At 41.8% G+C, this 143,446-nt stretch overlaps 3 protein-coding genes across 5 annotated transcripts in view; all 3 read left to right on the forward strand.

Moving 5' to 3' along the window:
- The first annotated feature begins 10,745 nt into the window (after positions 1-10,745).
- On the forward strand, positions 10,746-23,435 carry LIN7C (lin-7 homolog C, crumbs cell polarity complex component). The gene is made up of 5 exons (XM_037402378.1): positions 10,746-10,845; positions 15,569-15,687; positions 16,792-16,863; positions 17,206-17,415; positions 19,913-23,435. Exons 1-5 carry the CDS (start codon positions 10,809-10,811, stop codon positions 20,066-20,068), a joined length of 594 nt encoding a protein of 197 aa, XP_037258275.1. The 5' UTR covers positions 10,746-10,808; the 3' UTR covers positions 20,069-23,435.
- An 11,763-nt stretch (positions 23,436-35,198) lies between these two features.
- LGR4 (leucine rich repeat containing G protein-coupled receptor 4) lies at positions 35,199-117,068 on the forward strand. 3 transcript variants are annotated; one of them, XM_037401847.1, is made up of 18 exons: positions 35,199-35,802; positions 70,482-70,553; positions 85,677-85,748; positions 87,344-87,415; positions 98,841-99,056; positions 99,719-99,790; positions 101,667-101,735; positions 102,327-102,398; positions 102,485-102,556; positions 103,232-103,300; positions 103,728-103,799; positions 105,363-105,428; positions 106,493-106,564; positions 107,542-107,613; positions 107,939-108,064; positions 109,457-109,578; positions 110,260-110,334; positions 113,401-117,068. In XM_037401847.1, exons 1-18 carry the CDS (start codon positions 35,618-35,620, stop codon positions 114,675-114,677), a joined length of 2,853 nt encoding a protein of 950 aa, XP_037257744.1. In that variant the 5' UTR covers positions 35,199-35,617; the 3' UTR covers positions 114,678-117,068. The 3 variants fall into 3 exon arrangements, with proteins under 3 accessions (XP_037257744.1, XP_037257747.1, XP_037257746.1); XM_037401850.1 differs by lacking the exon at positions 35,199-35,802 and adding an exon at positions 38,844-38,922; XM_037401849.1 differs by lacking the exon at positions 35,199-35,802 and adding an exon at positions 47,325-47,568.
- Positions 117,069-123,545: 6,477 nt separating this feature from the next.
- The window catches only part of CCDC34 (coiled-coil domain containing 34), a 21,457-nt gene continuing 1,556 nt past the window's right edge, over positions 123,546-143,446 (forward strand). The window contains exons 1-5 of the mRNA XM_037402990.1: positions 123,546-123,837; positions 127,638-127,770; positions 130,311-130,418; positions 141,380-141,538; positions 142,786-142,927. Coding sequence (XP_037258887.1) covers positions 123,641-123,837; positions 127,638-127,770; positions 130,311-130,418; positions 141,380-141,538; positions 142,786-142,927 — 739 coding nt within the window. The 5' untranslated portion in view covers positions 123,546-123,640. The remainder of the gene's footprint in view (positions 123,838-127,637; positions 127,771-130,310; positions 130,419-141,379; positions 141,539-142,785; positions 142,928-143,446) is intronic.

Below are 143,446 nucleotides of genomic sequence, written 5' to 3' on the forward strand. Positions count from 1 at the left end.
AATGTTGTCGTTTTAAACCCCTTGTGCTCTAAAATCTACGCTGTCCCTTTACAGCATGCACTGTCTTCAATGATGCAGTTCTTTTTAGCTGTGGAGGAAAACTAGTGGCAACAGGACAAGATTAGCTGCCCTCAGATTTTAGTGTTCTGTATGTTTCTTGTGTGGCTCAGTGCAAAATCCTTTTTTATTTCTTGCTAAACAGAAATGGCAGGGTGTGGAGAAGAGGCGGTGTGTTTGCACTCCAGAGGATGGGAACTGGCTGTACTCCTTTTGAACCACCATAAATTACCAGGAGCACAGGAGAGAAATGAAAACTACTTCGAGTCTTCCCTGAGTAGTTGAGAGATGGTTTGTTACATTTTATTTTATTTTCTGTTAATATTAGGGGCTGCAGATTCATTGTCATAAAGCTCTCGGCATCTGGGGGGTAAAGCCTGAATCTCAGCAGGGTTTCTACATGTAAATTCAGGGTTTCTATATGTGTATTTGCTAACACAATCTTAAGGATGTCTTCAGGTCCAAGATCCATTCAGGATTCTAGATCAGTTTATCTACTGATCTTTTTACATTTGTATTTTCTTAGTATTTTTAAATGAAAGCATTTTACTACTGCTTGCCTCCTGACTTTAAAGAGTATGTACTCGGTATACAAAGACGTCTTAGATATTTTCATAATGTTTACTTTCTAACTGTGTAAGCCAAAACCAGACAATATGACAGGCTTGAAAAATAAATCCACATCTATCTTTCTGAAGTATAAAAAATACCAGTTTCAACGTACTCTTATATTTCAAGATCACCTTAAAAAAAAAAAAAAAAGACAGAAATGAAAGACTACTTTAAAAAGGGTGTTTATATCATATTGGCTTACGTTGATGAGACTACATGGAGAAGTAAGAATTTTCAGACCATTTAAACAGGCACATAATCTGCCATAGACTGCTGCACTGTACTTTGTAGAGAGTTACTGCTAGGATTAGGTAAATGTACAACAAGAAGACTGTAAATTCTTTCCTATTTAATGAAAAGGGTAAGACTGAATGACATTTCCATTCTCTTGTAGATGTTTCTGCCTCGATGGGTGTTTCCATTCCTGTTCTGCCATGGTTTTTACTGGAGTAATGCTGAACTAGTTGTGGATGAAGGTAATTCTTGGTTGTTGGAAAGCTGCTAGAAGAGCTTCTCAGGGCAAGTGATAGAAACTTCTTGAGAACACTGGGACTGAATGTTATCATGGCAGCATAAGAGGCTCTAAAATCATAAAAAGTAGAGTTAAAACGCAGACACCAGACCTGAGTGTGTTGGAGGCTTATGTAGCTTAAAAAGCAGGTATGTGCAATTGAAAATAAACAGTACAAAGCAGAACATAGATTTAGGTCTTCTGAGGAGAATTATTATTTTATCTTGGTTTATTTTATATATTTTATAACTTTTTATACTTTTATATTATATTTATATTTTATATTTATATTATTTTACTTATCCTTGTCCTGCAAGAAGAAAGGGAAGCTATGAGTAGAAGTAAGGCTGGTGTTTATAAGCCTTGGAAGCGTTAGCACCGAAGCTTTTTGGTCAGGAGGGCAAGATGCCTAAGGATTAGCTCGCAATAAGCTTTCTTGACAAAATACAGTGGAGCTAACAAAAGCGCTTACACTGAGCTGCAAGCACACTCCCGCATTCCCAGGGGAGAGGTTAGTCTCCCAAATCATGTCTAGCACCTTTGGGAGATGGGCACAAACTAATTCATCCTACAGAAAAACAGACAGCGTGGTAAGTCGGGTTTGATTTGCCAGAGTTGAGCTTAAGGTGAAGGAAGGAAAGCATGTCATTTGCCATTGCTGTTGCTCTCTGCTCTGCAGATAGGCAGAGGAAGGACTGTCACCTGCTAGTAACAGTGACATTGGGATTGCTGCTTTGGAGAGCCCAGCTGTCCTACTGGGCTACATGCAGGGGCTAAAGAGAGGCAAAAAAAAAAATGGTGCAGAACTCATCTGCCTTAAAAAGGCACTGTGGTCTTGCACCTGGGTCAGGAAATCCAGTCTTTTGGTATTCCAGAACCATGTCACATATTCCCTTTCAGAAATGAACTGATCTTCCTTCTAAAGGCATGGTTTGGGGTTTTTTGCCTGTTTCAGCTGCAAAGCTTCTTCAGAATCAGATTTCATTAACGGCAGGCAGCTCATTGATGATTTCTAGCTTTACTACTGGCTAACCTCTATCTACTTGTTGTCACCTGTCACCCTCCCTCGATCCCCAGCATATATTCCCCAGTATACGCTCAAAGAAAGTAGTTCTCATCCTTCCTTGTAAGTTAGGCTCTCCCTTCACCCAGTTATCTGAGCAGTCTTTCTTCCATCTGTTACAAACCACTGGTCTTAACACGTTTGATGGGAGCAAGACAGTAGAGGTCTTTTTTTTTTTTTTTTTTCTCCCCCCCCCCCCCCGAAGTTGGAGGATTCTATTTTCCTTGCTGTTACAGGAACTCACATCTCAACTTCTGGTATTTGAATCTGATTTTGAAGCTTTTTCATGCTGGGACTCTTCAAATGGGTGTTCCTCAGCAGGCCAGGGCTGTCACACAGAAATATTTTCACTGAATTACAAGGCTAAAACCTATGGGGCGCGCACCACTGAAACGACAGAACAAATAGGACCTGGGGAATACAGTCCCAATCTGTAAACACTAATGCACCACTCTGATTAAAGTATTTATGTTCAGAGGTGCATAAACCCATATTAAAGTGTTTCAGAAGTGCCTAAGTTGCCAATTCTCACTGTCTTGCAGCTTTTGGTATTACTTGAAGTTCTAAATTTCATGAATTTACAAGCTGCCGTGGAAATCCAGTTTGTCATAGGCTGAAAATAAGTAGCAGTTGCATGTACTCAGAAAACTCTTTTATTGCCTTCCTACACAACTTAATTTCAGTCCTTCAGCTGAAATTTAAAACACAAGGAAGCACAATTTAAGAAAACTAAAACCCCATGTTTCTAAAATGTGAAAAGGCAAACAAATGAATGTTTCCAATTTCATTCTGTACAGATCACTAAAATATAGCTTGACAAATCATATTATGAGTTGAATTGCTTCTTCCATTTTTCAGCCAGGAAAAAAAAAAAAAAAAGAAAATGTCAAAACAGTTGCAATCCTTTATTCTTTGAGCACAGAGAACACTTTATCACCAAACTACCAAGTATTTTCCCATGTGCATCATGCTCCCCATATGTGTAACTACAAAACAGATCAGAAGGAAACGGTAAAAGATACAGACAAATAAGACTTATTTCTCCCTTCAAGATATAACCCTAAATTCACAATCTGGAATAATTAGCAGCCTTTTACACTCAGAAACAATTGTAATATAAATGATATTGTAACCTGGGGCCCAAGCCTGCAAACATTAAAGAATATGAGGTTATTTTATGCATGTGAGTAATTCCTCTTAAGAATATTTGCAAGATTAGAAACTAGAGTAATGGGATAAAATAGTATGGAAGGAGATTGTATTACATCTGTACAGGCTGTACCAGTCAGATACCACTCACTTACTCTATTTAATATTAGTCAAACTCACTGGCTTCGTAAAGATGACGAGATCAGGTAGTTTAACGGAACAAAATTAATCTATCTCTAGCACTATCAGTTTGGCACGGGGAAAAAAACCTAGCTAAAGACTCCATTTGGGGAAACAATCACTATATGTTCTTCCAAGGTATAGAAAGTAAGCTGTGAAAATCCTTCTTGATGTGGAGAAAACATATTAATGGTATATACTGCATCGTATACACAAAGAGGTGGCATACCTCCTTGTCACCTGTTTAGAATGGTCCAGCCCTACTGCTATTGCAATTAGCAGCAAAACTCCTGGGACTGTAGGAACCAAACCCTGCCTATATTGTCATTGCAGCTATAAGATGCCAGTCTTATATGCCACAGACTTAGAGACAGCAGGGTTGCATGCATCTGCATCAGCAAGTGATCTGGCCCTACGCAAGTCTACAAGAAGATGATGCTAATTATTCAAATATTTTAAAAGGAAATTTTACATATACACTTTAAATGCTTTTCACTCAGTTTTCAATGTGCAGCGTTGTGCAACAGAACACTTCTGAGATCATTAAACTTCAGCGATATTAGTAAAAACACAGTCAACATCTTTGAAACTTACATTCCTTTCTGTACGAGAGGAGGATCTCATAATACAGAGATGAAGAATCTGGGGACCCTAAATGGTGGATGCATTTTTGTAAGCATAAACAGTTTGAGAGTAATTTCACGTTAATGTTACATTAGCAGTTTGTATCTGTTTTGTTATGATCAGACCTTTGAGAAATGGTATTTACAAACCATTTTTGGCCAAAAACACTGGACAAAAAAAAAATAAAAATCTCTTTACAAAGCCAAAAATGTGTTACCCATCATACAGCCAAGCCCATCTGCTCTTCAGTCCTAAATCCTAAATATATAGCTTAATTGTATTCAATTTTTTTCACTTGCACCAGAGGAGAGTGAGAATCACCTTACTGAACATGAATGGTCTTCAGGGGCTTAGTCTAACTCCCACTTAGGTCAATGACATACATTTAATGACTTTAGCAGAGCTTAAACACAACAATTTCAGATCTTATGAGTCAAACCTGTGTTTTCTAGAGACTTTTCTGATCCCGGCGAGCTTTCTTCTGAGATAGCTCATCTAAAGGTACACAGAAAAACAGTTCATCGCAGGACTAGCCAAGGAACGTTGGAGTCCGTGAAAGGCTCAAAGGCAGCCTGAGACAGTGCAGAAGTTACCACAACGCAGGGAGAAAAGCCAAAAGGTGAAATTAAATTCCAGTCCAAACACTCACAAGGTCGTGAACAGCACAGATGCTTTTTCTGTACCGTGACCCTTGCTAATCATAACAGTTCATCTGCTCAGGATAGCTATTCTCAAAAGATGTGAAACAGCAAACTTTTCATTGCCTGTTGAAGACATACAATGTAAGATTTCATATAACCCTGATGGGTTGCAATTCCTGCTTTTGTTCTATAAAGAGGAAAATCTCTCATACATATTGTAGGAAGAACGTATTAGTCTGGCTAACGTAAAGTCTACTCTGTGTTATAAAACACTGAAATCATTATGTATAGCCGGTCTTGTCTAATAGGTAGTAGAAGTGTTTTCCAACTATTATTTTGTAAGTGTGATTTTTTTGTGTGTGTGTGGTAATCCAGATCTGGGAAGTTTTCTTTAAGTCTCTTTATGAAAGGCTTTGTGGATATTTGGGTTATACGTTAGGGGGAAACATTCTCTCCTTACAAACTACTCCCTTACAGTGAAGTCAAAATCCAATAAAAGCTGACCTTTGGAATTCACTGCTAACTCACACCTGTATTTGTGCAGGACACGCACCGAATTTGCAATTTCCACCTCTTTCCTACTCAGAAAGCCCTGCCAAGTTACAGCGGGAAGAAGAGCACGCTGCAGAGGCAGAGTTTCCTCTTTGGACCACCCTTCCCAGAGGCTGAGGCCACACATCGCTTCCAGCAATGACAGCAGAGGGAGACTCAGCGTGGTTATATTCTGCTATCAGAAGGCTGTTCTGTCAAATCTGTTTTGGGTAGCTTTAGTTTAAACCTAGTTCTTTTTTAAAGTAAACTCAATCCTTTAAGGCTTCAAATAACTTTTCATAAAATATAATGAGATTTTTTTTTCAATGTTGCTGTCTGTGTACCGCTTGATCTCGTAAGCTACTTCAACGTTTGCATTAAGCAAATCACTTGAAAGGCAGGCAGATGTTCCAATGCAATCTTAACTCTTCCCTGTGACTGTACAGACGCAACTTAATACTCTTTTCAAAAACATCCCTGTCCCATTCGAGATGAAGTTAAACATCCTGCATTTCCTCTGAAATTCACCAGTTATCACCATGTCATTCTCTGAATGACTTCAGTTGTGCACCAAGGAAAACACGCTCATAGGTGAGAACTGTGCCAACTTAATTATTGTACTATGACCACTTGCATATGGGAAGTGGTAAATTCTGTCAAATTAGAGCTGGAGAGGAGGTTTGTTTCTGTATAGAACACTATACTATGCAATAATAATATTAATATATAATACTATGAATATATAACAATACTATTCTGTTTTATAAACAGAAGTTTGCTGTGCTTCAAAACTTAATGGTGAAGAGCTTCTTGCGAAGCTGTACCACAGAACACGTGCTTGCTACATCATATAGTAAGGTGAGCCCTTTCACTGATATTGAACATTTTACTAAAAAGGAGCATTTGCAAGATCAAATACTTCCCTCTGGGCAAAAAAACCCAGATGCATTTAATTTAATTATGTCTGAGTATTAACTGTAATTAGCATTTAGATGCCTTACCGACTCTCCAGTTTGATTTTGCTTCTTCTGTCACTCCTGTCATCAGTAAACAGCATTACCATGTACAGAAAAGGCCGGGGGGTGGGGAGGATGATAATGACAAGATTTCAAAAAAACTCCTGAGTAACAGGCAGCACTTTCTATACGCCTGCTACATGCTCCCAGATTCGCCAGGGGTGACTAGAAAAATTCAGCGACAACTCAGTCAAATTTTATCTGGACAAAATAATTGGCATGGAGATTAGGTGGCACATAACAAAATGCTGGACTCCTTCTACACGTTACTCAACCACTGTGTGAGAGATTAATCAAAATACAAATTCTCTAGCATCTGACAAAGCAAAAATCTCTTCTGTCAAATGAAGACAGAAAATATTGCTGGTATGTGCATGACCAAAAAGGTATCAAATTCTTCAATAAGTATAAAAGCCTGGACTTTGACAGGGACAATAGCAATCAATCACAGCGTGTGGCAGACCATGAAACTCACTCTGGACTAGGCCAATGAATCAAAGTATTGCTGAAATTGCAAATACCAATCCAACTGTCAGAGATCTAAAGTGATTAAATTCAGCAGTATTGAAGCAATAAAATTCTACCAACATGGTAGTCCTGAGGCAAAGGGATGTCTTAATAACCTAAAAATTGAATTTGCACTCTCTTCTCTGCCCTGAATCATAAATAAAGGTCCTACCATGGTTAATTTGGCCTTTCAGGTTTCCTAGGCAGACATTGCTCTTTCTGGACAGCAGAGATTCCTCTTCAATTTTTATAAGCATATATTGTCCTGACACCCATTACTATCCTTTTTTTTTCCCCTCCACATTGGTGTGCTGTGTAACAGAATTGCCATTTCCTCCTTAATGATAACTGAATGCATACATACCATCTACAGCAATTAGCTAGGTAATTATTTAAGTAAAATTCCTTTCAGTTTGGAGTTAACATTTGCCTAATAACGTTAAAAGCACTTTAAGATCATTGTTGACTATATGTATGTGAAAACACATACACAAATAAATGCTGTAGGTGTGTGATTTGTACTATCTGCGCATTAAAATAATGCATTCATTGGCACTGTTACACTTCTAAAGATGTGATTGGGACGATGAAATTTTAGAAAATTGTGTTCCAATGTTTTCTATAGCATCTACAGAATCTTATAGTTCCTCCTTGTGACTAAATTAATTGTCAGCTGGATGTGAAGGAAAATACTACCTAGCTACAAGATTGATATGGAATGGTCCTGCTAACACAAGAACACTTGTACAAAAAGCACATGTACACATACACAGGGAAAGTAATTTTCCAGAGAATTAAGACATAAGTTTACACAGATAGAATCGTAGAGAGACAAAGCTTGCCACAACCCATGTGTATTTTCTTATCCTTCTGATGGCTTTTGGGGTTTAGCACATCCAGTAACAAAGTATTTAAGCTACACCAATTCAAGCTATTCTTGTAAAAAAAAAAAATCCAGGTGAAAAAGGCTCATGAGAACGACTGCTTGCACAGTTGTAAACAGTGTCTCTTTCTCACAAGAAGCTCGAGCCCAAACCTTGCACCCAAGCAGAAGCTTGAAGGAAAGCAAGCAATGTTTCTTGAACTGCTCTTCTTCCAGCATTTCTCCTAGCGAATCATAGGGTATATCCTGTCATATTCGCATTCCCTCCACCTGTGTCTAATGTCTAGAATTCAAGGGCCCCATGTCTGGCTGCCTGGCTAGACACTATGATAAAAATATTAAGATCTTACTAATTAATTTATAGAGGAAGCTCATCCTCTTATTCAGTTATGGATTAACTTCTTACATGCTAAGATCTCTCACCTAAAACAAATTGTGCTTTCATTTAAGTTAGCTTACACTAGAGACTGATTTCCATTTTCTCTTGAACGGGTAATGAAACTGTTTTCCAACGAAGACATTGGCTATTACCATTTGTTTATTGATAATCCTTCAACAATAACTCTAGAGTGTCACACACAAAACAACACCTGCAGGATGTCCTTGCTCCCAGAAGCCCTACTGACATATACTACAGCACACTGCACTGATATTTTATATGGCTTTAAAGTACAGCTACTAACACCTAGGCTAATTCATCAATGAAGATACAAGTAAATAACTCTGGTAAAAAATGTCACAAGCTGAAGTGACACAAACAGGTCTAATTTAATAATTTCATTGTCGTTAGAAAAATACATCAATTGAAGTTTAACGCTTAGATCTTTCACGCTTCTCACACACCACTGTGAAAATACATTTACCTAGTCATTTAGGAGGAGCACCCCCCACCTCTTTGGGAATCTCTGCTGGGACCCATTTTTCCTCCAGACACCCAGATAGGGATTCCCTGACTAGGGTGGCACAGACAGTTTGTTGTGACAGGATTAGACCTCTGAGTCACATAGTGGCTATTCTTTTAATTCAAATAAATTTTCTTATTTTTGAAGACAAGAGGGTGCTCTCTGCCACAGCAGTGCCTGGCTTTGTATCTTAAGACACCACTTCAGAAATCTGGTGGTCCTGAAAAAATACAGCAGCACATGTAAATGTCACCTCAGCAAGGAAAAAGCAAACAGGTATGCGTGCCATTTCTTTTTCTGTATAACCTGTAGCCTTATTTTCCATCCCTCCGTTGTGGTTCTGCACTGGCATCCCACCACTTCTTCCACCAGAATATGAAACCTGTCTTTCTTTGGTTCTCCTGAGGGACACAGAGAAGTTGTTTGTGCCAAGTTTTAGCTTTTTCATTAAAATAAACAGCGATGTCAAATTTTATGCTAAAGGTTTATTTCTCTCAGATATTTTTCAGTTGAGTTCTATAGCTGTTACAAAAAAGCAAACACCACAGAGAATAAGCAGTCATTTTGACTGCTTCTTTCCCATGCTTTTTTAAGATTCTAACCCCGCTAATTTTCCTGCTATCCACAGAACTTCTCGTGTAAAAAGACCTAGCTTTCTCAAGTAAAAGATAATCAGAGAAAGTAAGTTCCTCTTTGGAAACAAAGAACAAACAAATTCAAATTACCAAGTAACTACTATCAACAATCTTCACAGATCACAAATTAGAAACCCAAACTTGTGGTTTTTTAATTGCAGTTATGTGTCAGTGCAAATTCCAGGAGCAATATGGTTTAAGCTGGACAGTGCTGTGAAGCAGATAGTGGAAGCAATAAATGAAATTTGCTTTTGAGATTTTCTTGTTCTCATAACGTCATTGTCCAGTTCACTGAGTCTACAGGAAAGCTAAAGCAGCTGCTTTAACTTCTGATTCTTTAGCCTTCGCTGAAGTCAGAATAATGATACTTTTAAAGATATGTTTCAATATGTATTCTTATCATGTCTTTTGGAAAAATCTTAAGATTTGTGAAATGCTGCTGAACGCTCATTTTTCTCCATAGGCTCATCTGTCCATAGTCAGACCAGGCCATTTAAAATTTCAATCACTTGTAATAGAATGGGAGTTCCTGCACCGCAGTGATAGAAACATCTGGATTTTATTCCAGAAGCATTCTATAGTTCCAGCTGCTAAACCATTTTTTCCTGCTGGAAACTAGTCTGTGAGGATTTAATTGTGTTCACCCGCAAAATTCCATTCGTATGACCTTTTCATTGAAATGCACATGCAGCATCCTTCAAACAGAGGGAAACTGGCACTAAAATGAATCACAGAAAGGAGGGAGTACATCACTGTCACATTAGCAGGCACTTTGAGACCTGTTGAGAGCCATTCTCTTTCAAAGCAAAAATACAAAACGCAGTCAAAATCAAAGGCAAACATGGAGAGTTACACCCTTAGAAAAAAAATGAGTATATGAATACATGTCCTGAAGTAGTCCCCTACTCTTTTCCAGGAAGAACTCACAAAGAATGTTGAACTTCCATCGATTTAATAGATAAGGTAAACGCAATACATTAGCCCCACACATAGATTAAATCCATGCTAAAGAAACGTAAAGCACACGCTTTGCATTTCACACTGGCAGAACCACCTTTTTATACATATTCCATCCCCAGGGTCACTCAGGGTGCACAGACAGAGATGCGTTCCCTGTGTGGTGTTTTTAACGTGTGACGAATCCTTAGTCACGTTATAGGATGAAGAAAAAAATAAAAGAAGAGGGCATTCCCTAGCGAACCAGCCCTAGCTCAGGCCGGCGCCCAGGGCAGCCCCGGCGCGCGGGCGGTGCCGGCCTCTGCAGGGCCCTGCGGCCGCCCCGCGCTGCCCCTGCCCCTGGGCACACCCCAGGTGGGCGCTGCCGTGGCTCCAAGGAAGCCGCAGGCTGCTGTCGCGACCGAAGCCACTGTCGCGACCGGGGCTGCCAGGTTCCCCCTCGATCCGCCATGTCGCCCCCTGCCGGCGCCAGCCCCGCCCCCTGCGGCTGCCCTTCCGGCAGCGCTGCGTCACTTCCCGTCGGGCCGCGGCGAGGAGAAGATGGCGGCGTTGGGCGAGCCGGTGCGCCTGGAGCGAGGTGAGCGCGGCGGCGGCTGCTGAGGGACGGGCGCTGCTGGCCGCTGGCCGCTTGCCGCTGCGGGCGAGGTGGGGCCGCTGCCGTAGCCCGGTGCTGGGGCGCGCTGCTAGGGGCCTGGCCCGAGGCCTGGGGGCGGCCTTCCCCGGCCCCCTTGCCCCGGCCCGGGGCCTGGGCCAGTGCCGCCGTGCCGCGCTGTGCAGTGTCGTGCCGTGCCGGGAGGGAGAGCGGGCAGCCATGGCGGCACTACTCCGGCCCGCCGCGGGGCACCGAGCGGCTCCTCCGCCCCCCGGGCGGCCGGGGAGCGGCCGTGCGGTGGCTGCTCTGGAGATGTTTCCCTTCGCCGCTGGTTCTTGCGGTGTGCGGGTGGCACTCGCTCCCTCGGCTCTTTGCGCAGCCCCCGAGGGGTTTCCTCGCGTTTCGGGGTGTGGCCGGGTTTCTGGGGACGCGCTCGCCCCAGGCCGCCTGTAGATGGGTCTGCTGTGCCTTCTGCCAGCTCCGCTCGCCTGAGAGCTCCTTGTTTCTCTTTCACTCCTGGGGAAACTTACTCTGAAAGCTAAGAATTAGCTGTGTTCAAGTCCTGTCTGTTAGGCTGTGTCTTAGCAGTGATAACTTTCTTGTTTTTATAGCAGGCAACTGACACACACGGGTCCCTATACACTTTTTCGTGGATCTTCTCAACTCCGTTATTCTCTTGCATTTATGTTTTCATCCCGATTTGCCACTTGATAGTAATTTGTATTGTTAACAGCGGTGCAGTCTGTAACCGGAATTAGTAGGGAAGCTGGTAAAATACAGAACCTAACTATAGTATGTTTGTGTCTTTTTATCCAGGGCTTTTAAGAAACAACGATAGACTTCCTTCAGGGTGGTTCTTCAGAACTGTGCAATGTCTGCAGTAGCTCAGTGAACACATGCTTGTATAGCATTACAAATGGTTGGTTTATTAGTGCATATTTAGGAATATAGGGATTGGGAAATGGAATCTAAATGGGAATACAGAGAATGAGAAATCCTGTTCTTGAAAGGGAAAGCAATTAAGTGGAGTGTAGGCGATGGGATGAATGGAGTGTTTTTCCCCTGGGTCTCGTTGGGACCACTCCCTCTACTCGCAGTGCTAGATGCTTTTTTGTAGATACACCCACTTGATTGTGCTTGGTACTATCATGTTACCTACCCCAGAACTCCGTTTTTCTATTTGCTTAATCTTCCTTCCCATTCCACAAGTGAACCACTTGTAATGTGTGAGAGAAGGCCTGTAAATAGTGAGTTACGTAAGGACTTTGCTTCCCACTCCACAGCTCATTTACCCTCTCTGTTCTGAAGCTTGTTAATTAGGGCAGCTGCTTTGGCAGTGGATTAGTTGCTCTTGTTAGGTCTGCGGAGTTAAACCTTGGGCAGCATCCTTCTCTACTTCATTACCCTGCCACTATGCACTGTCCGTGAAAACAAACAAATCTGCAGTTACTTAGGGATCAGTGGAACAAAGGAGCTATTTAGTCTTCCTGGCATATTGGTCTTTTTAATAAAAGAAGAGAAAGGGAACACAGTATAACAGACTTGCAAGAGGTTTATTTACAGAAATGAATAATCTGTTAATTGTATGGGGTTGACTGCAGATAACTCGATGATGAATCAGCAGCAGCTTGAAAGTGAACATCACTAATGTTGCTGGCATATAGCATAAGAAAAGAGAGAATAGTGTAGAAATCGAGCTGATTTTAAATGTTTACCATATGCTTACCATCAGGGCAACTGAAAATTCTCCCTGTCTGTTCTCTCCTCTGAGCGGCATTGCGAACACCACCACCCAAATTCACTGGAGTGCAGGGCTGAAACAACATTTTATATTTTGAAGTTATTCTTATGGTTTGGCAGTGATGTGTGATACCTCTGCATACACCTTAGGAATCCAGACTATTTGAACAGAAGCGGCGGAGGTGGTTAATAATGAGCATCTATGAAGATGCTGCATTTTTCCTCTTTCTGTGTTTAGTTCACACATACGTTTGGAGTGGTGGTATCTTCCTGGCTTTTTCTCCACATTCTTTTAGTTTAAATGTATCTTTTTTTTTTTCCTTTGTCAGAACCTCGATCTAGCATCCTGTGATCACAAAAAATTATTTGTGAAGAACGGATGACTGATATAAAAAGGATGAAAACGTTAAAAGAAAATCGGTTTTTTAGTTGTGTGGATTCAATTTTACAATGAGTTTTATGTGTGGGGTTTTTTTATCATCTACCTCTAGAGTAATTTCTACATCAATCCTTGTTGAAATCCATTACTGGAACAATCAACTTTCAGCTGATCAATACATACAGCTGAGCAGTGCTTCGGGAGGAAGCAAACTACATCAACAGGGCAGTCAACAATCTTTTCTTGAAAACGAAAGGTGTGTTTTGCCACTTGTTCCCAGCCACACTAGTTCCTTTCCAGAGCAGTATTGCTGGGAGAGATTGAATCTTCAGCTTTTGACTGGTCGTGCCTAATGCAGTTCAGTAGGAAAAAGTTACGCTCATTTCACTTTCGGACTGGTATAATGGGGTCCTGTCAACAGGGCAAAACAAAACAACTGTTGGGGAAAAAGTGTGTCCTGGTAGTGGGATCCCTTGCCTGTGTCTGCCCGAGCAAGTGGAGCAGTGTGGTAAAAGGAGATCTGTGGAATGCTGAGGACCCAATTTTCATGCTGTGCTTGTCTACTTTGGGTTTTTACTTTACAGCAGCAGTTTGGTCCTTTGATCTGAAAGCCCTTTTTTATTAAAGTGCATTTTCTGCTTTAGTTTCATCTAAAAGGAATCCAGTTCAGTGTATCCCAGTCACTTTTTGACAAGTGGATTGTGTGCTTCTAGTCTGTGCTTTATGAAAGACACAGCTGGTTCCCAAACCAGCCAATTTCTCCTTAGGGTATAAAATGTGATGTAGTTCTGTCTGTTAGGAGATCCAGGTAGGAAATATATCGAGTTTATTGATGAAATACAGAAGTTGGAAAAAGACGAGGAATTAGCGAATGGAGTTCTGGAGCGTTTATTTCTGCCGCTACTCTTTGGATCAGTAGGTTGCTGTTGCCCTTAAAAATTTCTGGCAGTGTCCTGATCAAACTGTTAGATAACAAGTTCACGCACTTCATGGTTCGTGGGCTGCAGGCACAAGAACAGCTGCATGGAACTGTACTTTTTATGTGCATGAAGTAGTTATTTGTCTGCAAACATCTGCAAGTATTTAAATGATAGCTGTATTGTAATTTATATACTTACTAGACTTTCTCATGAATTTATGGAGTGTTGCAGGATTGGAAGTGCTTCTGTCGACATTTGTTGATCATTGTACTTCAAACTGTTAAGTGTGAGACTTCATGAAATTAAGATAATTTGTACTGCTGTTGCTGAACACAAGGATTACTAAGAAAGCTGGTGATTTTGCATCATAAAAAACAATTGCATCTAGAATCTCTTTAATTTCACTGATGAGTTTATATGTTAAATGAAATACAAAATGTGTGCTAGGAAATTAAAAGCTTTAGAAGCATTTTTTCGTAACTCATGGAGATGGAAAGAACATTGAAAGTGGGCAGAACATCACTGTGGGTTATCTCTGGCCAGTGCACTTGACATTAATTTCAGAACAGGCACCCCCTTGTCTTCTCCTTCAGTTACATAAATTCTCTCTTTTTTGACTTCGTCTTTAGGAGGAGTTTGTGGCTATTGCACTTTTTCTGTGCTGACGTGATGGTATTGAGTAGACGTGCATTCACATGAAGAATGATTGCCTGAAAATTAATTACAGAAAAAAGTAATGCATTTGGGATATAGCAGTGTCCTAGCCTTCGTCCTTTTCTAAAATAATCTGTGCCTTATTTATATAGTATATTAATCACTGCTTCTTTGCCTTTGTGATAATGAAGGTAATCCTTTCTGTGTGCTTTTCTGAGAGACTGTTCTGCTTCTGTTCAAGGAATTGCGTGATTCAGAATGATCACTAATGTAACACTTTGGAAATACAAGTGAGAGCTATGAATATATGCTACTCGTGTAGAGCTGCCAGGTCCACGCCACATAGTGTTCGATGCCTGTCTTGAGTCGTACCGGTCTGGAACCAAATCCTTCACAGGGAGTTCAGTTTCACAAAGCAGCATCCACTTTCATGAGAACGTGGACAATTTGAGTTCTTAGGAACAAATTTCTAGGAACTGGAACAAAGAGGTTTGGGGCCAGGTAGTTCTCAGTGCTGTTGTAGGAGAAGCAACAAGTCTACTTGTTGAACGAATTTTTTGAACATAAAAGGTTTGTTAGCATATTTAATGATATTCTAGCTGTGTAAAAAGAATTTTGTCCATGCAGTAGATAGATTTTGAAGTACGCATATGAAATGTTAGTAGTATATACATCAACAAAATGGTTCAATATGATTTAATCTTCAAGGAAAAATCAGATTGTCTTTGTAATATGCATATGGAAGTGATACCTTCGGATATTTTACAGGGTTGCGTTGCTGTGGTTGACTTAATAGTCTGAAAGTACGGTGGTTTAATGTAACATTTTGTAGATAAGTAGTTCTATGGGAGAGAGGAAACTAGTACATAGTTTTAAGGTGTATACCCAGTATGTACACAGACTGCTCCGTTAATTTAAAAAAAAAATTTAAAAAATCCAACAAAAAAAACCAAACTAAAAAACACTTCGGGTTTCCTCAGGCATTACTCATTACTAGTGTTTTATTTTCCTGTAGACATCTGCAGAGCAATTGAGTTGCTGGAAAAATTACAGAGAAGTGGAGAAGTGCCACCACAAAAGCTACAGGCTTTGCAAAGGGTCCTTCAAAGTGAATTCTGTAATGCTGTAAGGGAGGTAAGTTAACCTGACATAAGCAGTTACCTTGAGTTAAAAAACAATGTTTTACCTTTTCATTTTTGTGCTCAGTGCATTAATCTGATTTTGTTCTTCTTAAAAGCTGATTTACAAAGTTTAATAGAACAAAACTTATTTTTTAAAATTCAAAAGCAAATAATTTAAGCTAGAATAGGTGTGTTAAATAATGGCTCAGGAGCAAATAACTTCTTAGATGTTATTTTGAGAGCCTGTCTTTACCAGCAGCTAGCAGGCTGTCATCTTGGAGTGTAAGAATGGACAAAGTACCAATTGCCTCGGTATCAGCATCACCTTGAGGTGGGGCCTTGCACCACCTCATGTTCCTTTCAGCTACTCTTTCAGAGATTTTTAGGTGATTGAATATGCTTTGCTCTTTCTGTTAGTGCTACCACTGATGATAACACCTGGAATAATTTAAAAGATCAGTTTGTAGATACAGATGTCATCTTAATATTTCCATCCTGTTGAGGATGGTGTGTTTGTTGTGTAGCAAGTCCAAATGGTTGACAGGTAGATGTAAGGATATGTGTTAGCCCTCAGTGTAAACATGTCCTTAGCATTAGTATTCTTATTGCCTCTGTGTTTTCAATAACTTCTTTTTTCTGAAGGTATTCAATTAGTTGCCTCAGTTGAAGGAAAATTTGGGGGTTTGTGGGGAGGGATGCATTGTCAGGAGAGCTTTGAAGAGTTGTCCGTAGGTGATTTTGCATGCATCCTTATTGAAGAGTTCGATCTTGAATCAAACAACAGAAGATAGTCATCCGTGTCTCCAGTCACGTGTGTGAGATTAGCTATAAGCATTTGTAAATTCATGGTGAGGTCTGAATGCCGTGGGAGGAGGGAAGATTTAGGTTGAGACCTGGATATGTGTGGATTAACTGAGCGATAAAGATGCCAAGAGTGGTATTGCCTGATAGTAAGGTAGGTTGTCACTTGACGCATTGTAGTGAATCAGGGAGTAACTTATTAGAGGTGAGTACTTTTTAATTTACACATTTTTGAGTTGTACCTGATATTTTGTTGTATAATCTACGGAGAAAAATGTCTGTTCTCCCCATGCTTAAAACTGTTTTGTCTCTAAAGGTGTACGAACACGTATACGAAACTGTGGATATCAGCAGTAGCCCAGAAGTTAGAGCTAATGCAACAGCAAAGGTAAACCTCAAACCGGTGTAAAATACAGTAGTTTGTTAATTTAGAAGCAGAAGATTATTTAAAATTCAGAAGGCTATTATCTAGATGTCTGATAAAATGGATGAACTTAATGGGTTATTAAAAGGTATAAAAAAGACTTGTTATTTTTAAGTTTCTTCCATTTTAATTTTATTCTTGGAGTCCTAAATTTTTCATGCTAGTGTTGGTATCTAAGGAATTCATCTCGTTTGTCTTAACAATTAAGTACTTTGAGATAAAAATTCTTTTTCAGTCTGGTCGCCGTCTCTAGTTAAGGGGTCTGCGTTTAATTTCTTATAAATAGGAATGTCTTATTCCTTACAGGCCACCGTAGCTGCATTTGCTGCTAGCGAAGGTCATTCCCATCCCAGAGTGGTTGAACTACCCAAAACCGAAGAAGGTCTTGGATTCAACATTATGGGAGGCAAAGAACAAAATTCTCCAATCTATATCTCTCGAATTATCCCTGGCGGTATAGCTGATAGACATGGAGGCCTGAAACGTGGAGACCAGCTGCTTTCTGTAAACGGAGTGGTAGGAACTGGTTTTCACTTTCTGTAGCAGTAACGACTTGTTTCCACGTGGGGGCACACAGGGAATATGCAGGGCACAAGCTCGATGTCATTTTTAATCTTGGCAAAGTAGTTTCTTTCTGACCTTGCAAGAACAACTTGAGTAGGTTTCTGTAGAGAGCTCTAGGATTATGCTTTGGTGATCTGTCTCAACTGGGAACTGTACTACTTATGTCAGTATTTCAGATTCTGAAGGGTTCTATAAATTGACTCAAAGAATTGTTGTATGAAATAGTAACTGCCATTATGGCTTCCTCTTTCATACAAGTTTCATGATACAGATTTAAAATAATAGTTTTCTGCACCTTCTAAGGTAAGTAGTTATGCTATGTTGAGTTAGACTGACCAGATTCTCATTATCCCAACAAAAATGCTACTGTATTATGAAAGCTGTAATAAGGTGGAACTACAAGGTGGTGCTATCTTCAGTTCTGTGGTGTTTTTTTTCTTTCCACTTAAGTGCATGGAGCTTCAAAAATAGAGGCTTTTTAGAATATTTTAAGGAGCATATGTCTAAAATGCCGTTGTGGATATTTATTTTTAATAAGTATCCTCTTGTGAAGAGTTACAATACAAAATAAAACACAGGGTGACTGGAAAGAGGAGGCTGTGGACAGGCTTTGACTTATGGTAGCTGCCAGTGAAATGCATGTAAATATCTCTCAACCCCCTGCTTTTATTTTAGAGAAGGTGTATGCTAGCTTAATGTTCTGCATTACATCTGCAAACCAAATTTTATTTTGAGACTGAGCATCAAACCAAATCCTATGCTTTTTAACCCCAGTGGTTTTTTTTGACAAGAATAGAGACTTACTGGGTGTCTGTACTCTGGGAAGTCGCTGCTAGCCCAGATCTCTGACATGCTTGGCTCCTGATTATTACCTGGGAGTCCAAATGTACTTTTTAGGAGACGTAAGAGAAATTATGACCATAGTGGTGCAACTGTCCTTGGCTTGGCCTTCCTGTTACTTTGAAGCAGTGAGGGATGGGTATAGAACCCTCTTTAGATGAGACCTTCCTCACCCACAGACCCCCTTAAAGAAAACAAAACCACCACTCTATCCAAAACTGAGCCTGATCGTCAGACAGTTGGTGCAGCTAATGACTGCATGTCTGCATACACGTATATAAATACAGATGTAACCATTGTAAGAGTGCAGCAAGTGAGTGCATAAAATACTGTTGAGAATGCCAGCGTGGTCTCAGAGGAATTGTCTGCTGATGTTTACAGATGGAATCCTGTCGTCTTAATACACGACAGGCATATTCTTTTAATTGTAATTTCTAATTTAATAATGAAGAAATGAAAAATAAATTGCCACTGCCAAGACTGCAGTGAATGTGCCTTAAAACAAGTTTGGTTTTTTTCCAGCTGGGAGACAGGTGTACTCCAGAATTTTAGGTGTTTTGATATGGTAAGCATAGAACTTCACAAACCTTTTATTAGCCTTTTTAAACAGAACAACCTACACATCCACTTGATTAACAAAAATGAAAACACTCAGATCTATGTGTTGTCTAAGTCTGATAGAAGAGAAATAACTTGGGTTTTTTTTAATTGTTGTCTTTCTTTCTGTAAGTAACTTTATAGTAACGGGGAAACCCTCCAATCAACAGGTACATCACCTGCCTTCTAGCTTCTAATAGCACCAGTGGGAGGTAGGCTTGGGGTAGTCCCATCATTGTGTTTAATAAGTTCGGGAGAAATAAGTTTTTTCTGATAAAATGTGTGCTGTCCAGGAATATATATGTGGGTGCAGTTGTTCAGAACTGTTACTTAAAATTGGTAACCAGATTAATATAACCCTAATAAATTCTGGGAGTTGTTTTAGGGAAAATGTTTTCATTCTGTTCCTAAAGAGTTGGGTTAGGTTATTCTTAATCTTGAATACCTTGCATTTACTGAGAGACGTGTGGAGCCCTGAGACAGGCAACACACTGCACGTTGGCTGCTATACTGCAGGCACCCAGTATGCACTGTATTGCCTTGTAACACAGGATAGCATCAAGAAGGCAGCTATCTCACAGTTGTCATGTGGCAACTTAATACACAAATTGAGGGTGACTACTGAATTTAAAACGTATGCTGAAAGAAGAAAAATAATCTTGAATTTTAAATAAGTGACCTGCTGAAGTTGTTTATTTTTAAGTGTGATTCCATAACTGCTTAATGTTATCCTGATTTCACTTACTGTATGTAAACAATTTAATTTTTCAGCGTAAACCTAACTAAAATTTTTGTGCTACCCTTTTGTTGTTTTTTTTTTTTTTAAATACTGATTAGTAAAATTTATCATCACGTCTTATTGATTTGCTGAAGAATAAATCCTGAACTTGGGTGATGTTGTCCTTGTGCAGTCTTCAAACTAGAATGCTTCAATATTTGATTTTACAGAAGTTGTACAAAAAATGAAAAAATCTGTTTTCTAATACTGTACTTAATGGTTTATACTTTGCAGAGTGTCGAAGGTGAACACCACGAAAAAGCAGTAGAACTGCTGAAGGCAGCTCAAGGAAAGGTTAAATTAGTTGTGCGATACACACCAAAGGTCCTGGAAGAAATGGAGTCGAGATTTGAAAAAATGAGATCGGCCAAACGCAGGCAGCAAAATTAACATTGTATGCGATAACTTAGAAAATATATTCCATTTACATTTTATAGTTTGCTTTGTGACTCAGTTGATCCAATGCCTGGGCTACAAAAGACCCTGTCCTTTTCATAGAATCACAGAATGATTGAGATTGGAGGGACTCCTGGAGATTGTCTGGTGTAACCCCCCTGCTCAGAGGAGAGTTAGCTAGAGCAGGTTGCTCAGGACTCTGACAGGCTTGGTTTTTAAGTGCTCCAAGTATGGAGACTCCAGAAGATCTCTGGGCAACCTGTCCTAGTGTTTTGATCTCCCTCACGCTACAAAGGTCCATTCTTCCATTTAAATGGAGTTTCTTGTATTGCCATTGGTGTCCGTTGCCTCTTGTCCAGTCACTGGATGCTGCTGAGAAGAGTCTGGCTTTTTTACTCCTCCTTATCAGGCGTTTATACCCATTGGTAAGATCACCCCTGAGCCTTCTCATCTCCAGGCTAGACAATCCCAGTTCTCAGCTTCTTGTCTGTCAGACGCTCCAATCACTTCATCACCTTGGTGGCCCTTCGCTGGACTCACTCTGGTATGCCCGTGTCTGTATTGAACTGGGGAGTGCAAAACTGGACCCAGCGCTTCAGTTGCGTCTGAGCAGAGGGGAAGAGTCGCCCCCCTCAATTTGCTGGCAGCGCTCTTCCTCACGCAGATCAGAAGAGTGCTGGGCTGCTTTGCTGCCAGGGTGCGCGGTGACTCGCAGTGAGCTTGGGATGGTTCTCTGCAAGGCTGCTTTGCGGCTGGTCAGCCTCTCCGCCTGTGCTGGTGCGTGGTGTTACTCCTCCCCAGGTGCAGGATTTTACACTTTCCTTCACTGAACTTTGAGATTCTCGTTTGCCCATTTCTCCAGCCTGCCAGGGTCCCTTTGAATGGCTCACTTGAGGGGCTCTGTCCCATCACGCTTCATGTTAACGAGTATGTTGCACTGTATGGACCCCAGTACAGACCCCTGGGGTGCAGCAGTAGTGACTGGTGTACAGCAGGATTTTGTACTACTGATCCCAACGACCCTTGGCAGTTCTGCTGGTTTTAGAATGTTTTCAGTCTCCGTGTGTTTCACAGTTTTAAGAGGAATGTGTACTTTTAAAATGGCCTACAATACCCTGAAAAAGTATGCGTGGATATTTCTATTGATTTTTTTAAGAAGTCTCTTTCATGTCAGACCTCTAAGCGTGAAAGTGAATTTGCAGTCTTTTCAAAGGCATTTAAGAACGCATACTTGTACAATTGGCATCCCTTTTTTCCTGCCTTTTTTTTTTTTTTTTTTCATTACTTAACATAGAATGCAGGTTTTTTTGCTAAATGATTTTGGAAAAAAGATTCTTATGTAGCAGTATCTTGGCACTTTTCTGAAGAATATGTTGTATATCAACTACAAAACCTAATTGTGATCTACTGTGTAGCTGATAATGATACCAGATTTTATAATGTTCTGGCGAGTACATTATTTTTTACACTTCTCCTAAATTGTGATTTGTTACTTTGGAAATTGTATTACCTCGCCTGTAAATAATTTACAGTTGGTGTTCTCATAGAATGATTTTGTAATAGCCAACATACACAAATTTTCAACAATCATTCCTGTAACTTACATTATTTTGTACTAATCTTGAAGCAGCTAAGGGGAAGAAAATCTAATAGCGTATACAGTTCTAGATTGCCTGTCTAGATGTATTTTTATATTCAGAAACAGAAGATATATTAGTGCAGTGCAAAAGAATTCCAGATGTTTCCCTGACTTTCTGCTGTTTAAAAGAAATATTCATCTTAATTGTCATACCTCTTTTGTGTTTTTAGTATGTTCTATTGTAGTCTTATTTACAGACTGACTGTATTGGTCTTGGACTAGTTAATACCTAAATTATTATTACCTTTATGAGTACAATGTTCTGAGGCTTATATGCCAGGTTACCACCGATTTATTACTGATTGCTTCTGACTTGGAGAATTCTTCGTTGTACTACATCACCATTGCTATAAAAGTTTATGTGGGATGGTGCTGTGGTGGGAATAAGAAAATCTCCAGCTATAAGCAATTGATGTCTTATCTCGAGCGGTGTTGATGGTGACATGGTTTTTGTGTGCTGTTTTGAAGAAAATTTCTGGACAGAGATCCACCTCTTGGAATCTACCAGGTTTGAGATTGTAGTTATGTAGTTCAGGTTTGGGGTTTTTTTGGGGGGGTTGTGGGTTTTTTTGTTTGTTTTTTTTTTTAAGTTCACCTTTTGGTATATATCTAGAATTAACTTGGTTGTGTACTGGCTGTCTGTTCCCTTGTATGGCAGCTGTGGGTGCATCTTAATTGACTTAGTAATTGGATTTGTAGAAGCTTAAAAGTTAAAACTTAAAAGTGCAGTTCTTACTATGTGGCTAATCCCTGGTCTTTCTACATGGAGCAGTCTGGTCCATTGTGAAATAATTGAGGATGTGAAAGGAAGGAAAAGGTTAGCGATCTAAAAATGACAGCATGTAGTTTGTGCTTTGTCAGTTGATCTACTGGAGAAGAAAAAAATGTGATTGCTTTCTGCATGTTTGTAAGCATGGTAAGCCTGCAAAGAGAAATTTGGATTTTAAAGATACTGATCGGTTGAAAATACAGTATAAATATTTATCGGTTAGATGACATGAGCACTGAATTGCGTGGTTGATTATGTGTCATAGGCCTTTCAGAAGGCCCCATGTTACTAATACAACCATGTTGTTGAATTGTATATTTTTATGGAACAACTAATGTTTATAAAGTATTGAGACCAAAATCACTAGTTAGACCAATTGTGGATGTGTTTTAATTTAATTGTAAAATAGTAAAGATTTGTTTTAGAGCTATATATAAATATATATATATATAAAAGAAAGGTATGGATACAAGATAGAAACGTGCATTTTAAAACCTATATCGCTTCTGTTACTGAACAAAGGTGTGTTTTGTTACTCTACAGAAATACTTAACTCTAGTGCAGCTAGGAATTGTAGCATTTGGATACAGTTTGTCAACTACTGCAAATTGTGGGGAGGTGTATCTGGGCATAGAAATTGTACATGTAGAATTTAAGAGTTTTTAAATTGCAACAACAAAAAAATTCCAATCAACAGACAACTCGTTAACAGTCATCTTTAATACTATAAAACCCCTGTAATATTAAGGAAAGGATGGATTAAAATATCCCAAGAAACATGATCTCTGTTACTACTGAGCAGTGCTTGTACTGTGCTAATATAGAGTCCCTGCACACTTGGTGAACAGATTAAGAAGAGGTATCATTTCTGCAGATGACATCTGCATCTATTGCTGCTGTGAGGGATCTTTGGGTTTTATCAACAGAAAAATAAAAGTTAAATTTCTCGTGCATTGCGTTTGTGCATTGTTCTTTTGATTTTCCATTTTGAGTGGTGTTTTGACTGCTCTAATTGGGTGCTTGTAGTTTCTGGGCATAACATAAACTCCCTGAGTGTGTGTGGCCATCCAAAGAGAAAAGCTTTAACTCTTTTATTAGTTTGTTCTCCTGATTGCTTAGGGGTCTTCCCTTTTCTACCCTAGTATTTTCAGATTTGTTGGAGAAGAAAATCAGAATGCTATAAAGCATCTATAATACCTTGGACCTCCTGCATTTTTGAGAACTCTGTAGTCTCAGCTGCATAAATTCAAATTATGTATATTATTGTGACTCAGATACTATCTTCTAATTGTTTTAACCAAGTATCTGAAGTAAGGGAGATGTTGGAATTTCTGTTATTCCTTGTTTAAAGACCTTGTAAGATTGTCAGCTTCTTGGAAAAATGTGCCTGGAGTTATGAACTGAGATAAAGGTAGAAAATGCTTCAGTTCTGAACGTAGAGACTCTAACCTAGGTAGGCTGGACTGCGGACTGAAAATACACGCACAAATATTTATGTGAATACTTGTTGTAGAGGATTGATAACACATGAGCTGGAAATAGAAGCACATTTTGAATTCTATTTTAAAGTAATTTCCATGTTCTGGCTTACAGGGTGGCAATCTCTTGTTCTGCTAAATATGGTTCAGATATATAAACTGTGAATTTCAACATAAGGCTTGTAACATTACACCAAAGATGGACTGCAGTTAGATCAACTACTGCTTTTTAAGTTGCATTATCTCATTGTTTCATTGCAATTACAGGCCTAATTGATTTAAAAACAACGAAAAATCTTGGTGGAAAATACTTTATTTCTGACTTCTGATTTCAGTGTGATCTAGCAGTCAATATCCAAGCAAGCTGGAAGTGCCACCCTCTTCTCCTCAATTACGAATACTTGCTTCTGCTGGCATTTGCTGGTTTTTGACCACGTATGGAGCTGTTTCAGTTCGGTAAGCGAGCAGGAACCCAGTCATTGTGTCGTTGGGTTTTTTCAGTCTGTTTCCACTGACGTAGGTGAACTCAAAAAGCAAAGTGCATGGTCAAAAGACTTGCTTTGGTGCAAGGAAGGGGTGAGCCCATGGCAGGTAGACAAAGTGGCTGGAATTCCAGGGAGGCCCGAGGTATGGAGCAGTCCAGGTTTCTTTGATTCTGTGTCTTGTAAAATCCTGATTAGAAGCTGGATTTGGAGAAAGCCTGGGTTGCAATGCTTGCTTTTAGAGGGAGGTTTTCCTTTGCCAGGAGGGCCTGAGGCTGAGACAGCACACCTGACAAAGGCATCTGAAATTCAGAAGTGTGCCTCAGGATAAAATTGGTAGCTAGTTCTTATGGCAAAAAAGCAAACCAAGAAAGCTGCAAGAAAAGTTCCAGGGAAGCCTTTTAAAATTAAGTTAGCATTGAATTTGGAGTTTTGATGTACTACTATTCCTTGTTGTTTTAGAGATCCATCTTGGTTCTAGAGTGGCAAAGTCATGAAAAGTAAAACAAACTTCACATCCCTCACCTTTGGTTTATTGGGGTTGGTTTGTGTGTTAAGTAAATTTGGTATTTTGTTGTTAACAAAGGCTTAGAAGGTTTAAAGTCTTCCACTCAGATTCACGCTATGGTTACTTCCCTGCTCCTCGAAGAAAAACAAAGGAGCCTTGTCGCGGGTTGCAGGACAAGTGGGAAATTGGATCTATTAATTCCAAACTAAACAATCTTCAGGTACCTGTATGAACTTTGTAGCTGTTTAGTTGTATAGTTTGATGTATTGATTAATCTTGTCTCTATCTACAGAAAGGTTTCTGTTAATATAAAAACTGGAGTAAGGTGGATATATTGCAGTATTGCTGGGTATTCAGTCTTAAAAAAACTTTACACTGAAATGGTGTGTCCTGGTGAGAAATGGTGATACTTAAGCAGTTGTTTTCTCCCTTTGATTTCCCCCGTCTTTTCACATTTTAAAAAAAAATAATTTATTTTCCTGGCTGGTTGCTCTGATTGTGATAGCCATGTTTGCTTTCTATGCTATCTAAAGAGTTACACAGGTTTTTGTCTGAAGTTACTGGCTTTTTTTCCTGTTACATCGTCAGTTTTAGGCACTCAAGACATACTTTCCTTCATGTTTCTTTCTGATTTCTCCTTGGCTGTCTAGAAAAGAGATCTGTAGAGAGGGGGAAAAAACAAACCCAAACCCCAGAATGCCCCACCACCACCAAAAAGTCATCTTCCCAAACAGTGCAAGACTTTGAGTTGTGTACTACCAAAGGTCAGTAGAACCACCTATACCTGGTTCTTACTTAATTGCAGCTCCGATTCTCTGCCTGAGCAGAGCATTGTGTGTAAACAGAACAGTAGCATTGTGTGAGTAAAAACTATAATAGATAAATAATATATAAAAAATAAAAGCCTGTGTTGCCAACTGGGTGGCTGACAGCAGGGAAGTCAGTCGTTGGGCCTTCTACCTACCTCAAGTGTCTGTAGTTAAAAGGCAGAAGTTAGTGATTTATTGTGTTACTGGCATTGATTGCAGTAGCGACTGGAAGTCCTGGGTTTGAATGGGGATCCTGTCGTGTTTCGCAGCGTATGGACACAGAGCAAACAGTTTGGCTCCGGAGAGCCTCAGTCTCTTGCTAAGAAATTGTTTTGTGGCTGGTATTGTAAGGTGTTTCAGAGAAGGGGAAGGAAAAAAAGCAAACAAACAAAAAACCAAACCAGTAGAAAAAAGACTTTTTGCAGTTTTCTCTGTGACTTTATTCAGGGCAAATGTGTTTGGCTTTTTTTTTTTTTTTTTTCCTCCAAGAAGTACAAAACAGCCTGCTCCTCAGTATGAGCAGACAGCTTGAGATGCAAATACCTACTCCGGTATATGTATTAAAGCTTGCTGCTTTTTTTGGGAGGCTCCTGACTGTAATCTTACTGAAGCTGAGAGCTGGCAGTAGTCATGGGTCATCTCCATGATAAATGTGGAGTCCCGAAGAATTTGTATTCGTGTTGCTGTTTCATGGAAGTATTAAATGTGTGTAATGTGTAAATGTCTGAGCTGCTGCTGGTGTTAGACGTGGGTCACGCTGCAATTTAATCATGTACAGCAACAGGTTTAGGTAAATGTGAGGACATACTCAAATGATATAGCAAGAGTAACTCTTAATTAGATAAGCAGAATGCTACTAGGCAAGTTAAAAAAAAAAATATGATGATAAAGGATTACTTAGTGTTGGTTGTGCCTTTGAAGATTGTAATCTATTAAATGTGGCCAAATAGGTTTGTTGCTTTGTCCTAGGTATCCCCCAAATTTTTCACATTAATTTCCATGTTCTGTCTGGCATGCTAGGCATTAATGCCACATTTGGAATGACGGCCGGTGGATATATGTCCCAAACAGTGATTCATCAGGGGCTGGTACATTTGCTGCCCGCCACCAAAAGTGTCTTTGGAGAGCACCAGTGTGAGTGTGTGGCAGCTCTGGGTCGGCACAAGCCTGTCCACAGCGGAAATATGTACTGTGACCTTTAGCCTTGGCCGTGATTTCAAAACTTGAAATTTTTTTTTCAGCTTTTAGGTAGTCTTCTCGGTACCTGATGACGGAGAAGATATCTTAAAAATATTTCCACAAATGAGTTGCCTGCCTCCAAACAAGCTGATACCCAAGGTGGAGAAACACTCGTGGCTTATTTATTTGTCTGGATTTTGTTCTGCAATGTATGCTCCTCTGCAAATACTGAAGACAAGTTTGGGTTAGGCCTGGCCAGGCAAGGGATGCCAGCTGGCAGAAGACCGCTAAGAATGCATGTTCCGCGAGTTAGCAGTGGGACCATTCTCTGGGTGAACAGCAGTGCTCTGGCACTTGCGGTTTGTTTTGCAGGTGCAGCCATTTTTGCATTAACCTCACCCTACAGAACAAAACTTGAACTAAAATGACTAGTGTACGCTTATGCCCTGAATTTTGAAGATAGCTTATTATCTGACAGCTCAACTTGATGACCAATCTTAATTAATTAGCAGTTCCCTTCCTTCCTCCAAGATACAAACCAGTTAAAATAAGGCTGGGATTCCTCAGCTGCTCCGGTAACGTGGGCTCTGCTGAAGCCGGTTCAGTCAGTTGCCTTGGAACTGTATGAGCTCTTCAAAAGAGCAATCTAAAGTCGATCCTACAGAAACCAAGGCGCCCATGGATTAGTAATGTTTATACTGCTTCAAAATATGTATAAAAATAATTTTTTCGTTCCACTGCAGCGTTTCAGGGACAAAGAACAGTGCAGAGCAGGGGGTGGACAGCAATGAGGATGGCATGCTCTAGTGAACTTGTGCCAGCGCTGCTGTTCCTTCCAGGCTCTGTGTACGGGATGGAACTGGGCTTGAGAATGTGCCAAAATGAGGTGTCTGGGGTGTGACTTGGTTCAACATGTCACATCCCCGGCTGTTACTGGGTTAATTCATACCAATAGAAAATCCAACTGGGAACCTATGGGGGGCATGCCCCCACGGTTTTGGTCAGGGATATTCTCACATCTGTGGCTTAGAAATGATTTCTTCTTAAGTACTGCACTGAAAATCCTTCGTTACCAAATGATTCGGTTGATTAATCGTTCACTTGTAAGATCCCATGTATTTCTCATTGTGTTCGGCTTGTTTTTTTCCCCAGAGTGTTTGGGTTACTCGGTGCTGATGACAGGTAACGTATCACATCGTGTTGTCCGTGATAAAGAACTTGAACAAAAGGATGTTATTCACTCTAACACAGGACCTTGACTAATATTTTGCTAAACAGCTTAGGATCACGGGCACGCTCTGTGAATAATTAGTCAGCGAAGTTCAGTTTACTCCTTTACATTATTCAGGCTCCACTATAATTCTTCAAACTGGGGTTTAAGTAGGATTTACGGCTACGTGATCCTTAAGCTGGCCCTCTATGCGGGCAGATTTCACCCTTAGAGTGCTGCATTGTTTAGGGGTTTTTAATAACTGGTATAACGTCTTGCCTTAAATATTATGCTGGTCACCGCTTCGCGGGCTTACGAAGAGAAGAGCAGTTAGCTTCGGGGTGTATTTCTTGTTTCGTGCGGGGGAGCCCGGGGAAAGGGGGGAGCGGCCCGCCAGGGGGCGCAGGAGAGCTGCCACCCGCCGCCCTGTCCCGCCGCTGCCGCCCGCGGCCCCTGGCACAGGCCGAAACGGCTGAAAAAGCGGGTGCGGGTGCGGGCGGCCCCGGCGCGGAGCGGCGTGAGCGGCCAGCCCCGGCGCGGAGCGGCCTCGCTGTGTCCCCGCCCGGCGGGGGGCGAGGCGCCGCCTTGCGGGCACCCTTGGGAGCCCGCCAGCGTATGGCCTGCTGTGCCTTTGCAGCACTGCATGCTGGAGCGGTTGTAGAAAGCATGGATCGGGCCACGCTCGTAATGAATGTTTTATGGAAGAAAATTAACCTTTAAAAATAGAAGCGCTTGCGGCTTGGCACGTGTCACCCTCGTCGCGGGGAAAGGCGGGAGGCTGCCTTGGCGCCTGGCTGGGGGGCCTGTGGGACCTGCCCGGAGCCTGCGGGGCCTGCCCTAGAGCCTGCGGGGCCTGCTTGGGGCTTGTGAGGCCTGCCCGGAGCCTCCCCTGGGGCCTGCCCGGAGCCTCCCCTGGGGCCTGCCCGGAGCCTCCCCTGGGGCCTGCCCTCGGGGCTGTGTCACAGGGCACGAGGTGCTAGGATCCCTGCCAGAGCCTGCTGCTGGCAGCGAGCAGGAGGGGTCATGCTTGAGGGACGGGTACCCTGTGCCTGCTGCTTGATGCCCACTGTGGAACCGCGAGGTGCTCTGTGCAGTACTCCCGGCTTATGGTGGAACGGCGTGCTGCCTTTGGAAGAGGATGTGCTATATGAATTAAAGCCTGGTGTAGCATCTTTTATTGCAAGAACTTTCTAGATGGAACACAGATTGACGTGACTGTTGGACTAAACTCTAACCTCACTTCCTAGTTATATTGCCCTAAATTGCTTTTTCACTCCTGTATAGTTACCTGTTTTCAGCTGATCGTTGGGTTAGAGTGCTAAGATAAAAGTAATTTTCTGTGTATTGCAATGCTATTACATTATAGTGGGAACCCTTTTCTTTCAAGGGCAATACATAGTACTGGAGAATCTCCAGACGTAATTCTAGACAGTAGAGGAGCTGACACTTTTAGGCTAAGATAAACCCCAACCAACCAAACCAAACAAAAAACTAGCAACACATATGCCCCCACACCTCTTCTATGGGGTGTCCTCTCTTTTGGCTTTGTTCTGTCCAATTTACTGAAGGGGTTGGAGTAAACTGCTCAGCGTTATTCGTTGCTGTGTATGGTGTAATGTCCCTTTTCTAATCACAGCCCAGCTCACTGTGTTCCAGAGGCAGCTTTCAGAATAACTGAGCGAGGATAGATTCACCAGGCTGGACTGCAAAATACATCAGACTATCTAGGCGATCGATATACAGAAATCATATTAAAGGCACTATACAATTGGAAGTTTAAGTATTGTTTATATATAAAGGTAACATTTAATTATGAGCATTTTAAAAATTCATTTTCTCGCCTGTTTTTAGTCAATATTTATTTAAGTTGTGAAATTCTTTACTCTCCATGTGCTGTTTTTAAACTATGGATCTTAGTGGTCTTGCTTGTCTTCATCAGTGTTTCTTGTGTTACAGAGGTGTAAAGTAGATATTGACAAAGTAATTTTCTGGGCAACTTCCGGCCCTACCAAGATAACTCTTGATTTTTTTCAACCCAGTCATTTCTCTGAAGTCTTAAATTGTTTCTGTGTTTCTGCTATACCAAGGTCTGGATCTTTGCCTTCATTTTCTTAACAAAACTCTGAACTTGGTTTAGCCTCTCTCTTTAATTTGATACTTGTTTCCTGAAGTTATTTCCCATTCTAGTTCAATTGAGTAAAAGTTTCAGCCCATTTTCTGGGAAGCAGTATACTTCAAGTTTTAACAGAACTTTCTTTGTCAATGCAGATAGTCCAATTTTTTTTTTTCTTTTTCTGTTCGCAGCAGCTCTATATGATTTTCTCTGGCATACCATTGATTTCCTTGGAATGGGAATCAAAGTTTTGATTGAATTTCCCAGCAGTATAGGGCTCAAATAGCACCAGTAGCAGCTTTTTCTGATGATGCTTTGGTACAGTAAGCTTTGGATAAATCCTTCAGATCCATCTCTAGCCTATTGGAGTGTAAACCTTATTTTTATCACTAGACAGAGATAAATTAAAATTTATAAGCTGTTCAAAATGGCATATATTTGTTGTTCATGTATGTATGCTGCGTTGGGCCCTGGGCAAGCCTTAGGGGGGGAAACTGCCCTCTGAGCCCGTCTCTCCACGTTAGCCTTTCTCAGCGAGAATAGTTTGGCCTGTGTGAAACCAGTGGTGATGCTGGGGACAGAGCAAGTCACCATGCAGGACTGACACACCAACAGCATTTTACCCTAATGTATAAATGGAAACTTCTGCGCAAATCCTGTTGGTTAGCTTTTCAGGTTAGCTTTGAGTGTCAGCATCAATGTTGAAGGTGAGAGCTGGCACTTGTTTTGCCTGTGTCAAGTAATGGACAGGATCATTTATCCCAAGGATCAGGGTCAGTCCTTACCTCCCTCTGCCAGACCTCTGACCCCATTCAGACCAATATTAGCATTAATCACTTGCATAATTCTGGCTAATTAAATCAGTGCTGCTTTCATGGCATCAATTGGCACAAGCAATGCTGTAAAAGAAAAATCTGACGATGATGTTGCTGGTCCAGCACTGGTGTGCTGCCTGTTTTAGAAAGTCTAATCATTTCTTAAAGCAGAACAAAGTTTTTATCATGACTGTGAGCTTTACGTGCTCATCCACCTGCCATCCTCCTGTGGCACAGCTCCAGCCTTGAGGAGTTCTGCTGCTCCAGCCAAACTTTAAATCGTATTTCTTTTTGTGTCCGTGCTTCAGGTCTTCAGCTGCATGCTCTTTCACATCAAACTCCCATCAAATCCAAATGTGAATTAGTGTCTTTGAAGTGGGATTTTTCTCAGACTTTTGTCAGAGGCCGTTATGTTGCTAGATAGTTTTGTGGCAATAGCAGAAAGAAATCCCTAATGTCCAGATTTTTTGTAAGTTTTCCATATGTCTTTTAAGCTTTCTTAATGCCTTTTCAGCAAATGCCTGACCAAAGTTTCATAAATGCGTGCCATATTATTGGGTTCTAAATCCTGAAGATCTTATGCAGTGGTAGACTTGTTTACGGTGCTTTTCAGTTTCCCTGAAGAAGAACAGAGCATGGTTTCTCCACAGCTCAACCACAGTAGTATTTCATTTATTTATTTATTTATTTGACTTGGTTGTTAGATCTTCATCTCCTTTACCTGGTTCAAAGCACACCTCGGGATTTTTCTCTCCTTTGCATTTTCTTTTTTAATTAAACAAGCTGATTGCTGCCTTATTTTGGAGGATGCTTCTTGGAATTTGTGGCATTGAGGATTGTGTCAGATGAGATTTTTAAACTGCAATAATTTCAAAGTCCATGGGTACAATTTTTAGTGAAATAGGTCACTTAATAAAATGTACCCGTTAGTTTTTTTCAGCTTAAAAATACATTGGCTTGTAGATCTTCATTACGTAAATAAACCATCTTTGCAGTAAACATTAGGGTTTTCCTTATAATGGAAAATAAAACCAATACATGCCTGCAAACAGGTGGCTGCATAAGAAAGAAGAGAAATGTGGGCTGTTGGTGAGGAGAGAGCAGTGCTCCAATGGTGCTAGCAAGGGAGAGGCAGAGGTTAAAAACAATAAAGAAAGTATTGAAGTTAATTTGCCAGAACAAGTTACGGGCTAACTGGAAGCAGCAAAGCAGTATCATCTGAATGGAAAGGGCAAGTGGATTGCTCCTAGGACAGGAGTTTGGAAGATGGAGACTTGAGATAGCTCCACTAATGAAAAAAAAACCCAAAATCAAACACCTCAAGCAATGCTTGGAAAAGAAATTGAAAGACTGAAACCAGGCAAGGCTTGAGAGGAAAAGCTAAACTATTCCAGTGTTTCAATGGATGAAAAAAAGTGCTTTGTTGTTCTGCTTTTACTGGAAAACTTTTGTCCTTTTCTTCCAGAAGAGAAGTTCTGTGGGCGTTGCAGGTCACTGCTATTGCAGTACAAAGTATGCTCCGTGCTAGTATTCATCTTCCAAAAGCCATGCAGGCACCAGGGGCTGTTTCTGCTCCCATTATCTTTGGTTAGTGAAGTGAGACTGCAGAGTGAATATAAGCGTGTTGCTGTTTTTCTTTGCCAGCTGGGGCAAAAAAGGTCACTTTTTCTTAGCTGGATTGGTTTGGGTATGTTTTGGAGAAGTATGTCTAGAAGATAATGCTGTTTAGGTTGTTTTCCCTGCTGCTATTCTGGTTGCTACTCCTCCATCGCTGTCCCTGAGCACAAGCATAGAGACAGTGACATGAACGTGCATTGTCTTTGGCCCTGACAGTTGTTACAACAACATGGTTTTGACTTGACGCATTTCCCCTGCCAAGATCAACAAGGGAGAAGGATGAGAGATAACCATATATGTCTATATAAGTATGGCAAAGCTTTCTCATACGTCGGTAAACTCAGCTTTGGTGACAACTTTGTTCTGCTTACAAGGTATAGGACAAGCACATAGTGAGTTATTAAAATGACCTTATTTTTTCAGTGATGCATGATGACATTCATACGGAATCAGTGCATCAGGAACAGCATTTCCAGTATGGAAGAGAATGATATTTTTAGTAACTAGGTAAAGTAGTGTTAACATTTTAAAAGGGAATTGACAGTTGAAAAAATGATGAGGAGAAACATAGGAGGTAAAGGTCATGGCTGATGTATTTCTGTGGTCCTTAGTGTGTACTCTACCTTCTTGAGCACAGATTAGTTTAAATTTTCAGGTCTCCACTATTTACATGCCTAATTTTTAAATGTCGCCAAATGACCACTTCTGAGTCAACCCTTCTCTTCTTTCCCCCCCCTTCATCAGCACAAGGAAGGCATGATTAGCCCAGACCTCAGTCTGGTGTAGAGTGTGATGCCTGTGTCATGAAGAGCAGTCCTTGGTAAGATGAAGTATAATGTATGGGCCCCTCAACTCCTGCCCTTTCTGCACGTACATCAGAGCCATGGTACCGGGCCAGGGTTCCTGTGAACGCTGCCTCTTCACTGCGTGTCTGCTGGCAGCACGCATGCCTCATCCCCGACACGTTTTACCTGCTGTGCTTGTGCAGGTATTTGGGATTTTTTGGATGCAATCACAGTAATTTGAAGTAAGTGCTGCTGTGACATGTGAAACCCTTGCACGGTTGCTCTTGCATTGGATTGGGGATTCAATCACCATTGCAAATCTGCTCCTGGCTTCAGGGAAGCACATGGTGCTGTGGTTCGTCCCATTTCCCCGCTACAGTGGATGCAGGTTGTCAGTTTCTGTGCTCCTCCATCATCTGCCTACAAAATGAACAGAATGATACCTATCCATGTAGTAGCAGAAGGGCTTAGGAAAGCGCCAGTTTCCAGTGGGCTCCATGGGCATCTGCACTGTTTAGGTTGGGCTGCACAGCTACCTGCCCGAGTGGCATTCAGGCTGTAGCTGGGGGCCGTGCCGGTGGCAGAGCCGGGCAGGCAGCTCCCCAGGCAGGTTCAGAGCATCCAAATGAGACATGCAAAGTAGGTGGTGTGAGTGTTTGCCGTGGGGGCAGGCTCTGGTGCCTTCACAATGCTTGTTTCAGCCAGGTCTGTTGGCTCAGAGCACGTTACGGGTCTGGACCGGAGGGAGTCAACAGTGAGAGGTCCCAAATGGTGTTACCCCAGTGCTGCTGTGCCATCCCCAGTAAGATGGTGGTTGCATGGAGCCTGAGGTGTGTGTGAGCTGAGCTGAACATGTAGCAGGCTCATTCGTGGTGGTGGCAGCAGGTCAGCAGCATCCAAAAGAAAGCATAAAAAAAAAAAAGAAAAGCGGTGCGGACAGTGATGGAGAGTCATAACCAGGGTGGTTGGTTTGTGTGGGGTTTTTTTGTTTTGTTTTGTTAAGGCAGTAAGGAAAAGAGGACACAGGCTGGCTGCTGGCACAAGTTTGGTTGTGATGTATAGGTCTGGTAAAAGGCAGATGCCACCGGTGGTGTTTTGCACGACAGGGAATCGGTTCTTTAATAGTAAAACGGTTTTGAAACGGTTCCGTGGTGCAGTCACTGCCTCGGCAACGGGCGTGAGGCGTGCAGGGTCCATGGGGAAGAGGGATGCTGTGGTACCGTGAAGATAGACGTGCGGTGCCGGCCGGGGTCCGCTTGCACTGGACTCGCACCGGGCACAGGGGCCGGCTGCTGGCTTTGTCCCCTCTCTGCGAGTCCCGGGAGCGGTGCGCAAGGCGGTTTGGCGGCTGTGGCCCCCGCCGCGGGGGAGGTCGGGCTGGAAAAGGGGATCCTGGGGCGGCGGGGCCCCGCGGCGCACCTGCCCGTTCGGTCCCGTTTCAGTAACGACGAGCCCCCTGACGGGCGCCCGTTGGAGGCCCGGGGGGGTCCAGGGGGCCGGGGGCAGCGCCGGCGGGGGAGCGGGGGCAGCGGGCGGTCCTCGCCGGCGGGCAGCCCCGCCCCCCGCGCCCATTGGCTGCGGCCGCGCTCTGCTTTGCATGTTTACCAGCCCCGCGCGCGCTCTGCGCCAATAGGGGTGCGGCCGCGGCCGCCTCATTAGCATATGCACCTCTGCGCTGGGCGCAGAGCAGCCGCTGCCGCGGCTCGCAGCGACCGAGAGCCGGGAGGGGCGGGCGGGCGCCCAGGGCAGCCCCGCCGCAGGCAGCCGCAGGGGCCGGGGCGCACGGCGCCTCCCGGGGCACCGCCACCCGCCGGCAGCGGCGCGGCGAGCCGGCCATGGCCGCCCCCGCGCGGTACCTGCTGGGCTGAGATGAGCGGCGGCAACGGGCGCTGCGGGCGTTGGATGGGGCGTGCGGGCGGCGGAGGGCTCGCTTCCCGGGCGCGCCGCTGAGGCAGCCCCAGGGCCGCGCCGCGCCGGCCGGAGGCGCGATTTTATTTTTTGTTGTTATTACCGCTTTTTTATATATTTTTTTCTGCCAGCTGGTGGAGGCGGAGGGGGGGGCTCGGTGCGCGGAGGGCGCCGGCGGAGAGCGGCAGGCCGAGCCGGGGGAGGCTGGCCGGCGGTCGGCGGGGGCCGGCGATGCGGTGCCTCGCTCTGCTCGGCCTCGTCGCCTGGGGCCTGGGGAGCTGGGCCGGGCCCAGCGGCGGAGCGTCCCCTCCGCCCTGCCCGGCCTCCTGCAGCTGCGACGGCGACCGCGGCGTGGACTGCTCCGGGCGGGGGCTGGCCGCCGTGCCCCCGGGACTCAGCGCCTTCACGCACGCCTTGTGAGTCGGGCCGGGGCCGGGGCGGGCAGGTAGCCGCGGCGGGGCCGGGTGCTTTGTCCCCTTTTTATTTAAGACCCCCCCCCACCCCCGTAATTGCGCGGTTGTGTGGTTGTCGCTGCTGCGGGCGGAACGCGGCCGCCCCCCGGGGCCGCCGGGCTCCCCGCCGGGCTGGCCCGCGGGGGGCGGCCTGTGAGCCGCGGCGGGGCCCGGCGGGCCGCAAGCAGGGCCCGGCCCCGCGGGGGCAGGTGAGGGCGGCGGGGGCCCTGGCCGCCGGCCCGCTCCTCGTAGCCCCGCGAGGCGGCCCGGCCCGGGAGCTCCTGGGGGGGAGGTGGGGGGCTGTGCGGAGGTGAGCGGGTCGGGCGGACCCCGGCGAGGCCCCGGCGCGGTCGGGCTCGGAGATTGAACAGGCCGGGAGAGCGAGCCGGGGGAGCGGCGGGTCCTGCGGGGGGGAAGCCGGGTGGGTGCGGGCCGGTCCCGCGGCGGGGGGGGGCAGCGCTGCCCGCACGTGTGTGCGCCGTGCCCGCTGTGCTCCCCTGCAGCGCCTTCCCCTGCGCTAACCGCTGCCCAGGGCAGCCCAGCCTCTCCCAAAATGAACGCGTTTCCAGTCCGCAGCATGCCTAAATCCAGCTCAGTAAGGATGCCTTCGCTTCTAGAAAATCTCTCAGTATGCACAGCTGAGCCTTGGGGGGAAAAAAAAAACCCCAACCACCAGCATAAACAAGCCTCGGGAGTTTTGTCAAGTTTTGCTTGTGAATGGAGGAAAATACAAACTCGTAAAACACTTTCTCCGGTGTCCTGTGATGATATTGTAAAGCAGGCACAAACTGGTGGATCTTGCGTTGAGTTTTGGCAACTTTAATAATAAAATTTTAATTGAGGAATGAACACTCTGTTCTGTAGAGACATGACCGAAGAGGGATTTGCAGCTTTCAATATGGTAGCTTTGCTAATCCACAAACCTGTTAAGTTTCACAATAAAACCTGTCAGTCTTGCCCCGCTTCTCAGCAAAGATTTCACAGGCTGGAGCGAGGTCTTGTATGGGCCAGTGGTCAGGTCTGCTATTACTAAAGCTTCACTGCGTTTACAACATATAATGCAGAGCGCGCTACAGCAAATTAGGGCGCGTGGTGTCAAATCGGTACTGAACTGCTGCGTTGTCAAAATACTGTAGTGTTCTGTGCCTTCGAAAATGTCACTTTTTTTTTTTCTCCTCCCCTCTTTGTTTGCCTCTCCTTACTTAATATGCAAAGGGAGTCTGATTCTTAGTTACTGAAGGTTTTGTTTACTGAGCAGGTTTCCAATTTCTCCTACCTGTTCGGACTGTTTTTTTTCTTTTAATTGTTCAGGCTGGGTGGAGAAAGGTTACTGGGCCTTTTGCTTGTGTAGTGCTTCATGAATGGCAAAAGTTACAGGTCTCAGTTGTTACCTGCGCTTAAATGTTTTGTTCCTTTTTGCGCTCATATGGCGTGGTGGTTTTTCTGTGGCAGAAACAGTGTTTTTTGAGTGGGGTAAGGAGGCAGGAGCTGCCGCCCTGAAGCTTTGGACTCGCTGGTAAACTGTCTTCTCTTTCCTCCACAGATAAAACAGGGAAGTTACAAAGTTACCCAGTTTCATAAAGTACTTGAAGCCTATCTGGCAAAAGCTGCATTTAAGTGCAAGGTTTTATGGTTGCTTATGTTGTCTGGCTGTCTTGTAAAATGGGCTCGGTACATCCCTGCGTGTCTGCAACATGGCACTGGTCTAATGGGTACAAGTCGTCCTAGCCAACACCCATTAGAGATAAGGTTGCCAAAGAGTTTCAGTTTGTAAGTTCCTTCTTATTGTTCAGGTAAATTGCTCAAAGCCGACTTAATGCTTACAGCAAAAGTGAGAGGAGATCTGCGCACATTTTGGCATGTTTTGGGATGAGTTTGTGTCACTGTTGGGTTTATGTTCTTTAAACTTGAGCAGAAACTTCCTGGCGGTCTTGTTCTGTGGCACTGAAGGTTACTCCTGGTCCCCATTTGTGTTTTGTTCCTGTTTCCTTTTTCGAAGAAGTGAAAAAACAGGTGATTTCTTGGCACTTGTGCTTGAATAGCTTCGGTTGTAGTGTGGCCACCAGAAGTTTAGGGTATGTAGAAAAGTTTTCCAGGCAATAAAAACCTAATTTCTGACCTGCTTGGGCTGGTCAATGTATACTTTTGCCAGAGAAGCTGAGCTGGCTTGTGTGGAAGGGGAAAAAAAAAAAAAAAGCAAATAAGATCACACACATACATACATACATACATACATACACACATACACACACACACACCCCCCCAGCTGACACAGTTATGTCATGGCAAAACATCTTAGCTACGCGAAGAGAAGAAAGCTTTTCTATGTTTTGGATCAGGCAGCATAATGATGCCGGGAAATCTCTTTTAGCATTGCTACAGGGCTTTTTTTGATTATAGCTGTAGCAGCAGAGAGTCCATAGTGTAGACATGGCTGAAAGAGTGAAAGAGAACAAGTGGCCAGGAGAGAGCAACTGAAGAAAAGTTGCTCACAATTAACCCAAGTTGGCAGTGCATGAGTTTCAAGGCAGTGGAGGGCCACAGCAGGGGGTTGGTATTTAATTTTTACTGCTTCTCTTTTCCTGCAGTCTTGATTTCTTTGTATAAATGTTAATAATTTAACATGGCTTCCAAGGTGTACTGTACTTTTAAAATACAGCCATGTTTCTTGGGCTGTCATGAATGGTCAGGCAGTGATTTCTGTGGAGCCTCAAAAGCATATCCTTTCAGATTCCTCTTTTTTCTTACTTCCCTTTCTTCAGCTGTTGGCTGATCTGCTGCTCATTCCTCGCTTATTGTGGAGGTTATAAAGCTCCTCCAAACACAACAGATTGTTTGCATGGAACATGCATTGAATGGACACTCCGCTGCATTCATACCTGGCTAAATGCGTTATAACCATGGTGTTGGGGTGCAGGGGGAGAAGGACAGGGGTCATAGCAAGGGGGTTATGTGGTTACCTAAGTACATTGTGGTCACGTGAGCGTAGTTGCATCAGACCGAGCAGCTTGGAAAGGCAGAGTATCTGCTCATTACTTTTGAGTCATCAGTGTGCTTTGAGAGATGGAATTTGAATAAAGAAAGGTGAGTACGTTGTCCCAACCGCAGTCATGCTGGTGAAGAGATTTTTGGGAGATCTACACGTGCTCAGAAAAGAGAGGGGTGGCAGCACTAGATCCAGACTCTGAGGGGCTGGAGGGGAGGGGATGGGATGGATGGGAAGGAACTCGGAGGGAGTCAGGAGGACATGACCAGGGATAATTACTTTATGCTTTTACTGTAGGCGGCCATTTGTTCTGTATAATTTAGGTAGGTGTTTATGTAACTCTTAATTACCAGCTGCCTGTTTTTCTGTTTATGAAGGTTGTGATTTTGCTTTGTTGCAAAATAACTGTTGTCTAGCAAGTTGAGGTGCCTATGCAAGAATTTGAAAGTGGTGTTTGTTTGGGTTTTTTAATCAATGAAGTATGCTCCTGATCTCTGCTATGATATTTCATGTGCTGTATGCTAGAAAACATCCATGTTACTGGAAGAATGTTGTGGTAGGGCATGCTTGTACTTCTGTTTCTCATGGATGTCAGCTTTTGAACTCAGATTCTGGTTTCGGGTGTTTAATACTTCTGTTAGTCTTGTGCAGGAGACGAAAAGCAGATAATTCTACATAATGACTTTGCAGGCATCTTACGTGGGCCTAGCTGGTTGAGGGGCTTGCCTGACAACCATGAGGAATGTAATCTCTTCTCAGTGCCTGCTGTTATATTTTGGGCACTTGAAATACACAAACAGTACAGATAATTTTCCTTCTAGTGCTTCTTGCTTGTATTTTGAGGGAATGGTAACAGTCCCTTGCTTTAATTTTGCTTTCCTTGTGAAAGGAGGGCTTGTGAGGCCCAGCTGCCCTAGAGGATAGGCCATCAGGATGAAATGGTCACCTTGGTCTTTTGGTTTTTATTATGCCTTTAACCTAATACTGGCTGCCTTTCGGTATGCTGTGTTATGCACTAGCTTTATAAGATCAAGATGTGGCGGTTGAGAAGGATTCTTTTTTTACTTGTTTCATACCACCACAGGTTGCTGTAGCAATTGCAGAGAGCCGACGATCTTTTTTTCAGTATGCGTCCTATCTGGAAGTGTACCTATGCTGTCTCACGTTTGAGTTGATGTCTTGCTTCATTTGTGTGAAAACAGCAAAATGATACGGTTCTGTTTGGATTCAGCAGAGCTTGCACATTTTTTTTGTCTTTTCATCTGGTATTTTTATTTTCTCTAGAGTGGTGATGAAACACAGTAGGTAGATCTGAGATGTCTTCTTCTAATACGTCCAGTATGAACACGTAGATATTTAGCATCCGACTACGGTCAGATAAGCACAGTAAGGACCTGGCTGAGGTTTTATGAATGCTGTCTAGCAGAGTTATTATGGTGAAAAGTAAAGATGTCCAGACATGACCCTGAGTCTGGAAAATGTAGCGTAATTGCAGTCCTCCTGAGATAGAAAAGCCTTATCTAATTAGGGGTTTGAAGGTTTTACAGTTACACGGTTCAGTTTCTCACTTGTCTATGCCACATGCTGGTGAAGTGATGGCAAGTATTAGAAGGCTTATTCTGTCTTTCTAAAAGCATGCTTTCCATACTTCTTTTAGAAAGGCATGGTCATGTCACTTCAATATGAATATTTCTACTAGTTGGCAGAAATGGCTATAAATTTGTCCAGGCCTGTGAAATCCCATGCACCAAGAGGGGGATTTGAGTTTGGTGCAGCATCCAGCACCTGGTGACTGGACCAGAGCCCGGTGGCTCCAGTGGCAAGTCTGTCCAGCAGATTTCACCTGAGGATTCTCCAGAGCCTTCATGATTAAACTGGATGATTTGCATGTAGGTCTTCTAAAAAAAGTAGATGCTCTTAGGCAGTGTGCAGGAAAGTAAAGTTGTTGTTGTTTCAAAGTTTAAGTATTTTTTACCCTTTTCATGTTGTTTGTTGGCAGCAGATTTGGTGTTAGCCTCTTTACCTTTTACTCCTCCCCCCCAAAAATCCCAGTGCCCTGCCATAGCATGTAACTTGTCAGGTATTTGGCATTTATTTTGTACGTTGAGCTTGCTTGTATCAGCAATATGTCATTTCTGATTTGATGCTTACTGGCAGAGGCTCCTAAGTGTGACTTGGGGGAGTAAATACTAAGGTAAAGCCTGCAGCATGGAGAGAAGTTGGACTTCGGTGTAAGCAAGTTTATGCTAGTAAATAATTACCTTTTCAGTTCTTGAGAGGAATTTACTAGTAACTATCTGCTTGAGATGGAAAATATGGAAACTGTAATATAATGACTGAAAAACAAAACAAACCCCAAAGTAACCTCCTCCGCAAGGATCTTTATTTGTTTTGTATTCTACATCTAAGCTAGCAATTTTTGCAGAACACAAGCTCTTATTTACCCAGAGAAAATTACTGGCCTAGATTTCAGAAGGGCTGAGCACCCATACCTCATTTTAGAGAGCATGGGAGCTGCGGGGCTCCAGGAGCGCCTTTGAGTGTCAGAGACCCTCCTCTCGGTCACTCTCACACTTCTCCTAGAAGCTTGTTCCTAAAGATGGTCCTCTTGTTGGGAATGGGCAGGAGTTGATGTGTTTACGTTTTGGAGGATTTGCCAGCAACTCAGGTTTGCTTGCCTCCTTGTTTTGCAAACAAGGGAGTGAAATGGATGGGGCTGGTTAGTTTCAGTGTGGCCGCATGGGACTTCATGGCCAGCAGTTATTCTATTAAGGGATGAATGTGTGTCAGGCAGCAGCTCTGTGCTGCCAAGTTGTGGTTTTGGGGTTCTTTACGGAAGAAGCAGAAAGTCAAAAATAGCTCGAGGAAGAGTTAAGAGAGATCTGTATAATCCTAGAAATAGGAGACAAAGGTGGGAGAGAATACATAAGAGAGGATAAGAGAAGACATCCCTATTGGAAGAAACCTGTAAATAAGGGCAGCAGATATTTAAATGTTATGAGACCTTTGCTAAAAGAGGAGTCAACAGCTTTTCATGGGTTAGAGGTCCCTGGACATCCTCCCCACCTGGTAGACTCACCATCTGCTGCAGCGGTGACCTAGGATTTTGTTACAGGGAAATATTTGTCCGTGGTTTTTTTTTTTTTCCAGACCTCCCTTTCAGGTCCTGCTGCAGTTCTCTGATAAGATGTTCTCAAACTTCAGTTTGAAAAGAGTTTTCTGGTCACGTGATGTTGGTTCTTGATGCTCTCCCACTGCCAGCTTGCCCAGCACAACCCTTCTGGAAATGTGGAGGTGGCTGTTGGTATTTCCTTTGCTGAAAGACTGGCAACGAGCTCAGTTGATGTAGGATTGCATGCAGCGATGGGCGTCGCAATAGCTCACGCAGAGGAGAGGAGTATCTTGGTGTTACTATATAGATACTGTCCTCCCTATAAACGTGTTTGAAAGCCTTTGTTTGAGGATCGAGCCCAGATGTATTCAATTTTGTGTTCCAAATAAAGCTGGTATGTCCAAATCGGAAACATCTAGCATTAGATGTATGGGTGCCTGGAAAGTGTAATTAAATCACGCAGAAATGGCATGTGATCTACCTGGCAAAAAGGTTGACCTTTTTGCTGCTTTTTTTTTTTTTTTTTAAAGTGCTGAGTTACTGCAGCTGTCAGTGAGTTTCACCGAAGTTGAAAGTTCCCAGTATTCTCAAATAGTATGTCATTTATTTTAAAATACATAGTTGAAATAGCAGAATCAGTTTTATTTTGTTGTTGAATGATTTAACTGTTACAGGATTGTGACAAGGTCAGAACTTTCCACTTCCCAGAAACATATTACTGTTGCCGAAAGATTAGGGGAAATCTGTATTTCAGCTTCACTCTGAATTTGAAAGCACATTCTGCATACAGCCAGTCAACTTACATTATTAAATGATATACATCTTTTACAAAACAACAGAGAGGACCGTAGCACTCTCAAAAATAACAGTTTAAAATAGGTCTCTGAAACTATTGTTGTTTTGGAAGATATTACAGCTAACTGATGGCATTATACATCATGTCAGTGAGTATGGTAACACGTTTTAAAAACAGATAGCGAATTATGAACAGGTGATATCGATAAATATTCTCAGGTGGACTGGGGTCTGACATCTGTGAAGGATGTGTTTGTTTTTGGGAAGTGAGAATATCGCTTCATGAATTTTTGTTAGCCTCGTTTTCCTGGTGTGCTTTTATATCCGCTGTTTATACTTACTGAGTTACAGGCAAGTTGTATTTTTCTTAGGTGGTGTTTCATACAATGTGTTTTGGAGTTAGTGAAACTCTGTTGGCTAAGCTTTGGACATTAACTTTTTTAAACCTATTATTAAAAAGCAAGCATATTATTCAATAGACCCTGTTTAATTTGATGTCCTCTCAAGGGAAGAGTGGTCTTCACAGCATGACAGAAAGAAAAATAAACTCCTTAGGCTTTCCTTGTGTGCTTTTTGCATTTTGGTTTGACATACAATTCAGTAAGGAAACATGTAAAATAATGAGCGTGCAGAAGATAAGAGCGACACTTGTTTCACTATTGAAAAAGGTTTCTCTTGTGTCCTAAGTGATAGCAGTTTTAAATGTAGCCAGATGTTTGTTGATATAACATGAGATTAAGACATGTAAAGTCTGTTGCTGAAATATGATGCCCAGTGTGCATCAGTGTTGGGTATTTTTGTTGTTGACGTTGTTCAAATCTAGTTGATAAATACAGGTGTAATTAAATGTCTTGTTTTAGTTACCTGTAGGTAGTTCAGACAAAGGTTGGTGATTTTTTGACAACTCAGCCTTGAGATTTTAGCATGGTGAAGATACAACTGAAGCAAGTTTTGAGTCTGAAACTTTCTTGTGCATTTTTTGAGCTGAAGTTAAGAAAATACTGAAGTTAATTGTTTTCTTAAGTTTTGCAATAGTTTTCCTACCTCTGAAGAGCTCTTAATCACTTTTTTAAGAATACAGTATCTAATTCCTTTAAACTTTATGCTAAAAATGCAGGAGGAGCCTCAAACCACCAGTGTGGTCTGGAAGAAGGGATACAAATTATGCAGAAGGTGTTGTCTTTGGGGCCGAAAAAAAAAAGAGATTTTACTTTTCGCTTGAGGAGAAGATGGAGAAGAATCCCAAGTCAGGTGAAGTTGAGAGCACTCTGCAGAGCACCCTGAGAAGTCAGGCCCTCAGAAAGTAAACAGCTGTTCTTGCAGCTCTCAGCTGCGTGTTTTCTTCCTAAAATATAAAGACTTTTTTTTTTTTTTTTTTTTTTTTTTTTAAGCGGAGTACCCCTCCTCCTTGTCTCTCCCCAACCAATCCTGGAGGAATGCTAGGTCTTGCAAGGACTTTTTTTCACCCTAAAGTTCTTGAACAAATGTGTTTGGACTTTTAAATGGTACACAATTAGCAGTGAATCATAATGGATGTGCAATTTCAGAGGTATGCAGGGGAGGCCTAAACCTGTTTAATTTAGCTTAATAATGCTGCAAATGTAGTTGTGTATTTTATAACCTTGTTCTGTGAAAATGTGTTTTTGTTTGCAAGTTTTCCCATTACCTTCTTGACATCTGCATGGTTACAGATGAATAGCCTGACCCAGCGCCCCAGCGGGGAGAGCGGCGTGGCTGTGCTTTCAATAGGCATGTCACTGACAAAGGAAACATATGGAATATTTCATTCCCGTCTTTGCAAGTGGTGTAGGGGGCTGTAAGTGCGGAGGGCTGGGGGCTTCAGACTTCATGGTAGATCCATAAACTAGCCACAAGGTTTGCTGTGAGCCATTAAAATGCTCTTGCTGAAGGTGGTGTACTTTGCATGGTGCTGTGTTTTGCCATGGGACTGGAACCCCAGCTGTAGAGCAAAGCCATTTTGGCGCTGCAGTATTAACAATGTGGCCATGCAGTAGAGTTCACCATGGTTGCCTTTCGTTCTTTCCGATATGTAATGTTAAGTGTTTTGTTTTCTGAACAGTTTGGGCGCTGTGGTGGGTTGGTATTTGGTGTTCAGTAGGTGCGGAAGATGTGAGCGCAGGGGCAAGGGTCCCGCTGGAATGTGCCTTGAGGTCTGTCTCCTCCTATGCCCCTTACTTCCCCTTTCAGAGCACAAAATGGGAGCAAATTGTTCCCCATCATCCAAACAGGACACCACGGTGTGTTAGCTTGGGAAGTGAGAGTTTTTCCCTGCACGCAGGGCTTTGTGGTTGTGGCAGGAAAGCAGGGATGGTTTGCTCCCATTGCAGCACCGCCTTGAAGGAGATGGTGGGAGTTGGGAGAGGACATTTGGGGAAGCTTGCTGCTCCATGTCTGTTAAAAGGACTTGGTGGTGCCTAGCTTCAGACATTTCTTTGTTAACTAAAATGTCATGTAAGGGATGTCCTGGCTATCCTTTTAAGAATTCCATTTCTTAATGTTTTTTAAAAATAACTCTTACTTCAGAAGCCTCCTTGCTGTTTTTCTAAATGCTGATCCTGGTCAGTAGTGGATGTAGTTGGTTTATCTGGGAAAGCGAAGGGACAATGAAACCTGTGACTTTGGTGCACAGGCCTCTTCTTTGGGGCAGAGTGTTTTTCTGTGCAGAAACCTGCCTGGTGTTCTTTGCTAGGTGGAACTGGTGGGTCTGGGCAAGGTTTCCCAGACTGGGAAATATGCTTGTAGCACTCTCAGCAGTTCTCTGAGCTGCTGCTGCAGGTTGGGAGCCCTTGAACCTACTGAAGGGAGCCCCGTGTGGCTTGGAAGATGGATGCATTTAGGCCCAGACCTACACATTCTGTAAGGGAAATTCTGCAAAGCTGTCACCAGCAGCAATCTACGAACAACTCCTTCATCTCTCAGTTGCAGTTTCACTCAAGCGGCTGCCCTCCTGAAGCGCTAAATGCTTACCCTGCTGTGTTTCCTTGGGGTCTTGGTGGCCTTCGTGGAATTAGAGGGGAGAAAGCTGAGCTGAGCAGAGACAAGGATATGGTCCTGTGTAAGGGGCCCTGCCCTGAGAACATAGTTGCTGGTGGATTGGACCTGGACAGGCTTCTACCTTTTGGTATGCTTTTTACTGCTGTTGGTTTTAACACTTGTTTTTTCTGTGTGTGTGTGTGTTTTTTTTTTAAATAAATAAATGTATGTGCTAATATTGACCAAACTGTTAATATTTTACAGAACTAGTGTGAGTCTTGGTAGGTGTAGCAAATTCAAGGGCAAATCTGCTGGCTCTGTGCTAAGTATTTAGTGGAGGCATTAAATCTCTTCAATATTCAGGTCAATCATTTTTTAGAATTGACTTGCTCTTGCTTGACATCTAGTTTTCAAAAATTTCAACTAGCTTGTTTACATGTGTGAGCTTTTTTTAACCTGTTTCTTGCAAAGACCAAAACCAATCATTATCTTGGTGTTTAGGAGTTTTAAGCAGTGTTTTGATCTATTTTGAACATAATAAATGGCAGTTGTTTATTATTTCAGCAGAAGCCTCTGCAATTGTGCAGCAATGCCAGTTTTTCCTCCATAAAAAACCCAATCTTTCAACTGTCCTCAGTAATTATACCAGTCAAATCTACAACATGTTCAAAAGCGAAGGCTATTGTTTACATGACAATATATCATAAATCCTGCTTAGGAGTAGGAGTGTTTCCACTGTCATTGTCTCTTCACTCACATAAGGTGATATTTTTTCCCCCTAATAAGTAACTATGTCAGTAGGAGAAATTCTGTAACACGCATCAGATTGATGCATATTTCTAGATACCCTGGATATTTATCTTGCCAAATATATTCCCCCTTCAAGCAAAATGCATCACCTGGTCTCAGTTGATTCAGTGCTGTCAGGAACAGAGAATAATGGAATAAACATAAAAAATATTCCTCCTTAGTACCATTTTTCAGTGGATTTGGTGTCCGGTCTGATTTATTCTACTATAAAAGGGCCAGATTGATCTTGTAGAATCCTTTGCTGTGCAAATTGCTCTGCCTACCAGTTTGTCCTTTGGCGGAGCAGACAGGGACAGTTTCATGTCTGTCCTGCCAGTGCCTGGCAGGAGACACGGCTCAGGGCTTGTTTGTATGGAGCCGCTGAGGCCCTTTGGGCTTTTCTGTGTAAGGTATTTGGGATGGCTGGGGAGCTTTGTGCAGTTTGATCTTGGACTGATCTTGTTTGCTGTCTTAATGTCCATGCCAGGCTAATAATTTTTTTGGCCATTGTTACTGTAATAAATATAATAGAAACAAATGCTTCAAACCATAAGGCATGTAATGTGCAAGTAATCACCAAGTTGAGAATTTATGCCATACCATGGCAATATGAAATCTTCTATGAACTTCAGTTATGCTGGTGGAGAATATGTAGTTATAAATGTCCCAGGGCACGGAAGGGCAGGGTTTAGTTCACGTGCTTTGTTGCCTAGTGACTGTGAGATGTGTGCTTGACCGCTTGGGACTTGGATGTCGTGCCTGTACAGTCCAACAGCCTGCTTGGCCAGAATACACATACTGCCAGAGGTTCCTCTTGCCCTTCTGGTTTGGGGCTGTTCTATACAACACTGTGCAAAGTTGTGGGGGTGTCTGTTTTACTATGTCTGATAAAATCATGTTACACTCACTGGAGTACCCCGCATTTGTTGAGAGTACAGCTGGACTTTGATCTTTTTTTCTACAGTCTTGGAGTAGTAAATATTAGTCACGGCAAAAATGGGTATAGAGTCACCTGCATGGAGCTGGATCTGTGGAATGGCTGAACAAGGAACAGGCACTGTTCTGAATTTTAGCTGGCTTTTTTAAAGTGACACCTCGCGCCTATTTTACTGCCCTGTTCGTGTGTCACAGCATTCAGGACTGATGGCACCGCTGAGGCGTTATTCCTGTTCCAGAGTACTTCTCTTCAACAGGCACTAGTTGAACATAGGAGTTTCACTGATGACTCCTGCTCAACCAGTCCCTGGGTGGTTTTTCACACCTCAGAGGTACTGGGGAAGCTGAGAGTTCCACAGTGTGTTTCTGACGCATGTATGTTTTTGGAAAAAAACTGCTTCTTTGAAAAGGTGGTAACACTAGTTGCATTATGCTGTTACAGAGAAAAAGGAAGAGAAGTAGATAGTGGTGCAGTCACTCATCCCATGTGCTAAGTAGCTTTTAATTGTTGGTGCCCTTCTTAAATTCTTAAAAAAAAAAAAAAAATTCTGATTTTAGGAGAACAGATGAATCACAATGTGAATCAACAGTGAAAATGCAGAGGTATTTTTGTGTATGACCGTTTCCAGTGTTACGCAAGTCCTTTGCATCTCTGATTTAAAGGGAGAAGAAACATTGAGTAGCAGCACCCTGCTGCACGGTTTGAGCCCTGACTGTGCTTACATTGCAGTGCAAACCTTGTGTATGTTAGCGGTGCGGTTTCCTGCCCAAACACCACCTGCTTAGCTCTGTTGTACATCGATGGAAATCTCTTGGTATGTAGAGATATCCAGCTTTGAAAGTTAATCTAAGGGCTTTGCTAAAAGGGTTAAGAGACAAGTTACAAAGTTTTAAGATTTGATAAAGGAGGCAGAAGGGTTCTTGAAGCAGAGCAGTGCTAGTGAATGCTTCCTTTGAGGCTGATAGCAGATCTCTTTAACAATTCATATCTGCAAAATTATTGGGAAAGCCTTAAGGCCTGTCTATGTTATACATGTTGCTTCTCTGCTTTAGGAACTCAAATGCACAAGCATGGCCTTAAGTGGGATTGCTCCTTAACCTGTTGTAACAAAATAGGCTCTTTTTGGTTTAGATCTCCCTGAAGGGCATAGGATGTTAGAAACATGGAGTATTGCTTGGTAGTTGCTTTATATTTTAAAGCAGTTAGCACATAGTATATCACCAGAGGATATGTGCAGATCAACCAAGCTTCAGCAGGTAACATCCAAGAGTGTGTGCAATTAAAAACGCAGACAACCCCTCCTCTGCTGCCATCTTCCCAGCAGCAACAGTGCGTTGCTGGTGACTCAGAAAGGTTCTTTTCCCCCGATATGCAACTTGGAAGGGGAACATTCTGTTGCAGGTTTTCTTCACTGGCTTTTCAGGGTTGTGCAAATTACTTGCATTAAGTTTTCACAGAATAGCCCAAGGCTTTTGAGGAAGGAGTAGAAACTCATCACACTGTTCCCATGGTGCATTCGTTTAGACAAGGCAATTTCCAAAACACTGTGGCAGTCGAAGCACAAGAGACACCTTAAACGGTGAAAATATTTGTCATATTTTAAGCTTTTTTATCTGTTGAAAGATACTATCTGTGGAGAGATTAATGAGCAATAAGTAAACTATGTTGGATCCAGGCTTGCAGAATGCTGTTTAACTGCTTTAGGTTTCAGCACACTCATTTAATTACTGGGTTACTGAATGTTTTCTCCTCTGAGGGGGGGTTATGTGCGTGTAAGTGTAGGGAGAACATGTACATCTATACAAAGAACTGTGAATGAAGTTTGGGGATACTGCCTTCGTGTTGCCTAAACAATCCTGCTTTAGATTACCCCCTGCCTTAATTTCCTTTCAGGAAGATTGTAGATAGGCCTTGCCATCACTCACACTCTGTTGCTTCAGTGTTCACTTCCCCTATGTGATTTAACATGCACAAGCTTAATTATTCTTTTCTGACCTAGGGAGAGATTTCCTTCCAATAATTACCTTCACTGCCCTTTACCCTTCTGCACATTAGTTTGTTTGGAGAAACATAGTCGCTTGGTAAGCAACTCCAAACAAGGCAGTGCCTGGAGCTGTCTTGGAAACATAATTTATACCTTTTACATAGCATGTTAAACTTCAGTTTGCTGAAACTCGGCTACTAGATGTACTGAATTAGCAAGCTCTAAACGTTTCTCCTGTAACTAGAGGTGGTATGAGTTAAGCAGAAAATCACCAGTTTACCCTGCGCTTGGACACTCGAGTAGGGTGATACGGGTAAAAAGGAAAGGATGTTTAAGTTAGCAAATAACATCCCTTGATTCAACCATTTCTTTCTACTAGCAGCTGCTGTTTAGTCATACACTATTTAAATGTCAGAAGAGAATGACTCCTTATGAGACGAATGTGATGCAATGCTGCAGACTGATTGCTGCTGTGATAGCAAAGAAATGCATATTTAATCTTGTAGAAATTTCTCAGGATTATATCCTTATGATTGCTCCTTGTGCTGTCCTTCCTAAAACATAGCATGGAGGAAAGAAAAGAAAAGATGAATAGTAAAGACCAACAGGAATAGAATGTGTAAGTTCTTCATTAAAAATCTTTTTCCTTTTTAGTCGATGGTAGTTAGAGGAGGTATGACTGATCATTTCTTGGAATGGGTGGTACAGAATTAGGTCTGAAAATTGTCTTCTGCAGTTTACATTGATTTTGTGTAGCATACAGATTAATCTGATGTGTCAAAGGGATGAGGATGCTTCCTTCTCTGTCACATTTACTGTATATAGTCCTTATGTTATTATAACTATTTTGTGGTAAATATAATGAAAAGTAGCAAAAGGTTCCATTTTGGACCTCTGAATATTTAGTGCTCTTATTGAGATGGAATATTAACTCTACTGTTAATTACTTGGTAAGTAAATATATTTGTAAAATTGACAGTTTTTATGTACGTGGAAAAAAATTTCTTTTGAAAATGACAAAGCTATGTATGTTTTTAAACTACACTGCCTTCTTTGTTATATCCTGATGTTTGTTTAAACACAGACAAAAAGTGATAGTGTTTCAAATGTTTTCTCATCTTTTATTTTAAGCTTGTCTCTTAAAGGTTTAATCTCTGATCTGTTAAGGGATTACTTGTCCTGTCAACAAAAAGTTAAAATAAATTACTATATCTGCTTTATACTTGCCAGATTTAATAGTGAGTATAAGATGTATTGGTATTTATTGTGGGATATGACAGTAAAACTTCAGAGCACTACTTCATTTCTGGTAGCTTAAATACTGGTGTTAGTAGATGTTATTAAAAATGAAAAGGTGTTATGGTTTGTCAGTTTCAATAAAAACCTTTGCCCCCTCTCAACTTCCAGGGTTTTTCTTTGTTTTTTTTAATAATATCTTCACAATTTTGCTGCTGATAGATTGGAAAAATTGATGTGTTGATGGTAGTAAATGAAGAAGTTGGTAATGGGGAAAACAGGGTGTCAGTAGCACTAAGGTGTCTTTATTAGAGGTAGGTTTCAAGCTGTGTGGTGAGTTTTACTGGCCCCAGTTTACTGTTTCAGCAAAACCCATAGTCTTTCAAGGCAGAAGAAACCAGGCTTCTTTGCAACGAACAAGAAAAAACAGATCTTTTTATTAACGGAGCTTGGGAGGAGTATTCTTTGTCCCCTTGCATCCATTATAGTAGTCTTCACCGCAACATAGATTTATGTGTCAAAAAGGAATTTACATTGACTGGTGGCCTTCAGGGAAGAGCTAGACTGTATTTCCTTGGCTGTAGGGTGGCTGTGATGAAGTAAAAATACACCCAAGTTTGTTGTGTGGAGATAGCCAGGGAGGCGAGGGTTCACAAGTCTAATTTTCTTCTTGGAGTTCATCTGTAAAGTGCATGTTGCCAGACAATGCATGTGCTGTTTCTGTCTACAAGCAGGCTAGAAATCTAGGTGGATTCCTTGATTGCCTTTTGTGGGTTGCTTACTTTTACATCACACGCGCATCAGAAGTGTTTATATAAAAAATTGATCCTGTGTACATGATTAAACTTGACAAGGCTTAATCTCTGTTGCTAAGAGTGTGGGCTTGATAGTTAATGTGGTAGGTCTTTGTTTTTCATGTAAATACTTGTAATGTTCTGTTTGCATTAAGTATGCTGGTGTTTTTTCTTGACAGTTTAGTGATTAAAATCTACTTAGTTTTAAATAGGTGTAGTCAGAGAAATACTGAGAACAGAGTTAAAGTGAAGAGAGAACTTAACCTTTTCAAGAAAATTGCTAGTAATAAGTGCTTCTGTGACCTCTTTTATAATGGCAAGTGATGGCTGTCGGGGTTTTTTTTTTTGGCTGAGGGTTTCTGTGAAAGATTTCCTTTGCTCATATATGTTTTTCCTTAAAAATTAGAAAAAATACTAGTTTTTTAATTGCTGTATATTCTTGAGTCAGCAGTGGTAAGTATTATTATTTTTATTCATGTTAGGGCAGAATCCATAAGGCCAGAACCGTACTAATAAATTTGGTTAGCACGACTGTCTAGTTTGGGATATCATTCCTAACCAACAAGGTCGTACTGGTGAGTGCCTCTGCTGTCTGGATGGGTTTTTTTGGGGCAGTGATGGGGTTTTTTTGGACCGTGGGGTTTTTTTGCTTGCTTTTTGGTGGTGTGGGTTTTTTTTTGTTTGTTTGTTTTGTTTTTTTTTTAACACCATAGCAGTTTAGGTACTGAGACCCCCCTGTCCTGGATGCTGAGCCACGCAACTAGTGCGAGACAAGCCTTACCCTCTGTGTGTGCTACTGGGAGTTGAGGCTGGGGGGAATGGGGGGGGCTGGGTCTTGTTTGTTTGGGTTTTTTACAGTATTTTGCAGTGGCATATTTTCACATACTGTAGTTCTATCAGATACTTTTGTGCGATTTTTATCAGCACAATATGAATTTGAATTGTAGCTGACGCATTGGATGCCCTTAGATGACATTTCATGCTCCTCTTCAGAGTTTGTTACTTTTCTTGCTCTTTGCTGCTGGAGAGCAGTCCCTCCTGACCTGCTGTGGTAAATGATCACAGAAATTGTCAATAATACAACAGAACTTGAGAGCAAACTCCTGCTTGATCGATGTCGAAGCTCTGTCAAGGTCGGTGATACAACAGATTCTGATGGAGGCTTGTGAACAGGCTTCCCAAAAAACGTGTGCTTGGAGTTAGGCCTCCAAAACCAGGTCATGCAGGCATTGTCTCTTTTTTTTCCTCCTATCTTTAAATACACATAAATCATATTTTTTGGTAGTAGTAGGAAACAGGAACACCATATTTAGGGCAGATGACAGCTACGTGTTATTTGTTAGGGCCTTAACTCAGTGGTGGAAGGTAAGACTAGAAGAGATTTTGGTGTGTAATACCTAAATAGGCAGGCTGTGTTTTGAAAAGCAAAATCCCTGAGTACTGCTGCTAGATTGCTGTTCCTGAAAGGCAGGGACTTCCTTGACTGTGTGGATACAGATACAGAGCTAATTCTTCGATTTATTAAAAAAAAAATCCGTAAAAAATGTCTCAGCTGCTCTATACGCAGTTGCCTTTTGCCAGGACCCATGCAGTCTTCATAGTGAGCGGTGCTTGCTCCATATAGGTAGGTAGTGTAGACAGGAGGATTTGAAACCATGGCTTTTTGTGTTCACTCAGATTGGTGTTAGTAATAAAAACTTCTTTGTTCTGGTCTCTCTTCGTGTTGTGTGGGCTTTCTGTCAGTCAGAAAAAGGCTATTCCCCTTTTCTTGCAGGGGAGCGAGCGTCTTGGAGATTACCAGAGCCCTCAGTCTATGGTGTTTTGATGAGAAAAATACCCCCTGCTAATGATTTTGGTAGGTTTTGGCTGCACCTTCCATTGGTGGGTCGGTCTGCTGCCAGGCAGCCTGCATATAGCCGCCCATATGCCACCTTTCACAGGGTGAGGGCATTTGCAAGACGATGGAGGGAGCCAGCGGCAGGGCAGGCTCGGGGGCTCAGACCCTCGCCACCAGTGACAGCTTTGTTAGGTGCTGGTTGTACCTGGTGCTCCTCCCCGCCCCCCCCCCCCCTCCAGCACTGTACCCTTCGCCCCGTGCACTGGGGGCCTGTGAACCCAGCAGCCATGCTGGCCTGCTGCTCGGGCTGGGCTGCGGTGAGACCGGGGGCCTTAAGTTCCCTCCAACTAGCCTGCACCTACATGGATGATACTCCAATGGTGTTTTCTTACAACTGTTTTGTTTCCTATTCCTGCTCTCCCGAGGGAGGGGTTCTTCAGGGAAGCAGAGCTGCTGTTTGCTCAAATACTGCAAGTTTCTATAGCATTTCTGCTAAGCAGAGGCTGCCGGTGCTGCTGAAAAGCAGAGACAGTCCTCAAGCATCCTGTTCAATGTACAGCCATTGGTATTATATCAGTTTGGTAGTAAATAATGGAGGACAGATTATCTTCACGTATTTTAAATGCAAGCAGATATTGAATTCTACGCGAGGCCGCTGAACCCAGCGGGGTATATACCTTGGCCATCACGAGCTCTGATGTTCAGACAATGCCAGTGCGTCATGTGCAGTCTCAACAAATTAGTTCCCTGCATTGCCCGGTCCTTTCTCAGCTGTCTGCTCCAGGATGCCTAGGGATGTTTCAGCAACATGCCTTGTTCCACTTGCCTTCCTTTTGGGAGCTGCTGCCTGGCGGTGCATTTGGGCGAGCTGTTGCAGTTACACCAGATTTATGACTGCCCGTACTTAATTTTTTTTTTTCTTGGCATAGCAAAGGATGTATGACAAAGAGCGGGCACAGTAAGCCTGAACTTCTTTTTATTGACGATAATTTTTTAAAGCTGAAATGTAACAGTATTTCAGTAGTGAATACATGGAAATTGTGTGTACTGCTTAATGTGTTTCAGAAATCCCTGTTACTTTTCTTCCTTAAATACAAGAAAACAGGCGTGTAATGCCTCATTGAAAGAAGCCTGTAGGGGTGCTTTGTGAGGGTCTTAATTAAGGGCTTTGAAAGACTAAACAAAAGGAAAAAGAAAATGCTACAGGGTTATTGTTATTCCAGCCCATTGGCTCAGCGAGCTGACCATCCATTGGTGCCTTCTGTCCATTTGGGAGCTGAATGACACTTTTGTTCGTGGTTAACAGAGGTGAAAGAAGCCAATTATTGGCTGTCTTTTCCACAGGGCAGCTGCAGACGGATTTCACTGCAGGCAAATATGGACTTTTCTGCCACAGGGATGGTTGTGATGACAGTTATTTTTGTGGAATTGTATGAAAGAAAACGGATTTTTCATTTTTTTTTTTTTTCCCACTCCAGTGACTTGTGTAGATGTTTGTTGAAAACTACTGTGAATATGCTGGCGTGGAATGGGAATGTGTAAAGGGCTGGATTCCCCATGCTAAGTGTACTCAGCTTTTTCTCTGGGTGTGTGAGAGAGTGAGGTTTTTTGGGTTTCTTTTTTCCTCTATTTTTTTTTCTTTGCAATCACAGTTGATTTTAACTATAGGGCTTTTCTCACTGGTGTGCAGTGTGTATTAACCCTCTTATGGCTGCTAGCCTAGGCTGTGCTGGCTGCTTTGTGTGCCGTAGGGATGGAGGGACAGCCTCTGCAGGTTAGCAGTGAGTCCTGCAGTGGCAAAATTCGTGTCTGCATGCCATTAGGGACCTCAGAAAGTATCTCTCTGCCTGAAACTTGCTGCCCCTTCTCCCCCATCTCTCTCGCTGGGTCCAGTATATCATAAAATCTTTTTCCATAACTCTTGCTTGTATAATACAAAATTTATTCTTTTCTCCCCAAATTTCCTTTGTTTGAGCCTCTAGTTGTAGTTTTAAATGCATGAAGACTCACTGACTGTTCTGATTCTGGAGAAGTTTCCTCCGCTTGGGGCAAATTTTGAGTAATAACCCATGTCTCAGTCAGAGTTGATCCATCATAGCTTGTTATGCCAAAAGACTTGGTGGCGTGTCAGCTGCTCAGGAGGCCTGTCAGTGCTTGTGGTAGGTTGCTTGTGGTGGCCTCCTTCATAGCCATCTAAAACCTATGTTTAGGCATAGTTTATAACAGTAGTATAAAAAAAGGGGGGGGAGAGGCGATGTTCCTCATCTTACTTGGCTTTTTGTTGGAGGTGAAAAGAGAATCCACCTGCTATCCTCCGACCTCTGGAGGTGGAAGTGCTATGAGGCAGTTCTTCTTTGCGTCTTGGGACATAAAGAGGAGTTATTGTGCTGTTGTTCTCTCCTTGTCCATCCTGATTTTTTTATTTTCCTTTATGGACTGCTTTTTACTAGGTGACTTGTTACCTGCAGCTGTGACTGCTCCTGCCAGTTTGCACACATGTGACTGATGTTGCTCGTGCTCACTGTGAGCTTGGCATGCTGCAGGCAGCCTGGCTTGAGGCTCTTGAAACGTCAGAGGAGGCAGCTTGGTGGGCACTTGGCATCTGTTGACTGGTGTCAGTGGTAGAGCCCTACCTCTGCCAAGTTCCCGAGGACAGCAGAGATGCATATGTGTGTGTGCGATGCTGTGAAGTTGCCCACACAAGGCTGGCAGCGATGGCTGCGCATGCAGGCACGTCGTCAGGGACAAGGGTGACTGTCTCCTGGGCACAGGGGCCTGGCTCCCTGCTGAGAGGGAGGGAGCGAGCAGCCCAGCTCTTGGGGAAGCCATGTCCCACAGTATGATGTTCCGAAGAGAGGTGTCTAGGTGTGAGACCCTGCTCGGTCTGGTGGGAGCCTGGGGGAGAAGGCTTTGTCTGAGGGGTGCTTGCAGCAGTAGAGCTAGTCTGTCTGTCTTCTGGGGGAGAGGACCAGTTGGTGGCCAGATTTGGAAAGCAATGGAGTAATGACTTGTCTTCTGGGGTTGGTTGGTTGGTTTGGTGGGTTTTCTCTTTTTTTCCTCCCTCAAATGCTTGTAACACTAGTTAGTTTTGGGGGAAAACCCCCACCATTATGTGTATGCGTACCACAGGTGTTGCTGTCAGTGTAGGTCCTGAACTTTGATGCATATTATGTTGCTTTAACATGACCACAAATGCAGGTTATGGGGGGCGGGCAATGAAAGCTACAGAACTTTGCCCACCTAGGAAGGAGTTGTGTGTTTTCACAAGGCAAGGCGTACTGGAAATTTTGCTTCTTGAAATGAAATAATTAGCTCTCTGATAAGTCAGATAAGAATGAGATAATTCCTGATGCTCTCATTATACAAGAAGAAATAAAATTGATTGCGAATACTTCCTTGTTACCCTGTACTCAGTTCTGTACCGTTGAAGTAGAAGTTGAACCTGTGGCTCTTCTCTAAAAGTGTCCTGGCAGACACTTTGGGCAGCTCTAATTTTGATTTCTGTTGTAAGTTCACTGGTATGGAAGGTGGATGCTCAACCCAAGTCGTTGTGTGTGTAAGGGACTTGGCCATCCATCTCCAATAAATCAAAAAGAGGAATGTAGCTGAAACTGGAATATAACTAAACGTTGGGAAGCTCATACAAAGCTAGTGAAGCTGTCTGGATTTTTGTGTTTAGCTATACATCTTGTCAATAGGCAGCAAGCCTCGCTTTACCATTTGTTGAATGTACCGTTTCCCGAGTGAAAGGCAAGGGCTGTATGTTAGCACACGTGAATGCTGCCATTTCAGAAGACTTCGGGCAGACTTTAATCCTTCAAATGTCATAAAGTGGGAATCACTCTTCTGTTTGAGTACCGTGCAATAATTGATGATCAGGAATTCCCAAAACTGAAGTTTTACATGTTATCAAAACTATTTGTGCTTCCTCAGCTACTTCAAGGTGCCTTGAAAATTCCTGTGTAAAAGTGTGTTTGGTTCTGTAAAGGTCATTCCAGGTGCTGCCATGAAATCTATTTTGACACCAGAAAGCTGTACTGTGGCCTTAGTTTTCCCACAGTGTATGGATAATTATAGTGCACAGTGCAGAAAAAATTTTTCTTGTTGCCAGAAATAATTTTTGGTTACATCCAAGTTACGTGTTACATGTACGTGAAAAAAGGTTCTTAAATGCTAAAGCTGTTGTGTATAGGATTGGGCTGACTGAGATGTTTACATTTTGTCTTCAGGCTTTATTGTATCAGTGACTTTGTTCATACCTGAGTTTTGTTTTGCTTTCTTGCTTTTAGCCTTCTAAAAGTGTAGGGCTTACTGGGACTTTTGAGGCTCAGGTTGCTTTCTAAACATTGGGTGGGACAGGAGACCAAAATAAACCAGAAGAAAATAAATAAAATTCAAAGTACTTAGAGTTACTAAAGTTGGAATTTTTATGAAATTGGTTTTGTAGCTCTTGGAGTTCTCTTTTTGCAACAGAGCAAAAACAAGACTGGAAATGCAACAGAAGATATTTTTTTTAATATATGTGTGTAATGGTAGCACATTTCTATCTTTTATATGCTTTTCTATTGGTGTAAACAGATTTAAGTGCCGGGCTGTGTCTGGACAGCTCAGGAACATTAGTAGCTTTATCCTCCCGCTTCCTGGCGAAGATGCAGAAAAGATTATTCTCCTTTGAACCTGGAGTTTGGAAAGGGGCAGCAACCTGTTCAAACTCACAAAATGAATCTCTGCGGGGGCAAGGAACTGAACTTCGTCGGGTCTGTGTCCAGAGTTGTAACGGGGAGCTTTCGTTGTGAAACGTTTGTTGTAGTAAACACTGTGTTGCTAGGTGGAGGGAGATGTGGTGTCCCTGGAGTCCAAAGGGTGAGCATGGCGCTTTGCACTCCTGCTGAGGCAGTTTAAGTTTTATGGAATTGCCCTTGAAGCCATTAAATGGAACGAAACGTGCCTTGTAGGTGCTCATGGTGACGTAGCAGGGACCTGAGACTGGAGGGGGGACGACACCCAGATCTCATTAAACTGGTTGGATTACATAGTTGGGTGATGTTCCTAGCGTTTCAGCAATGGTTGTTCACAGAAGCTTTCGATAACGAAAAAATGCTTGAGAACTTCCTCAGCAGTAACGAACAAAACCTTGGCTTGGCTATACATGAAGTGCCTGTGTCAGGTTTAGCAATATGTGCTTTAAATTAAAACCCAGATATGTCTGACCTGGGGCTGACTTACCTCATTAAAGAAAAATCCAGGTTAGAGTCATCTAAAACTGACGCAGTGGTGGTTGATGGTTCGGTATGGCTCTGCGATGGTAAGGACAATTGCTGCAGCTGGCAGTGCTGCCCTATTTTAACTTGGTGGCAAACATAATGTTACATTTCATTTACTTAAAACATAACAAATAACTTTCTGTAAAACTCCTTGAGGGAATCTGCTGTTGGTTTCGTTGCAGGCGTAGCTACATATTAAGTCTTCTTTTAGCGTGAAGTTCCCATTGTCTCCTTCGGTACCTTTCCTCTTTCCTACTGCCGTGGGAAGTGTGCTGCTCCAGAGCTGTGCTGATACAGCGCTCGCCGAGGCCATGCTGTATAGAAGACTGCTAACCCCATCTGATTTAAACCAGGCCACAACCCAGAAGTGGTTTTGTTTAAATCCAGGTTATTACAGTGATCTGATTACAGAATGCTGCCTGTAAACTGTTCCACCGTGGAGGTGGAAAGTGATGGAAATACAAGCCAATTTCCTTTGTCAGAAAGAAAAAACCTGGTGCCACTACAACCTGGAGGGTGTAGTAGGTTGGAGCCTTACGTATGTAACCTGTTGCTGCCTTCTCCTTTCCCCTTTATGTGTGGAGACCTATGTATTATAAAAAAAAAAAAAAACAAACAACAAAAAAACCTCTTCTACTTACCTTTACTGGTTTTTACAAATAATCCCCAGTCTCACCAAAAACGGTGGCTTAGACACACATGTTTTTGGCGAAGATGATCTCAGGTTCAAGCCCCTTACCTCGAGAGCTGTTATTCTGGCCAGTTTACTGGGACTACTGTTAAATGGCATGAAGACATGAAAGTATTCCTCACAGTTTCCCATACCTGGAAGGCATGTTGGTGAAATACAAGAGTATCACCTAACAGGAGGACAGCATTTTGAACACTTGCAACCTAAAGGCTTGACTGCCATGGCTTTGCCTTTAGCCCGAGCCGTGCTGTCCGGAGGCAGGAGGCAAGCTGGAAGAAGTGCAGAAGATGCCATCAGCACTGCAGGGCATGATGAGTCTGCCAGGCGAAGATGCTTTGCAGTGGTCCTTCGAAAAACGTTGGTCCTTTAACAGGTATTAACTGCTCTGCTGCTCTCCTGAAGTCCCCCTGTAGTCTGTGTCACCTCCAGTGGCTATGAATCGGAGGGGATTGTTGCCAAATACTTCATGACTTCTCTATCATTTTAATTTGTAGTTACTCTTGGAGTCTTGGATAACTATGTTACTACTTATAAAGGATTTTAAAAAACTTCCAAGGCAGAGGGTGGTTGTGACGGAACTATGCCGAGAGCTTCCCTACCAGGATGTTGGATGGTAGCAGGACATGTGAGGTTGGGTACAGGTTAGGGAGGTGGATAATCCAAGTTCCCACTCGGTTTTGTCTGTGGACTTCTTCATGGTCTTGCACAGGTTGGTTATTCACTTTTGTGATGGATACTCACAGGTGTAGGACGGGTGTCTTGGTACAGGCTTGCCCTCGGACTGCTTTGGGGTGTGGGAGGGGGAAAGGGGATGTTGGAGTGTGCTATTGTCCATGTAACGTGCCTGTCACACAGCCTGATTTTTGTACTCAATTCCCTGGTGTTACTGTATGCCAGGGAGTAAATAATTAGGAAAATTATGCATTATTCATAGTTTTATATCTGCTGCAAATAATCTCTAGCTATGTAAGAAAAATACTCTTGCATTGAAAGACATCTTGTTTCTTCCTCCAGTTTACAGCGAGCCCTTCCTTCAGCCTGTAATGTGCACCAAACATGTGGCTCTTAAAAATTAACTGAAGAGCACGTTAACTTGTGCTGCTATATTCCTATTCCGGGATACAATCTCTTTCATAATAATGCAGTGGAATTTTTTGTTCTGGGTTAATTCCCCACCATGTGTCAACATAGGCCATTAACAGTATGTGTGATTGCTTAATGGCTGGCCTGCAGTGACTCAAATACCAGTTCAAAATAGGTCTTTGCATACAAGTATTGTTCTCTCTAAGATCTTGATGATGGCTTGATTGGCACATGAATAGGGTACATTAGAGCTAGTTACTGTGTCTGAAAGAAAGCTAAGACATCATGTTGGAAGGGAAAAAAAACACAACAGGTTGATGTGACATGGGAAGGAGGAGGCAGGAGAAATAACTTATAAATATGGTGGGAGAAAGAGGGGGATGTTACTTCTCTTGCAGGAACAGACCTGTCTGAAATTTTTCAGCCTTTCTGTGGCTGTCAGTGAAAATGTCGTAGGTCCTGCTTCAGCAAAATGCTGAAAGCTTACTGGAATCGTCAGGGTTTATATGCTTTTTTTTGGCATTTGCACTGAAAAAGGGCTCTGTATACCCTTATTTCCTAAAACCTCTGAAGATCTCGATCCCCTCTAATAGCCAGGGTTGGTGGGTAGCCTGAAGTTTGATTGCTTCCATGAAAAAGTAGGTTGAGTGCTTCATCCCCAAGCGAGCGGTCACACAAACGTTAGTTTGAGCCACAGAAAAGTTGCTTCAGATGTTGCATGCCAGCTGCTTGCGGAGCTCTTGGAGCGCCATTCCTTTCTGGAGCTCCTGGCTACCAAATGGCGCGAAGCTACATATCTAGTGAACAGGGAACTGTCAGAACAGTCTCCTGTCCTGTTTTGCTGCTAACAAAAAGGAGAAATAAAGGTTGTAAATTTGATTTGAAAAGAACGTGACTGGTAGGTGGGCATAGAAAATGGGACCAACGTGGGGCAGCTGGAGGGGGCTCCAGGCTCTGCTGGTGATGTTGGGCAGGTTACTGCACCGCTGCCTGCTTGCTTTCCCTCCTGGGCTGTTTGTCTTGGCCCTTTAAGCAGCAAACTCCTCTAGGTGAGGAGTGTCTCCAACTGTATTTGTACAGGCCAATCATGCTGACATGTTGAACTAGGGCCCTTAGCTTCTTGTTGCAATACAAACAGGAGATGATAAGACCTGTGCTCCTTAGAGAGATAGCAGGAGTACTTAGGAAATGGTAATGTATTTGCTGGGTGGGAATTCGACCTGTGTCTTAGCTAGTCACAGCCCATGTTGACTAAGGCTTTAAGTATTTGGACGTTTCCTTTCTTACAAGAATGTTTCCTGGAAGATGTGGACAAGGAAACATGCTCATAAATGAAAAAAAGGCTTTTCGTGACTGCGAAATGGCTGTGAATACAGAACAGGTTTCTGTGATTTTAAAGTGTTGCAGGTCTGTGTGACTGTGTCAGAGGTAGTAGGACCACACTTCAGATAGTTGGGGAGAGAAGGAATTCCAAGGAGAAAAATCCACATTAATGCAAAAATGGGTTTAAATCTTCCATTTTGTTTTATCATTAACAACGTTGTCGGTGTTCAAAGGAACAGCAGATGAATAAGAGAAGGAGAGATGCGTTGGGCCATGGCAGTAAGGATTGGAGATACGGGATCGTTAATCCTGCGGAGTCCCAGCTACCGGCATACCCAGAGGGGCCCTCAGGCTGGGACCTTCCCTCTGGGAAATGGGCAACTGTACTTGTGCAGGCCTTGTCGCCAATGGGGAGAGCATAAATTTTAAATACAACACCAGTCTAGCTAATTGGGGCATCGGTGTCCTATTAATATATACACGTTAGCTAATAGTATGGGCTGAGGTAGCCAAACCTTGCAGTAATAGATGGCGGTAGTCCATAAAAGGTATGAAATTAATTACTCAGCGTATTACTTCTAACTCTTTTATAGCTCAAATACTTTCCGAGTGTAGGCTCCTCTCTAAACATCATCTTTCCTTAGCCTGATACTCGTTTGCCTGCTGTTTAGGTTTTCCTGGGATTTCAGCTGTGTTCATTGGATTCACGGTGCAGGCGACTACCCTTCAAAGCAGCAGTTGTGAGGTGGTGCTTCTGGGAGAAGAATCCTTTGCTTCTTGTTGTAAGGAAGATAGAGTAAAATAAAACGCAAACAAGAAACCAAGCTTTTTTTTTTCTTTTTGGTTGAATGAGTTTAATTAGAATTTCCTTGCTGATCCTCTAGGCTTTCTGTGCTTTCATTACATATAGAGTAAGATGAAGAAGTAGGACAGTATTAACGCAAACTCATTTACTCCGTCCCTTCAGTGGTTTTATGTTCAACCTGAAGGAACTGGCTCAATAGGAAAGTAGGTCTGACCCAGGGATGTAATTCAGCTCGTGGTCTCCCCTGGGACTGGCTGCTGAGGTGTGTGATTTGGTTGAAAATTACATTGCTTTTCAACATGTGAGCGTGTTCCTACAAGGAGTTCTGCACTGAATGTGTTTCTTCAAGACCGTAGCACCGCAGTACATCTTAGATCGGTCTAACCTCGAGCTTCCCTGATTTATCCTCTCCGCGCTGCCCACTCTTCAGGAACTCTGCCTCTCCCTGCTGCCACAACACCTGGCAGAGGTGACCTGGACCAAATTCAAAGCACTGAGCATTACCATAGAGCTACATATAATTCTGTCCCTTTTTTCTTTTTTTAAATTTTATTTTATTTTGGATAAGCAGCAAAGACTTACTGGTCTGGCATACTAAGGAAAATGTCTGTTGTTTTGTCTTGTTGACCTTCACTGATGCTAACATAATCAGGACATGATTTATGTATCAATGGTCCCAGTGGTAATGGGTGGCTAGTTGTTCCTCAGCATTTTCTGGTGTCACATTGACTTGCATTTGCAATAACCTGGCTTATCTAATGTAGTTTCTAAAAATATTAACAGCTCCAGCTTTTCTTCGTACTACTGAAGCTGGATCAGGGTTATACTACCTGGGGAATTTTACATGAGATTAAGACCTTTTACCTAATGGTTTTGTACAAGTAGGTAGGAGGGCTTTATTCAAATACAGATAGCTCTGCCTAAATCATTTTGTAAGTGTTATAATTAAATAACTCGGTGGCAGAGGGCCCAGACCTTGGAAAAGACTGAATGGAGCCTACAGTATTACATGCTATTATCTATCAGCAAACAGGTTAAGCTTGCTCAGAGGGAGTATTTTATAGGATTTTAAAGGTGCCTTGTTGAAACATGATCTTCTTTTCTTCAACAAACACTCCCCCCTCTCCTTCTCCCCTTCTAAATTTCACAAAAGATAGAGGTTAGGTGGAGAGCCAGAAAGAAGTTAGCTATTAATGAAGTGCAGGGAAGCACAGGGGAGTGTTTGGATTTTATTTTTGAAATGGCCAATCTCGGTTGGGTTTGGCTGAGATGTAATTTTCCTTCTCTTTACTAGATACTTCATGTTTTTCCAGCTTTTTTACAAAGTGGAGTATTTTAAGTCATTAGCGTGCCTTCTGTACTAGGATGCCATGTATAAATGCGGTGGGAAGGTCCGTGTGCCCCCAGTTCAGTGCAGATCCAGGCATTAACAGCTGGGGCTGCAACGCAGGATAGAAAGCATATCACCAGCGTTTCTTGTGAGTTGTAGATGTGCCAGCACACCAGAGCTGGGTAGTGAGGAAGGTTTCTGTGCCTAAAATGTGCACACCTTTTGGCTGGGGAGATGCAGTAGGTATTGTTGGGGTGGGGGGTGGGGTGGGAACAAACCAAAAAAACCCTGTTGCAGCTAAATGGCCCTCAGTCCAAAGAGACGGGCATCGCTTTCCTTTCAGTGCCCATTGGTTACTGTGGGTCGTTAGCTTCCATTCTCTGCCTATATCTTGAGCTAATTTGTTTATCATTTTTGCCTGTCCTTTCTGTACCCCTCTACAGGAAGCCTGTGTTTCCCATTTTGTGGTCCCTTTTTGTTGTTGCAGCTTTTCTTCTCGTGCAAGAATTATTGTCCCCCTCCTCTGTTTCCATCATCTCCAGTCAACTGTCCTTTCTAGCTAGAATGCTGCTCTGGTAATCGGTAAGAAAGACATGTAGGATAAATCCAGCAAGGGTCAGGCTGCTTTATGGTAGAGGCAGTACTATAAAATGAGACAGAAAGCTATCTGTGCCCTGCTGGAGATGCTGTGACACGCTGTGCATTTTATCTAATTTTCTTTTGCGTGGTACCACTGATGAAAGCTGTGACTGAGGCCACTTTCTAAAGATAAATAAGAGTTTCTAATTTTAAAAAGTGAGAGAATTAGTAACTTGCCATTCAAGATACAAAGTATTTCTGCTCATCCTGAAGCCTAGGAAAGCTTGACTTCGGTTAGTGGTAGAATAAAGAATCCTTAAAAAAACCCAACCCAATAACCCAACCAAAACTTTCCATCAGGAACTGGAATTCTTGCACAGGAGGAGTAAAATAACAAAGTTTAAGTACGTTCTATTGCCTGGTTCAGGTTTCTGAAGTCTCTGCTGCTGGTTGCTTTAAGAGATGGTTCAAATCTGCTTTATTCAGAGAGGAGATGTGGTGCTAAGTGTTTTTACTGTGTCCACCAAAGGTGCTTTCCTCTCCCCAACTGATTTATCTCATTTGATGCCCATTTTCAACAGACAGAGTTTCTTCTAGATTTTAGCGTCCTTACTGGTTAGTATACATACAAGTAGTTTTAAAGACTTAGAAGTGTTTCTGTGTTAGGTGGAAGCAGGGGACCTCGCTAAACTAAGCTGGAAATAAAGACTGAAGTAGTTGTCAGAATAACCTGAAGGAATCTACTGAAGCAGGCTGAAAACAGCAAGTGACTGCTGGAGTACTGTGGCTTGATGTTTCACCTTTGGCCTGTAAAAATCAGTCTCTGCAGATGGTGATGGTGTCACCTGGGATGCTGAATAACATCTTCAGTAGGTTTGTTCAAGCTACTTGTTTTAGTTGGGGTTTGGTGGTTGGTTGTGGGGTTTTTTTGCCTTTTCTTTTTTTTGGTAGTACCCTCCTGGAAGGACAAAACTTCTGACTGACTGCAAGAGCCTTATTTATGATTCAGAACTGCAGCGACAGCAGCAACAGTGCTGCGGGAGGGAGCTTGGTTGCGTCTATATTCTGGTGTTACATCTCTTCTGCCTGAAATGGCGTAACCGTAAGCCTGTGATTCATGTGATCCCCAAGATGCAGCCTCTTCTTGCTAAAGAGGTTACCACCTTTGGCTGCTCATCGTTTTAGTTCCGATGCCAGCTCGTTGCCCGATCATGCCCTTGAATGTTTCCAGGGATGGGGCATCTACCACCTCTCTGCCTTGGCTGAAGCCTGGCTGCTGAGTACGGATAAGGCTGGTTCATGGCTAACTGCTGGGAGGTGCAGGTCTACCCCAGCTTCCCCTTCGTTTTCCTGACAGATCTATGGTGTAAAACGATGGCATCGCTGCCGCCTTCTTTTCCCTGTTAGAGCTGTTGTGTCATTTCTGTGCTTTTCAGGGAAAATGCCCCAAATATAAGCATGGGGCTGAGTTTAATTTCAAGACAGAGCTGTAGGTTGCTGGGGCTGACAGATCATGCTTGCAAGTGATGAAAGAAAAAGAAATTTAAGATAAGCCTTTCAGATACTGCGTCTGAACTTCAGCGTACCGTTAAAATTTAGGATGTATGTGGGGTTTTCTCGTGTTTTGTTTTATTTGTTGTTTTTAGGGGGTTTTGTTGTTAGCAATTTAAAAGGCTTGTGGGTGTTGGGCTGTTTTTAGGGAACTTATGCCTGGATTTAACAAGCCAATCCAGAATGGCTCCTTCAGCTTAGTCCTGCTGAAATGGGGCGTTAGGCGACTGCTGATGTGATCCCTCGGTTGGGTGATAGCATTATTCCTGTGGACACTGCTAGAGGCTGGGAAACTACTGTTTGCTGTTTGTTTTGTTCATTCATAGATCTTCATTTTATGTATTAGGACCTTAATTGAGCTCTGGGCTCATAAGCCTTTCTGGTACAGTGGAGTAGGTAGGGCAGCTTCTCAGTGGAGATTTCTTGGACATATCCAAGATCTATACCAAGATTTTATCTTTGTTACATGGACAGCCTTCTTGATTCTGCATAAACTGATTTGTTTCAAATTTTAGGAATAGTAAATATTTTCTAAACTGAAAGCAGTAGAAAATTGGCAAGAACTGGTTTTTTTGGACAGTGGTTTTGGGGGGAACGTTTGCCATTATTTTGTCTTAATATATGGTGCTAGTCCATTTTTGTTGTAATTGTATACATTATGCCTTGTTAAAAGTATCTTTGACATTAACTGAGTAAACTTTTTAGAGAGTTGTTAATTCATCTAATTTTAGTAACATGGGTGTTTGCTAATATTGTTTGTAAATTCTTCCACTGAAGCTTATGAACTACTTAATATTTCATAACCAGCAAATAGTGCCCATGAACTCATTCTTTGACTGAGGATATTTTGTAGAGTGAAATGAAAAGAAAATAAACTTGTGTGTGAAAAACCCCCAAGCAGATATTGTGTAAAACCCCAAATGTCTGATTTCAGCTTCTACAATTCCTTGTGGTTTTCCCCTTCTATATCTGTTGCTTCTTTTGCTGAAAGTGCGCTTGAGATATGAGAAGGTGAAAACACACTAATCTTCTACTACGTTAAAATGGTTCTTTTTGGCAGTTTTTCAAAGCATGATCTACCCAAGTCTGTTGATTGGTGAAGCACTGGCAATCAGTTTGTCATTTCTGCAGCAAAACTGCTTTTACGTAATGTTTTTAATTAAACAAAAAAATTATTCTAAAACTTGTATGGCAATCATTAAGAAACTTTGATAGTTGGTGGCTGGATGTTCCCCAGAGTCTGGGAACTGTTGCTATGAAGATTGACTTATTTACTGAGTAGGAGTTACTATCACATGTAATGAAGGCAAATACAGAAACTGTGTAGTAGTTGCAGCTCTTTAGCAAGAAATCATGATAAGCAGTCCCTGCAGATTCACACAATAATGCTAAAGACAGAATTGCAAAGCGTCTTTGTGCCTGTTCTTGTAATAAACGCAGTTTCACTGAAAATAGATGTCAATAGAATCTGTGGATATCGATGATGCCTCTCAGATCTTCATTGTTAAGGTCTTCTGTTACGTGCTTATATCTGAAGAGTCTATTCACCATACTAAAATGGTAGATGCTGACACTTGGAGCTACAGGCAAAAAAGATTCTTTGCTAATTTCAGATCCCAGAGAAAGCTGAAATTACGTAGAATTTGGATGTCGGCCATGCTGCGTACCTACATCGTTTCCATTCGTTTTGTTTAGGATTGCACATGACGCTTGGAAAATCAGGTGTTTATAGCTCTAAAAACTTAAAGACCATTGGTTTCAGACGGATGTGATTTCCTCTTCTGTCCTAAAGAGCCATCACATACTGTAACAGATGTGGTTGCAGTAAAATCCTTGACAAAGTGATGTACAGCCATTCATAAAGTGCTTTCTGATGACACATACCACTGACTTATTTTTACTACCACCATTTAATACATATATACGATGATAGGGTTTTATATCCCCTGGACAGTCTTTTGAGAGAGTTGTGATTTTCTTGCACAAGTTGCTGTTTCTTAGGATTCACGTAGGGTCTCTGCTCCCTCCTTACCCTTCTGCCCTATTCATCAGCTCTTCCCAGTTAGTACTGGGAAGAGGATGTGTGGTCCTCCGGAGAGGAGCCGACTACCCTGAATGTGTGAAATGCATATCTTTGTGACAATTTGAAAAATGTATGTTGAGGGGTAGGGAGGATAAAAGTTGCAGTCTCCCGTGGAGCAGACAGCTGACGATTCATGTATCTGATACCTTTATTTACTTTCCTGCACAAGAAAAATGTCCTGTCCCCCCAGCAACTGCAGCATCTCATGGTACCCAAGCTGCTGCTGAGACACAAAGCACCGCTTAAAGCAGGCGGGCTGTGGAGTTCAGTAATAAATCATCTCCAGTTCAGGTCCTTCTGAAGCTTAGAGAAGTTGTCTGTTGTGCCATCCTGGATTTTCTTGGTATTCTCTCACAAGTGGGTTTGTTTTGGATGTGCCGAGCCAGCCTTATTTTGATCTCCACCGCTCTTGCGGTACGCTAGTATACTCTTTACAGCTGCTGAGGAATGGCTCCCTTGGTTTACACTGCGGTATGAGGAATGAAGTTTTGGCCTGCTCTTCAACAAACATTAAGTTTAAAGAAACAACTGCATCTAGGTTTAATGTAGAAGTGCAGCGTTCGTGTCAGTGGTGCTGGGGTCCTGTGCTGCTGTGCTGGGGGCAGCAGACCAGTTACTAGTTACGGTTAATCTCAACACAAACTCACTGGCCTCATTGACATTGTGAACTGCTGTGGGGGAATTTTTTTTTTATTTTTTTCTTCCCCAGTAACTATGTTGGTTTTTTTAAATACAGTGCCTTGTGTTGTTAGTGTAAATAAGGAAACCTATTTTAATGAGCTGTGTTAGACATTATGGTCTGGCAACTGGAGGAACAACCTGGGCACTCCTTGCAAAAAGTGGTTTAATCAGCTGCTGCAACAGTTTTGGTAGGTTCTGTGGTACTGACGTGGCATTTGGTTTGTCACAGCATGAAAGAAGGCACAAATGTCCTGTGACACCATCTCCTCAGAAGCAGCAGCACCACCCCTACCACCCCAGTGCTCCTTGCTCCCCTTCAGGGCCTGACTGAGGGTCGGTGCCGAGTCCTGTCACGGATGGGGGCCGTGGAAGGTACCCTGAATGTGAACTCCTTAATTTGTCAAGGGGGGTTGTTCTTGCTGCTACAGAATTCTTCAAGGATTTGTGCCCTTCTGGTATAGCGAGAAGAGTTTAAATTAACCTTTCTCTGCCTCATCAGAAGTGGTAATTCCAGTTGAGGCAGATGTTTGAAAACTAGCGGTGGCTATGGATGAGTGAAGAACATATGCCCCAGCAGTAGATGAGGGCTGGCCGAGCTTTTTAGGTGGCAAACAAAATCTGCTGTCCTGCATGCAGTCACCAGCCCTCCAAGTGTTCATGCAGGTTCTTCAGTGGTACTGGTTGACAGTCAGTGAGATGGAAGGGGTGGTTTGGTTTGGTTTGTTTGCTTTTGACCCAAAATATGTGGGGAGGTGGCATGTGGATGCTAGAGAACAATGTGTGGAAGATGACAAGCAGAAGGAATCACAGGGCTGTACTAAGGAGTCTCACTGAATTGCTCGTTAAACAACATGTTAAAAAAAAAAACAACAAACCAGTAACCAAGTAGAAAGAACTTGGGTTATGTCATGAATTGTTAGGCAGTTATGAGTTTAATTATCAAACTGAATTGTTTTCTTGCTACTTTTACTCACGTTGAGTAATAACTTGCTTGAGGACTAGATTATCTGTGATGGTTATGTAGGTGTGAGCTGAGGTGATGGCACCAAGTTTTGCCACTTACTGCTCCTTTGGAAAGAAAAAAGGCTGAACAGGTCTGCATACCTATCATGTAAGCACTTGCTGCTGGCCTGTCTCTGCTCATGGACTGAGTGAAATCTGCTTAAAACTATTACCTCGAGGACTTCTGTAGGTTTTGTAGAAAAAAGATGACTGTGGTAGAGCTAGGACATGTTTCTGCTATTCTTGTCAGTTGCTCCAAAAGCCATGTTGCCAGAAGCTCTTTATTAAGACCCAATGCATGCATTATTGTTATTTTTTTTAAAGACATTGTGGGATGGAAATTTGTGTTGTGGGTGGTCACAATCTTTCTTTTTCTTTTTTTAATTTTTTCATATGCTGTGGTTTTAGAGCGGTCTTAATAATCTGTGTTAAAATTGTATGCATGTGTAAGTTGGTAAAAAATAATGCTGGGGATAACTGTACTGTAGATCCTCTTCCAAACATGCATACCCTGTAGTTTCACAGTGAATTACTTTGCTTAAAGGTGTCAGCAAACTTTTATATCAGCTTCCCATTATGTAGGTCTTTTGTTGCGTCTGGATTCTCAAATTACTGTGCTCTGAAAGTTGAGCATGCGTATTTCTAGAAAGAGAGATTACCATGTGATGCTAGAATATTTTTTTTTCTATTATACCTTCTGCTTGGGATTTCTTTTTCTCTCCTTCTTTTCCTAGAGTGTAAAATTCCCTTACTGTTTTTTGATAAATTTATGTTTCTTCTTCTCCAGAGATATCAGCATGAACAACATCACAAGGCTACCAGAGGATGCCTTCAAGAACTTTCCCTACTTGGAAGAGCTGTAAGTATTTCACACATGTTAGAGTTTTGCTGCAACATCAGATGGCTGCGTGAAGTGGAAGGTGGGTGGGGAAATAGTGTTGAGTTGAGCTGTGAACAGAGAAAAGCAATTATATACTTGAAAAAAAAAAAAGAAAATCCTGTACATGTTTGGAAACCGGAACAGTAAATGCTACTTACAAGGGACTTTTTACGGTAATTATTTTAATCATGGCTAGAGCGATGACACATAGTAATTACGGTGTTATCCAAAGATAACACAAGAGGTGTGTAATTACCATTGTTTCCGAAGGAGCTACAGTATAGCTGTTGCATAAGTTCCATAAAATTTACTGAACATTTACTGAGAAAACAATCATTTACTGAACAGCTTGCTTTCCTTGCCCCCGTAGGCTGCAGCTGCAGTGCTTGCGAGCCCATCCTGACCGATGTCAGAAATTGAAGCTCTGTTGGTACAGGGCTGCTTGTTTTCAGCTTCTCTGGCAGAAATTATTTCTCCAGTTCCCATCTCCCTCTTGTCCTGCTCTGTTTTTAGTTTTTTTTTAAGATCTTACTTAGGTGATACTTGGACTTGTGAATCCTTGAGCTGCACTGAGGCTCACATGCCTGGTGTTCTGCTGAAGTGGTAACTGAGATGCCTTTGCAGAGGTGAAGCACCCTTTCAGAGCATCGCCCTGAATTAGATGGGTTTCAGAGTCAGTGAACAGGGAGAAGGCTTTGACTTTTAATTACTTCAGTAAGTACTACTATGTGACAAGTGACTTCTGTGTGCGTTAGTTTCCTTATCTATGAGGAGAGGGTAATGGTTCAACCTTTGCCAGAGAGTGTTGAGAACTTCCAGTAATAAGCAGGACATAAGCCATCACCATTGCAGTTTGCTCTGCTTCTCTTGAATTTTCAGTGTCGGCATTTTTCATATCAAAGGGCATTTAAAATATAAAGTAAAGCTGTCTTTATTTGTGAGTTTGGCTACACTGGAGCTATGAATGCTGTGTTGAGAGATCTTTCAATAAAAGCACCTTAGGGAAGGAACAGCTCGTGTCCCTAAAGAGACAAACCCTTAGGAAGTAGGGAAGCATTCTTCCAACTTGACAGGTGAGGAAACTCAAGCAAAGAAATTAAGCCATTTGTAGAGGGCAACAGGATAAATTAACCCCATAGCAAAATGGCAAATAAAGCCTTTTGACTCTGATTATTTGCTGTAACCAGTACAACCACTGCACCTCATTGGAACAAAGATACTGAGAAATTGGTAAGAGATGGATCACTTGCTCCTGAAGAAAGGCTTGCGTTCCTGAAAGCTGCTCTGTTTTTCTTCCTTGCACTCCAGCTATGCTAGTTAGTCTAGTAGGGTGTGCTACCTCTCCTTCACAATTTTGGTGTCTCGTATCCTGATAATGTAGCAACTACCATTACTAATTCATTTAAATAACTGTGTTTTCCCTGGCTCTTAAGTAGTTTAGACTTGGGTCAGTACAATTGTGAAGTGCAGTTGAGCTTATTTATGTCAGATGAATTGTCTGTGATACCTTATTTCATGCTTAACAGGTTCTGGTTTATTCCCTCTGGTCTTGGGTATTATTTAAACTTGAGATATAGTTGAAAATATCTCATGAAAGAAAGTAGATCTAGGATTTCAGATGCTGCATGTATGTAAAGGACACAATTTTAAGAAAGGCTCTATGGCTTGAATACTTAATTTGAGAAAAAAAAAAAAAAAAAAAAAAGAAATGGAAGCCTGGGAAGGCTTGCTTGGCTCAGAATATACACTAGCCAGCATTCCCTACGTGCTTTATAAAGCTGCCGTATGTCTGTATGTTTTGTTAGACTGCATTTGTAGTCCAGTTTTTTTCCAAGTTCTTCATAGTTAGGCTTACACTGAAAGTTGAAAAACCCAAAGAATTCCGTTTTCCCAACTCCAGATGACTGGGAGATTTCATTTCTTCCCTATAAGTAATTAAGCAATAAAACCTAACTGGTGAGCGTGCATGTTGTGTAACTTCCATAAACCCTGGGGTGTGTCAGGAGGTAAATAGAAATGGCAGAGCCTTCAGCCATCGCCTATTGTGCTTGTTGCCTAAGCGCCATTTGCTACGTGTACCTCATTGTCCCCCTAAATTCTGGTATTTTGGTTTGTGAAAAAAACAGGCTAGCATTAAGCTCAGAATTATCTGTGAACACCCAGAAGTTTTAAATCATTTCTAGCACGCTTACTTGATACGTTAAAGCAACTAAAACAAAACCCCAACCACTCTACAGTAAAAATAATACTTGCCAAATGTTTAGACTTACTTGAGTTGATGATCATTCCTTAGTACAATAAGAAAAAAATATAGTTTTCATTTTATGTTCGAGTTAGCTGCTGCAGCTGCAGAGGTAGGAGAATCTCCAGGAAGATTAAAAAGAAAAACTCTCCAATTCAACAGCTCTCACAGATGCAGAAAGACAGGAAAGTGACCATGAGAGCAGAGCTGTGAGTAGCCAGTATCTGTGTGTGGTACTTTTCAATTGAAAGCCGGTAACCGAGACTTGTGAGCTGTTAGTGACGTTTTGCAGCAGCAGCCTGCGTTAAATGAGAAGCCTCTTTGCAGAGGCTCTGGCCATGCCCATCAAGAGTGAAATGAGGAAGGTTTCTTCCTTTTCTTTAAAGACCTGGTTATGGTCATCCATGCACAAGTAAACTGCAGGTTCCCTTGCTTCAATTAATGTTCTTCCTAGAGGGAATATTACAAAGTAGATTGAAACAAAAGCAGCTTCCCTTCACCAGTACCGGACACATTTTTGCTATATTCTGCCCATTTTTTTTTTCTCTGTGGGACAGGGCACGGAAGTTTCAGGGTCTTTATTTTTGCTGGTTGTGGACAGAAAACCCCAAACTGTCGTACTTCTTACGGTACAAGCACAGTTTTCCCTCTCCACTCTAAAGATGATTGCAAACTTTTTTCCTGGCTTTTATTTATAGTTGAACTGATCCAGATTCTGACTGCCAGGCACTAGGAAAAGTTGCTTTTTCAGCACAGAAACCTGGGTGTGAGTCTCCACACCAAAGAAAAAGAGACATAGTTAACGCAAAGTGGTGTTGAAATCTGTGCTAGAAGTGACTTTTCCATCTAGAGCTTTTCCCCAGAATTGCATGTCTAAAGCAAATGAAAATCCCACGAACTAATGGGAATGCAGTTAAGTACCCACACCACTATGGACTGGAGAAGCGATTTGTCCAGAAGACAGCCCCGGATACCTTTCCCTTTATTCCGTGCTTTAGCCTTGCCGTTTGTCAAATGCTGCGGGAGGTTAGTCCCTGGCAGAGTTAGTTAATTAATATTGCAAAATAGTATCGCAGAATTTAATTGAATGTAAATGGGAGGCAATTAGATGTATTATGTAGGCAACTGAGTCTTACACAGAGCACATATAAAGAGGATGGGATTAAAAAATCATAGTAGGAGCCATTTAAAAAGGGGTTTGTCATTTCCTTAATGCAATGAATTATTTGGTAGTCTGAAGAGACTTCAGAGGATGCTTTTCCAAATCCTAAAGTGAACACTAGCAAATAAAAGGAAAGAAGCAGCGTACCAGACTTGTAAAAGCTGGCTGCTCAATTAAAAGGTGCCTTCTATGTCACCAAAGGGGGAGCGACCTGGGCGCTTTGACTTACGCATCCTGTCCTGTTTTTAGATGTGCTGGGTTAATCTGGGGGCCAGGTGGAAGAGGACAACTGAAATGGAGCTAAATAGCCATGTTTAGGGAACTGACTCCCCTGAGAAATACCAAATTTGCAGTATAATCTCACTTCTTGTACCTTTGAGAAAGTGCCCTACTTGCTCTCAGCCTCGCCGTGCGTGTCACCGTGTAGCACGCTTATCATATGTCTGTAGGATCCTTGCACTATTTATAAATGTTATAAAAATTCTCCATCTCTGTGTAACTGATACCCATCTGGAAGTAATTTGCAAGTGATTGAAACAGCAATGGTCAGAGTCAGCAAGGAGCAGACCACCAACAGTTTTGCCACAGCAGTTAATGAAGTGTATTCTCCAGAAAATGCTAACATAAATATGCTGCAGCCCTGAACTTGATATGGAAACTAAAAATCCTTGAAGAACTTGGCCACAGTTTTCTAACCACACCTTAAAGTATTTATAGAAAGCTAGAAGAGGGAAATATAGTTAGATAATGGGGTTTTTTTTGAGAGCAGAAACCAGTTTCCAGTGTGAATTTTTAACTAGGAGAGCCAGGCTGTGTTATGTTTTGATGCTCTTCTAAATGGTTGCAGTTCCTTCTAATATTGTTTTCTAAAGTAATCCGAAGGATTTGAACTCTATGATAATCCCTAAAAAGACACTCTCCCATCAAGGAACGCAAATCAAAATTATTTTTATTTTTGGCCAGTTTTCCAGTCTAGCTTCAGACAGTCGAACCACTTGAATAAGGCGAAAGTCTCCCTGAGTTAATGACTTTTTACCCTTGTTATGATTTCCACTCTTAACCCTTTAAAAATATTGTTGTATTACTTGCTATGCGCTGGCGGGGAAGGTTTAGATGATGAGGGTTTGGCTTGTCTGGCTGTTGGTCCACGTGCGAGGCGGTGGGGAGGCAGAGGGCAGCAAGCTGTCCTGCTCTCTGTCAGTGGGGTGTCCGTGACAGAAGCACGTGGTTGTCCAAAGGGGAGCCCTGGTCACCCCGCAACCGGTCAGTCCTGGGCCAGCGCTGTGACCTTCTCCAGCAAGGGTTAGGGAGGATGCTCTCTGACTGTTGTGGTCTTGAAGACCGTATTGTGCCCAGTAATACTGCGAGGAAAATAATCCCTCCTGAAAAGCATCAAGAGGCAGCAGTGCTCAGTTACCTTCGAGATGTGTGCTGATGCCAGGGTCTGCTGCGTTTCTGGGTTTTGTTCATAGTTTCGCTTCTGTGACGCTACCTTCAGAGATACATTTTTTTTTTTTTTTTTTTTTTCCAGTCAAGGGAAGAACTTCATGGAGATCTTTATTTAATGGTTGGTGAGAATGGTTAGGGAAATCAAGTGATAAAAGGAAGAAAGTTTTCGCTTTTCTGAAAGACAATGCTAATCTGCTTTTGGAGAGGTGAATAAATGGCAAGTGAGAGACCGCACGCATGCAACTGTGACTTTTCAGGGAAAGAAATAGTGCAATTGAGCATTTGCTTGACTATTTAATTATATCCATGCTGATTACAGCACTAAGAGGTCCTGCTTAAACATCTTACCTTCCCCCCTCACCACCACCACCCTCAGCGAGAGTCTCTGATCACAGCTTTTAATTGACAAAGCATGTTTTAAGAACCTAAGGATTAATTAAAATGCATACTGGCAGTGAAAATGAGGTGTTTTTGCCATAAGGTTGTAATCAGGGAATATCTGCAAGGGAAATGTCTAGAGTTATTTTTCCTCTTCTCTGCAGCTGAAGATGACCACCTGGCTGAAATGTCACAGCTGCTTGCTTTTGTAGTATCTGTTTCAGTGTGTAATTTAGATGGTCCCCTTCCTTCTAATACCTGCATCGGCACCAACTTGTATTATCCTTGGGGAGGGAGGGGGAGTGTCTGTCATTTTTTATTACTTTGGTTTTATGAATAAGACGTGTTTTGGAGTTAAGCCAAGGCCACCAAGGCTGAGCTGTTAGTTTGGGATGCAGTGTCTTTCCTCACCCGGCTCTGGAACGTCTGGTGGAAGGAGGCTTTTTTCTGTCCTTCAGCATAGTGTCTTGAAGGTGGCATGTGAATGTTGATGAGATGGTGCAGTTTCTCTCCCTATCATAAACACGAGTCATTCAGGATTTGTCGCTGGAAGCTGAATGGAGACGAAGGGCTTGTTTTGAGTAGAAAAGGTAATGATGGATCTTCATGAGGAAAGTTGTCCTGATCCTTGTGTTAGCTAGCTGATGTGTGGGAACTGAGGCTGTGGTTAAACACTCTCCTGTGAAACTAGTTGGTACAATTGGAGACGTTACCACCGCATATCTGGCTATTCAGCCCCACTAGCAGAGACTGAGGAACGAGACGAGAGCTCTCTTCAGCTGCTGTGTTACAAAGGCAGCCAGCGTAGACGTCCTCTGTTGATATTTCAAAAATAGCCGGGTGACGTTGGGTTGGAAGCCGATGAGTGCTCTTCATCCATCTGCCAGCTCCGAATATTTGAACAGCTGGAGGAGGTAATTTCCTCAGTTACTTCAGCTTGAATTCCGAGAGGTAACGTTTTAATGAAGAAAATGCAAGGTGTAGGTTTCACGTGTGGTAGCAAGTTTAAAGCTTAAGCTTTGACTTGACCAGCTAGCATACATTAGAGATGTTTGCTGCCTTGTGTGCACCGGAGCTTCAGAAAGTGCGTGTTGTAACTTGCACCTTCGAATTCTAGTCAAGACAAACCTTTAGGCAAAGACTCCCAAGTAGAATTAACCACAGTCAGCTAAGATATTTTTAAACTTCACCTACTTGGTCTGCACTAGATGCTAAATGATGTTTAAAAACATGTTGGGCAACCTGTGTTTAATTAGTGTTTTCTTACCGTGCAAGTCCTAAATCAGTTTGATTCTGGATGAGTTTCAATCTTTCTGATACAAGAATGTTATTTCTGTAGCTTGGAAGGTTCTTACTGTGTCTAACAGTTGCATATTTTTCCTGTTTGTGGGGACAGATGCTAGTAGGTTGAGTAAATTCCATTGGTTTTAGAAGATGAGGAAGTTTCTTTCCAGTTTCTGTTTCTACATGTTAATTTCGAATGTTGGCATGGTTGTGTGTAAGGTTCCCAACGCTGGTAGTACTTTTAGAGGGAATCGAAACTTTTTCCTTATCTGTCGTCTTCGAGTTTCAGTGTTCAGCGTTATTTGCACATGCGCATGCACACAGGAGCTGGCTTGGCTAAATGGCCTGGAGGCTGAGTTTTGTGGTGGTGTTATGCTTCAAGACCTGTCTTACGAGCCTGAATTTATTATGCTGCCTGAGCTGCCAGGTTGGGGCTGTCAGAACGTATAAACCAGATAAGAAACTTCTGGAGGCTGAGCAGTAGCCTCAGAAGCTCTCATGCTGCGTCTGTCCAGGTAGGGTCCCCCAAAGAGTGCTCGTCCCATGCAGTCTACCTCCACCTTTTGGGTGCAGGAATTTGAGTGTGGGACAAAAGATGTACGTGTGCAGGCAAGCAGGTGGCCGGTTCCAGGCTCAGGCCTCAAAAAGAGTCACATGTAGCTCCGCAAAAACCTTAGATAGATGGAAAAGCAGGGGAAAAAAAAAATCCTGTATGTTGGAGGTAAATGCATTGCCCCTGTGCTCTGAGAAAGTAATTGGGTGCATTCTGTCATCATAGTGTCATGGTGCAACACTGTACGTCACCGTAAGAAGGCATGATAAGGAATAAAGTAATTGTTTTTACCTTCTTTCCTCCCCTCCTCTTGGGTGGTTATATTTTGTTAAGTTTTTTGTGAGTACTGAGGTACTCTTGCCTAATTAGCATTGGCAGATCTTGTCCTGGCATGGAAGTGGTAACAGTACTCACGTAAAGTTCTTTTCTTGGCCTTCTATATTAAAATTCTAGATGATTCTGATATTAATTTTTTTCCCCCCAGCTGAGAGAAGGTTAACAATTGACTTAAGTCTGAAACAAAGAATCATACTGAAAATTACTCCCATTTCTTTATGGTCATTCATTGTGAAGCTGTCAACAAAACCTGGGGCTTGTATTTACCCAGTATGTATCTGAAGTGGTTAGAAAACTGGTAACAGAGGATTAATTGCCAAATACACGTAGATTTAAGCCGCTTCCACATTTTGCAGTGTCACTTGCTAGATGCATAGCTGTGCAAAAGATCCCATGCCTGGAAAGCCAATAAATACCAAGGCAAGAGATGGTACGGAAAGATTGGAGCAACTTTGCGGATTTACTATCTCAGCAGTCATTTTCTCACACTCTCGTGTCTAACGATCAGCTTATTTCGTGATCTTGGAAATCTTCTGAACATCTAAATAGCACTCTCTGCTAAAAGCACAAATCTGTAGTTGATTCAGTTTTTTTCCTAGTTGATCAAGACCGAGCTTGGTTGCTTTCATCTCTGTGTCTCTGCTGTACAGACTAGGTAAGTGAAATGTTATTTATCATTTGGAAGGAGCGTGTTGATGCTGGAAGAGCTCCTGTCAGTGCAGTGTAGCAGCCCATCTGCTGGTCCGTACGGGCAGCAGAGAGCCCGTCTCCCTCATGTGCTGCCCTCTGTGCTGCTCGTGATGAGGCTGGTGTTGAATCCACAGATCTCTGAGTGCCGGACTCCTCTGAACTGGACCTGTCCACTACAGATTCCCCTCTGCTTTCGCAGCAGCGCACTGCTGTGGAGGTTGCTCTTACAGCACTGTGAAGTGCCCCTGATCTCTCAGCATCCACCCTGAAAAGCAGAAATTTTAATATTGGATATGGCTTTTTGAGGGGATGGGAAGAAGAAATAAAATCCTGAAAACCAGCCGCCTCCCCCCTACTCTGCCACTGAAGTGCTTAAGTTTGGGCGTCATGGTGAGAAACATGGAATGTTTGTCTCAGTTAGCTCTTTCTCGAGTAAACACGGTGATGTCTGTAATGATTGATGATTGTGCAGTGAGAAATTAGAGGGAGATGGAAATCCAGAGCGGCAGAACCTGTATCATCAGCATATGGAGGCTCACCCGAGCGCCTTGAGGTAGCTATGGAGGGAAAGGGCTACCACAGGGCAACATGTGCAAAGGCAATTAGGGAGATGGTGGCACATTTTATAAAAAAAAAAATAGTAGTTTGCTTTCTGCTTTGGAGGTGAGAAAAATCGAAGTTGCTTGCTGGAACAACTTGTCATTACTGCTGTAGATGAGTTGCTTCCAATTTTCAAGACATGGTGTTGTTGATTGTTTAAGACATGTCCTTGTTAGAAAATTTGTACAAACATGTGGTTTTTTTGCTGGAGAATACTAGCTGGGACCACAAAGGCAGCTTGCTTCAACAGCTCTGATTGTATAATTGTTTTAGGTTATATGTATTTCCTTCAGCACATATGTGGTGTAGCCTGGGGGCTCTGCTTCAAGGAGGTCTTGCCCAAATGCAGATACCACTTGCAAATTCAAAAATAGAGCATGTTTTGCATGGATGGGAATGTTTGCTTTCTTCAAAATCCATCATAATTTATGTCCCTGTTGACAAGAAAATAATATAATTATAAATATTCTTTGATAATCCCTGAAAAGCAATATCATAGAGCCATGTTTTTGTCTTGCAGTGGGTGCCGGCGACTTGCTGACAGTTTAACAGTAGAATTTATGGACAAGCTTTAGACTGCTTTTAATCTATCAGTTCGGTTTACTTAGACATTTTAAATTTTTTAGACAAGGAATGCATTTTGAAAACAAGTTATTACCCTGAAGTCCAGTATAACTGTGAGAGGGCTGTAAATGCTGGAAAGGAAAAGCTCAGGAGGAGAAGTGCCTACTCAGCTGGATGGAGTTGGTGCAGTTTCAGTGCTGGTTGTAGTTAATCGCTTTCTTTTTCGGTCCTGATGTGTCTTGGCTTCTGTACTCATGATTTTATAAATAATGGGTGAGGTTGTATAATACTGAAAGTACTGCAAGCAAAGGAGAAGGATACAAATGCATTTTCCATTAGCAGCAGCAGAATAAAGTATCCATTTAGTTAAACTGGCGTGGAAAAATTGGGAGTAGTAGTCTGTAGGTTATTGATGGCTTCACAGCAGTGTAGCAGGCTGCAGCTGACAAAAGTCCCAAAGGGGCTGTTTGCTAATCGCAGATAAGCAAAACGAAGTTTAGTCCGATGATAACGGCTTCCACTGACCAGCCCGGCCCCTTGCACAGCTGCCCAGCTTGGGTGGGAGCCGTCAGCGCAGGCATGCGCCCTGGCCGGGAAGGGGGTCTCGGCTCGGGGGATGCGGTGAGCCCCTGCTCTTCTCCTGCAGATGACCGTACCTCTCACGTAAAGCTTCAATCTTTGATGAATAAGTGGTGGCACGTAACTAACTGTGCATCACCTCTTAAGGAAACCAAAATCTGTTCCGCAGTGGCTGCTTTTCTGGAATAGGTGGAACCTGAAGCTCTTTCCTTAAGTTTGAGAAAATTGAATCCATGATCCCCAGCCGGTGTGTCTGAGGCATTTTCAAAGGTTACTTTTGTTTCAGGAGAGCATGAAGTAAAATTCAAGTTGGTGTCGGAAGCACAAAGAACCCTGAAAATGGTGATGTTAGGGACAGGCATGTGAGGATGGCAGAATAGCTTGAAGTCAGCAAAACCCTAGAGAAATCGCAAAAGTGCAAGTGGAGAAGCAATGAAATACTTTCCAGTGGGATGAAAATAGGTAGGTAAAAGTTGGAGAGCTAAAAAGATCCTGAGTGGGCAGAGGGGCAGTGGTGCATGGTCTGTAAGGGATGTGGAAAGCTCAGCCTTGACTTGATCTTGAATTAGGAGTCTTAGGTCTTACCAGAAAGCAGCTGATGTACAAATAAAAATAATAAATCAGGTGACTTACTATGACACGCCAGGATTGCAATCTCTGTCCTTAATACGAGTTTTCATTGAAGTACGATTACAGTTGATCCATGGAAAAAGTAGACAGTGTATTATTACCAGAGACAAGATGGACAGATAAGGTTAGGAGGATCCCAGAATACCACCAGGAGGGGAAAAAAAAAACCCCCAACCCCCCAAAAAAACCCCCAAAAAACAACACAGCAAAACCACTTTGTGTATGTGCATGAGATACCCGGAAGGACAGAAGGAGACCTAATTCTTTGTTCAAGTAACCTGACGTTCACCGCCATCTGGCATGCAAGACAAGAAGAGAGGTTTCCAGGTAGCTTGTATTTCATCCTATCAAAACGAGAGTGATGGTTTTAATTGTTAGAGACAAAAATGTATCCCTGGGACATCCTCCCTGATTTTGGCGTGACATCAGTGATCAACTTGGCTTGGTTAACATGCAGCCGGGTTGCCAGATTCATAGTTGCAGAAGTTTTAAGTTCCCAGAAGAGAGAAGGCAGTCTTTGCTGCTTTCAGAAGACTTTCAGTGCAAAACGTTATGTTTGCTCCGTATTCTGGGAATGAGATACCGTGGAAAATAATGCCCCAGCCAGACTGTATCATGATTTGTGTAGTAACAACAGTGACCTCTGCAGCTGGAGACCACTGGCCGTGTCACTTAAAATAATGAGTAGAGGCTATTGCTCACCTGTATATGATGGGATAGCGGAAGTATTTTGTCCCCTGTATGTCCTACTCTGTTGTCCTGCTGTGTTGAAAGAGATTCTGTCTATTTGAATTTGTCCAAACTCACAGAAATTTTGTCCCATTGGAACACTCAGTTTTTTAAAGTAGAGGACTACGGTGTTCAATACTAGGCTTTTACAAGGAGATTGCTGACCTAGAAGGAAGGTACGGAATGTAGTTGTAGGTTACAGCTGTGATTCCGCTGCAGAAACCTCCAGGGTGTAACTCAGATCCACTAATTCAGGATACCTGTGCTCCTGGGCAGAGTTTCCAAATGAGGGGAGTCAGGATTGAGGTAGCAGGAAAGCTCCTGTCCAGTGAGATACCCATTTACACCCCACTTCAGGTGATGCCTGGAGAAGAGACAGCAAATGAAGTTTTTGTAGCGTAGCAGGGCTCTTGACAGTGGTCTGTGCTGCCTGTAGTGTCTCTGTGGGTGAACCTGTTTTCCAGTCCTCTCCCTTCTGGAGAAGGAGCTCTAACTAATGGGGATGTGCCTGGACTCAATAACAGTACATGGACTTTTGGACCAGGTCTCTGAACCTGTTTCCACTCGGGATGAAGAGAGGGATGGTTACATCGCTTTTGCTGCGTGAATGTAGGGCTGCCTTCGGGTGCTGCTTCGTTGTGGTATGAAGTTGTCCCACCACAGAGAAGAAGTTTCCAGAGCTGGTCCTGAGCAGGTTAGTGAGTCTTGCAGCGAGGAAAGTTGCTGCTTTTCTGTTGTGCTGGCCTTTGGGGCTTGGTGAAGCTGTGATTATCCTTAGCCTGTTTACTCTGTGTGTGTGTGTGTGAGAGAGAGAGAAACAGGGGGCCTTTTAAAACACTTGGTTTATACATGATATTTGAAAATCTGAATGCAACTATTTTTGAGGCATGCTGAAAGGGGGTAATGTGGAAAACCTGACTGGACGATTTCAGTGATGTCTTAATTTGCATGTTGTACGTGTGCTATATTGCATGCTCATATTTTTTCATTTCTCTCTTGTAAAACAAACCTGGTTAGGTAAAGAGATCTTTCCATCCTCTCGGGTGCTGCATGCCGCGGCAGAGGGAAGCGCGCTGAGAGCGGCGCGTGATGCGTTGGGCTTCGCCTGCTGGAGAGCTGCAGTGGAACAAGCAGCCACGCTCCCCAAGGCTAGGGCCTGAATGATAAATGTATATTTGGCAAACTGATTAGTAAAGCCTTTGCACACTTGGCTAGTTGTATCCTGTTTCCTGGAAGGTTGCCAGATGGAGGAGGAACGGAAATGTAATGGATTGCAAGGGTTGGTTGGTTTTGTGTGTTGGGGTTTTTTTTCTGTTGGTTGGTTGCAAAAAGGCTGAATAAACAGGAGTTGCCTTGAGGTAGGCAAAGTCTTGCCATTTGAAGTCAAGCAAGCCTTGCTGTGGCTCAGCTGTAATTTGTTTCCAGTGCTCTGTAGCTCGTGTTAGTGACACTCCGTGAGGTTGGGGGAGGCCATTCAACTGGATTTAGTTTAGCTCTTTTAAAACAAATTGTAATCCCCCACCTCTTCGGGGGGAGGGAGAAGTTCCAGCAGATGCCTGCCGAGCCACCCGCCGGCCCAGTTAACGGGGAGTCTCGGCAGAGCTGCAGCCAGAGCTGCCTGAAGCCTTTACCAGAGCTGCTGCTTCTGGAATCCTGTGGTAGGTAATCAACATCAACTAGTAGTGTCTGAGTGCCAAAATAATTTGGTGCTATACCCTCTGTTAAATTTTGCTTGATTTAAGGATTTCTATTTTGATGTTTTTGAACACTTCTGCAAAACAAGTGTTTATTTTTAGATTAGTGGTGCTCTGGTGTAGGGACCCAGCATGTGCCACTAGTATTTCTGTTTACAGTGAACTTCTTGGGAAAGAAAGCCATTAAATGCTGCAAACTTCCCTCCACATCCCTCCCAATAAAGTTAATACAGTTGATTTTGGCAGCTACTGACAACAAAATGGGTTTTAGGGGAGTGTTGAGTTGCCATCCAGAATTTTTCTGTCCTGTTAAAAATTCGAAGTATTTGAAAAATGTTACAGCCCTGAAATCCTGAGGTTGTTTGCAGACAGGAGATTTCAAGAATAAGTATAAATTGATTCTTTTAATTTTTCTTCTGGCTTCAGAGCTGTTTGGTTATACACAAGCCATGCAGACAACCTTTTTCTCAGCAGTCAGGAGGTGTCTTTTTTTTTTTTTTTTCTTTTTTTTTTTTTTTTAGGAGAGGACGCTGAGATTTAAGCTTGGAATGTTGGAGCCATAGCTGTAGTGATTGGAGTGGGCGTAAGAATACAAAGGCTAATTAGCAAGGTCTACTTTAACAAATAACAGTAACACAGTTTTCTAAAGTGGAATAGTATCTGCTGCTGTGGTCACCTTCCCGTTCACAAGAAGCCATCCTCTGCTCCCTTGGCTTATAAATAAAGCAATCTACCTTTGACAAATAGATTTGATCAACATAACTAGCATCCTTTGTATCAGGCAGCATGTTATTAAGTCATTTGCTGTGTTGCAAGCACCTTTATGTAGGCATCAGATACTTTGGGTAACCTCTTAGGTAGTTAGAAATAGGGACTAAAATAAAAACGTAATAATGTTCCTATGTTCTGGCACGCTGGTACTTGAGATGATGCTCTTATTAGTTCTTTCACTTGCCTCTTTGAAATAGTATTTTCCCCTTAGTGTGGCTGGCTTGCTTCACAGCACCCTGTAGCAGCAGAGGTGGGGTTTGATATTCTGTAACCTTTGCACATCGACTGGTTTTTAATTATTAACACTTCCTGCATTGTACGGAGCATTTCCACGAGATGATTTCATTGCACGACCTTCTCCACCATTGCTCTTGCTTAGCTGGGATATGGAACCAAGTCTGAAAGCAGATACTTTGGCTGAAGCGATGGCATCTTTTGGCAGCTATGGATTGCCAGGTGTTCTGCATTATTGTCTTTTACCCTTAAAAAAATACCTTGTGTCACAACTATTAGCCGCTCAACAAAGGCTGGACCACACAAGGTCTGCCGGTCAGGGAAAGGGTAAAAAGATTGAAGGAAAAAAAAGAGCGGGGGAAGGGGGAATGAGTTGTCTGAAAGCAGCTGTTCTAGCTGCTCTCTGCTTTGTGTTCTGCAGTGTCTCCTGTATTTATTACTTTCAATATCGTGGGGGTTTTCGCAATTTACTTTGTGTTTGTGTTGAGCAGTCTAAGTTAGAAACAGGCCACATCCTGAGAGAGAGCGTGAGAGAGCACGGCTGAGGATCCTGTTCCCTTTCTCCCTCCCCCAAAACAGTTTTCTTTCTTGAAAAACTTTGTCCAAATAGCTGACCAAAAAGATGAAATATTACCAAGATTACGTCTTGGTATTGTCAGCAGGCATCCTGTCAATTGTCAGCACTGTGAACGTACTGCCTGCATGTGAATATCATCTTCACATTTGTGATTCTCATAGAAACTTTCCCCTGCCTTGTGCTAGCATCTAGCCATTTGTACTGAACTGCATAGTTGCTTTAGAAACTGCTATAGATTAAAAACTATAAATTAAAAACACATGGGTACCAGAGCATGTGTTTCAGCAGAGCAATGCTCAGAGCCGGAGGATCACGTTAATAGTTGGTAAATGCACTTTGAAAACCTAGTACCATAAGAAGATTTTTTTTTTTTTAATCATTCTGGGTTGTGTTTTTTTTCCTAGGATGTTTGCAAAAGTGTATCCCTGAGGCAGAGTAATGCATTCTTGTCATGAAAAATGTGCAGTGGCTAAAATAACTGTTGCAAACTTGGAAGATCATGAATATGGCATAACTGAATGCAAAATGCTAGTTGCTTGCAAGATTTGATATATTGGTGATTTTCCTTGTTAGATGGTTGTAGAAGTACTGTATTTTGTGACTGAAATTATTATTGCAATTTTTTTCCAGGCGACTGGCTGGCAATGACCTTTCTTTTATCCATCCAAAGGCCTTGTCTGGGTTGAAAGAACTCAAAGTTCTGTAAGTAATCGGGTTTTAGAGCTTCGTAGCTAGCTGTATGCTTGCTTAGTGCACAGCCAACCTCTTTACTGGTAGGCTGGAGGAAAATTTTTCTTGGCTCCCCCCGCCAAATTACAGCACTACTTTTTTGTTGTTGTTGTTGTTACAAAGCCTGCTGTAAGTGGTGATGATGAGCAGTGGTGAACTTGACTAAACTGTAGTTATTGTGTTTAATTAGAACAGTTACTTGCTTCTGAAGTATATTTTGTAGCAGAAGAATCCTAAAAGGTGTATGTAAAGCTTTTTCTCCTCCACCCCCTCATCTTACTATGACTTACACTTACAGGTGCCCAGACATTAACAGGTAGTACTAGTATTTACAGAGATTTAAAACACTGTTTGACCTTTAAACCATCCCATACCACTGATAAGAAATAAGTCCTATCATTTGATGCTTCTGTAGGTGAAAATGACTATTAGGAAAAAAAAAAAAAAAAAAAAAAGATTAGAATTGTGTGCCCTGTTTCCCATATCTTGTTTTCCTTTCTGAGATAAGGATATTAATTTCAACTGTTTTTCCATAGCTAAGGATAAAAAGAGCTTTCTGTTGTTGGGGATTTTGAAAACCTTTCTCCAGAAATGGTAGCATTTATGCTGATGTAAATATTTTCAGTTGCTAGTAGGGTAACAGATAGTTAATTAAACAGATAGTTAAAAAAAAAAGTGTAAAAGGACCCAGAAGTTGTAACAGAAGAAGCACAAAGAGACAGCATAAGTGGGGTATGGATGAGGAAACTGCCCATCTGCAATATTACTTATGATGATTTGTAAATTGAATGCAGAATGTCAAGGCTCTTGAAGGTACATCCGTCAGGATGCTCGGCACTAGAAATGCCCGAAATTCTAGCAGCTCTTGAAAAATTTGGGACTTGGATATTAATTGTTAACTTGTCCATTTGCATTTTACACCAGTATGCCCCAAAATCTAGTAAGATTTATAATGTGCGAGATCTCAGTCATTTACATTCTCTTTATAAAAAAAGAGTTCATCATGCAGTAATATGTTGTCCCATAAGAGAAGTTCTTAAAAGACAAAACCCCAGCCTAACGTAATTCAGCTTGGCTCTAGTTTCATTCTGTGTCTTTTTAATGTTGTGCCCAGAGGTGCTTTGTTGTGAACACACTTTGTAAATTAATTGTTAATGCACTGTGTATTGATGCGGCTTGAAGAAAAATTAGAGGTTTGTGTATTTTGTAGCATGTATAGGGTGATTTCACAAGAAAATAATAAAATATCATTCATTGTAGCAAATTTGTACTAGTGTTAAGTTGTTCAACCTCTTCAGTGAGTTCCCAGGGGAATTTCAGTGTGTTATGTCAGAGGCTTGTTCTCTGCAAATTAATGCTGTTAATTAATGAGTTGTAAATAAAACTGAAATAGGCCATTTTTTTGTTTCATCGTTGCCTTTGGGTATCTGGTCTGGATAATTCTGCGTGCTTTTGAGTATGCTAGAAGTCTGTGAAACCTTAACAGGACCATGGGCTCTTCTGTCACCTTTACTGTTGATAAAGATTATTGTCAAATTCTGCTTTACTGACACAGTGGCTTTTTGCAGAACACTACAGAACAACCAGCTGAAGACTGTACCGAATGAGGCCATCAGAGGATTAAGTGGTTTACAGTCCCTGTAAGTTTTTTTTACTTTGCTTTTGTTCTTGTATTCTTCTCCAGGTTCCACTTTCAGACCCTTTGTACCCGTTTGCTTCATTCTGTAGAGTTTTGAAGTGTAACCATGTATGTGTAATGCCATACCTGGACTTTCTGATACTGCACTTTCAACTGGAGCAAACTTACCCAACTGAAGTCCATGAAGAATTTTATTAGTCACCTTTGGTGGGGTGACCCAAATCCAAACTCTTTCAAAACCCAAACGCAAAGGTACAAGATTGCTGTATAAATGCACTGGCGGTGGAGTTAAACATTTATCATCCTTCTTGCATGTCCTGAGGTGTTTAAGCAATTTTAAAATGTTGTGCAAAAGTGAATCGTGCCCAAGTCTTTTGTATCTGGACGGGGAAAAGGGGTTTCTGGGAAGGAGTATTGCTTGAGACACGCATAGTATTGGTTTTATGGGAAGGTGTTGAAATCAGACAGACAGTTATGAATACCTCAGCCATTATTGCTAGTTGCTCATAAGATATTTCATATGTGCTTATACTATCTTATGGCTTATTATGTTTTATAAAGCATCTTAATCAGACCTTAATAGTTAGTTACAGCTGTCTAGGTGGTAGATGCTTATCACTGTGATGAAGAGGCGGAGCGGGGAAGGGCTTCAAAATTTTTCCTCCTTTCTGCTTGCCTACAGAGAGAGAGGGCAGATTATCTGTTCTCTCGGTGCCAAAATTCAGGTTCCTGGCCTAAGATCCTGTTGCTTTCAGTGTTTCATCAGATTATGGAATAGTTTTGGGGGAAAAAAAAAAGTTTTGCAAAATAACTTCACAAACTGTTGCACAGCTTTTGTAAAGGTGCTTTCTGCCTTCTCTGAAGTTGGATGTTGGCCGCCTCTTCTCATAGTTGCTCAGGTATTCCCGCCTTTTCCATCTAAAGAAAGCAGGGTAAGCAGAGCACGCGGCAGGCTAGGATTGGCCGCAGGTTATCCCGGGAGCCTGCGCAGTGCAGGGACGTGCCACCCCCCAGCGCAGCCGCGGCCCCACTTCTGCTGGGCTGCTTACCAGCCAGGACCTCCCACACGTCACGGCTCGCAGCAGGAGAGAGTGGTGAGGTTGGATGCCACCAGCTGGCATGGACTTGTCCAGGTTTTTCGATTCAAGAGTAGGATAGATACAGGTTTCCATTTGCAGCCACATTCAAATTTAATGTCCACGTTTCCCTCTTGCTGTAGTGCGTTGTGTAGCAGAGGGAGTAGCTTGGTCTTGAGGGCTGCGGTCTGCTTAGTGCAAATACTAGTGCATTGTAATAAAAATCCTTCAAATTACTTGATGTGAAATAACCCTTTTGTAATTATTTAAAAAAACAAAACTCCTTCCTGGCTTCCAGCACTTCTGTGATGCCAAAAAAAAAGAAAAACAAGCTACTTTAAAATATACTTTTGTTGTCTACAAATCATCCATTTCGTTTTCAATGAACTTGCCTTTTCTCTACTTATGTACAGTAATGTTTGTTCCCTAATTAAAGTTTAAAACAGTAAATCTCCAGTTGCTGGTTTGCTGATAATTTTATGTGCGGAAGGGACAAAAATAAGGGAAAAATAATGAGTATATAAATTAAACCAGCACCACTCTCTTTTACGTTCTTTTTTTTGTTTTTTAATGATTGGAAAGAAGGTGATGTTAGAGCCATTTAAAAAAAAAAAGCAGACAGTTGTTGGAAAAATTAACGGAATGATTGTGTAATACTGTATAATGTAACCAGTATAAGCACTTGACAGAACATTATTGTAATTTAAATATAATGGTAACAATTTAAAGCTTGGTGAGGTTTCCCTTTCTGGGAGCTTCATTTTTCATAGGCAAATGATAAACTGTATCAACTCTGAGGAAAACGAAATTGAGATTTCAGAATAGGTGTTATAAATACGGTGGGTAAATCAAACTGGAAGTCATCAGTGTCGGAAGCTCTGGAAGATTTTTTTTTTTTCCTCCTCCCACTGCTGTGGATCAGGCTTTGCGTTTTGCCTCTCTCTGTTCCTGAGAAGGATATCTGTCTGTATTGCAAGATCCCCATAACTTGTTCAAATTGGCAGCAATTTGAGAATAAATTGGTGTTTTGAGACAAGTATAATGAGAAAGGTAAAGCTTTTTTCCCATGCAATTTGTTTGAATTCCCATGCAATTTTCACCAGAATGCACTTCTGTCATTTTAAGAAAATTCAGGAAAACTCTCAGTTTATTGCCTCGCTCATAAACTTACAGTGTAATTATGCATATCCCCTGCTAATGTCAGGAGCGCCTTCTGGCAAAGGAAAGTCAGGCTGGTCCTCTGAATTTTGTGTGTGAGCATGGTAACCTAAGTGTCAGCATGCTGCTTTATTAATTTCAAAAGAAGGAGAGAAAAAAAAAAAAAAAGAGGAGGAAACAGTGAGTTAGTTATTTTCCTCCAAAGGAATTTGTGTCAAAAATGAATTTCAAGCTACTGAGCTCCTGTGACCTTCTTCTAAACCCAACAACTCTGCAGAATATATGTTAGAAAACCTGCTTCTACCTTTTCAATAGATAATCTCCTTCCAAAACCTGCAAGTTTAAACATCACTTAACAAACTCTGTCTTGGCAGTTTCCCAGTTTGCTCTGAAGCATCTTTAGGGGGATTTTTTTTTTTTCTTGGTGAAGGCACAAATTACTTGCTCATAGAACTTCATAGTATATTGATAATCATTTGGTTTGCAGCCCCTGTAGAACTCTGCAGTTTCTCTCTTAATGTGCTCCAATTCCTAGCTGCGTAGGAAGACGGTTGCCACACTGTATGTATTAACAAGCCCCGTAAACATAGCTGGGTGGAAATTAAGAAGATGGTTACAGGAGCTTCATGATCTGTGATGTTTATATGATAGCTGGCGAGTAGCCACTCTGGTTCAGAATACTAAATGATAGCTCTTTATTTTTCTGTTTACATGGGATATTTTCCCAGCTTTGGCCTCCGAAGGAGAGTTGGAATAGAGGTGGTTTTTTTTATTGAGGTGAAATCTAGCAAAATGAGTTTTACGGAGTGGAAGCTCACTGTCTAGCACCCCAGAAAAATTTATCTGATGGGATGTATTCTCACGTTGTGAGGCACCGTGATACCTGGGGCTGTGGGACTGCATGACTGAGGCAGAAGGCACTGGTTGCCTGGCTTGTGCCCCTGGCTTTGGGTAGCAGCAAAACCTGACAAATAAGGAGCTTCGCAACTATAAACAGTAGTCTTTGATGCATTTCAATTCCTGCAGAGCATCGAAGGTGAGGTTTTGCTATCGCAAGGTAACGAAGTGGCGTACTTTGTACTTTAGATTTGGAAGTGGTGTCGGTGAAGTTTATTGGCGACCCAAGGGTCACAGGGAGAGCCGGAGGTAGGGAAGCGGTGTGCTGCTCCAGCAGCCTGGGCAGAGCCTGAAAGGACCAGGAAGCCTTTTCAGAGGGTCACGGCTTTAAGTGCCTTAGCGTATTTGACTGGTGGTGACTGACTTCGTTAACGCTGCTTGTTCTTTCTGAGCTTTGACCCAGAATGCGGGGATTTGTAAAATGGTTCTGTAAACTACAGTAACTTCTAGGGTTGCTCTAATTCACCCAGAAACCCAGCTATGAATTCTGAGTCGTAGCACAGAATATTCTAGCGCAGTCCTCAGTGTGTGACTAATACTAGAACTATGTTACTTAAAGACTTCTACATGCTTTGGAAAGGAGTGTTGTATTCCATTTAAATTCAAAAAAAAACCCTAATTGCCACTAATTTTAGCAAGCATTTGCCATCAAATCCAGGAGTCGTTTTTGAAAGCTTGTCAATAGCTGCTATCGGAGCTATTGAAGATGATTTATGCTAATTGTATTCAGGAATCACCGAGTTACTGTCCCTGCACATGTGCGCACATGCCCGCACACAGACAATATGAAGGCATTCTGCAGCAGCAGTTCAAAGCGCTGCAGCTACGCTGTTATGCCAGATTCCCAAACTGCGGGTATTGGGATGCTGCCAGTGTGGTACTCAACAGCGATAGCTCCAGCCTTTCTCTTCGTGTGGGTGTTCACCTGAGCTGCAGGGTAAGTGTCTTCATGCATGTGGTCAGCAGTCATTTTCTGCGGTGCCCGGTAGCAGTTCTGGCTCCCGAGCCTGGTCTGCTTGCCGCCGCTGCGGCATCATAACCAGTTTTGCAGTCTGCCTTCCTATCTCAGAAGGCTGGAGCAGGCTGGAGGCAGGATGAGGCAGGAGACACGAACATGCTAAACTGGGATGTGATTATATTTTCTGGGAGAGGCAATTGGCTTGGCCCAGGCAGGAAAGACTGTGGTCCTGCTGTGGGATCGAAAGAAGCGAGAGCAAGACCTTGCTTTGCAGGGTAAAGATGTACAGTAGAAGGGTGGGGACAGAGGATGGAGGTTATTGCAGTCAGTCAGGACATTTAAAATATGTGCTGTAGCACATATGTGCTACAGCCTTGCATTTCTAGCTTTTCCTAATTTCAGGAAGGATTTCTTACACTGATCAAGTTACATGTGTTTTTATTAACAAAAAACCCAAACCCAAATCTAATTTAGAAACACTCTGCTAGTACCGTAATGAAACTGCACGGCTCTAGGCGGTAATTAACTTTGGTGACAATTTTAGTAGCATAAACCATAAGTACGTTGAAAGGTGTCAGAAGGGAAGATCCCTGAATTTGAAGAGGACTGTGCAAACGCTGTCTTGTATCAGAAAAATACACAGTCCTTTTCCAATTCTGCTAATTTTTTAAGAGTGTTTTGTGACTTTTTTTGTGATTCTGGATTATAGAGTTTTGAAAGACAGGGGTATCTGGGAGGATGGTCTTGTCAGGGAGATGTGGCAGATGTTAATTAACAGCAGTGGCTAAATGAAGTTAAGAAGTGTTATATGGTCTTGCATGTAGTGTGCAGCTTTAACAGTGGCAGGTGGTTTTTCAACTAACCCAACTTTTAATGGGTTGTCTTCAGAGGATTTTTTAGTTCTGTGCTTTGCTGTTATTAAAAGGTTAAAGCGGACCAGCCCTCAAGTGAGTCTGCCTTAAGCTACAGGATTAAACTATTGGCACCAGAATGGGAAAGGAAGAAGTTCACACACATTTTCTTTTCACCTGCAGAACCAAGGCAAACTTAAATATGCTGAATATGCTGTTCTCCCTTGCATTTTTTATTTTCAAGTAAAGTATGTATAAGAGCTCTCCTAAGCATAATTGATTGTGCTGAAAAATCTTTAAATATGCAGCACTTTAAGTATACTGCTTCATGAACTTTATGAACTTGCTGAATGACAAGAGCCTCATTTTTCTGCGCCATGTTCACTTTTAGAAGCTGTTCTGGTTTCTTGAAAGTGAGGTAGGGGCATTTCTTGTGAGCATCAGGAATCTCTGGGATTTTTGTAGCTCCCTCTCCCCACGCACTCTCCAGTTGTCTGGGCTTGCTTCAGGAATTGCTAATGTTTAAATAAAAATCAGGAAATTATTTAGGAACAGAATAATCAGTGCAAGTTACACAGCAGGTTGGTAAAGATCAGCTGAATCCTCTATGAGTAATTTGCAGCAAACTTTGTATGATCTCTGACTGGTACCATGTTAAACATTTAAATTGGAGAAATAAATGGGCTGGCACGTCAGTACCGGTGGCTGCAGTAGCTCTGGCATGTATCATTTGTGTCTGAGAGCTGCTGTAAATTTGTCTTTGAATAAAGCAAATCCTTGTATTGATGTTCTCAACACCTAACGTACAGAGAGCTGCCGCTTGATAAAGCGAGCAAACGTGCCGAGTATTTTAAAGTACCTCTGTTAACACCGTGGGTTTATTGCCTCGCATTGTAGCAGAATTTCCTAGGTACCAGGCTTATCAGTACTCAACTTCAAAACCTAAAAATCTACTCCACTGTTATTTGAGTGATTTCTTTGTGGTTTTTGAAGGAGCACTTAAAAAGAGCAAAGTTGTTTAACGATTGCCATTGAGCCGAAGTGGTTTAACATGAGTTGGGAGTGATTTTCTTTTCATGAACGCCAATGTTAAACTCCTGCTACTAAGTACAAGGCTGTTAAAATTTCCTAGTGGCTGAAGCCTGGAAGGCTGCGCGTGGTCGCAGGTGAGAGCTAGTGAGGCTGGCATAGGAGCTGAGAACAAATCTGCGACGGTCTCCTCTTCCCAGGCACAGAGCATTAACACAGTGTGTGGCAGTACGTTCATTACGAATATTATTACGAAGGTGACGTTTACGAGATGTATCTTGCATCCACAACACCCAGGTGTGTTTTGCGGCGAGGTGCATGGCTGGCTCCTTGGGGAGCCTCTACAGCGATGGTGGCTTGTCCCAGGAGAGCCTGGAGGGACGGCAGGATGAGAGCAAAAGACCTTTTTTTGGTTCTCCCCTTACAAGCTTAGTGCCCGGCTCTGCCCCTTGCCTTCCTGAGCCCTCTGGGCCAGCGGGGGTCACACAGAGCTGCAGATCTGGCAGCCTGGCTGCACAGTGACCCTGCCTGTGTGGCCCTTCGGGAGGATGGGGAAAGAATAAACCAGATATTCCTCCGGTGCTGCCCAGGGCAGCTGGAGGAGATGTGTCAGTGTGGTCCCGGAGGCCTCCCCGGTGCTACCTGCTGGGGACACAGGCTGTAGGGCACCTGTCCTCAGCCGTGCTGCTGGGCAGCCCAAAAGGGGCCACCACTATCCTTTCCTGGGTGGTCACCTGGCCGTTGAGCCTTGCTAACCCCATAAGTGGGCACTGTACCCCGTACCGGCGCTGCCGTGCCCGCTCCATTGGCGAGCAGGGCTGCTGCTGCGCTTTGGTGCGGTGCAGGAGGGGCTTGGCTGCCTCCGGGGAGGTCCTGGGGAAACATAGGAGATGCGCTGACACTTCTCTTAAGCTCCCAGTGCTCCAGAAATGAATAAACGTAGCAATGTGTTTTCCTGACTCTCCCTGCCCATCCCCAGTGCAATGCATTTCAAGAGCCAGGTCTGTGCAGTGCCAGCTGTCTGCTCTCCGTACACCAGCCTACGCATGGCAGGCACAGCCCAGGATTTGTAGCGAAAAGCTTTATGAAAACTTGAAATGTGCTGGAGTCAGAATGATATTTTTGTGTGCATTTCTATTGCCATATAAATAAATATTAAAAATCAACAATACATGCATGTGTTTAGACTTTGGAACTTTTATTCACTCGGATTGAGGTAGGAGTTCATATTGGTTTTACAATTTCCTTTGAGCAGAGTCGATTGTCTGAAGACCTTTAAGTTGCTGTGTTCTTTACTTGTTTTAACGATGTCAAATACTGATACAAGGGCTGTTGGATGTATAGGTTTCTGTCATCCTCATGCTCTTTCTTCTTGTGGAGCTGGAGTTCATGTGAGGAGGGAACCTGACAGGTACTAAAAGTGAAGATGACAGCTCTGCAAGTGAACTGTAATTTATAGACTAAATTGTAAAGGTCTCTCACAAGCCAATGCCTATAGGGAAGCTGGAATTGGAGTAGCTTCTGAAGGATTAAGGAATTTAAGTACGCGCTGCAAGCTCTAAAGAGCAGAGTCTTATCTTTAACACTTTAATGGAAAAGGACGGTCTTTGTAAAAGTTCGGTCCAAGTGAAGAGTATTGCTTATACTTTGCTAGTTATTTGAGCTAGTGAATACTCCCTTATCCTATCTCAAAGACAAGGTGTGGTCCTGAGGTATAATAATTCGTGGAAGTAGTTAAATATTTTAGGTTTGCATTTCAGTTGTTTCACAAAGTACTCTGTGTGCTTCACACTAAACAGAAGCATTTCAGCTGTGATAACCTGTGACTGTTTGGAAGAGGTAAGAAAAAGTAACTGTGGCACAGCAGGCTTGCACCAAGAGGTGTAGAGGGACACAGGAAAATGTGGATGAGATGGAACTGGCCAAATGAGTTCGAAATAAGTCTTGAGGTATGACAACTAATAACAGAAATCCAGCACCAATAAATATTTTTGTGCAATCATAGTAACAATTACTTTGGTTCTGTTGATGCTGTGCTTGTTGCTATAGCATTTGTAAATCACAGGTTTTCCCTTTAAAACTATAAATGCAGGTCAATGAAAACTCTGGGCAAACCGTCTATTTTCAGCTTTTTTATTGATATATTCGTTGGCCTCTGGGGAAATCTTGGGCTGGCACAGAGATCTTCAGCCGCAGAGATCAGGAAGTCGCTATGTAAACACAGAATGGGAGACACACAAGTAATCACAGCATGATGTCCTCTCTGCTGGACTTCAGCTTTATGATTTGGCATTGGAAATTACTTTCAGCTCTATTCAGACATAGCCTTTCTTAAGATGATGCCAAAAGTTTGCAAAGAAGTGACGAGAGCCAGAAAAGCACCCTCTTTCGCCCTCCGAGCTCAGTGACAGTTGGTGGGTGGTGTTCTCCTTCCCCTGCCTCAGTTTTGCTGCCGTGGGCAGGAGATGATGAACACAACAAGGCTGGACGGCTGCGGAGAGCCATCGCTTCAACATGCGGAGTTACTTGGGTACTCAATCCGCCTGCGCCGGGGGATGGAGGTCTTGGCAAAGCAAGCTGGGGATGGAGGGTCCATCACCTTCTCCGTGACCTTCTTTGTTCTCCCTGGCTGGGAGTTTGACTCCCTCATTGCATGCATCCATTCTTCCCCTGGTCATGGTCGACTTTAAGGGTGGGAGAGGAGGAGCAGGGCGTGAGGCTTCACTGTGGTTTTGCTTCACGGAGTCGGCCAGAGAGAATGGGATTGAGCAAGGAGCTCAGTGAAAGTACAAACATAGGTATAGGCAAGTAGTCACAAGGACTGAGGCCTGCCTCTGGAGTATGCTGCTGCTTGCTTTTACCAAAAACCCCCCACCACTACCACCTCCCCCCGCCAAAAAGACAAAAAAAATAAAAATGGGGGGAGCAGGGAGAAATGAGTTGCAGAAAACTCGGATATGTTTATTCCACTAGAAAACAATTCTTTTGATCTTCTGGGAGGTGTGTGAATTTAGGAGAGAGAAGAAAGACAGGTAATTTCTAGTTTTGTTTTGGGTTTTTTTTTTTTTCTGAAGCAGAGCTGCAGGCTTTTTTCCTCGCCGCCGCACACCCCTCCCCCTTTTTTTTTTCCCCCTCTATTATCAGGTGTTTAATTTCTCTGAATTGTTCCAGTCTCAGTGCAGCCTAAAAGTGTTCAAACAGAATGGTGTACACACCTGTCAGACCATGGGGCAAATGATAAGGGGATGCCTGTATGTGAGCCATAGGAATTAGGTCTTTGATGTATAGATTTGCAGCTCATGGCATTCACTCATCTTATGAGAGAGCCTCTGACTGCAGATAGTTTTGTAACTTTTCACTTGTATTGGTGTATTTGCTGCCTAATGTGATGGATTTCTTCACTTTTTATTACATGGAAATTCGGCTGCTGACTTTTTTTCCTAATAATTTGAAATACGTAAACCATGTAAATCACAACAAAACACTTTGATGGAGGTAGATTAAGTGCATTAATTATTGATCAAGCCTGTTTTTTCCCTTTAAATTCAGAATGTCTTCCAAGTATTGGGGTCCAGAAGCACTTCCATGACCGATGAAGCTGTTTGACTGTTCCCCGGGACAAAGGCAGCACAGTCACTTGGTCGGCTCTGCCAGCCCAGGGAGGGATGGGGCGAATGGCCAGAGGCAATGACTTCTTAAAGTAACCCAGCTAGACTTTCAAGAGCATGTCTGATCATGGCTTTAGAAGCACAGTGAATGCTTAATGTAACTCAAAACCTGTGCTGATTAGTATCGTAATGAGCATCGATGCTGATGGAGGAGGGTGTATGTATTTTGGCTGCCTGGACAGCAGCATACGTACCGTGGCTGGTAGACCAGGCATTTCAAAGCGGTTATGCAAGGTGTTTTCTTCCATGTTTGCAGCCAAGTCACCGTGGTTCAGTTGTGCACTGAGCTAGAGAAGACAGCCTCTAGGTCGGAGGATGGTCAAACACTGCCTGTTGCTCTTAGCCCTGTGCTGGCTTGCATCAGTTAAAATCCATTTTTTTTCCATCTCATTGGCTATCACTGCTGACCTGCCCTCTCATCCCCGTGTGAAGAACAGCACATTGTTACTGTTTTGTGTAATCCTGGTCATCCTTTGCTGCTGCCCATTCCTGGGGCTTCCATTTTGTCCCTAACACATCTGGTTACGTGGTGCAGTGTTGACAGACCTGAACTGGTCCCCGTGTCTGTCTTTTGCCTGCCCTGGTGGCCAGCGATGCTGGTCAAATAACTGCGCTGCTAGTGGAGGAAGATGAAAAAAACAAATCGGTTCAGAGCGTATTGCATGAAGAAAAAGCATGTGTCATTTTGCCTGAGAGTTTCTGTTGTGGCTGCCAAAGCCATCAGAGAAGGAGTTGCAGTATCAGGTTTGTCAGCTGTCGTGGATCAGGATTCTGGGCGAGACTCTGACAGTAACACCTGCACCTCCTGTTGTGAGGGCTTCACATCTGGAGCCGGAGCTGAGGGTGTGCATTTTAGCCTCTTAGGTTTCCAGGTGTGGAGTGGGGTTTTTTTGGTTGTGTGGGGTTTTTTTGTTTTTTTTATTGCTTTGAAACATGAAGTGGTGAAACCCCACAGTGTAGGTGAGCCAGTGACTGTAGCAGAACTAATTGTTGCACATGGTTTGACTTCCCATATGAAAGACAGTATAATCGCTTTCCACGTGTGTTACTACCACTAATGTTTGCGATAGGAGGTCATTCAGTGGAAAAGTGTGATGGCAAATCCAGTCACGTACAGTAGTCAGCAATGCTAACATGTCATTTTGCGTTTTGTTGTGGAGTGTGTAAGAAAGGATCAGGTACAAGAGTGAAAGAAATTTCTCGGTTGCTGATACAATTTTATTTGTCAGGATAATTCATAATTCTGACTTTGTTCAAGAACTGCTTTTAATAATCTTGTTCTCCAAAGTAGTCACCTAGGGTGTATAGCAGTACCACGTAGCACGTAACAGTATATGTGCTCTGTGTGTGTGTGTGTGTGTGTGTATATATATATACACATAAGGTAGCTGTAGGGATGGTCAGTTCAAATGCCTCTGCAATCTTGCATACACCATCAAACTGCCAATTTAAAGACTTGTTCCACTGTTAGCAGCTGGGGGTTGGCTGGGGCAATGTCTGTAGACTTATCAATTCCGTTTAAGTTGATTATAAGCATATGAATTTGTTAAAATATTTTATTAAAAATGTCTGACCAGAATTTTTTTACGAAGCTTTCTTGTATGGGCTCTTCCTTGAAAAAGTGCTCATACAACATTGAGTAAACATGCAGCCTTTCCAAAATTAAATTATATCAGTAAAGCATATTTAAGCTTTAAAAAAATACTCAGGAGTAAGAGGACTTCAGTTGATACTTTTACTTACCTGTAATTTGTGAGTTGACTGTTTAATTCTTTCTGTTTTAATATAGGCGTTTAGATGCTAACCATATTACCGCCATACCAGAAGACAGTTTTGAGGGTCTGGTGCAGTTGCGTCACCTTTGGTTGGATGACAACAGTCTGACAGAAGTTCCCATCTACCCGCTCAGCAACCTCCCCTCTCTGCAGGCGTTGACGCTGGCGCTCAACAAAATAACGCACATTCCTGACTATGCATTTACAAACCTTTCAAGTCTTGTTGTTCTGTGAGTACTCATCACTGCGTTTCGTAGGTCGCTGATTCTCTCCTTGGTTACCGTTGTGGTTAATTTGGGATGGCTTTGCAAATGGCACGTTGCTGTGTTTTGGCTCAGTTGTCTGGTGAGAGCCTACACTGCCGACATGAGATGATACCGTGTACACTGGGCAACCCGCTGAAGGATTGCTAAAGACTCACTCCTAAATGGAAAGTTAAACAGGCTGTGGGTAGTGATATTGGCATATATTTTCCTGACATCTTGTTTTAGTGATGAATATATCAAACCAATCGTTGTCAGAGAAAGCTTTCAGAGATATTAAAAGAAGAAAATATTATCTGTTACAGACCTGTTCTTGTGTAGTCGTAAATATCTCCATGCTTGAATATGAAGAACTAGTTTGATTTATATGTTTAAGTCATATCTTTATCACACTTCTGGACAGCGAGTAAAGGTTTAAAATAGTTTGTCTTGACTGCAGGCAGTCTGTGCTGTTCCCATGCGAGGATGAAATATTTCTGTCTGGAAGTGAAAGACATTCTTCTGCAAAATTCACCCCATGCAATGTTTTTTCTAAACCATTTAACTGTCTTGATTTCATAGAAATATCTGCTACTTAGTTAACTTATATGAAGTCATTCACTTGTTTTCGTACTTCTTTTGCTTTTTAGACATCTTCATAATAATAAAATAAAAACTATAGGAAAACACTGTTTTGATGGATTAGACAACCTTGAAACTTTGTAAGTATGCTTCTTGAAGTAGTTCGTTGTTCGGTGTTTGTGTCATTCCCAGTTTAATTAAGGTTACCTGACTGGTATGGTAAAGGTTTTGCAAATAATGCACGTGTGCACCACACAATACATACTACCAACACTTAGGTCCATCTCAGGTTTTGGAACTGAAGGCTAGTACCAGTGCAGTGCTCCACCAAAACTAATGAATGATGTTGAGAAGCAGGTAGGTAATAGCCTGGGTGAAATGTCAGGCTGGATGAAGTGGCTCTGATGTTCCTAGCCCTGGTGTAGCTGGTGTGTCTTCACATAGCACTCCACTCAGTCAGGTGGATGTATCAGAAGTGTTTGAGTGGTCCTGTGAGTGATAAGGGTCCAATACTTGTTTCTCAGATTTACTGTAGGATTCAGCATATGCTAAGATAGACAGCTAAAACTGCAGTGTGACAGTCGGAGGTTTCTCCAAGGGTCCCAGTGGGCTGTTTCTTCGCTGTTCCTCCATTCCTGGATGTGCTCCAGTGCCTGCCAAGGAGAATGTCGCTCATGTGTCCCCACACCTCCTGACCCCGTTCTCTGCAAGCTGGTAGAAAACAGCCCAGCTCCTTGTTCCCAGCCTCTCATACAAGAGATTCACCTGACCTTACTCCAAATACTGACACATACTAAGATGATGAACTGGTTGATCTGAAACCAGTGGAAGGTGTCCCTGCCCATGGCAGGGGGCTTTGAACAGAATGATTTTTAAGGTCCCTTCCAACCCAAACCACTCCATGACTCTGTGAAACGGTGAGCCTTATGTTCCTTTGGACAGAAAACAGGGGATGGGGGTGAGAAGCTTCACCTTCCCCTCTCCCCATGTCTGTGGTCCCCGCTGACAACTTGAACTCTTTGCAGAACTGGGTGTCCGTGGTGGCTGCATTGCGGCTCCATGGTGCTCCTCAACATCCAGAGTGCCTCCTTGGAGAGGAATGGCTTCCAGCCGCTTGGGTTATGTTCCCCATTTCCCTTCGGCTCACTCAGTGCATGTCTAATAGGTGGTATCTCCTTCAGTGGCACACTTTGTTACACTTAGGAGAATGCTAAATAAATAATGCAAATGAAGGAAGGCAGGGGCAAGTCAGTGACAGCCTCTGTTAACACGAGGATGAGTCCAGGAATGCTGCTTACTCTGACTACCTTGTCATTCTCTTAGAACCTCAATTAAGTAATAACGAGTTGCTATGTAAATACACACAGCTGATGTAAGACTCTCAAAATGTTTTTGCTGCTCATAAGGAGTCCCTTTTGCAGAAAAAAGACTGTGGCCGGTCCTGGCATTACGGCTAGAATGGTGACAGGTTAACCAAGATTTCAGCAGATCCCCCATCACCGATGTGGATTGAATCAGTGTGATATTTCCCTCTGCTTCTTTCTGTTCAGTATTTTTAACCGGTTTTGCTATAAGGTCTGCTATTACTTAGTGATTTCATAAAACCTGAAAGAAATGTTTTCTTTGTAAGCTCATAAAGAGTAGTCATTTGTGTCTACTTTTTTTTTTTTTTTTTAAAAAAAAAAAAGCTTTGAAATCTTAGTTCATTTCCATGTAAATTCTGTTGAAGAAAGATCTATGAGGTGTTGAAAAATACTGAACTTTGCTGTAAGGAAATGCCATTTAACTTAATATGAATAATCTGCATAATATTTAATATCTTACCTAAGCTATTAGCTGGTTATAAAGCATGTAGAACATCAGAAGACTGAATCTAAGTTAAAAGTTATTCTATGGTCTAGTTAAAGAAGTTCTGAGAACTTTTTACTATCATGGAATTGTCTTAAACAAAAACTATTTTGACAATTGCTGAACACTACTAAGAATTTTATAATTTTCCTGCTTTATTTCTTCCAGGGATTTGAATTATAATAACATGGTGGAGTTCCCTGAAGCCATAAAAGCACTCCCAAGTCTAAAGGAGTTGTGAGTATTCCTTATTCTCCCTTTTTAGCAGTTCTCTTTTTCCTTTCCATAAATAAAAAGAGAAGAAATTCCTGAGTTTAAGAATGCTTGTCTCATTATGCAGCAACTTAAATCAGATTAAGTTATGCTAAGTGAGGCTATAATTAAAGGAAAATATAATAATCAGCTAGAGAGGGAACCTATTGAAAATTATTTTGGAGTTATATAAGCACGCAATTTATTCAGGAGAATCATTAGCATAGATCTTAATCACGAGATTGTTTTGGCCTCCAGTAGCAGAATTAAGTATTCACTGATCACACATGTTTTCCTTGTCCCCTCCTTAAGAGAGGATGAAGAGGAGAAGAAAGCACAGGATCATGTTTTGGACAGAATAGCTTCCTTCTAATGAAGTATTTTCGGTTTAGTTGATGTGCAGTAGACAGATTGTACCTTCAAAGTTATTCCTACAGTTTGACTTACTCCTATTTAACTACAATCCTGGTTTTGGCAGGATTGGGAATTGAGTAGGTGTGAAGAAAATGTCTATTGGTTGAATCTACTGCCAGTACGTTTTTGAATGTTGGTTTTCTTCTTTGCTAATATCTTTAGGGGATTTCACAGTAACTACATTTCCATAATTCCTGATGGTGCATTTGCAGGAAACCCCCTTCTAAGAACGATGTAAGTAATTTTCATGCATCTATTTTTAGCTTTTAGCAGACAGTGACTGTAAAAACGACGACTGAAACATGTTTTTCATTCTGCAGACATTTGTATGATAATCCTTTGTCTTTTGTGGGGAACTCAGCATTTCAGAATCTGTCAGATCTGCATTCCCTGTAAGTATCCTCTCAACTATTTAGTACAACAAATGGATGTGAAATGTTGTGGCAAAGAACTCGGAGTATTTTGTGACTGACTTTTACCTTACAGTTTTCTTGTAGTAAGCTTTAAGAAACATTGGTTTGTGTTGGGAATATCTAGTTCCTTAAGAAGCTCTAGCAACTTCTTTTTTTTTTTTAAATCTTCATTACCTTGCATAAGACACATAACCTCAGGCCAAATGCTCAGGTTCTTACTTAAACTGCAATATGTCCTCGGTGGTTTTTGAACAGGGATGTACATTGTGAGAATGTTTTGCAGGTTGGTGCATGCATGCTCTCAAAAGTTATCAGATCTGGGGGTGACGAGTAAGGGAAACAGAGTGAGACTTCAAACTTTGAACTACAAACTACCTATGAGTTTATGCCCTTTTTATATGTGCATTGATAGGACTCTTTCCAGCTTGATGAATTCCAGTTGTTTGCTAATGGAGGGGTAATTTATTAAGCAAATTACTAGTATAAGAAGCAGTGAAAAAAATTCTCCTACACACTATTCAAGTGTAAAATTTCAACAAAAGCAGTAAGAACGTTAGCAAGTCTTCTTAGTGAAAATATCTATGATAGCAGGATTGGATGTCACAATTCATTTGTGTAATAGCTTACAGCTGATTTTCATGGGGATTTTTTTAGGGTCATTCGGGGTGCCAGCATGGTGCAGTGGTTTCCTAATTTGACGGGAACTGTTAATCTGGAGAGCTTGTAAGTATCTTATACAGAAGTAATTTCCACTAATTTTCTGGTTTTGCCTCTTGGGAAGTGATCGAAGCATGATTAGTGGATCCAGCAAGTGGATATATGCTCTCTTTCTGCCAATAAATGTAATTATGTAGCTCTACTTTCTGTGATACCTGGGTGCCTCTTACTTTTTTCTTTTAACAGGGTAGGCTGACAACAGACTATGATAAGGCTATTGATACTAAACTCACCCCTCACAGAACTCAAAACCAGAAAGGTTGGCCTTTTCCAAAAAGCCAAACCAAAACCAGTGTTGCTGGGTGAATCTATCATCCCGATAGCTGAGACACCATCCTTATTCTGCTCTTACATATGCTTGTTATGCCATGTACCATCAACAATGCAAACATTTATAGATGGTGGTTTTTTGTTGTTTTTTTTTTCCCTGCAGAACTCTAACTGGGACCAAGATAAACAGTATTCCTGTGAATTTATGCCAAGAGCAAAAGGTGCTACGAACTTTGTAAGTATACACATTATACTTCTATTTTCATCCGAATCAAAATGTTTCGAAAGCAATGTAAATCTACCTTCAAGCAACAGTATTGCTTGGAGTTTCTCATCCAAGTAGTTCTCTGGAAGTTGGAAATGTGATTCTGGTTTCTTGATTCTTCAAGACTCATGGCAGAGTTGATGTAATTATAATGCCTTATATTCCTGAAACAGGCCCCCCTTTATAGGGATATGCTGTATTTCTTTCATGTGTTATAAAAGACGTGAAAGGTGGTGCTGCAGAACGGTCTTTGCACCTTCAGATTCCCTCCGCCACCATTCATTCTTAACACAACAGTAGTCATCTATGTTCGGAGGTTGAGGAACAGTTCAGGTACAGTGCTTTGACTTTTTGTGTTTGGGAATGTAGAAGAGAGCATCAGGGTCCAAGAGAAATGGAGGTGAGGATTAGGAAGGGGTTAGTAATGCAAAGGCGAGATAGGAAAACCAGTAAGGATATGTTAAAATAAATGCAGGAAAGCCCTAAGCAGGTAAATGAAACCATTGGGAGGGGAGAAGCAAAGCCCTGTTTACAAAGGGTACACGCAGGAAGATTTTACAGAAGAAAAACTGGGAAAAAAGAATGGTGAGGCAGGATTTATTTTCAAATGTCAGTTTATTTTTTGAACAGAAATTTGAAGATGGTTTTCAAGTTCCTAGTTCCCTTCTTTGCTGCACAGTTTCACAGAAAGTTCTGAACTTTCCTACCTCTGTTTAGGGAGGGACCAGCACACTATAACAAAACTTTCACCGAATTTCTGCATTGCATGCCATCCATCCCGTGTATTCTAAAAAAGTGGATTATCATTAAACATTTTCAGGTGACAACTCTCGGATTTCAGGGAATTTGTACAGAGTGTTTTGGGGATATGTGTTTATCCAGATGCAGGGCTGAAAGCAGTAATATAGAAATAGAATAAAGAATCAAAAGTCTGGCTGGGGGGGATCTCATGAGCTGTGGAAATCAGTACAAAGGCATGCCCTATTCCTCCATTACTTTTCAATTACAGAGTACTAGTTTCAGTTGTTAAAGCTTGTCAGATAGAGTTTTGGGATGAAGTTTTTGTAATGCTCGCTTTACATCACTGGCTGAATATTTTGGGAAGTGAAAAAATAAATTGTTCACTGAACTCAGAGGCAAAACGGGGCGGGGGGGGGGAGAAATGCAGTTTTTGAAAAGGTTACATGAATATGGTGAATGTAAGGCAACGAATCAACATTTTGCAGAGTTACGTAGACAACTTTATTTCTGCTATTTGCTGGCTGTTGCAAGCTTGACATAGGAGTTAGTCTTTCTGCATCTTTGGGTGTATATATGTATAATCAAAGTGCATAGCGGGGCTAGTTAGGATGACTGTGGAGAGATTGCACTTGCAATTCCCTTCATGATTTTCTCTAAAATGGCCTTAGTTTTTCTGCAGAATGTTACTAACAGGAAGATTTTTCTGCCACTCCATTTAGTGGTTACAAGTGATGAGATGTTTCAAGTAGAAGAGTTCAACTAAGCACCTTTCTTCTGTTTTCTTTTTTGAAGGGACTTGTCTTATAACAATATTAAGGACCTCCCAAGTTTTAAGGGTTGCCACTCCTTGGAAGAAATGTAAGTAGAAGTACCTGTTGTTTTATTACCTCCTTAGTATGCTGAGTCCAAGTCTCTAGAAACTTTTTTGCCTTGTGTTTGATCATAAGTTTCTAAGGTTAAGGACAGAGAGAGATAACGTGACCATCACATGTGAGGAATGTGCTGGACAGAGAATTCAACCGCTCGTGTTTTCCTTAATTAGCTAAGGTTTAGATGTTCCTATGGCACAAAAAAGAATGGAAGATGACATCATCTTGAGTTTCATGGTATTACTGCTATACATGCAAATGGAATGAGCATTTATGTCTTTTCCTTCCCGCCTCTTACCTCTTCTGCTGTTCTCCAGTTTCCTCTAACCATCAGCCCACGCTTGTGTAAAATGTATTTTCCTCTAGCCCCTGTAAGACACATTAGAAACCCACCTTCGCTTTTCCTTACTTCATTGCTTCAAAGCTTCTTAAGCTTAATTTCCTGACCCTACACAATTTTTCCACCTGCAAATGTTCTTCCTTCTCCTTCTACCTCTGCTGCATTCAAGCTTCTTTCCCCTTAAACGGAGTGGGGCAAATAGACTCTCACAGGCCTTTACTGTTACACTATTGGCATCTTAGGGCTCATTGTAGAGGGAGCTAGTCAACTGGAAGTGTAATCTACCCATTAGCTTCTGAAATGTTTCTCAACATTTTCCTTTCCTAAATCTGTATTTAGAGAAATGAAAGTGTTCCCAGGGTTAGAATGTGCCTAAAGGTTCCCTGCAGAATGGAGCAGGTTTGTTTTAAATCTGTGTGACTCTTCAAAGTTCACAAGGTGTTACTTTCAGCTTGGAAATAATTCAGTCCACCCTTAAGTGTCCTCTAAAGTGAGTTGTGAGCTGGCATTGGGCAGAGGTGCTGGGAAAGAGCTTCTGGTTATATTAACGTGGCTAATGCAGGCAAACTGTTCAAGCATTTCACAAGGGGAAAAGAGAAAAATCTAGCCATTGGTAAACTATGTCTATGTGTTAGCAGGCACCAAGCTACCCCTTGGTTGGAAATCAGCTCAGCCAGCCCATAAAGCTCTGTTTCTGCTTCTTCACTTTGCAGTTCTTTACAGCATAATCAAATCCATGAAATCACAGAGGATACCTTCCAAGGACTGTCCTCCCTTCGTATCCTGTAAGTGTACGTAGCTGCATACTGAGTAAAACGATGTTTTTGTTTCCCGTGTAAACTGATGTCAGGGTGTGGTGTTATAAATCTGATTGATGCAAAAGGCCAGCTATGCTGCATCCTAAGGTGGAGCATGTACAAGATACGTTAGCAGCAGCCAGTTTCAGTCCCATCCTTTTCTAGTCTCCATTTCTGTTTTTCTAGCCTATAAAGATATTTTCATGTATATATATGTGTGTGTGTATACATGAGGAGGTAAACAGGGAGATTATTTTTCAGTAGTCCACTATTTTGCATTATATTATGCCATATTATTCTGTTATATAATATTTTTTGGACAGATCCTATCTGTTTTCCTCAGGAGGAGCAGACCAGCAAGCAGAATTATCCCCCCCCCTTACATCTCTAGCTATATGAAGGTGATCTAGGAACACTGAAATTATCAGGAAGAAAATAATCCACCAATTGACAAGTGGTTTACATTTTGATTTATTATTATTAATCTTAATTTTGAAATGTTTATATCATAAGTCATGGTGGCGCAGCAGGAGCGGGAGCTGGATTTTGAAATCCAGCAAAGCAGATGCCCTTCTGCTTGTTATTCTCTCATCTTCCCCCAGCCCTGCCGCAGGTGCGGCTGTCAGCAGAGGGATTGTCCTGGCACCTTCGGCGCGGGAATGGGTGCTCTGCTGGCAGCGCAGGCTGGGCTGCTGGTGCCAAGAAGGACGGGGGGAATGGAGCAGGAATGCGAGGTGGATTCTGCTGTGGGGGCGAGGTGAAGTGGGATACAGCTGCCTTATCAAGGGATTTGGCTGCTACTGCACCTGGCTGGCTGAGGACAGGGGAGATGGAAGGGTCGGTCATTTAGCTTTTCCAACAGAGGCATAATGTATTTGTCACCTTAGCTTTTTTCTTTAGTACAGTGGCTGGTATGCAGTTTCTGAAACTGCAAAAATAATAATCTCCTTTGGCCTTCATTGCAGCGATCTCAGCAGAAATCGGATCCATCAGATCCACAAGGAAGCCTTCACCACTGTTGGAGCTATCGTTAACCTGTAAGTGGTAGGCTATTCTGTGCAGTGACCTCCTCTCTCTGTCATGCAACTGCTGAGGTATTTAATAATATTGTCAGCTTAAAATTGATATGTGCCTATCGTGCATTTCATCTCTGTGAATCTCGAAACCTCTCGCTAGCTGAACAGGTGCAGGGCACGCTGCTTTAAAGTTTAAATTTAAAAAAATACTGCTGCACGGACAGGTGTTTGCCAAACCACAGCCTCGGTGTGAGACTTTGCAAAGCCTTCCTACTTCAATGAAATGTATGCTTTAGGGTCTTCAAACTTACTTTGTTGTAAAGCTGTTTTAATATTCACATTTCAGAGACCTCAGTTTCAATGAACTCACTTCAGTTCCAACGGATGGGTTGAGTGGACTGAACCAGCTTAAACTTGCGGGCAATTCTGAGCTGAAAGAAGCTTTGGCAGCGAAGAACTTTGCAAAGCTCCGGTACGTTGGTAAATAACACCACAGAGCACATCGCTTATTTTGATAGTAACGAGGGATGTGACACTAAATGAAGCCAGTTTCCACAACACTTGTGATCTGGCCCTTTGCCGAGTGCTGTAGTGCCCTAATGTTGGCATATATGAAAGAGCATCTGACGCTTGTGGTTCAGAAGCTATTTGCAGATAATTTTCTGGGAACCTTTTATATTCTCCCTCCACCACTTTTCAGGCAGATACCATCTGACTTCGCGATAGTGGTTTGGTTGGATTCCATTTGTTATTGAACTGAGCACATCTGTCTTTCAGTGTGGAAAATGGGAGCAGATGCACAGGTGTCTGATTCCGTAATCGCCTCGCTTTATACGTACGCTGTTGATTCTTGGAGACAAATGATAAGAGCAACAGTAATCATTCAAATGGAAACCTGGTACTGATTTCAGTGGGAGGTGGATCAGACAGTGATGAACTGCTTTGCGTTTTCAAAGATCTTGCTGCACATTAAAAAGAAGCAGTTAAAAATTATTTCCTGTACTATGCGATGGAAAAAATGGAGATGAAGATACTGTTAATTTGCCCAAGGCCAGCAAAGGAATCCATGTTGCTTTTAGAATCATGCCTCAGCAGTCCTGTGGAAACAGCAGCCTGGTTTTTAGGTTTTGATCTGTGCTTCAGAACTAATCCGTTGTAGGATCCTTTAGACTGACGATCCTTCTCAATATTTACAAGAACAGAATTCGGGAACAATACTGCAGATAGTTGATACTGTAGTCTTGAGTCAGAAAAAATTAGCTTCTGGTCTGCTATTATCTCATTGTTTATGTGGACTTCTTAAAACTCTGTATGCAGCTGTAATACTTCTCTACCAGGATTAACAGTGTGTACCATTTCTGTCGAACACACACAAAAAAATAGCAAAAAAACCACCACCCCAAACCCAAACCAAAACATCTTATTTTGGGGCCACAAAATGAAGATTGAGGAGGAAAGAAGTAATTTTTAACACTCTGGTTATCTGGGGATTAACTTTCTTACAAAACAGTTACTCTTTAATTTGCCTTAGTAGTTTTCAGTTTAATTTGTAGTACACCACAGATCAGAATTTGGTTTGTGTATGGAGTAGAAAGAGTAGGAAAGAGAGCTAAACATCACAGAATTTTCATTGTACTCCTTGCAGCAGACAAGAATTGGGTGCATCATCTATCCTTAATCTCACTGCAAAAGTTCATCAGAAATGGTTACAACTGATCCAATTTGAAATAGGCTTTTGTTAGCGACTGTGACAAAAACAAGGTTCAGTTTTAGCACTGGAATGCACCACTTAAATATTTATAATAGACGGTAGTCTTAACGTTGCTTACAGTGGGTAGCACTCTTTGTTCTGCCTGTATTGCAGGTCACTCTCAGTACCATATGCTTACCAGTGCTGTGCGTTTTGGGGTTGCGATTCCTATTTAAACTCTAATGCTGAAGATTCCAGTCACCAAGATCAAGGTGCCTCGATGGATCGTGAGAAGGGTAAGTGCCTCGTTGTGGTAAACCGGCAGTATTATTCTGGGCCAGACTAGACCAAATAACACGGTGCATGTTGGTTTTGGATAAGGAAACTGGGAAAATGTAAATCTTCATTGGGATACAAAAGCTGTCTCTGAAAGTGATTAGCACAGTTGCTTACAGATTGGCAGTGCCGTGTTCCTCCTAAATCGGTGAAATGGACTTATCCTGACAGTGTCAGATGTGCCTGTTTTTAAAAATAAAAGTAATAAAAAAAAAATCCATTTTTTAAAAAGTTCTAAACTGCCGGTATTTTTTCTGCCAGAGCAGAAAATATTTTATGGTTCTCAGTATTCCGACTTTCCTGTTCAGAAAGAGCTTGTCCTTCCACACTCTGCTTCAGGGCCCATAGATCTTTCCCCGGTGATGAAGGATGTTGCTGCATTGTTATAAAGCATCATGAGTAGCTGGGACAGGCAGCGCTAACTCAAACCGCTGCAGCAATTTTTCTGCACAAGGCATTCAACCTTACGTGGCAAACCAGACAGCTCCACTCATTAAAGGCTTGAATGCTGGTGAAGTGTTAGGTCTTTGATCCTTCACAGGGCTACTTCGATCCTAGGCAGCTTCACTTCACTGCATTTCACTGGTTGTTTTTTCCCCCTTCCTACAACTGACCTGTTTTTCATTTTTGCTTGGATACAGCCGATGCAGATGCTCTGAGAAATGAGGAAAATGAGGAACTGGGACAGACTATTATTCACTGTACACCAGCAACAGGTAAATTTTATAATGTCCTTTAGTCACACTGTGAACTTCAGGCATGGTGTTATGCAAATAGCTGTCTGCAGAATTACATCTTTCATTCCTCGTAGTCATTCTGTACACAGAAGATTAAATTCTACAATGCTTGGGTGAAACTTCATTTGATTTCAGTGTTGATTTGGATGAGCAGTCACAAAGATTTGGCTCTGCTTTAGACACGTAGCCCTGTATTGGAGAACTACGCTAGGAAAAAAACAGAAGTTTGTTTCTGTAAGCAGAACAATCGAGACTGTAATGCTTGTATTTAGATCCTGCTGTCTTTAATGTACTGCCCCCTAATTCTGCGCTACTCCTGCCAAAGCGATGTCTGCGGAGCAGACTGTACAAATGCTCATCTGTTGCAGCGAGAAGTCAGCCTGTGGTTTAAAAGCTTAACTCAAACTGCTCTCATTGGTGGTTTGAACTAAGCTTGATGTCTCTGCAGGAGAGAGGATGAGGAACGCTCACGTGATGTGTTCCCCAGCCCTCCTACAGCCGCATTAACTGACAGCAGAAGGCTGTTACAAGTAGCTGGAACACGCGGTAGCATCGTAAACTGCTGCAGATATTTGTGTGATGAGTAGTCTTACTGGCACACCAGAACTACTCCAATTCAGGCTTGAACAGTCCAGGAGTGTTGAAAGTCTTTGATCTTGCAAACGAATACTTGCATTCTAGGCAGCTTCGGTGCTGCCCTTCTGCTTTTCTTCCTCAAACTGAAAATTTCCACACACACATCCACGCAGCTCCTAAAGCACTTGCTGTGGTGCCTCTGACTTCCTTGCCTTTGCCATGGGCTCTCCAGAGGATTCCTTCTACATGTCTCGTACCCTCCTGTCTGCATAAACAGGAACACATAGATAGGGGGAACAGCACGCTTCCAGTGAAGTTACTTTTGGATGAGCAAAGGCTTTCCAAGTCTTGTTTCATTCCCTTCTCCTAAAGGGGTATTTTATATCCATTATGGAAATCTGTTTGTTTTTCATCTTTTGGGCTAGCTCTAGTCTTAGTATACAGAACATCACAAGGATTTCTTGATCACGGCCAAAAAAAAAAATGGTGGTCAGAAAGTCAAATATATTATTAATGTAACTGTACATGACCTGAGAATTAATTTGACCAGTGCTGCTTATTTACTTTTGATCTCCTGATCACAGACTGAGAATTCGGGTAGTGTGTTACATGGGTTAAATCTTGAAAGCCTTTAGCACTCTCTTTTTGCCCATGCCAGAGATGCTGCAGCTCTAAAAGCAAGGAAGAGCTTGTTTTACAAGTTCACCATTTGCCTTGTTTTTCACCAGTCCCTCCCATACTAACAGCTTGTTTTCTGTGCCGTGCTGTCGTCTGGTCATAAGTAGGACACTCCACCCACCGTGTAAGGTCTGAATCATTGCTCATCTCGTAGATCCACTTTCTGCTTTGCCTAATGGCAGGAATGGATCGCTGAACGGTGGCACTCCAGTGGCATAGCACTGAAAGCCGTGAAATTCACGCTTCTGAGCATGGATTTCCCCCGGTGGGCTGGGAATATTAGCTTTTAACTTGAAGGATAGGTAGACTTTGGGAGAAAGACAGGAAAGTGTGGTGGGTTTTATCTGTCGAAGGATATCACGCTGTATAGGTACTAGAAAACAGAGTACAGGCTGGTTTTGGATGTGCAGCATAGACATTTTAAAATTTCCGAAGTAGGAAGTTGTTTCTATTTCATGTAGATTGAGATTAGTAGGTATTGTTGCATCACAGGAATGTACTGTAAAAATAATTACTCTGGTGAGGATGTTGTACTTGGGAATACCTGGGGGGAAAAAAAAAAAAGAAAAAAAAAAGAAAAAAAAAAGTGATTTTCCTGCTGAATTGACTGCTTGATAATCCAGTTAACACCATTAGTTCTTGCCCAGGAACGAAGCTTGCTCTCTTTAAAGAAACAAAAAGATTCTTTTTTGACTTGTCAGTTCAGTAATTTCTGGAAGTTGCCTTAGGCCTTGGGAGATCCTTGCACTGGCGTTTAACAGTTGTGCGCAGCTGCCGTTGCAGCCCGCGTTAGGGCTGGCTTGTACTGCCCGTTCCCCTGCCTCAAGGGAGGGCACGAGCGGGGCTGGATGCGGTGTGGAAGCTCCAGCCCGAGGTGGGGGCCCAGCCTGGCGTCCTGCTGCTCTGCCCTCGGCCCCCGGAGTGCCTGGTCACAGGGAGGGATCCCCAGCTGCTGCGCTTCGGACAATTAGCAATGCTTAATGGGGATGTAGGAGAGGTTAAACTCTTCTAATTGTTACTTAAAATCGGTAGGATTTCCCTATGGAATAAATACCAATTAGAAGGATTAGAAGGGTAAGCAGTAGCAGTGACCTTTTTTCCTTATCTCACCTGATATCATTTTGCTTGTTGGACTGTTTTTATGATTTGAGTATTTTTAAGTGGCAAAAGAAGAAAAAGAATAGTTTTCCCTATACGACTTTCCAAGCTCATGGTGCCTTTCGGTGACGAGGCTGTGGGAGAGGGGTTGCACTGAATTCCTGTCCGTGTTAAAGCTGATTAAATTGAACTTGTGGGCTGGTTTACAGGCGTTTTCTTGTGTCCAAAAGTTACTCCAGAGGGCACGTTTGTGAATACTTTTTTGAGAGAATATGTTACTTCTAAAAAATTCTTTCCCCTTACAAGTTGGTTGTGAACATTTGCTTTGATTTTGTTACCAGCTTTTTTAATGAAGTATGAAATCTAAGGAAAATAAAAAAGTATTCAGGTGGCACTAATAAAAGCTATTTTGAGTAGCTGAAAGGTAATTAAGTTTGTTTAGCTAGTTTGTTTATACGAAGTATTCTCAAGTGACCATTCATTGCAGTAATTATTATTTCAAGCATAATTAATTAGTAAATAGTTTCAGCAGAATCGTTTACTTTAGCTGACCTATTCAGCAATTCAGCTGTGTACTCTATTCATGAATTAATGAGGAGTGCTCTTGTAATACCTTTTGAAAATCTTGCTTATTAAGGCATGATTTTTTCCTAAATTGGTTGTCTTTCTGTTTGTTTGTTTTGTTTCTTCTAGGTGCTTTTAAGCCTTGTGAATATTTATTGGGGAGCTGGATGATTCGACTTACTGTCTGGTTTATTTTTTTGGTTGCTTTGTTCTTCAACCTGCTTGTGATGTTAACGATATTTGCATCCTGTACTCCATTGCCATCAGCCAAACTGTTCATAGGCCTGATATCTGTCTCTAACTTATTTATGGGAGTCTATACTGGTATTTTAACTTTCTTGGATGCTGTGTCTTGGGGAAGATTTGCTGAATTTGGCATATGGTGGGAGACTGGCAGTGGCTGCAGAGTTGCTGGGTTTCTTGCAGTCTTTTCATCAGAAAGTGCCATTTTTTTCCTGATGTTGGCAGCTGTTGAACGGAGCTTCTCTGCGAAGGAGATCATGAAAAAGGGGAAAAGCAATCACCAAAAACAATTTCAGATTGCGGCAGTTTTTGCTTTCCTGTGTGCTGTGGTAGCAGGATGCTTACCACTTTTTTACAAAGCGGAGTACTCGGCGTCACCCCTTTGCTTGCCCTTCCCCACTGGAGAAACGCCTTCGTTAGGTTTCACAGTAACTTTAGTGCTCCTGAATTCATTAGCATTTTTGCTAATGGCTATTATCTACACGAAACTGTATTGCAACTTGGAAAAAGAGGACCTCTCCGAAAACTCACAGTCCAGCATGATTAAGCATGTCGCTTGGTTAATCTTCACGAACTGCATCTTTTTCTGCCCCGTTGCATTCTTCTCATTTGCACCGTTGATCACTGCGATTTCTATCAGCCCTGAAATCATGAAGTCTGTTACTTTGATATTTTTCCCATTACCTGCTTGCCTGAATCCCGTGCTGTACGTATTCTTCAACCCAAAGTTCAAGGAAGACTGGAAGTTGCTCAGGCGCCACCTGACCAGGAAGAACGGAGCGGTAGCGATTGCTGTCAACGCTCAAGGGGGCTGCGTGACGCAGGATTTTTACTACGACTGTGGCGTCTACACCCACTTGCAGGGTAACATCACCGTGTGCGAATGTTGCGAATCGCTCCTTTTATCCAAGCCCATGCCCTGTAAACATTTAATAAAGTCACACAGCTGCCCGGCGCTGGCGGTGGTGCCTTGCCAACGGCCGGATGGCTACTGGTTGGACTGCGGCACCCAGTCTGCCCACTCCGACTACGCGGATGAGGACGACTCCTTTGTGTCGGACAGCTCAGACCAAGTGCAGGCCTGCGGCCGTGCCTGTTTCTACCAAAGCCGAGGGTTCCCTTTGGTGCGTTACGCCTACAACATACCAAGAATTAAAGACTGAAAAAGGCATTTTGCCATCAGCTGTTCTGGCATAGAGGTACAAGGCTTGGTGTGCTGGTGCCTGTGTTGACCTTTCGAGCAGGAAGCACTTTTGTAATCATCGTTTAGTGTCGTTTGTAAAGAAGGGAAGCGGGCAGTAACTTCTTGAGCCATACATTTTAAAAATAAATAAATAAATTGATTGCCCTGACTGTAAATAATTGGTAAACCAGATTTGTTACCCTATGTTTTTACTCTTTCCACGCAACAGTGGTTTCTTTTATACAGTTTTGGTTTTTTACCTAGTGGTGTGTTTCCGTGTTGTACTCCAGTTGTACTTTGCTTCTGCTGTTGGCGAGGTAAGTTCTGTTGGTTTTTGGCTTTTTTTTTTTTCTTTTTCTGCCAAAGCACAATATAAAGGACAGCTGTTTAATATTAAAGAAATTATTTTTAAATGTGACTTTTCTATAATTAAGCTAAAAACCCCTCTCTTGCTAGCTTTGTATAGTGTATTCACCATTGAATCTCAGGATGAATTTTACTGCAGGGCCAAAAAAGGGATTAATTCTCCCATACGTAACTGTGACAGCAATATAGGAATATCATGTTTGTTTTGTATTTCAAGCCAACGTTCAATTTTTTAAAGTTTTTGTTACAGTAAAGCAGTTGTAATCCACAATACCTGTAGACTTATGAAATGATAATATTGACAGCTGTCAGGAATAAGAGGGTTGAACACATTTTTCCAGTGATGATGTGTTACTTCAGGTGAACCACAGCAACTTTCTTCAGTATTACGCAGTTTGGTCACACTATCGGAAGGAATATCAATGTGTTGGGGGTGTGAGCAGTGCTGTCAGTGTGTAGGGCTTGTGTCTTTGCAGAAAGACTGGCTAATACCCTGCAGCCTGTTGAATGTTACACCGCCCCAATAACAGCTATGAATAGACTGACATTTTAGCAAATGGAGGGAAAAGAGAAAGCAATCTTGCAATAAAGAAAAGCGTTTTTCCAATTATTTTACTGAGAGTGAAGTACACTGTGCAAAGTCACTGATTCTCATGTAAATCAGTGTAACGATTTTAAACCATTCGAGTCCTGAGACCCAAATGTTCTAAGTACAATCAGTGATCTGCTTATCTATATTTAGTTTGAAATCTGATCGATACGAAGTTAGGAATGCATGATTAAGTAATTATGTATGTTTCTTGAACAATACGCTAAATCAAGAGCAAATCCACTGCCATCCCAGTTACTCTGGAGACATTCTCGGTAGGATTTAAAGGTAGATTGCTGTTTTGAGAATTAAACTGTATATACTGTTCATACAATGAATTTTTATCTTTGTATTGTAAATTATTTGATAGAACACATGATGGGAAATGTGGCTTCAGTTCATTTTGTTAATTAAAGCTACCTCCTAAACAATAGTGGCTGCCAGTAGCAGAATGTTTTAAATGTGGTTTATATACTTTTTTGCATTGTAAATAGACATGGTTGTATATTGTCACTGTAATAAAAACAGAATCCTTGTATATCAAAATCATGTAGTTTGTACAAAGTATGGGAGGATTATTTACTGTATGCTGTTAATTTTGTAAGCCAAAATACTCGTATGTAAAAACAAAAGAGAAGAAAACCAACCCAGAGTTGTTAATTCTTATATTTACACTCATTAATATTACATCTGCAATTAGCATGGAATGTTACACTGAAAGCAAATAAAGGGCACGTGACTATTGATTGTTATTTATCTCTGTTTTTCAAAAGTTGAGGCTGAGAACAGTACACATCTAAAATTACTGAGCATGAATAATGTGTCATCTGCTCTCTGCTACACGAGGTGAGATTTTTGGGAAAGAATTGCTCGGAGAATAAGGAAGTTGCCAATTTACAGGTGGATTTATGATCTCGGACTAATGCTGACTCTTGGCATGCAAAAGGTTAAAACTTTCAGAGAAGTGTTTGCCCTCATACAAAACAATCTCTTTAATAAAGACATTATATGTACTGTGTTTGAGTTGAAATGTTTTTAGTATGGCTTGGAAAATCATACGGATTATTATTGTGGTTTTGATACTATTGCTGTGCTGAGAGTTATGGTTGGGTTTTTTTGTTGTTTTGTTGTTTTTTTTTTTTTAAGCCTTAATTTTGTAACAGTCCCAGTCTATTCCACAGTCCTTCTGTTGGCCCACCAGTCGCAGGTAACGAGAATATGTCTAACAAGAACGCTTCTCAAAAAGGACAGTACATGTCAGCTACTCTTCCATAATCTGTAGGGAAGGAAATCCAGCCATCAAGCTTCCAGAAAGCCCGTTGTATTTTCAAACAATGTTCTCGAGTATGGATTTATTTCTCCTTCTGTTGTACAAATGAGTCGTTGCTGAAATGCTATTAAAATGGTTAGATGTGATCCATCTGGAGTTCTAGTATTTCACTGTACATCATGATGTTTTTGGACTTATGGTTATGCTAACGGTTAACTTTCGATGCAGTCAGCCCAGTGTCTTCCAACACGTGCGGGTTTTATCTGCTGGTGGAGTGGAAGAATACAGGCAGTAGCTACTCAAACCAACTTGTCAAGAAACAGTGCTGCAAACCCTGCCTGTCTCAGCATGGCCATGTGCCTGACACCTCTGGACGGTGAAGTAAGGAGAACCCAGAGAAATCCAGCCACCAGGTACTTAGTGCCTCCTTTGTTGTGTCTGCTGGGCAAGCTGATCTCGGTACCAGGGTGTAACGTGATGTTCAGATGTTCACAGCTGAGTGGGAAAGCCCCCCCTGGGAACTCGCTCCCTCTCCCCCGACTCCAAAAGCAGGGTCAGATAGATGGGGCCGAATTGCCTTAAAGCTGTGCTGTGTTAGTAGGGTGTGTGTGTGTGATTTTTTCCGTTACCTCTATACAAGTGGCTTTCTGCGCTGTCACCCAGGCAGTCTCCTTCTCAACTAGGCAAAGCTTCCCAAGGTCACCAAGGTCAGTTGGGAGACTGAAACCTCACCAGCTACACCCTTCTGGGGTGTCCATGGGAAATACATCCTCTGATTTTTCTAGAGCCTAAAGCGAGCTGAAACTGTTCTTACAGTGACAATGTCACGTACCTTGCTTCCAGACCCTTCTGAACAACTGTTGTACTGAGCTCCAATGCTGGATTTAGCAGGAAAAGAACTCGATGTTGACTTGATTTAAAGGAAAATTTGGGGCAACAGGAGCGTTGTTGGGTTTTTTCCTTCTGTTGATGAGAAGCAGCTTGCTGCAGGGCGACAGAGTCACAAACAAAATTGCCCAGGTTGTTACTAAAGCATTCCCTGCCTTTCCCCCCTATTAAATGTAATTTCTTACAGACAGCTATTAGCCTGCTCTGAGGCAGCGTGCTGGTGAGATCTCTTAATTTGAAATGGCGCCTTTTTATTCTCTTACAAAAGTAATGCGTCTACTTAGCAACTTCTTTCGTCTAGACCCCTTTTGCCCTTTTTCATTTCTTTCCAGTAGAATTTCCTGTGTTTAATCGTAAATTTACTCAGAGATTTCAAAGTTATACAAAGATCCTTTTCTCCAATAATTCTTTCCAGCTTAATTACTGTTTTTAAGCCTTCAGTTTTAATTTACAGGGTAATATTTTTAATTAAAAGCACAATGCAGAGTTCGTTTCATATGTACTCTCAATTTAATAATTTTTAATTACATAGATGCTTTTGATCTTTTACAGCTAGCATAATAAGTTTATTTTTAGCAAGAGATTTTTGTAATATTACTGTGTACATATCGTAGAGTCTGACTGATCCACTCTGAGCACTAGAGTTCAGTTGAAGATGATTGAGTAAGTAAGGAAATGAAATCTGAAGGGGGATAATACATCACGAATTACTGTTTTCTTTACTGTTGTATACTGTAAGAACTTGGAGGGCAAATAGGCACATTTCAGATGTTGTATTTGTGGCAGTACACTACTGTAAAATACCGTTTAGATTTTACTTAAGAAATACTAGTTAATGGTCACTGTGGCATTTGCTATAGGGAAATTATTTAGATTTAAGGGTAACAAAACATGAGGTGTCTCGCTGCTTTCCAGTAACAAAAGCATAACCTGTAAGCATCTTGGAAATTTCAGCCCAAAACTGAGCAGGTAAATTGGTTACTAACAGACGCTGTAAAAGAGAGTAAAGTTTAGTGCAGAAGTGTAAAGTAGCTAAAGAAGCAAAGGCTGTTAAAAAAGCAGGGTGGCTATGATCTCCAACTAATAAAACAACTGAGTCGGAAGCCTGCTATTGATTCAAAAAGATGGGATTTTTATATAAATGTGTTGCATAGAGTTCTTGCACATTTCCCTAAACAAGAGAGAAATTCTCATCTCAGGGCTGCGCTCCCTGAAAGCAGATGGCTCCGTATCTGCAGCCAGCAGAATCGGGACGGGGAGTAGCAGTGGGTACAGTGTATGGCAAAGATGAGAATACACCGTACCGGGAAGGCAAACTGAAGCAATCCAAGACCTCTCAGATTTCACAGCCTCTAATCAAGAAATACAAATGCAGGCATAAAAATAGCTAGTAGACAAGTATAGGCAGCGCTCATTCAGCTCTGACACAGAGTGTGAGCCGAGTAGCTTTCTTCCTCGCTTCGGTGGCTGCTGGACCATTTTTCCCCACGCTGGATAATCTGAAGACTTGGGAAGACTTCTTAAATTTTACTGTATTTGGTTGAAATAGTATTTTTTTTCCCCCAGGTTGCAAGTAAAATTAAGATACACGTTCTTTTCTTCAAGCTTAAGGCATGTTGCCTAAGCCTTAGTTTGTGCCTTAATTTAGTAAGGGTTTTTTCAGCTGGATTGTTTTCATGCTTTTTGTGTGTTTCTGAATGCAAGTGGAGCTAGACATTACATCTGAAAGCAATCTTGCCTGATTCTTTTCATGAAATCTGGCTAGTATTAATCAAGTTGAACTGAGAGGTTTCCTTCTGATGGCTTATATGCTTTTGGAGACCGAGCTGATCAGATTACAGTTTAATTTTCTAAAATTCAACTATTTCATAAAGAAGAGTTGGCAAATGCAAGTATTTCATAGCATTGTCAAGGCAGGGTGGTTAGTGATTCAAGGTGGTTGATTTATGCCTAAATTTAATTCATTCCTATGTTTCCTGTGAAATTGCTTTCTTGACATAATTTTCTATGTAAAATGTTTTTTTTAAATACTGTTCATGGCAATTAGGGATTACTTGTGAGCAATTTGTCAGGAGCATTTGGATGTTCAGACACGCTGACTGAACAGACAAAGTATAGGTCTGCGAGTATATCGCTCTGTTTACCCTGAATTATCTCCCTGTTGCTAGGTAGCTTCAAGTACTTGCTCCGTAGTTTGTGATGGTGTTGGTTCAGTTTGCACTGAAAGACTGAGTTTTGGTTTTGTCACTTGTTTGGTGAGAAATTAGGCTGGTTTTTCATAATGGGTAACAACCGTAGGGGTGTGCATATATATGTACTTATTTGCTACGCTCAGTTCGGTTTGTGGCAACTTTTGTACTTCATTGTGTCAGGTTCATTTTGCCCGTAGACTTCAGCAGCACTGCTGTTTAATTCCTGCGAGGGCAGGTGTTTTTTAGAGGCAGTCTTTCCTATTACAGCGCCAAGTTCACAGAAATAAGGTTTTGCTACGAAGCATGTCCTTGTAATGTGCTATTTGTCTGCTTGTCAGCGTGCCCGTAGCCATAGAGTTGTGTACCTGAACATGCAGGATTGTTGTTTCAGTCCTTAGTGTTTTACAAAATTATGTTGTCTGGGCTCTTTTAACTTGCCTGTATTAATTTGGGCACAATGGCTGTGGGGTTGGCTTGACAAGCTAGCAGAGGAGGGTAAAAAGAGAAGTAACAATAGTATTATTTTATCTTTCACTTTCCTTCAAAGTTGGATGCTTCTGCCATTCCAGTAACGAAGCCGTAATTCCCCAAAAGGTGAACTGGCTTTTGCCTCCCTCTGTGTAGGAAGTCTTGATGCATAAAATGTGGTACCTTCTCACAATACTAAGGTTTGTTAACATAAGCTATTTAACAAATTCCTGTTCTTGAATTCCCAAAGAATTATCTTATGCTGTATAACAATATAGGGAGGGAAGAAAAGACTCTTAATGTTTGTGTCGTTGCCAAGATTACAGCTGGCTGCTGCCTTGCCTTGACATATCCATTTCGTAGTTTCTGGCCATCCCAGATGAGCAGCTGTGGGGCTTCATCAGAAGTGAGAGATGCCCAATGCAGCAAGCGCCCAAGTTCCTCAAATCACTGAGACAGGATGGGGTTGTGTGTTTCTTTTTTTTTTTTTTTTTAATTTTTTTTCTATCCAAGACTGTTGCTGATCTTCACCATGAGATGGGCTTTAAGGTTGAGGGAGATGTTCAAGCCTTCCTAAGATGTTTTGAAATTACTTTGGTCTGCAGCCTGTTGAAATACTTAAAAGTATTCATGCTGGCCATGACGTGGAGCTTTGCTCACAGAGCTTGTTTAGCCAAGCAGTAAACAACTTCACTTCTTAGCTGCTTGCAGCACATAGGCAAATGTTCATGTAAAATCACCGGCAGTTTGTGTTTAGCAGAGCTGAGGCATTGCATTGTGTACCTTGTATCCTAAGAATTCAGTCAGATTTGAAATTTTCTTGTCTAACTTTAGTCGGTATGAAATTTAGGTTCTCGTGATACTCTGATGTCTCCAATACTCAAATCATCAGCTTCAATTAATTTAACATGTGTGGTTTGTTGTCTGTTAAACGCTAGCTAGGACTACTTGAACCTTTATTTGATGATGATCAGCTCAACAATTGACCACAAGTGGCTAGAGTTATTTTTACATCATGAATATCAATTTGCTGCATAGTGATGCAGTCAATATTGTAGGATTGCTTAGATCAGGGATGCATTCAGGCTTTTTTTTTTATTTTATTTTTTTTATTTTTCAGCTTGCTGGAAAACCGTTCCAGATGATCAGCTGGTTATCAGCAATAGGGTAACATTTGTTTTTTCTTTACAGGAACCATAGTGGTATTTCTCCCAGCTGCCAAAACTGCAGTTCCCATGAGATGGTAAGCCAAACTAAGAAGCTCCACCACTGGAAGGGGGAAATCACTCACACCTCACCTCTGACTCTCCCTTCCTTCCGCTTTGTGGCCGCACACTCCTGGCACTCGCCTTGTTTGGGCCTCAGCGCTTGTCAGGCTTTAACTTGCTCAGACCGCAAGCTGATGGGGGGTCAAAGAGTTGGATGGTTTTCTTCTACATCAGTAAGGCAATGGGGCTCGGTGAAGGGTCCAGTGAGAAGAGGGAGGGGGAAGAACATGCTTCTGAGAGTCAGGAGAGATGCGACCCTTTTTTTGGTAGAAAAATGATGGACTGGAGTGCCCATAAATGTGCAGCCCAAGCACCAAGTAGCCCATTTTAAAATTCCCAAGTATGATCGTTTGGGCATTCTTTGGGGTTGTTAATGATGCTGTTGAAATGTTTCCCACCTCATGGCACTTACTTTTGATGATGTCTAGGCACACCTAATGGCTGTATAGGTTTGGCCTTTTTATATCATTGAGCCAGTGAAATTCAATTTGCTATAAGCAAGATAATTGCCTCGAAAGTCACAAATTACTTTCCCATTTTAGACAAAGCATTTTTATTACTGTTGCTTATTTTTCAGTTTGCCAGTCCAACTAAAAATATATTTCTTGTTAAACTTGCTTACCTGGAGAATCTTGGCAATAACAATTATATCATTACAGCAACCAAATTTATAAGCATTTTCAAACTTCTATGTCTCATGTTAATATCAGCAAGGCTTCTGCTTAGTCTGTCACAGCTAACTAACTCCATGAAGTTCTAAAAAGCTACCCACTGCTAGTCAGTGGTTACCTTCTTGGTCGATGAGATTTGAAGGCAATGAAAAGCTTCAGTGATACACATATGATTATTGCTGATCCTGCTTAAAAATTCAGCTCAAAAAGTGGCCGGTGGCCCAGCGTTGGCAGTGAAGAAAGAAGGAGGGGAGTGCACTCTTGGGATTTGGAACCAGGAAGAAATGTTGACAAAGTATCTATTAGCAAGCAAGAAAGGACAAGAACATGTTAAATATATTTATGTATGTTTTACTTAGAACAAATAGTTGTAGACTCAGTGGAGAATTAACTGATGGGAGGACAGGGAAATACCTGATAGGAGGAAAAGGAAAGGAAACCATTAGCCTAGCAGAGGTTTATGAAAACCTAGTCTTTAGAACTTTAAATCAGGAACAAGTTTCTGATTGTGGGGACTGAAGTGGGATGTTGCAAAATGGGATGCGGTAGGTTACAGACTTTGACTCTGCTGATGGGAAATGCTACGCCACCCTCTGATGTACTGGAATCATCATCTGTGGATGGGGTTGCTGGTTCCAGGTTACTGAATGAGTAAACGTGCCAAACTGTAAAGAAAGAAAAACTGCCAAGAGTGATGCAAATCGGCGCACACACAGTGTCCGTGGTGGCCATGGGGCTGCCCGGGGCCCAGCTGCAGTGCCCGCCGCCTGCCTTGGCCGGGCTGCTCCCCGCCTCCGGGACAGCATGTGCTGGGGGGGCTTTGCCGGCCCACAGGCCAACGGCTGCCGGTTCTGACCCCGTGCTTTCCCGGTGTCTCTCCCCAGGCGGCTGGCTGCGGACACGGCGGGGGAGCGGTGGCGGCAGGTCAGGCGGGCCGTGGGGCGGGCGGCCCGGGCCGGGCCCCGCGGGGCAGGCCGCGCGTTCGGCCGGCGGCAGCTGAGGCGAGGCGCGCGCAGGCGCGGAGGGCGGTGGCCGCCGCGGAGGGGAGGCGGGGCGCGCCGCGGCCACTGGCGGGGCGGGCGGCGTCCAGGTTGCCATGGCGGCGGGAGGGGCCGGGGGAGCGCGGGGGCCGCCGGGAGCGCGGGCCGCGCCGTGCCGGTGGCGCCAGCCGGGGGCCGTAGCTGTGAGCGGCCGTTACCCGCCGCCTCTCCCTCAGGTGCCGCCCGCCGCCATGAGCAGCGGCGGCAGGAGGAGGAGGTTGAGGAGGGCCGCCCGCCTCGCCCCGCCGTCCTCCTCCAGCTCCGAGGGCGAGGAGCCCCTCAGTTCTTCCGGCTGCTCCCCGCTGTCCCCCGCGGCCCGCCCCAGCTCCCCGAGCGGCGAGGAGGAGGAGGAGGGGGCGGCGTGCTCCCGAAGCCGGGGAGGCCATAGGTAACGCCTGGGGCAGGAGCTCGGGGCTGCCCCTGTGTGGGGTGCTGGCCTCTGGCCTTGTCTCTCTCCGCGTGAGGCCTTTGCTGGGGACAGGAGGTTATTTCACATAAAAATAGATTTATTTGTGTAGATAAGCACTTTAGGCACCTTGTTCCCTTTTTGTGATGCTTTGGGACGTTGCAGGTTACAGCAGTCTTTTCTACAGGTAGTTGGGTATTTTTGTGGGTTCGTAAAATACCTCAGCTGTTGACCTGAGGCTCAAGGTCTTTGCAAGTTAAAAAGGTACAGCCATTCCTGTCATCTCTAAAATGTTCTTAGAGACTAAAGGGCTGTTTGGCCTAGTGCATATAGCTATACTCAGAGTCAGTCTTACCTTTGTGCATTGCACAGTTCTTCTTCCTGTGGCTTAATGTCATTCCTGTTTCGTTATATGCAATTTAATGTGTCTTCTTTCCTTTGGATTCTCCTCTGCCTGACAGGAGAATAAGTGATTCTTATTCCTTCCTTTAAAAGGAAGGGGGAAAAGCAGGCAGCATCTGCCTTATTCTGGAATACAGCCTTTGCAGTGGAAACTTCACGGAGCTGTGCAGAAACTGATGGGTGTAACTAGCCAGACTGAAGTGAGCCAGAGGTGCCAGTGGGGTAAGGGAGGGACAGCTGAGCTTCGCAGGGGTGCAGGGTTCTAGTGCGGTTCCCAAACTTCCATGGAGAGCAGTGAAGGAATATGGACCACACTGAACTTTTCTTAGAAGCATTTCACAAAGAAGGTGCTGAAAGTCCAGGGAAAGTGTTCAAATATAGTCAGAAATAGAAGCTTCAGAGTGAAAAGGCTATTAGCCGGTTTATGGTTCTTCCTGTTTGAGGTTTTCTGTTATCTCTCCTTTTACTGCTTCCCAGTAAGCAACTTTGTTCGTGTACATTGAAGTTCTTGAAGCACTCATTTCTGACTACTACATGTCTTTGCAGCTTGAGATGCGACTTGAAACAGCGCTCAGTTTTTGGGCCTGTTGCTGCGGTATTCCCTGGCAGCGGTAAAATGCAACTGAAGACGACCTCTGTTAGGGCCCGAGTTGGAACAATCTCATTAAGCTCTGCAGGCACAATACATACTTCACTCATGCAGACATTGCATCTGAATAATGCTGTTGCTGTGTTGTAATAAGCGTCTACCAAATGTTCTTACAGCAGCTTCCGTGTATAACTGCCAAGATCTCAGTAGTATAATAATAAAAAACCTTCTTATACAGCCACTACCCCCACACACATGTGCACATGCTGTCTCAAAGAGTCTTTTTGTTGTTGTTGTCCTCTTAAAACTGCACAAAAATCAGCTGGAGGCAGACATTTAATGTGGGAAATGCAATATTTGCAAAAGAGAAAGGCTGAAAACGAGGCCTTGTGTAATGGCCATAGGCATTTTCATACTTTCATTATGGATCAGTGTTATATTTGATGGCACGACGTAAGTGAATATATGGTGAATGATAATCGCTGTTTTCTATTAATCAGGCTTCAGTTCTAATGCCAGATGTATCTGATTTACTAGTTTAAAAACAAATGTGTGCTTCAGAATGCGGTACTTTCAAGAAGCCTGTTACTTTAATTATTCTGAGGAAGGTCATAGCTGTGAACATGCTAGCATTTCAGAAAATGGTCCCATGAAATTCAAGGTCTCTGTGGCTCAAGATAGGTAATAAGTGTGTCAGGGAGAATGCAGCTCGTGGCTGGGATGCACACTAGGAAGGGTTGTGTTCCAGTCTGTGCTCTGGTGCAACCTGAGAGCTTCAGGCACACTGCTACAGAAAAGGAGAAACGTTTCTCCCAACAGTTCTTCATATTGAGCTTGTGTTTTCCTCCGTTGAAACTCAATTTTCTGTTACTTTTTACTTGTATACAGTAAGTTTTTAATTTATTACTGTGCATTAATTTTTTTTAGAAGTTAACAGCTTGAACTTTACAAGTACTGATATAGGAAAACACATAGTAAATAATTTTTTTCTTAATTCATTCCTTTTACTAGTACTTATCCTCAGGTTGGTCTAATATGTCAGCATTATTCTAGTACAAGGTGCCATAATGCAAATTGTGCACAGCAAAAGAATGTATTGAGGAAGTATCTCTGCCCCAAACGTCAAGTCTGGACAAAGTTGCGTTGGTTTCCCGAATTTGAATGTGTAATACTTTTATCCTTATCTTTCATAAACTTTAAGAGAGTTGTTTTCTAACAAAATGTGTTACTATGCATTCTCAGGTTGCATCCCTTATTATATGTACCTGTTTAAAACCTCTCTCTTACATTTTGGTCTTTATTAACACTGTACCATAAAAGCCCTAGGGTGCCACAGAACATGTTGGACAGTGCTGGGCTTGGGTGTGCTTGGCCTGTGCTGCTTCTGCCCACGCATTGCCTGTGTGTCAGGGTGTCCTGTCAGTTCTGTTGTGCTACGTCTCTGTGGCAGCACAGTATAAAGAGGGTTGCAGGCTGAAGCTGTGTGGGGGGGAAAAAACCCCAACCCTTTTCCAGGTTCGTTTCAGCATGAATCTGTTCCCTTGGACGTGTCATGGCTTGACCAGCAAACGCTCACATCAGTGCACACACATGTGGGTAACAGCAACGGAGGAGCGTAGGGCTCCCTAGCACTGACATTGTCCCCAAATGCTTTGTATCACGGAGATCTATTCTAAAGATTTCTGAGACATAAACCATTTTGCAACAGGGTGTTGCTCTTCCTTGTGAATGTGTAATACTTCCATATTGATAAAAACCAGATATCTTATGCTGAAAAGATTTATTTCAGGAGCATTAACATAATAGGCTTGGTTGGATGCCTCTTCTGTAGCTTGAATTCAGCAAATAGAATTACTCACTGTCGTAAAGTAGGTGGGTATTTCCAGAGCCCATACATCCATATAAAATACTAAAGTGAAGTCTAATTTGTTGTTTTACATTGTCCTGTTGTTAAGAAAAAAAAAAAAGTCTATAAGAGAGAGGAAATATTATAAAGAAATCTATTGGCATGTTTTCAATTTTTGTTGATGCCGAGCCTAATATACTGCTTTACGTTTGAGATGGTACACGTATAGAATATTAAAAAGATATTTCTGGCCTGGGGCTAGGATTGCTGCATTATTCATGAGTAAAGAAGTTACGTGTGTGTTATGCAAGTATCCTATTAAAAGCCCAACAGAACCTTGTATAATATCAGCAAGTACTGTATGCAAGCTGTATTTCTAAAGTAGGTTTCCTGTGAAAGCTTTTTAGAGTGGAAGACTACCTGTTAGAGTGAATGGATTCTTAATGCTGAGGTTGCGTGCTATCATGAATCCAATTCTGTAGGACTTGAAAGAAGAAAAAAAATATTCTCTATTATCCTTTGCTCATGCTAAAGGCCACTTGATACATGGAACCGCTCTGTGACCAAGGACAGGATGCTAATGTTAAATCTCTGATTTCCCTCAGTTTCCATATGTGAGAAGGAAGGCGACACTGATGTTTCATGTTTTTTGTTTAGTTCATAAAAGGTAGTGTTTGAATCTGTTCCTCAGTTTAGAAGTCGGGGGGGGGGGGGGAAATGAACAAGTTAGAATTTAATAAGTAGAATGTAAAGGGGATGGTCACAGGTACACTATAAGTGCCATTTATCCATTCTGGAGATAACTAAGCAAGCAATAAAAGTATGTCCTTATTGTCACAATCTGCCATAAAAGAAACGTAATTTTTCAAGGCAGTGGCACTGCCTAACTTTTCAATTAAATATATCACATCAAATGTTTATCTACATTTCTCATTTTTAATTCAGGAAGGCTGAAGACTCTGAAATAGCAGGGGGAAAAAAAGAGTCACCTTTGAAAGACAACCTTTCACCATGGGAAGAATGGTTCATTGGCAAGGAGAAGGAACTGCGTGCCCGCTTACAAGCTAGAGCTGCAGAGGTGAATGCATCTAATAGGCTTGATGTTAAGTCTAATCAAAGATAGCAAGGGCAGGAATTATTTTTTTTTCTTAAATGGTTGTGGGAACACCAGTAGCTTCATCCACTATCTTTTAGTGTCTTGGGCCTCCGTAGTGTGTGGTTGACCATGCTGAAGTGATTCATGGTATGTGCATTCTCTTTTGCTGAATGTTATGTTTCATTGAAGTGGTGCTGTATAATATTTTGCTTATCCAACTGTCAGGTAATGTTTCAAGTTTAAAGGATTAAAACATATTGATATAATTGGTACCTTGATTTTCATCATGGGTACATAGGCCTGCATGTAGGTATTAAAACACGACAGGGTGTGTGCTGGGCGTAAGTATGCCAAGCTACTTGGTTAGATATGAGGCACAGTGTTGTTACCCTCTTAGTGTGTAATTATGCAACTGTTAGGTGTCCTTTCCCAGGATAGGTTTCCCTGTCCCAGCTTTTTTTCCCCTCCTATCTTTTGCCCCCTTGCCAATGAACAGTTCTTGAATACTGGGGCTTGGGCAGAATTAAGTAAGAACGCTATATGTTTTCTTGATTAATGTGTTTGTAGTTGCAGTTGATTAAATGAAGCTGTTGTTTAAAATCAAATTGGAAATATTGGGTAGTGGTTAGAATAATCACATCCAAGTTAGAGTATTTCTCACTTTAGTTACCGATTTACTATTTGACCTTGAGCAGTGTCTTAATCTTTCTGTGATTCACTTTATCTGCAAAGTGAACATAACATACAGCTGTTTTATGTGGGCTATCTCATGTTGTTTATAAAAGACCCACTGCTGGAAGGTTCTGGAACAGTCTTTTGGAGGTCAGCATAAGACCAAAATAGTTTGTTGAACTTGAGGAATATGTTTTGTTCTGTTAATATTCACCACACGTTTCATGACTTCCCCTTTAGATTCTGATTCTGCAATCATCTGTCTGTTTTGATACTTAAATATAAGAAAAATGAGCCAAAGTAATTTCTGGTGTCGTGTAGAAAATGTGGTTTGTATATGGACTTCTCATGTGGTCTTGATGAGGAACCAAAGCAATTTACTTCTGTGTATCACACAATAGTGTTCATAACTTCTACATTATATTTAGTACTGTATCTCAATGATACATTAAAAGCAGTCAAAGGACAAGCATTACTTAAAGCCATGTAGAAATCAGTGAAATAGGTAATTGTTTTATTTTTAATTCGTAGGATTTTGAGTATATTAGACGTTAAACTGCAATGTAGGCAACAAAAATAGCTTATATCAGGGAGAAAAATACAATCAACCTTTTTTGTAGGATGCCAGAAGAGAACAAAGTATGTGATTGTGGTATTAAAATGTATTACTATCTTTGCATATAAAAGTACGCTAAACTGATATCCTAAGAAACAGCTGTGAAGTCCCAGATCTTTGAAAATCTTTTCTAACCTAAATTATTCTCTGATACTGTCTTTTGCTCACAGCAGCACTAAGTCTGCCCTGAATGTCAGAAATGTGGGTAAATGCTTGGAGTGGATAGCGGATGGGGTGTTCTAAGGTACTTACAGTGCCATCACCTTATGCAGAAACCAGGATCCCTGCAATAGAGATGTCCCAGAACTGAAAGGAGGTGTTAGATGCTGTAAATTTGCCTCAGTATAGCAACAACTGTATTTTCAAACTATGTCTATATTGTGTTTTCTTTGTGCTGTCTGTAGGCTCCTGCTTTTTCTTGATGTCTTACTAAATTTAAATTCATTGTCATATGAAGAGAGGGTTCTCTCTGAAACTGACTGCAGTGTCGGGACCATAAAGTCAGTTTCATGGAAATAATTCCATCTATCTATGTTTGAAGGCGTGAACTTTCATTGGAAAACAGCACTTTGTGCTAATGATACTGTTAGAGAAGCCAGACATCTCAAATTGTTGTCTTGGTCGTGTTTCTTCTGTATCGGTTCATTTCCTTGGAGAGGTATAAGTGGTTGCATAAACACTGGATGTCCTATAAAGATACGTTGGAATTTCTTCTCTCATCTTCAAAATAAATTTCCAGTTTCCAGATTTGCTAAAATCTGCAATAATTTTGTCTTTTAATAAGCTTTGGGTTAAGCCCTGAAGTTCCAGTAGTTTGGTACTAAAAATCACAAGTGAGTAATACTACACTTAGCCTTTGATGCCTTCCTGAATGCAGAGCAGGACACCATGTAAAGTGTAAGTGTTGTAGAAAAGTACTGCTGCAAATTTAAGCTTGCACTGACTGAAAGGGCATTTAGATAAGCTGAGGAGTGTTTGGTTGTGTTGAATTGTTTCCAAAGCCTAATTAAAATACATGCTTCCAGTTCATATTCTAAAAACGATACATTTCCATTGATTGCATGAAATAATGTTTCTGTGTTGACTGTCATCAGTCTTTTCCAGAATCTTAATGAAGGAAAAATATCAAAATCTAATGCTTACATTGTTTTAACTGCAGCACTGTTTCCAGTATTGAGTGTATTGGTGTAGATGGTCATCACAGGTTTAAGTTGTATACTTTTTCTTCAATTAGGAAATACGTATGCAGCTTGAGAAGATGAAGGAAAAGCAAGAATATGAAAGGAGGAGAAGGATAGCTGAAGAGAAGCACAAGGAATGGGTCCAAAAAAAAAGAGAAGCGGTAAATATTGCTTTGGCCACAAATATTCTAGTGCGTTCCACGCTTAAGTAAACCGATGTAAAGTTTACTTAGACTGTTCGGACAACCGTGTTTTTAGTTTCCTGAATGAATGTCGGTTTCAATTGAAAATTATAAAACCACGCCAACACATATAAACGTTTTTCCAAGACTGATATTTTTTTTTTCCCCTCTCGAAGGTATAAAGAGGTTTCTTCTGTTTTCTGAGTAGTCAGATAACTGACAATTGGCTTGCATCTTGTGCAGTAGCCTTCTGCCAATTATAGCTGGGGTTCTGGTCTTCAGTATACCCTACTCTTTCTGACTTCCTAGGATCAATGCCCAAGCATTTTGGGTGAAGCGTACATCTTGACTGTATGCAGTGTCTTGTACACCAAGTAGAGCTAGAAGAAGGATTTACTTAAGTACCATTGTGGACAGGCAAATAGTATGGTAGAGTTTAGAGGGATAATTGAGGTGTGAGGCCAGATTCAGGAAATTCTCAGTAGACCACAGTTAGCAACTGGGAATTCATTTCTTCATCCAAAATGTCATTTCTGAGTGGGACCCAAAAATTGTTTAAGTTATCATGAGAGGGATGCTTGAGACCAAAGCAGACAGAATCCTGATCTCAGCAGGGCATACTGTACAGCTCTGTGTCACACGGAACAAGCATGTGTCCTGGGAAGCAGAAATGGGAACGTTTGGGAGGCTTGGGCTTGTTCAGCCCCTGGTAGTTCGTGGGCATATGTGTTCATTGTCTTACAGTCTGTAGCAATACCAGTTACTTACCGTTCTGTACTTATGGTTTGAAAAAAATCAAATTAAAATTGATTAAAAATATCACAATGGCACTAGTTGGGCTAAATATCCAGACCTAACACATCTGTCTTTACCATTTCACTCCTCCTTCAGATTCAGTCTGGAAGCACTAGAATAATCTGTGTTTGGATCTAACCTAATTATGCTTAGCTTCAGTGCTGACTGGACGATTGCCATAAACCCACCCCAAAACCAATCCTGCTCTAAGCATTTATTGTGATGTAGAAAGGATTTTTCCTTAGTAAAGTACACAGCAAAAAGTGGAAGACTTAATTCAGCACAAACAATGCAGTTTTCCTCTTCTAAAACACAAATTAAATTATAGGTGTCTGTAACTATTCATTGCCTTGAAGGGGTTTGGGCTGCCAGATAAAATTGTTCACAGTTCAAAACAGTGGAAATTCTCATGCTCTCTACTCCTGGTCTGTGCCCTCCCTGTCCTACACGCACACACACACACACACCCCCCGCACCCACCTTCAGCTTCTGTAAAATTCTACTTATTTGGGTCCTCCTTGGACCTTTGCCTTTGTGGATTTAATGATTAATTTCTTTTCTATTGTCAGTGGGAATAGGTCTTTTTTTATAGTAATCATATTACCCCAGAGGACAGAGGAGAAAACATATTTGTGTCTGGACTTTATCATATTATATTTTGGAAGGATAAGGTCATCCTTAGGCCATGTCCCAAGCTTTTACCAAAAGTAATCTGATTTTCATTTAAATCAGATGATTCATTGGCTAGTCTTTTCTGTAAACCACACTCAAATCAGGAACAAACTGAACTGGAAAGCTTAGCTGCCTTTAGGATATTAACATTTGTGCTGCACAGACCTTACCACTTCAAGTTTCCACAAGCTTATTTGTGGATCTGGACACTGACTGAAGGGTAAGTATGCCAATCCAGTGACTAAGAAGGTGTTTAAAATCGTGTGAAGGTTTCACATGAAGTTTAAGGTCAGATTCGTGAGCACTTACTGTTGCTGTGATTTTCTTGGGGAGCGTATATACATCTCATACATGGGAAAGCTCACGTCATTTCCTCCTAGAAGCATGAAAAGGTGCTCCTTCAGGCAAAACTCAGAGTATTCTTCACTGAAATGTGCGTGAAGCACTCGCCTTTTTCATATCTATTTACTGATTCTGAGCCCCTGTGTGTAAACTGCAGAAAATACTTTACTTGACAAGAAGCAGTACTTTCAGGGATGTTAACTCTATGATCTCCACAAGTCTGTATCCTTTCCCATTGCTGAACACTGTACTGACGAAGGACGTAAGCATGGTTGAGTGTACGTTAAACTTTTTCCATCATCTTGAGCATCCAGCACCAGCAGACGCTGCTGGAAGAATCTTCATACCATGAATATGAGAGACACTTCTGTCAGAAGTAGAATGTTTGTATGTGCATAGAAGAATTCTGCTGTTTTTTTGTATGCCAAGCCACCTTTCTTGCGTTTCGTTGCATGACAGTGTCAGTTGTGATGTTCTTACTCTCAAGTACAGTCCTTTAGGGTCAGGTTAGGGAGCAAAGCTCAAGTACTGTTTTTCTTCACTGGCAGGTTTGTGTTTTTTTTGTTGTTTAATATATGTTTAAAACTATATGCTGTGCAGGTTGTTTATGCTTCCAATCATTTTACATAAACTATTTTGCAAAGTAAAGGAATCATAACGATTTATTATTCTTCTATATAAATAGCTTTTGTGATTTTAAAGGTTGTAAATGAACTAGAAGTAATACCTTGAAATATGAGCTGTCAAAGAACATTCTAAGCTGTGAAATGGGTTTACCCAAATATGGCAAAATTTTGCAGCTCACTGGGAATTAAAAGCTTAATAAAATCAACTGTGAGGTGCTACCCCTGCCTTTACAATTTTCACTAACATACCAGATCTCTGCTGGAGAAAAATGCTTTTAGTTTCTCCTAAGGTTGAGTCATTTTGTGGGCAAATAGTAAATTGCCTGTTTGACTTGTTTTAGGTGTAATACAGCTCTATTTTTTAACAAGTCACAGGAGTATCAATCAAAGTATTTTAAAATATCTTCAAAGCTGCTTTTGATTTCAGAAGAAAATTTGCTTGAACACAACATGATTTTGTATGTAACCAAAACTTTTATTTCTGAGTTACTGTTAAATTTATTGATAAAAATGAGGTGGGTATGATTATATATGCTGAGCAAGCAAAGCTGGTGTTTAGTGTTCTGTTCTCATTATTAAATGAGTCTTGATTTAAGTGGAATGCAGAACTGGATATAGATCAGCAAAGCCATTAGAATCTGTCTTAATCTTTCTGGAATGTTGAAATGTGTGCTTGATTTCTAATTGCTGTACTTAAGCAGTTCAACTCCGGTGTTGTTGGAGTTGGTAAACTCCAGTTCGGTAAGGAGCTCTGTGTCAATAACTCAGAGCTGAATCGCGAAGCTTAAAAAGAAAAGGAATTGATGTCTTCAATCCCCATCTCATCATAGAACTAAACTTTGAATAGGTGTTGAAAACTAACTACTGTCACATTTCTTTAGGTTAAAATTGTTTGTGAAGGCCGGTTTTCTCCATGTCTGCTCATTCTGGCACTTTATGTGTGTGTTTTCTTTTTTTGGGGTGTGACCAAGAAAGGATCCATTCTTAATGAAATGAAGTATTTTATTGAAAATAAAACCAAAAGGTAAAGAATAGCTAGAATTTATCATTTAAAAAAAAATAAAAAAATTAAAAAAAAAAAAAAAGAGACCTTCAAGGTCTATCACTTCATGTTTGTGTGATGCCCTGTAGATACTGAACAGGTCTTAACTTTGGTCATTGTTCTCCACCGAGTAAGTTTAAAGAAACAAAGAACAGCCAACCGATCTCTCATCTTATCCCCCTAAACTGTGTCTTGTCGTTATTGGAATTGAGGGACCTACATACGTGATACATTTTAAAAGTCTTCTCTCCATAGTGGCATCTTTGTGATTTGTGTCTTGTCAAATGCATTCTTGCTTAACAAACAAAAGTTTTGTGACTCTTTGGCTTAGCAGGCTGTAGGTGGTATGTAGACTGTTTACAGACTTGGGTAAATTACAGTTTAAGGAGGAAGAGAAAAAGTACTGCTTAAGATCTATATTTGGGTATCACGTTTCCGGTACCTGCCAAGGATATTTTTCTCTCATCTAAATTCTGATGGATTAATATGTGATGATAAAACTCTGGCTGGGTATAAATTATGGGAAAAAGAAAAAAGGAAAAAAAAGGTGATGGGTGAGGTCGTAGATGTTCAGAGTCGATGGTTCATTTATACTTTGTTTTGTAGTGCTTCCTTTGAAGACCACCACTATTCAGAATTTTTCTAGTATGGTTCAGTTTCAAGGTCCTTCAGAGTGTGACCAGGCGCTTGTTCCACTGCCTGATAATTTACTGTGTTCTACTTAATGGAAGTTTCTGGAGATGCTAGACAAAAGCTTCTCTTCTGTTTTCAAAAATATGTAAGCTGTTGTCTGAACCCAGTGTAAGCGCTGCTGAACAATAACTAAACCACTGTTGTGTTATCAATGCTGTTTTGGTTGCAGATCCAAAACATAGCATCGCAGGAGCTGCTATGAAGAAAATGAACTCCGTCCCAGCCAAAACTCAGTACATGTATGTAATACGTGTATTTGCAACAATAACTGAAATCTCAAAAGCAGAATGCTTGCATCCCAAAATAATTGTAATTCTGAAACTCATCTACTTAGCATCCTTTAGTCTTTAACTTGCATGTAATACTTAATGCTACGTTAATGTGATACCTAGCAAAGCTGTAAGAGTGCAAGTAGTAAAGTTACACATTTTACATTGGAAAAATGAATTATGCTAATACCAGTCCTAATTTGACTGTGGTGTTGCTAATACTTTCTGCATTGTTGAATAGATATTAAGGCATTTTTTTTTTTTTCTTAAAAGTAAATATGAGCGAAGCAGGCATTAATCATAGAACCTTGGTGTTCAACTTTTTATTTTGTTGTTCATGTTTTCTTTCATTAGGTCCCCATTACATACTGAAAAAATACAATTTTAACAGAGAAACGGGTACAGGATGGGAAAATTATGGTTTGCTTTGTAATTGAAAACTTTGTTCTTACAATGATGTTTCTATTGGCTGATTTTCTTTATAAGAAGCAAAAAAGTAAGAAATATGAAGCCCTAGAACCAACATGCTATAAAATGGTGAAAGACAATGTTCTTGGAGCAGACTTGCCTTTCTTGGTGTGCGGCGTGATTCCTCCCAGAAGAGAGGCCTAGATTCCAACTTATTCCAAAGACTTTCTGTTCAATGCATACTTTATCTCATCACTGTTAAGACACAAATTGTTCAGCAGCTTGAGCATGGCTTTCAAGTTAAAAAGTTATGCTCGCTCTTGCTCATTTTCCTTCATCCAATGAACTGTTAATTATTTCGTGAGGAGTGGGACAGCTTCAGCAGAACGGGTGGAGAATCCTGTCATCCCAGCCTGCAGCATGGTAGACGGAGTCTTCTCTCCGCAGTGATATGTGTTAGTTTGAATCCCCTCGGGCAGAGAGGTAATGAAATCCGGATCTTCCCAGTCCTAGGTTAATGTTCTAACAGCTGAACTATTGTTCTGACTCAAAGCAGTGGTTGCTGCCTGGTTTTATGTAAAGCCTGATGTGCTGTGGTTTTTGCTGACAGTTTAGACTTGAAAGAGGTGCTGAGGTGTTCACTTTTTTCAGGACTGAACCCTTTTAAGAAATGCATTTGTGAGGGAAGCTTAAATATCTGGCATAAAGACTTTCCAATCTTGAGAACCTACGTTTCAGAATTCAAATTTTACGTTGACACGCCCAAGTCTGTCTTGAGATATGTAAACTTTTTCTGTAACTCTGGGCTTAATTTCTTAAGGGATTTTTCTGTCTGTTGTGGTTTTGTCAGCATCTAGACCAGGAGGCTTTTTTTTTTTTTTTTTCCTAGCACAGTGTTGATACATCTTTACACAAAACTTTTCTGTCAGGTCATGCGCAGCCAATACCATGGTTACAATTTTAGGTTGTATCTGAATCTTAATTGTTTCCAGACTTACCCTTAGATTTCTGTAAGTAGAATGCACTAATTTCTCAGTGTTAGAATGAGTTTTAGATAGACTTGTGGAGGAGGAATTCAGGGTGGCAGATGATTAAAATATGAGTGCTGGTGTAAGTCAGCAGTGTTCATGAAGTCTGTGTTCTTTTGAAGACCCCGAGAGTGTTCAGGGACAAGTACACGAAGACTTTCTGCTTGTCATTTACGTTGAGTACCCACATGAAAGGAACACAATTAGGGACAAAGATCCACGTATGCAACCATCTTAAAATTCTCCAATTACTAGACTGCAATGGGGTCTGCATTGACTTTGTGTGAACTTCAGCAGTAGTTATAAACCTGCCTGTCAGTAGGCAGCTGCAGTCCAATGTTGTTTCGCTGACCTCCTTTCTAGGCTCTTGTTCTTTTACATGTCGGTTCTGGAGAGATTAAAGAAGTATTTTTGTGGGCGGGCTAGGCTTGGTGACTGAGCTGTGTAAATAGGGCTAAATTGAAAAGATAACAACAATTGGCCAAACAACCCAGATTTCTGAGGCAGCTAAATGTGATGGACGTTCAGGATTACTATGAGGATAAATGAGGAAATTTGGACGTATGTTCTGCTGTTGGCAGTGTGGACTTTTCCTATATTTTGCTATCAGTCAGCAAAAAATTATGCTGGAATATGGTAGCTAAGATGTTAAAGCAAACAGCTGTGAAATAGAACCATCAGTTATCTCTGAAAAGAAAATGTTGTCACATTCTGCAAACCAGAAAAAGGGGAAGGATTGCTGTGAGAAGTATCTTAAAAACATAAACCATATATTCTATTATATAAACCATAATATTTCTATTCAGTGACAATCTACATAGAAAATGCAGAACAGAAAGCAGCTCTGCACTATACCCTTTCCAGCCTTTCATTTAATCATTGATATAAAAATACAGAAATACATATTTTATTAATTTTCTTCCAGTTGGATATAGTGTCTCTGTTTCAGTGGCAGTTGGGCTTTTTTCTGTCTGGACAGTTATTTAATATTTCTACCTTCTAGTGGGAAGAGTGGGATGCTTCAAATTTCAAATTCCTTTGACAGTTCTCCACATGTACATAGGTCTGATTTTTCTTGAAATGTTAGTAGTCCTGTTGATGAGACATTGGTTTGGTACTGACTCAGTGAGACACATGCAGCCTACTGAGTCACCATCACGGCTTTGTGGGACGGCTGGGTATGTTTTGGGTGGGGGATTTCCAAGAACTGACCCAGCCCAGGCTTCATTAGGTTCCGAGCCTTGGTAGGATCACATCCCAGAGCAGTGAACCCGCAGGGTAGATTTGTATCCTTTCTCCTTAATAATGTGCTTGGGTGGGGTGGAGGGAGAGCAAGCCTTTCTTGCCAGGAGTAGTAATTGGATGTTTTACAATCAATACCTTAATTTATGTAATACCTGTAATCATATTTTTTTAAGTATGTAAGTATGCAAGTGGTTTAGTGAATAGGTCATGTCTATTTTGAACACAGGATCAAAGAGAATTTTTAAAACCCAATCTGACAACACTAAGCATAAATAAATTATGTAATTTCCCTCCCCCCATATATATGTGGAAGGAGGATTGAAGAACATATACATTAATATGCACATTCCTAGCATTTTTGATAGACTTACATAAGGGAAAGTAATGAGGATGAGGGGAAGCTGGGAAGGCCAGGGTGACAGGAGCTTGACATGAAACAGGTTATTAAAGCAGCTGGGAATGTGGTATACACTAACTTTGTGAAGGAAAGTGCTGTTCTGTGCGTGAGAGAAAGAGGAAGCATTTCTGATTTGTCTGCAGAATAATTTCTAGGCAGCTGCAAAGTCTGCAATTCTGCGGGGAGTCTCTCCGTCTCAAGGATGTCTCGTTGGAAGTAAAACTTAGCAATAGTTGTGGCTTTCATGGTAGTGTGCATGGCATATTATTGTTTACATAGGACCTTGATTTAACTTTGGGTCAGCCTAGATAGTAGCTGAACTCGTCTGAAGTATTGTGATTAAAGATACATAATTTCAGAAACTGCCTTTTAACTACAGTCTTTAGAAAGGTTTTTAGTCTATTTTCTGCTTATAATTGTTGTCCATTATTGAACAATTCCCCTAGGTATGGAAGGGGCCCATTTTTTCCTGTTTTCTCCTATACTTATTTTCATGCCTGTTATGTAATAAGACCCTTAGCTAAGGACTGTAGCTTTGAAAGATCCTTAGTTTTGTAACTTGCTTTCATGTACAACAGAGATAAGCCAGCAAACAGCAAAAGATCTGAATCTTTGTAAGCCACCTTTGCCAATGGTTTTAACTCACTGTTTTAGCATCTCTTTCTCATCTGAATTAATGCTTTTTATGTGCCCCGGACCACCACTGTCTTGAAACAGGAGTTGTTGAGAGATGCACGTAGGGGATATTTGGTAATGAAGGGACAGAGGAACAGCTCTGAAGAAGAGATTAGGATGAATTTTAGACTGAGGAGGAGGAGAAGCTTAGACAATTGGTTATTGGTTTTTCAGGCAGGTGATACTTAAGATCTGCATAATTTGCCAAAAATAGATTATTTTTCCTTTTTAATGTATTTAAGCATGGAAGGGTTTGTTTCATGTAAGGAAACATCTTGTTTCCATTCTTCACTAGTACAAAAATATTTCAGAATCTCAACTTCTTTTTTCTGGAATGAAGTTCTTTTTTTCATTGGTTTTAACTGTAAATAGTAATTGTATCAACTGTACAGGCCTTACAGTGTTGTGAAATGATATTGTTTATGACATCCATTATTTTGTATTTCTGTGGAGTTTTACATTCCAGAATATGCTTGGAAATGGAGTGTATTCATATCTGACCTTTTTCCCTACAGAACAGATTCAGCTGATGTTTGCTGGAATATATTAGAAGTAAAAAAAAGGGAAAGCACACCAACCACCCCCACCCCCCCACCCCAAACCAATGAAAAAATACACTTAATAGCTAATTGTTTTGTGAAATGGTGTGCAGTGTGCACGCAAATAGCTGTTTGTCATCAGATGAGACTATTTGCCAAGAGTATACCAAAACAGTGGTGCTGAAGGTATCGTCATGGTTTAGATGAAGAAAGTTTATCTCGGAGGTTATGGTAAATACAGTTAATAAGGCATAGCTTGTAAAAGGAGTGTGTGGGGGGGGGAAACGCTACAATTAATGCATAATTTAGCTGCTGATGTTAAAATTGTAGTAACGCTTCCAGTGTTGACACAGAATGGGACACACCAACTCAAGCAGTTCTGTCAACTGGCTTCTGATAAGAAGTCTGCAGTTTAGCATTATGACATGTTCAGAAAAGGTGAATGCCAAGCATAAGCTAAGATTATGCTTAGAATGACTTCTTTATCGCTATGTCATGTAGCGTGGATAAGGATTCAGACATGAAAGCATTTATTATCCCGTAGTATTTCTTGCAAAAAATTACCAAATGTTTTAACGTGAAAGCACTGTATTTTCTCTTTAATGGCCCTGTATTTGCACCTCCTCATCTCATCCAATAAATGGCAGAAATGAGTTAATGTTTTGCAGGGCAATATAAGCTGAAGTTTTTATTCTGTATGGTACTACTTTATTAGTATATGGGTAAGTGTAGTTATGGGGGACAAAGACTGAACTAGCAGATACCCTATTTAGGCCAGGCTGAGAGGATTGTGCTGGTTGTCAGTGCCAGTATTATGCCTTCTGCTTCATTATGCATAATTGGATTTTCCAGAAGGGCAATAAATCTGGAGAAAAGGCAGAGGAGGGACCCATGGGGGGAGCAGGGCATAGGTCCATTTTTCTGCCTTTTTGTGCTTATAAGAGGTAAAATGGAAAGGCAAGTATATTCCTGTTCTTGTAAATGTGCTTTTCCTCTTTCCCATTTATTTATTGTACTTTGCAGTTGTAATTCTAGGCATTTGACACCCATACAGCCAACTAGTGATTCTGAGTCAGCATAATTTCCTGCTAAACTACACATCTTTGTTCAAGGGGAGTATGCGAGGGAGCATACAAGAAAAAGATTTATCAAAAGAAAAACAACGTTTTTATTCAACAGTGGTTTTTTTATAAAGTGAAATCTAATCTCAAGTCTAATGCTTGTCCTCCAAGTCATGCACACAGCTTTTCTGGCAAAGATTTTTGATTCTACGTGTGTATGCATGTTCTTCAGAGCTAAGCAAAATAAGCAGAAGTGGCACTGAATCAGTAGAATCCCAGACATTTCATAAATGTTACAGGGAATAGAAGTGAGAGCTAGTGTTATTCTTCAGATGAAAAATACCTCCTCTCCAGATCATGAAAAGGCCATCAGTAGTGCTTTCTCACTTAAAGAATGGTTCCCAAAACAGTGTTTGTACTCTTAGATACACACACACTGAAAAGACGTAGAAGTGAACAACACCTCTGTGTATTGTATCTTCCAAATTATGCAGGCAGCAATTTCACTTTGCATTCCGTTACCACTTTTTGTCTGCCTTAGAATGTGTTTTCGGAGAAATGCATAGATTGATTCATAGAAGTCCATGTGTGAATAAAATAAAAATATAAAAAATGTAGAGAACACCACAAAATATGAACTGGATTCTCATGTGAACTTCTTATTGTTGTATCAGTTGTGCTCAAGTGCTGATCAATCTGCACATCTCAATGACACTTAAAAGAGGGTGGTTGGCCTCACCTCTCTTTGGAACTGTAGTTTGCTCTGGATTCACTGAAAATTTAAACTTTTAAAACCATTGTCAAGAAATGCAAAATATATTTTGTCCTAAGAAATATTGAGAAGTGTCTGAAGTGGTGTAAAAGCATCTGAATAAATTAAACGGAGTAGCAAACGCGATAGCATACGGAGTCCTGAAAGTAATTTTTTTAATCATGTTTTGTGACAGGTTTATGTGTTTAAAACTATTTTTTCTGGATGGCGATGAATAGTTCTGTCTTCAAAAAGCTTACAATATGATTTTATTTTTCGGGGTTACGATAACTTTATTTGTAATTGCATGACAAAATTAACTGTATTCTGCAAAAGAATTTCCCATTGAAATACACTGAAGCGTTTCTACTCTGTCTTTTTGATCTGTTTCATGTAGGAAAGAAGGGAAAGGGAACGAAAGCTGAGCAAAGAAATGGCAGAAAAAGCCACAAGGGAACTAGAAAAAATGCAGTTACAAGAAAAGGCTGAAGTAAAATATAAAGAGTGGTTAAAAAAGAAGAGAGCTGAAGAGGCAGAAAAGAAGAAGAGAGAAAAGGTATTGATCAAGTAGTCATTTATTTGGATGAGGTTACCTAATCTGCAACTGATGTTAAATATATTGGGTAAATCAATTAGAATTTGTCAAATGACAGTGTTGTACTTGACAAAAAATTTCAAAATTTTTAATGTTAGTGCATTGCAGACATCGATGTATGGTCAGCAAAGCAAGATGGATATTAATGCATTTTTGGTAAGTCTTTGCAAACCCACTGCAATTGTGATATGGTCGGAGAAAGAGAAACACAAACCACACGGTGCACCTTTATTAGTCGGTCCGTGGCAGGGTGACACACAGAGACAGCATGTGGCGTTAAGTGCTTTTTTCTCCCAGCACCACCATTATATTCTTATTAAACTTGTACATATTTCTAATTAAACACATTTTTCTTCATCTCTGGCTATACCAATCTGATGCTGGGAGTTCTAATATAAATGTTATTTCATATTAATCAATCACCTATGTATTTTTATAGTGAGCTTCAGAAGACCTCTTACTGTAAGCTGCCAAAAGTATGGGCTTTGAGGTCCTCTAGTTCACTAGAACAAATGGCCTAACAAGGCAGCACTTGCAGGAGTTGTCCAGAATTTCTCTGAAAGTCCTCCGAGCCTCTAAAAAACACAGCACGAGGACTTTGGAAGCCAAGAAAATGAAAGTTATCAGGCAGATTTTAACCACATGCATTCTTTTAGTCACATCTTCATTATGCAGGTTCTTATAAGCTATGCTCACAGTATTGATTCAACTTAGTTGAAATCCAAATGCCATGCCTAAACATACTGGTTTACTTCTGATTAATGGTTCCCCAAGCCTGCTGGCAGGCTTGGAGGCCACCCAGTCATGGCTGATAGAGGGCTGGATGAATATGGATAAATGAGAAGAGTGGACAGCTGTCCCAGATGCAATAGCCTCTTTAGGCTAACTGCAGCACGGTGGGTTCTGGTCACCTGCCCATTATGTTCAGAATATCTTCTACGTGTAGCCTTCCAAAAGATTTCTGAGAGCTTTTTTCTCAGAGAAACACTGGATTAATGTGGAGGTTGATTATTTTCTTTTTTTTTTAGACTTAAAGAAAAAATGTGCAACTTTTCTATTGGCAGGAAAATGTATTTGCTTTTGTAAACATATTTTAAATACATCCAGTAGTCTGGGAATCTACAAAAGATTTATTTAGCATTTTGTGTATATTGTACAGAGATTTGTCTGTAAGTGTCTTAGATTTTTAATTTTTGTTGTATTCTTAGGAAAAAGAAAAAGAAAGGGAAGCTGAGCTACAGGAGAAGAAAGCAAGATCAGAGAAGATCTTTAAGGAATGGCTACAAAATGCTAGAAATAAACCACGCCCTGCTTTAAATGGTTACAGCTTCCCATATGGGAAGTCTGCAGGTTTGTACTTCTACTACACGTATGTAGTGACTCAGTCTGTGGTTCCTTCCCTCTAATCTTTTAATGTAAAATGAAGCCTGTTTAAGGTTTTCATCCAGTGTCTGATTTTGGCACATTGGAATGAGTATCTCGTATGATACAAGTCAAGAGAAGCTTTTACTCTCAGACCCTTTGTGCATTTTTTGTAGGCCTTTGTGTTATTTGGGACGAAAATTATATTTGAGAGAGTAATGTGGCATGCCAAATTATAACTGATTTTGATGTCATTTTCCTTCTCGGGCATAGGAATGACTAGAGCAAATTACTGGTTCCTGTGAAGGAAATCAGTTACGTTAGCATCCCTGTAAAGTTAGTGTTTGTGTTACAGAAGGTGTGTGCCACCTTACCGCACCTGAATCCTCCTTAGAAAAGAGGTGGGTTTTTGAGATGCAGAGATTTGAAGAGGCTGACAGAAGTCCTGTCTGAAAAAGGAGATGTGGGAATCAACCTGTGTTCTGAGCTAAGATTTCCTTTTTATTT

This window comes from Falco rusticolus, chromosome 10 (assembly GCF_015220075.1).
Source record: "Falco rusticolus isolate bFalRus1 chromosome 10, bFalRus1.pri, whole genome shotgun sequence".
NCBI lineage: Eukaryota > Metazoa > Chordata > Aves > Falconiformes > Falconidae > Falco > Falco rusticolus.

Bases quoted from the DNA above. Each gene is read 5' to 3' on its own strand.
- LIN7C (XM_037402378.1), top strand. From the start codon at position 10,809: ATGGCGGCGTTGGGCGAGCCGGTGCGCCTGGAGCGAG. The intron at 15,688-16,791 runs GTAAGTTAACCT...TTGTCTCTAAAG, and splicing joins TCTGTAATGCTGTAAGGGAG to GTGTACGAACACGTATACGA. The intron at 16,864-17,205 runs GTAAACCTCAAA...TATTCCTTACAG, and splicing joins GAGCTAATGCAACAGCAAAG to GCCACCGTAGCTGCATTTGC.
- LGR4 (XM_037401847.1), top strand. From the start codon at position 35,618: ATGCGGTGCCTCGCTCTGCTCGGCCTCGTCGCCTGGGGCCTGGGGAGC. The intron at 101,736-102,326 runs GTGAGTATTCCT...TAATATCTTTAG, and splicing joins CTCCCAAGTCTAAAGGAGTT to GGGATTTCACAGTAACTACA. The intron at 108,065-109,456 runs GTACGTTGGTAA...CCTGTATTGCAG, and splicing joins AAGAACTTTGCAAAGCTCCG to GTCACTCTCAGTACCATATG.